Source organism: Amblyomma maculatum, chromosome 2, assembly GCF_055883805.1.
Source record: "Amblyomma maculatum isolate TAMU_Amacu chromosome 2, ASM5588380v1, whole genome shotgun sequence".
Classification (NCBI taxonomy): domain Eukaryota; kingdom Metazoa; phylum Arthropoda; class Arachnida; order Ixodida; family Ixodidae; genus Amblyomma; species Amblyomma maculatum.
This window is the reverse complement of record NC_139345.1, coordinates 160,960,677-161,104,855: the sequence shown is the minus strand read 5'-3', so window position 1 is coordinate 161,104,855 and position 144,179 is coordinate 160,960,677. Positions and strand designations below refer to the sequence as shown.

Genomic DNA, 144,179 nt, shown 5'->3' with positions numbered 1-144,179 from the left:
CCCTCCCTTTCTTTATGCTTTACATCGAGCGAGCAACTTAATTGGTACTGCAGGGCCTTAAACATGCCTGCAACTACAATACTACTTTTCTAAGAGATGTGGAACTTCAATAAAATTCATTTTATGACCGAAGTAGCAAAGATTGTATTTTATCTTGAAAGAAGCAGCAAGAAAAAACAAGGGTATGAAAGGAGACAATACGGGCACTAACTTACAACTAATATTTATTGAAGCACACATGAAATATATAAAGAAGTCGAGCAATAAGCAGAGTGCAAAACATGAATCACTAAAACTTCCGAATTACATTTGAGTAGATATAGGTAGAGGTAAACTTGGCTGTGCATTGTAAAGAATGCACTGGTTGCTTTCAGTTTCTTTCTGCTGCGCACATTCTGGCACATTTTACAACTAGATAATTAATGTGTTAGTAAGCCATCCATCGTGTTACCATGCAGTCAGTTCGGTTATCTAGATAGAGAACTGATCCTAAATTTTAGTGATTCATGTCTTTCTTTTTGCTTTTCAGTGATTGAATGGTTTGCGGTGTCGCTTGGCATTATATATTTCTTATTTGCATCAATAAACTTTAGTTGCGAGTTAGCATCTGCTTGCTTCTTTTCACGTCCTTGTTTTTTCGCGCTGCTACTTTCAAGATGACACCTTACCAACTCACCCAAATTGCCATCCTTATGATTGTATTTTATTCATTGAAATTTTACTTCATTGACACTAATCAACACACATGACCACATTTCATGAAACTTAAAGCCTAGTCAATGAGAGCCTCAACATAAAGCATGAAAGTTGGCTCAGATATGCAGCTCTCCATGCCAACACAGCCTTCACAGACATGATTTTTTGTGGTAAACAAAGCACTAGGCTGCTGCAAGGGTGGTACAGAGCAAGCAGAGGGTGCTCTTACACAGAAGAAATGTGGCATTGAATCTTGCTGTACATGGGGACAATGTTTTGGGGCTATGCAGCCTAAGTCTAGGTACGAAAGGAAAGGAGAAAAGTTTCTGTCCCCTTGCCGTGAAGAGTGGTTTGCTCACTATTTGGGCTAGGAGTGTAATGGGTTGAAGTGAAGGGAGGAAGTTGGAGAGTTGATGGAAGGTCACTAGGGCTAAAGTAACCCACTCTACATGGCAACGGGAAAGAGGTATGTTGCCTCCTCCTTCCAGCCTAACTTCAGCTGCATAGCCACAGTTATCCCCGAGTATAGTGATGTACTACCGTGATCAAGACTTGTAGAATTGAAAACTGAAAGTAAAACAGGGGTATGGCATGATTAAAATATCTATGGCATCCAGGTGAATAGCACGCTGCACTCCAGGGTTGCTGACGGCGTATTTACTTATTTTATATTAAAAAAAACAGTAGTTAGTGAACCATAAATATAATACTTCTGCTATTGTGAGGATTCTACGGCTATGAATGTAAACTGCATGAAGAAAGTGAAACTATCAATAGCTTGCACTGACAACTCACCAGGCACCCACTGGTGAAATAAAAGTGGGGCAAAATGTCTAATCTGCATTCACCACGTTCATCATGAAGGTATTGCAGACACTAAGCATAGTTCATCATCATAGCACTTCTGATGTCATATCCAAGCCACCTATAAAGCTACCTAGCTTGTCACATGGACATTTCAGCAGATGACGTTTCAATGGTCATTCGACTGACCAAATTCTCATGAAAAAAATGTTTATAACCAAATCAGCACTTTTTTCATGGTTCACTGCATGGGGGTGAGTTCGTCAACTGCTAGTGTTTCAGAAAAAGGGTTCATCAAACTGTAAGTAACCTGAGTTGAGTTACAAACAACGAAATTTTGGAGTGGTGAGGGGCAGAATTTGTGGTATTGCGAAGGTCATCTACTAACGCTAACAGTAGGCAGCCTTGATTTGATGATAGGGTTCAACATGCCAAAGAATACTTAAATAGTAAGGGTCAGCAATAGTAGGTAGCTCTGGATAATTTTGACAGTCTACACTTCTTTAATGTGCACTGACACTGTATAGCACATAGGGACTTAGTGTTTTGCTACCACCGAAATGTAACCACCCCGGCTCGGACCGAGCCCGCGTCACCCAGCTCACTAGTCAAATGCCCGAAACACTGACGCCACCACGGTAGGGTGTAGGCAGCCTTGAAGAGGGTTACATTTGCAAGCATGTTTTGTACAAGTCAAGCTTATATAAGTTGGGTATGGCCAAGATGCGGCTAATGAGTAGCACGAGGCTCTTTGCAAAGTCCAGGTGCAGGAAACGACAGCTTGGCACCTGTCCACCACTCACCATTTTCAGTATTTCTGCCTCTACAGCAAGCTTTTCTGTTCTTTCTCCTTTAAGTTCCAAACCGCCTATTGTTTAGAATTCTTTTAAACAATGAAACAATGTGCCACCCTTATGGACACACATCTAACAGAGCTGCTCACGACTGTAACCATGCTCATTCGAGAATTTCAATATGCTTGCTTTACAAATGGGGCAGTAGAGGCATATTAACAGTCGTGGCATGAGTTCTTCACTGTGACCGCCAGCTTTGTTAAATGAAAAAAAGTCATTCTTATCATTTACTTTGCTGTTTGTAAAATGTTGCCTTTTTATTCAAGAGTTCTCATTAAAGGTATGGCAGCAGTTGCTGTAGGCACATAGCTAAAGAGCTGTCTGACATATGCCCGCATTGTACGAGCTTGCTCGTACATGGAACTGAGCCTTAGCAACCTTCGCAGTGATGCAAAGAGATGTTTGCCCATGCTAACATCTCGGCATTTCAATAATGGCGCAGATCAGTGTCTTCACTCCTACTTGTGCTATGAACATTCCGGTCACTAGCACATATTGAAAGTAAAAGGGATGACAGCAGGCAATGCGACATATGCCAGCAGAGACACATTCATCTGCTTTTCCTCTGCACATACAGTGGATTACAATCCCAGAAGTGAAGTGGTCTGCCTGCTCCGCAAAAGAGCACCTGCATCCAGTACGGATTGTGTCCCGACTCTGCGTTTGGAACTCATGCCAGCGCAAGTAGGTGGTGACCATGGACTAATGAGTCAGTCTAATGAGCCGGTCTAATGAGTCATCAATGCGTGGTAGCTGATAGACGTCTTTTTAGTGACCTGATTGAGCTTACGTATAGTCCACACAGAACCCTAAACTTCCGTCTTCTTCTTAACAACGACAACAGGTGAAGCCCAGGGACTCCTCGGTGGCTGTACGACACCGTCATTTAACATCTCGTCTACCTGTTGAGCAATGACTTCGCGTTCCCGCTGTGACACTCGGTAGGGGTTCTGTCGGACTGGTCGGGTGCGGTCGTCGGTTATTTTGCGGCGCTTGGTCAGGAGCGTCTGTTTAACCGCGGAGGCAGACGAGAAGCAGTCTTGAAACTGAAAGAGTAGCCCGACGAGTCTGTCCTCTGCCGGTAATAGAGCGGGATTCACATCAAGGTGAATGTTGGGCGTTTGGCTACCAGACGTGTTGGTCTCCAGAACAAAGCAGTCGTGTGATTCTGCGACACCTTCAAAGTAGGCTACCGTGCTGCCTTTAGCGATGCGTTGGCGTTCCATCCCAAAGTTCGTAATCAGAACGTGAGCTAGACCATTAGTCAGATGAACTATACCGCGTGCAACACAGACTCCATGATGTAACAGAAGCTCTGTAGTTCGGCAACCCCGGCAGCACAGGACTGGTCATCACACCTGAGTGTGACGAGAGCAGACGAACGTGGCGGCATGAGTACATCCGTGTCACCGATGCGTAAAGATGCGTGGCGTTGTTCGGAGTCAGCGGTCATCGTTGCAGGCGTCGAAAACGTGACAGTACGGCAAGGAAAATTAATAATGGTCCCATGCTCACGTAAAAAGTCCATGCCGAGTATGAGGTCCTTGCAGCAGTGCGGCAGGATAACAAAAATGGCTACAAAGGCTGAATCGGCGGTGATTATACGTGAAGTGAACCGTCCGATCGGTGTCATAAGGTGACCGCCAGCAGTACGAATTTGCGGCCCCAGCCATTCAGTTATCACCTTGGAGAGCCGATCTGCGAAATTCTTGCTTAGTATAGAGAAGTCAGCTCCGGTGTCTAACAAAGCGGTCACTGGGCGTCCGTCGACGAGAACGGGAAGGTCGGCGCTAACAACGTTATCGGCTTGAGGTTGATTAGGAGTTTCGGATTCATGTGGCGGCAGCGGCATCGCAGTCACAGCATTGGGCTGAGTCGTCACGGGGGCTCTTCGGGATATGAATTCTGTTCGTCAGCAACCTGCCCCCTGAGGTCGCCGCCTTCAGTTTCCCCAGTACGGGCTTGGCGACCGGCGCCTCCGCGCATCAGTAAAAACACGCCGGCTGGGTGACGAGCAGCGCGCTGGAGAAGACTGTGTACGGTCCCTCGAAGAAGTTGCATGGGTTTCTAGGTATTCATCGATTTCTGGAGGGCGTTCGCCGACCCGGGGAAACGGGGAATCACGAAAAAAAAAAACCCGAAGACCGAGTTCCCGGTATGGACAACGGCGGTACAAGCGGCCAGGTTCTCCGCAGTGGTAGCAGAGGGACCGTTGGCGAGGAGTGCACCAGACGTCTGCCTTCCGAACCTGTTGCTGCGTGACGGCTCTGCTGGGATGGCGGCTGATAGGAAGGTTGGTAGAACGGTTGCTGCAGAGCGGGCGGCGGCTGTGATTCGAAAACAAGCTGTTGCGCAGGAGGCACCGCAGGCCGACGAAAAGCCGCTGCGTAGTTCATCGAAAGTGGCTCCGATAGCGACTCAGGCGGTGAAAATATTGACGGGTTTCTTCACGCACGGCTTCGGTGACGGCAGCGGCAGTCGGATTAGGCGATCCAAGATTAAACTTAAGGAGCTCCTCGCGAACTACCTCGCGGATCAGCTCGCGCAAAGAGTGATACTTAGTGGACCCATACAATGTGGCCACACTGCTGAAGGGCTGACCACAAGCAGACTCCGTGTGCCGACATCGTTGTTGCAGAGCTCGCTCAATGAGGTAGCTTCATTAATGAAATCCGCGACGGTTTGCGGTGGACTGCGAACCAGAGCAGCGAAGAGGGGTTCTTTTACGCCCTGCATCAAATGACGCAACTTCGCTGATTCCGTCAGGTCAGGATCAGCCCGCCGGCAAAGACGGGTAACGACCTGAACGAACATGGCCACGGTCTCATTAGGCAGTTCCACACGAGCTTCTAGGAGGTGGCGTGCGCGATCACGGCGGTCGTGGCTGGCAAAAGTATCCCTCAGCTGCTGGCGAAAGGAATCCCAGCTTTGAAGACTGGCCTCCCTATTCTCATACCACGTTTTAGCCCAGTCCTCAAGTGCAAAATAGACATTGCGCAGCTTCTGAGCAGGGCTCCACTGATTGAATTGCGCCACTCGCTCGAACTGGTCGATCCCATCGTCGACATCTTCCCCAGTACCGCCATGGAAAATTGGGGGCACACAAGGCTGTTGAAGCAGCAAATGATGTTGACTTGCCGGGGCCATTGCATAAATCGCGAACTGCTGGTCGGCTGGCGCTGGTTCAGGTAGAGGGGGAAACGCCGGTGCCAGACCCCGGAGGCGACGGCTGCGTCAATGAACGGGTGTAGTCACCAGCGGAAGTCGGTTGGGACTCGATGTGCAGTTACGAGAGGCCCGAGACATGGAGTTAAAGGCCTCACCTCCACCAGTGTTACGTAGCCGTTTAGGCCCGTAACCAGAAGGTTGGTTTTTAAGGGGGGTTGATCTAGCAGGCACAGGAGAGCAAGTCCAGAGTACCGAGAGACAGCAGCAAACGTTAGCCTCTTCGAATCGAACGCCACGGGGCCACTTCTTCAAGTCCGCGCACGAGACTCGCGACGAGCAGCCGCCCAGCGGCTGCTGATGCACACGCTACAATATATATATATATATATATATATATATATATATATATATATATATATATATATATATATATATATATATATATATATATAATATAGTGTCTGTGATGCGCAATGGGCAGGTTTTCCCTCTTGCTGCAATCGCAGCACATTTTTCTATTTTTCTAGTTATCTGATTCTGTTGAAATGTTGTGTGCCCAACTATTTTTTCTTAGCTTTGTATAAAGATTACAATGACTAGTTATATACTTCCCTTACATACCACCGTAACATCATCTGTTATCCTGCTTTGTTCTACCCTGATTGGCTTCCACATCCCCCCTATGTAGTGCCCTATTGGGCCTTTAGGGTATTTCAAATATGTATATATGTATATATATATATATATATCTGTTTTTGTTCTACCCTCAGTTGCTTCCCCATCCCCCTCTATGTAATGACCCCTTGGGCCTTTAGGGTATTTCAAATAAATATATATATATTGTCACGCTACTGGCGATGATGAAGGATGGTGTGGCAGAAGAGGAAGGGGAAGCGTTGGTTTCTGGGCGCTAGTAGGCTTCATCTTGTTCCGCTACATCAGCACTGTAATTAAACACCCCTTCTTATTGCATCATAACAACTTGGTGGAATGTGCTCCGTACGATCCCTTCCTACAGCGCTGCAAAAACCAACTGGAGCTTCGACGTAGTCGCCGCATCGCTGGACTGCCACCGCTCACGACCCTCATGGACCACACCGACTCAAACCGTGCAAGCTGCGACGCTGCAAGCCAGGCTGGCGGCATGCCTGTCCACTCCAGCCCTATTCCGTCCCAGCCTTACCGGGAACCACGACCTTTTGCCGTAGAAGAAGGTAAGGGCGTTGAGAAGTGGCTACTTGATTATCAATGAGTTAGTCGGTACAACCGGTGGGACCCTCTTACCATATCTAACAAACGTCGTTTTCTTTCTCACTCACACGGCTATGACCTGGTTTGAGAATAACGAGAACAACTTGGTAACTTGGAAACGGTTGACGACTCTGTTCCCAGCAAAAAGCGGGCTGAGCAGACCCTTGCTCAAAGAGCTCAATCGCCTGATGAAACTTGTACAACTTACACAGAAGAGGTCCTCAAGTTATGCAAATGTGTTAATTCCAACATGCCCGAGGAAGACAGAGTCGGTCACATTTTGAAGGGTATCGCGGCGGACGTGTACAACTTCGTAATCGCCAAAGACAACCTTGACACTGTCTCCGGTGTCATTAGACACATCCGCGCGTTTCAAGCTTTTAAACTATGTCGTATTGCGTCGAAATTTGGGCGGCTGGCCAATGTGCCTACTGTGGCCAGCCTTGATGACCATGCCCAACTAGATCTTCCGTCAGCTACCCGGCAAATCGTGCGCGAAGAACTTCTACGGATCAACACGCTTCCCCTGCATGAATCTGCTGATGTTTCTGTCCAGAGGGCCTCTATACGGCTGGCTTCACCACCACAAGCGATTCAATTGAAGCCTTTCTCCCAAGCTCCTGAAATTGCAGCTTCTATTGACGACCCGCCAATCCATTTTGCCAACCCGACTGCGCCGATGCTTGAAGCCCCAAGATATGACGTCACCTCAAGTGCATCTAGATCTTCTATTCGATCTACAAGGATTCCTGTACAGTGTGAGCATTCAGCCAGACCTACGATGCGCCCTGCTGTGCCTGGCTCGTATCCACAATAGCATTTTATACCTTTCCCACCGATATGCTACCGCTGCGGCGTCGAAGGTCACATCACCAGGTACTGCCGCAGTAGGTTCCCGCCAAACTATAACAGCCCGGTGCCTCCAGCAGTACCCAACAATTGGCAATACAGCCCCGTTTTCCAGCTATCCAATACTTCCCGTGAGTACTTCGGCAACATCCAGATCGGGAATCTCCGCGACCATTCCCCAGCATCTGAGCGAAGTGTTACTCCTCCACCCGCCTTCCGTGCGCGTCGTTCTCCATCACCGCGGCGACGCTCCATGTAGCCCCATCAGGAAAACTAACCAGAGCGACCGATGGGGGTGAGGCCGCTGGAAATGTGCTGTGTGCCACAATCCCTCCAACTGCAATGCTCAAAAACAAAATTCGTGTGTTCATTGATGGTGTTTGTACATTACCTTTAATAGATACGGGTGCGCCTGTGTCCGTGATGAGTAATCAGTTTAGGCGCTTGTTGGGACGCAAAGTGATGTTTTAATATGGCCGTGCTTCAACGTTTTGTGGGGTGGAGCGGAGAGGCGTTGCGGCCACTGGGTGTGTTTAGTGCGCAAGTGTCTGTGGGTGGTGCAATTTTTCGAGCCGAATTCGTAGTCTTACCCCACTCTACGCATGACATCATTTTAGGAATGGACTTCTTGAAGTTTTGTAGCGCAACCGTGGACTGCCGAAGTCAAGAGGTTCATTTTGATGGCTCGCATCTGCCGACTCTTTTTTAAAGTGGCCGTGATTAAGAAACATTTTTTAGTATTACCGCCATTCCACCATTGTCTGCCATGTTCATCCCCGTGTCCGTTCCACTTCTTGAGCAGGTTTCATTCCAGGCCGTGGTGCACCCAGTTCACTCAGCATGCCTGAAGAAAAATGTAATTATCCCTCACTGCATGATCTCAGTGCATCACGGTAGTGCCTCGTTATGGACAATCAATCCATCGTCCGAGCCCGCAGTTTTACCACCGCGATTGAAGCTTGCCTCCTGAGGACCCCACGTCGTTGCTTTGGTCACAAATGCTACGCTACGAGTGCCACCGTACCTCTGCCTGCTGATGCAACTTCGATCTTCCGCATGATCAGCGCCGATCTCAGCTCACCTCAACGCCGTATTCTAGTGGATATTCTACCTTTTCCCCCTATGTTTGACTTTTCTCAAACAGATGGACCAGCCCCTCGCCCTGCACATCGGACCCATCATAGCATTGACACTGGTTCGGTTCGTCCCATTTGTCAAAAGCCATATCGCGTGTCTCCATCTGAGAGCAGTCATTCATGAGCAAGTGGAGGACATGCTACGGAAGAAGGTGATACAGGAGTCATCTAGCCCCTAGGCTGCCCCTGTTATTCTTATACGCAAGAAAGAAGGGTTCGTGGCGATTCTGCGTCGATTATCAGCGTCTGAATTCTGTTACGAAAAAGGACGTCTATCCTCTTCCTCGCGTAGACGATGCCCTCGACTGACTCTGGTGCGTCCTATTTTTCTTGTCTTGATCTCAGATCTGGCTACTGACAAATTCCAATGGACCCTGCGGATAAGAAAAAAACAGCCTTCATAACGCCAGATGGCCTTTATGAGTTTAATGTTTTGCCATTCGGGCTGTGTAATGTGCCAGCCACATTTGAACGCTTTATGGACACAGTTTTGCGCGACTTAAAATGGGACATTTGTCTTTGCTATCTGGACGATGTCGTCATATTTGGGAAATCCTTCCAAGAACACAATGAGTCTTGAATTGTCTGCAAAACGCCGCCCTAATTCTGAACTCGAAAAAATGCCGCTTTGCAGAGCGCCAAGCGCTGGTGCTAGGACACCTTGTCGATGGTGATGGTGCAATGCCGGATCCCCAGAAAACCGCCGCTGTTGATTCTTAAACCCCCGCAGACAGTGAAGGAGTTGCGCAGCTTTCTAGGGTTGTGTTCGTATTTTAGACGCTTTATACATCGCTTTGCTGGCGTTGCTTACCCATTGACGTGCCTTCTCCACAAAAACTCTACTTTTGACTGGGCACCAGACTGCGACGCGTCATTCCATCAACTGAAGTTTCTTATAATATCGAAACCCATCCTACGTCACTTCGGTCCTACTGCAATGACAGAAGTGCACACGGACGCTAGTGGAATCGATCTCGGTGCAGTCCTTGTCCAACGGCATGATGAACGAGAGCATGTTATCGCGTACGCTAGTCGTACCCTGGGCAAGCCGGAGCGAAACTACACAGTCACCGAATAGTAATGCCTGGCTGTAGTTTTCGCTGTGCAGCGTTTCCGTTCATATTTGTACGGACGTTCATTTTCTATCGTAACTGACCATCATTCACTCTGTTGGCTGCGGAACCTTCGAGACCGATGTGGTCGCCTTGCACGCTGGGCCCTGTGCTTACAGGAATATGACTTTGCCGTGGTGTACAAAAGCGGGAGGCGTCATGCAGACGCAGATTATCTTTCTAGGGTGCCAATGGCCACGACTGGACCTGAAAGCGACCATTTTGACAATTATATATCGACCCTCGAGCCAGCGTTCCCCGACACGAATGTTTTCAAAACGGAACAGCAAAATGATAGCAGTCTGCAGCCTCTCTTTGCCCAAGCCAGCGTACCTACAAGCCGTTTTTGTGTGCATGATGGCCTCCTATGGAAAAAGAGTTATTCGCCTGTCGGCCAGCGATACCTACTCTTACTTCCCAAGACGTTGTGCACGGACGTGTTGCGTGTTATGCATGATGATCCAACTTCTGAGCATTTGGGATCGGTTCGAACACTCCACCGTGCTCAAGAAAGATTTTACTGGCCCAGAAGGCGCTCGACGATTGAACAATACGTTGCCAGTTGCAAGCAATGTCAACGCCACGAACGTCCAACTGCAACTCCATCTGGCTTGCTGCATTCTGTGAAGACCCCGACAGCACCGTTTGATCAAGTAGGCATTGACCTCGTAGGTCCGTTTCCGAAGTCCTTGGATGGAGATCGCTGGACTGTAATCTACGTGGACTATCTCACACGTTACTGTGAAACGGCCGCTCTGCCATCTGCTACGGCGCATCAGGTGTCGCTTTTCTTGCTGCACTCGGTCACCTTACGACATGGGCGGCCACGAATTGTCATCACTGATCGGGGCCAACAATTCACTGCTGAAGTTGTTGAAGAGCTCATGCGTTTATGCACCGTAACTTTCCGACATTTGACGTCATACCATCCCCAGACAAATGGCTTGACTGAGCGCGTCAACAGAACGCTTATCAACATGCTAGTCATGTATGTGCACGCATGGCATAGGAATTGGGACACCAAACTACCCTTCATCACGTATGCGTTTAATACCGCCGCGCATGAGACGACTGGGTACAGTCCATTTTTCCTGCTCTATGCCAGACTACCACGCCACTCCCTAGATACTATCCTGCCCTTCACAAGCTGTGAAGACCGCTGTCTGGCTGAGAACTTATGTCTCGCCGAAGAGGCTCGGAGAATCGCCCGATTACTGTCTGGCGCTTCACAACAACGTTCTAAAGGGCGATACGATGCCAGTCACCGGCGAGTCACGTACTCTGTAGGTGATTTAGTCTGGCTATGGGGTCCAATTAGGCACCGTGGTCGACATAAAAAACTCTTGGCCTACCATGACGGCCCATATATGGTGGTCAAACGCATAAGTGAATTAACTTGTGCAATAGCCCGCCTGACAGCATCGGGTCGCCGGTTTGCCAAAACCGAACTATGTCATCTTGCCCGCTTGAAGCCGCGTCAACATCGAACGACTCATGAACACGCCCAGAGGGCTTCGTCTGAGTAGGGGGAAATGTCACGCTACTGACGACGGTGAAGGATTGTGATGGTGTGGCAGACGAGGAAGAAGAAGCGTTGGTTTCTGGGCGCTAGTAGGCTTCATCTTGTTCCGCTACATCAGCACTGTAAATAAACACCCTTTCTTTTTACATCGTAACAATATATATATGCCATGGTTACTATCTCCATGCGGAGGGGCTTGCGAAACTCGATGAAGTCGTGAGCTCTGCTGTGTAGGGCCACCCAAGATAGACAGGTCACGGCAGAGAGTTCTGACAAAATGTGATTCACTGGAGAAGGTAATGGCAACCCACTCCAGTATTTCCTGCCAAGAAAACCCTATGGCCAGTCACAATATCATTAATGATATGGCGCCGGAAGATGAGCCCCCCAGGTTGGAAGGCGTCCCACATGTTACTGGGGATAAACAAAGCGCGATTCCTAGTAGCTCCAGGACGAATGAAGCGGCTGGGCTAAAGCCAAAAGGACGCTTGGTTGTGGATGTGTCGGGAAGCGACCGGAAAGTCCGATATTGCAAGGAGATGTATTACATAGCAACATGGAATGTAAGATCTATGACGCAAGGTAAGCTGGATGTCGTCAAGCGAGAAATGAACAGATTGAACATTGATATCTTGGGTATCAGCGAGCTCAAGTGGACCGGAATGGGAGAATTTAACTCCGGCGACTATTATGTCTTTTATTGTGGGCACGAATCCAAGAGAAGGAATGGGGTCGCTCTCATAGTAAACAGAAGAATGGGCAAAGCAGTGCTAGGGTACAACCCCAAAAACGACCGAATGATTTCACTTCGGATCCAAGGTCACCCTTTCAAGATAACAGTTATCCAAGTCTATGCACCGACCACTACTGCTGAAGAAGCTGACGTTGAGAGATTTTATGCGGAGCTACAATGCCTTTTAGACCGCACCCCATCATCAGACGTCGTTTTTCTCATAGGAGACTGGAATGCTAATGTAGGGAGTGAAGAAATATCCGAAATTACAGGCAAGTTCGGTCTTGGTGAGCCAAATGAAGCTGGGCAGAGGCTAGTAGAGTTTTGTCAAGAAAACAACCTGACCAGAGCGAATACTCATTTTCAACAGCACAAGAGGCGCCTGTACACATGGACTTCACCGGACGGTCTGTACAGGAATCAGATCGATTATATTATTTGCCGGCAGAGATGGAGAAGCGCTATACAAGCAGTAAAAACAAGGCCTGGGGCCGATTGTGGCACCGATCATCAGCTTCTTGTTGCCAAGATTAGGCTTCGATTGAGGAAAACGCAGAAACTAGAATGCCTTTCAGGTATAATCTGGATCAAATTTCATTAGAATATGCTGTGGAAGTGAGGAATCGATTTCAAGGATTAGATCTAGAAGACAAAGAGCCCGAAGAGATGTGGACTGATGTTCGTGATATAATACAAGAAGTTGCTACTAAGGTAGTTCCAAAGCGAAAGAAATGCAAGAAAGCAAACTGGTTATCTGAAGAGGCTTTGCAAATAGCTGAGGAAAGGAGGACGGCAAAAGTTATGGGGGAAAGAGAAAGATACAAGGTTCTCAATGCGGATTTTCAGAAAATAGCAAGGAGAGATAAGAATGCCTTCCTGAACATACAGTGCCTAGCAGTTGAGGACAACAGCCAATTAAGGAACACAAGAGCTCTGTATAACCCAATCAAAGATATCAAAGGAAGCTTCTGTGCTAAGCTGGGCGTGATAAAGGACAAACGAGGCAAGGACCTCACTGAAACCGCAGAGATAAAGAAGAGGTGGCAGGAATACACATAAGAACTGTACAAGAAGGACCCAAATGTGCAAACCCAACATATGACGGTTGTGATCACTGATCTCGAGCCGGGCATCCTGAAGAGTGAAGTTGAATGGGCCTTAGCCAGCCTTGCTAAGAACAAAGCTAGCGGAATTGATGGCATTCCAGCTGAGTTGCTTCAAAACCTCAACCATGACGCTGTTAACATTCTGCATACATTATGTCAGAAGATTTGGACAACCCTGCGGTGGCCACAGGATTGGAGAAGGTCAGTTTACATCCCCATTCCAAAGAAAGGCAGTGCCAAAGATCGTTCCAACTACCGCACGATCGCGCTTATTTCGAATGCTAGCAAGGTGATGTTGAAAATCCTCCAAGGTAGGCTGCAGCAGTATGTGGATCGGGAGCTTCCGGACGTGCAAGCTGGGTTTCGCAAGGCCAGAGGAACTAGAGACCAAGTTGCCCACCTGCGGTGGATCATGGAAAAAGCAAGAGAGTTCCAGAAACCCATGTACTTCTGCTTTATTGATTATGCGAAAGCCTTTGACTGCGTAGATCACAGGAGATTGTGGCAAGCTCTCCAAGAGATGGGAGTTCCAATTCACCTCACCTGTCTCCTCAGGAACCTGTATGAAGGGCAAGAGGCCCCAGTCAGAACTGGGCATGGTCTTACTGATTAATTTCCGATTGAGAAAGGAGTGAGGCAAGGCTGCATACTGTCGCCCTGCCTATTTAACCTATATGCAGAGTGCATCATGAGGAAGGCCGGTCTGGACGAGTCTTCAGCTGGAGTGAAGATTGCTGAAAAACGTATCAACAACCTTAGATATGCGGATGATACCACTTTAATGGCAGAAAGTGAAGCGGAACTCCAGAGACTTCTGATGCGTGTACAAGAAGAGAGTGAGAAGTTTGGGCTTAGACTGAACATTAAAAAGACAAAGATCATGGCGTCTTGCCCTATCAAGTCCTGGAGCATCAAGGGACAAGAAGTGGAAGCCGTGACAGATTTTCTCTTCTTGGGCTCTAAGATTACCTCGGAAGGAGACTGCAGCCATGAAATTAGGAGACGCCTGCTTCTGGGAAAGAGAGCTATGGTTAGCCTTGACCGCCTAGTAAAGAGCAGAGACATTAGTCTGCCAACCAAGATCCGTATAACTCGTGCTATGGTCTTTCCAGTTGTGATGTATGGATGCGGGAGTTGGACTGTGAAAAAGGCTGACCGCCGAAGAATTGACGCGTTTGAATTGTGGTGCTGGCGAAGACTCTTGAGAGTTCCTCGGACTGCCAGAAGATCAAATCAGTCAATATTGTCGACCATAAACCCTGACTGCTCATTGGAGGGTCAAATTCTAAAGTTAAAGCTCAGCTACTTTGGTCATCTGATGAGAAGTCATTGGAGAAAGATTTGATGTTGGGAAAGGTTGAGGGTCGCCGGAGAAGGGGTAGGCAGCGAACGCGATGGTTAGATGGCATCCTCGAGGCACTGCAGATGAAGTTATGTGATGTTAGGAAGATAGTGAGAGACCGGAAAGCATGGCGTGACATTGTCCATAGGGTCACGAAGAGTCGGACACGACTGAACGACTGAACTGACTGACTGATGGTTACTATGGTTGAGGGTGGCGCTGGTGAACACTGAAAGTTCGTATACAGGCAACATTAATACCCAAGAAGGTAGCAAGTGGAACAGCGGCCGATGTAGCTCAGTTGGAAGAGCACCGGACGCGATATTCAGAGGTCATGGGTTCGGTTCCCACCAACGGCACGTTGTTTTGCCTTCTACTTTGTGTTTAATAATCTTTCCCTTAAACAGATTATATTACTAATTGATGTGATTACCAACGTAAAAATTAAAAAAAAGAAAGTACAATCCCCAATGCTTTCCTTGGTCTTGTCGACTGGTGGCTTTTATTAGGTTTGAGGTCGCGAGTGCCTGGGTAGCGTACCGCTGCCACCAGTTATTACGTGCGTGGCTCGCGTGCTCAGCCCACCGCTGACGCAAGTTGGTACATGCGGAGCGCGGCCACTCGGTGGCGTTGGCCTGGCGGCTCCGTGGACGGCAGACGGCATGAATGGTCCCAGCAAAGACGAGGCGTCTTCTAACGAAGCAACAACCTTTACTACAACATCGTGAAAGAACGGGCAGAGAAGCTGACCCGGAGAGACTACAGACACGTTCACACAGCTGGTGTCTAGCGTCGTCTCCACGGCGCGTCAAAGTAGTCTCTATCTCAGCGGAGCCGGCCGCTGCTTTTTATAGGTTTTCCAGTTCACAGGGAAAGGGTAAACCCTCACAGGAAAGGGAGAGCCAAACACGTTTGTACACGATGGGATGACTCAATCGCAGGTGGTCGGACCTCATCTTCTCCACCTCCTGCAGATGGGCGAGGGCGACGCACTCTCTCAAGAGCTCCAAGCTTGGCCGGCGTTTGCACACACACCCACGCACACACATGTGGCGCGTGGCAAGATCACGCCGAGACTCGCCCGCGGGAGGAAGCGTTGCGCGGCCGATGAACGGCGCCGAAATGGCCGATCCGCTCGCGGTTCTGCCTGTTGCTATGCGGTGGCCGCGTCAGCTGTCCCACTTGTCGGTGGAGAAACGTAACAGACTGCCCCGCCGGGGAAGGGAGATCCCGAAGGGCAGGGGACTGCATCCGCTGCCCGGAGGGATCGGGATGTTGCTGCTAGCCGGGGTCGTCCGACTCAGCTTCTCTCGAGCCCAAACAGCCTGAAAAAGTCCTTGGCAAGTCCGGTTTCCAAGGAACTCTGCAACTTGTCTTCAGGAGAGTTTGCTGACAACCCACAACGTCACAACCACGCTAAAGACTTAACCGTTCAGCCAGCAAACACGGCACAAACTTCACTAAGTTTTGCCAGACTATTTACCTCTTATGCCCCCATCTATGTTAAAGGGCAGCTTAGCAGCACTTGGAAGGCGTCCATAAATTTGAAAAACTCATTTTCAAAACAGCACTTCAAACAAAAATAATACAATACAAATGTTCAAAATCCTATGTCCGGAAGAAAAACACCAAGAAGTGAAAACTGAGGCTTCTTCTCACGTCATGGGCTCCGACTTAAACCGTCGGCATTACCATTGAGATAACCTTTTTCACTGAAGCTTCAGCTGTCGGTTTCACGGAACAACCTTGCCTTCCTGTTTCTGTACAACGAATCACATGAGGATGAATCACTCACTTTTTCGGAACAACCTATCCCTCTCCTTACGGGTTGCGCACCAGTCACGCATTTTCTCGGCATGGGCGCATTTGTGCCTTTGGGATAGTCGCTTTTTTTTTTCGCGATAGCTTCCACTTGCTCCATTCCTTTTCGAGCCTACCTTTCCGCGTTTTTCTGCGGCAGCACTGGAACACAGGCTTTCTGCTTTCTTTTCGTAATCGTTTGCGTTTGCTCTCCTTACGATGGCAGCAATCTCTCTCGCGCCTGCCTTTCCGCGTTTTTGAGTGGCAGCACTTGAATACTCTAGTCCCACTTTCTTTCGGCGCGAGCTCTGGCAAGCTAGCGGTAACCGGAGCTAGTAGGACACCGGTGTCGTCACACGTGGTCAAAGTGTGGTGCCGCGTATGCATCGCAGCCAGCAGCGCAGGACTCACTTTCAGTCAATTCCGAACCACAGCAACTGCTGACGTCAGTCGCGTCCGTCCCCCTTCTAGGAATTTGCTCTGGCGGCTCGCCACTCAGTGAGTCGCCTCGCTCAGAGCTAACCGGAGCACGATCAAGCTGTTTCGACAGCTGGGGCGCTTCGGATTGCGTGAGGGTCATGTGTGCTACGTCTGCGTTCGCACTGGGGTTGCTTTAGCGAATACAACCTAGCGTGGTATCGGGCACAATTTATTCTGACTCTGCTCTGGTCGTTCGCTGTCGCCTTCGCAAGTCTCGCTCTCTACAGCGGACGCGCACTCCTCGCCGGTCTGCCCTGGCTGATCACAACTCGCGGGCTGCGCAGTTTCCCTGATCGGCACTTCATTTTTCTGCGTGCCCTGCTCTACGACACAGCTGACTTCGGAAACTGAAAGTTTCTCATTTTCTAGCTCGTTTTCATCTCCGTCGCGCTCCACACAAGCTTCTGCATTTACTTGAGAGGCGGTTCAGTTATTGCCAGTTCCCCACTCTGATTTGATGGGACTGTATCTCCTACAGCTACTCGGGTCGGCATGCAGTTCACCTCACTTAACGGCGTCACTTCGGACTTCTCGCCGATTAAGCCTGTGCTAACCGTCTCAGCTAGTGGCTCGACCAAGGTAACACAATACTCCTCTGTTCGAGGCTCGGTCGGCTCGCTACTGCGGTCACGTTGCTCGGCCGCTTCCCCAAGCTGTGTCTCGCACTCCGGTGCAAGTTCGATTTGCTCCAAAACTTCCGCACTGTCTAGCCATTCGCTTACAGCGGCTTTCAACTCATACGCCAAATCAAAGTACGACTCATCACAATGTTTCTCGCTCCCATACCTCTTCCGAAGATCATGAGGCGTTATCTGATATCGTATCAGCAATGACTCTTTTAGTTCATCGTAATTTTTCAAGCGGTCGCCAGCCAAGCGCTTGATTTCTTCCGACGCTTCAGCGGAGAGAAGAGCTACCAACTTCTGCGCCCAACTATCTCGCTCGAAGCGTTTACTTCTACAGACCCTCTCGAAGTCTGTCAAATACTCTGCCATATCCTCGGCGATGAGGAACAGTAGCGTACCGTCTCGCGGTATTGACCCGTTACACTGAAGGGCATTGAAAGCATTAAGCTTTTCCACGCTCATTCTATGTGCTGAAATCTCCAGCTGCATCAGTTTCCTTACGCTGCCGTCCTCTTTCTCGTAACGTTCCCTACGTTCACGATCCTCTTTCTCGTGACGTTCGCGTTCCTCTTTCAAGTGACGTTCTCTAGGTTCACGTTCCTCTTGACGTTCGTCAATGATCTCAAGGCATTCCAAAAGCTCGTCATCTTCAGCTTCCAATGCAAGAATCGCCTTTAACACTTCTGGTTTTCTGAGTTTGTCTGACAAATTCAGACCCAACTCCTCCGCAAGCTCCAGCAATTTCGGTTTGCGCAACGACTTCAAATCCAAACCCATGGCTGTTCCGAGTGCTGCCTTCTCTACTGCCCACTATTGCCATGCTGCACTTAACCCAGCAACAACGACAACACAATTACCAGCTCTGTTCTCTACTTAACAAAAGCCTGGCAAAACTCAATAGAAGAAAGTCCCGCACTTACCAAACCTCGCAGCCAAGAATCCAACGCAGTCGTTCCGCTGCAGGCAACCAGTCATCACACAGGGCTCGTTGCACTGCTCCCGACTTTCCGCTTAGCTGCCTGTTTCACGGGTCACGCCTGGGACATCTCCGCTCTTCCCAACAGATGGTGCACCTCGGTCAGGCTTGGCTCGTTTCACCGACCACGGTCACTGCTTGGTCGTCCTCGTCTCTCCGCTGTTCACCAGTTGTTGGACGATGGTATCGCCTCGCTCGTCCCTTCAACCACGGTTACGGCTTGCTTGGTCGGTGTCGTCCCACCGCTGCCTACCAGTTATTAGGTTTGAGGTCGCGAGTGGCTGAGTAGCGTACTGCTGCCACCAGTTATTACGTGCGTGGCTCGCGTGCTCACCCCACCGCTGACGCAAGTTGGAACATGCGGCGCGCAGCCCCTCGGTAGCGTTGGCCTGGCGACTCCGTGGATGGCGGACGGCATGAACGGTCCCAGCAAAGACGAGGCGGTTTCTAACGAAACAACAACCTTTACGGCAACATCGTGAAAGAACGAGCAGAGAAGCTGACCCGGAGAGAATAGAGACACGTTCACACAGCTGGTGTTTAGCGTCGTCTCCACGGCGCGTCAAAGTAGTCTCTATCTCAGCGGAGTCGGCCGCTGCTTTTTATAGGTTTTCCAGTTCACAGGGAAAGGGTAAACCCTCACAGGAGAGGGAGAGCCAAACACGTTTGTACACGATGGGATGACTCAATCGCAGGTGGTCGGACCTCATCTCCTCCACCTCCTGCAGACAGGAGAGGGCGACGCACTTTCCCTCAAGCTCCAGGCTTGGCCAGCTTTTGCACACACACGCACGCACACACATTTGGCGCGTGGGAGGAACACGCTGAGACTTGTCGGCGGGAGGAAGCGTTGCGCGGCCGATGAACGGCGTCGAAATGGCCGATCCGCTCGCGGTTCTGCCTGTTGCTATGCGGTGGCCGTGTCAGCTGTCCCACTTGTCGGTGGAGAAACGTAACACTTTATATACCGGGTGACCCAGCTAACTTGAACCAAGGGGTACAAAATATTATATTTGAGGTAGGTCAGTGAAGCCAATTGCATACAACTGCCAGCCTGTTTGCGCACTACAGGCAATTTTTTGTTTTGCAATGACTTAGTTAGCTAATTATGTTAATTTCTCTAATTTAATTAATATCAACTTAGACCAAAAATGTGAATTGGAAAGTTGTAGAGCACCTTCAGAAACCCCCATTCCTTAATTGCGATAAAGAAAGTCTCACGTGTATTTTTTTTTCCGGGCTCAGAAGAAAGCCCGCGAAATACAAACAATACCACGGGACTAGTGCATTTGTGCGCCGCGATTGTGGTGCTCTCAGTCGTGGTTTGAGCGAGCGAAATTAGCGGCGGCCGTGCCTCGGCCCCGTTAAAGCGGCAGGCCGATATGCCTGCAATGGCTTCTTCGCCCGCGTCAGCCGGCCCACGTGACGGTGCAAGTAGCGGCGAGAGCGGCGAGCCGACACCACCGAGATTCTAACAAGGCCTGCTTCTCTCCCATCAGCGAACGTCACGACAAACGGATGAGCGGTAAAGTATCAGCCACTGAATCTGCGCATACAGGCACGAGATGACATCATTTGACTCGACTAAAATTAGCGCTGCACCTTCATTTGCCGGTTCTTTATCGTCATCCGCCTGTCGTGATGTAAGCTGCAGCGGCGCGTAGGCCTGACCAAGATCGCGGTGGCGACGGGCGAGCTCGAGCTCGCTCCAACCATCGCCAACATTTCTGTCTGCAGCTGCAACGGGACCATCGGGTCACGGCCGCAGCTGATTTCGTTCACTTAAACCACGACTGAGAGCACCACAATCGCGGCGCACAAATGTCACGTGGTATTATTTGTATTTCGCGGGCTTTCTTCTGAGCTCGGAAAAAAAAAGATACACGTGAGACTTTCTTTATCGCAATTAATGGAATGGGGGTTCCTGAAGGTGCTCTACAACTTTCCAATTCACATTTTTGGTCTAAAGTCGATGTTCAATAAAATAGAGAAATTAGGATAATTAGCTAAGTAACTGCAGAACAAAAAATTGCCTGTAATGCGCGAACAGGCTGGCAGTTGTACGCAATTGGTTTCACTGACCTACCTCAAATATATTATTTTGTAACCCTTGGTTCAAGTTAGCTGGGACACTCGGTATATATATAGTAAGGTACAAGATGATATGCAGCCGACGCTAACGAAGATGAAGACGCCGATCAGCTTGCGCGCACACTGAGAGCTCGGACCGCCTTGATCGGACGATATTGTGCTTCGCTCTACGATCGTCTTGTGACACCGGTCGCCGTCTCCAGTCCTCCGAATAACCCCCAATAAACCCCTCTTCATTTGGTGGAACGTGCCGAGGTACGACCCTTACACGATCATCGTGGAGCTCCGCAGCCGTACGATACCTATGGCGACAAACGAGGTAGGCCAACAGCCAGTGGCTGCCCCTTCGCAGTCTATCTCATGCTCCGGTACCATTCGGCAGCGAGATCCTGCAGTTTTCTGCGGGCAGGGCGACCAGAACGTTTTTGATTGGTTGGCCTCGTACGAACGGCTGAGTCGTCATAAGAACTGGGATGACCGCATGAAGATCAGCAATGTCATCTTCTACCTGAGTGACGTTGCTAACCTTTGGTATCGAAATTATGAGGCGGACATGCCAACTTGGGCCAACTTCAAAGCAAAGTTCACGGACATTTTCGGACGACCCACAGTGCGGAACTGGGATTCCAAGAGAAGGAAAGCGTAGCAGGGGGCAGCAGAAAGTTAGGTGGGCGGATGAGGTTAAGAAGTTCGCCGGGGTCAAGTGGATGCAGCTAGCACAGAACCAGGTTAAGTGGAGAAATATGGAAGAGGCCTTCGCCTTGCAGTGGGTATAGTCATGCTGATGATATGATGATGACAGTGCGAAAACTACGCGCTGAAGAAGCCTTGCGGATACGAGTTCAGCATGAAGGGGAAACATTCACGAGCTACATTGAAGACGTCGTGGATTTGTGCAAGCGTGTCGACCCGTCTATGGATGAGGCTGCCAAGATAAGGTACATAATGAAGGGCATTGATGTCGACGCATTTCACATGCTGTGCGCAAAGAGCCCGACCACAGTGGCCTCAGTATACAACCTTTGCCAGAGTTTCGATGAAATGATTAAGCAACGCCTCTGCACTCGTCGCTCTCCCGCACCCGCTGCGTCCATCTCTGGCCTTGCTGTGAGCAGCGACCTTTTGGCTCACATCAGATTTTGTTCGAGATGAGGTCTCCCGACAGCTTTGGCTTTTGTCCGGCCCACGCCCGTCGCCTACAGCCCAGCTACTTACGCCTGCGATCCGACACACCATCCAGTTTTAGCCAGCCAGCGCCTTTCACACCTCATGTCTACCCGGTTCCACTGCAGTCCACACCTCTTGCTGCACCATTGAGTTACAACCCCCCTGTTGTCGTGCCGCATCTACCTGTACCAGTACAAATGCCCCCCACATATGCAGAAGTTACCGCCCGCCCTCCGCCGCCACAGTGTTTTGCGTACGTGCCGACTATGGCGCCACCGACTGTCGCTCTACGGTACCTATCAACGACGCCTCCCTACAATCCTTGGCGCACGAATGACAACCGGCCTATCTGCTATGCTTGCGGTATTTCAGGCCACGTCGCCCGCCTGTGCCGTCGTACTCTGCATTCTGCCCCTGCACGCACTATGGCTGACAGCAATTATCAGTACGACACCTTGCGCCCACCTTCGGGGACATCTCCAGGGCAGCCGCACAGCTCATCGGGCCGCCAGAACATTCCATTGCACCGCTCGCTGTCCCCTCGCCGTCGGTCCTTGTCGCCAATGCGGCGTCGCAGCGTGACACAAGACTCGGAAAACTAGCAGCCGCAGTTCCTGGGGCACGAACTGCGCACATTTCGCCTTCCACAAGTCCTCGTCTGTGCCCTTGCACTCGTCGATACCGGGGCCACTCTGTCAGTCATTAGCGAAAGTTTTTGCCGCTCGCTTCATAACGTCACCACTCCGCCTTCTGAACTTTCTCTTCGCACCGCCAGCGCCGATTCCGTTCGTCCGTCTGCTGCTTGCACAGCGCGTGTAGTTATCGCGGACGTTTTATACGTCGTCGAGTTTTTAGTGCTTGCGTCATGCTCGCATGACTTAATTCTTGGCTGGGATTTCCTTTCCCGCCACAATGCAGTCATTGACTGCGCCCGCGCTCACCTCGCCTTCTTTGTGCTCTGTAATGCGGTTCTTGATCATTCGCCGTCTTTTTCTTTCGCCAAACTTGTTGTCGCAGACGACACTGACATTCCGCTCAACTGTGCTGTGATTGTTCCCGTGTGTTCACCCTTTTCTTTCGATGCGACTGTTCTTTTTGCGCCTTCCCCCATGTTCGCCTCTCGCCGTCACCTCCTTCTTCCCTTTGCTAACATCGATATTAACTGCGGTGCCGCTGATGCAAATGCCTTCACCGCTGTGGTCCCCCTACTTCGTGGAGAATGCCTTGGTCATATTGAAGTTGCTGACCTCATCTCACCGTTTGAGGTTGATGGGTATCTACTACAGAGTGCCTACATAGCCTCCCTAACGCCGATTGCTGAGTCTTTCGATATAGCAAGTTGGGACCTTTTTCAATCTTCTGTGGCCACTGACCTCAACCCGGCTCACCGTGAACAACTGTTTGCTCCCCTCAACCAGTTCCGTTCTTCGTTTGACGCTCAGAGGACTTCCTTGGGCCGTGCGACCGAGGTTGTTCACCACATCGACCCCAGCAGTCATGCCCCTCTTCGCCAGCGCCCTTTCCGCGTTTGGCATACGGAGCGCCGTGTTATTGCTGACCAAGACGACAACATGTTAAAACGTGGTGTAATTCAGCCTTCATCTAGTCCGTGGTCGCCTCCCGTGGTACTTGTGAAAAAGAAGGATGGCTCCGTAAGATTTTTTTGTTGACTACCGCCGTCTTAACAAAATTACTCGTATAGACGTGTACCCACTACCCCGCATTGACGACGCCATCGATTGTATACAAGGAGCCGAGGTCTTTTTGTCCCTGGACCTGCGTTCTGGCTATTGACAAGTCCCTATGTCTCAGTCTGACCGACCCAAGACAGCCTTTGTACCCCTGATGGACTATATGAGTTCACTGTGATGCCGTTTGTTCTTTACAACGCTCCTGCTACGTTTGAGCGAATGATGAACAATATATTACGCGGCCTCAAGTCGAAAATTTGTGTTTTGAATGACATCGTCGTTTTCTCTCTCGATTTTCCGACGCACCTCGTGCGCTTGCACCAAATCCTAAGCTGTCTCACTGGCGCCGGTCTCCAACTTAACCTGAAGAAATGTCGTTTCGGCGCCCTCCAACTGACAATACCGGGTCATGTCGTGTCCAAAAATGACGTCCTGCCCGATCCGCACAAACTACGTGCGGTCACTGAATTCCCAAATGCGATGTCTGTTAAAGAGCTGTGCAGCTTCGTCGGCCTCATATTTTCGCCGTTTTGTCCGCAATTTTGCTACCATCATTGCACCGCTTACAAAATTGCTGAATGATCCCGCCGACTTGTCTACATGGACCCCACTCTGCGAGGATGCTTTCCCTACGCTCCGACGCTCCAACTTACCGCCCATTCTCCGCCATTAAGACCCATCCGCTCCTATAGAGGTGCACACTGACGCCAGCGGCATCGGCCTCGGTGTTGTCCTCGCTCAACGCAAACAAGGCTTTTCCGAATATCTGGTTGCTTACGCTAGCCGAGCGCTAACGAAAGCTGAATCTAACTACACCGTCACAGAAAAGGAGTGTCTTGCCATTGTGTGGGCCTTAACAACGTTTCACCCTTACTTATATGGCCACCGCTTCAACGTCATCACCAACCACCATGCTCTCTGCTGGTTGGCTTCCCTGAAAGACCCTTCTGGACGCCTCGGCCGCTGGGCTCTTCGCTTCCAAGACTGACTTTGACGTTATATATCGATCGGGACGCAAACATTCCGACGCTTACGCATTGTCGCGCTCGCCACTGCCTTCTCCTGCACCCTCGCACTGGATGTCCGAAACCTCTGTCACAGCCCTCACTTCCGATGACCTGCCTTTTGAACAACGCGGGGTCCCTGGATGTCTTCGCTCCTAGACGTCCTCACCGCGTCCTCAACGTCTTCGTTCCCGCGAGCTCTTCGTCGCCAAGCTTCCCATTTTATGATCTGGGGTCGTCTGCTGTATCGCAAACGCTATCGCCCGGATGGTCGCAAATGGCCTTTGGTCATTCCTCGCCATCTTCGCACAGAAATGTTTGCCCATCACCATGCCGACCCGCAAAGCGCGCATGCTGCCCTGTTGAAGACATACGAGCGTCTTCGCCAGCGGTACTACTGGCGGGGGATGTACAACTTTGTCCGCCGCTATATTCGCTCCTGTACTGATTGTCAGCAGCGGAGGTCGTCTCCCCGCCCCTCCGCCGGCCCATTACAGCCATTGTCTTGTCCAGCGCGACCCTTTGAGCGTGTTGGCATCGACCTCTATGGCCCCCTTCCATCTTCGACATTCGGCAACGGCTGGATAATAGTCGCCATGGATCACCTCACTCGCTACGCGGCGACTGCAGCCCTGCCTACGTCTAGTGCTCGTGAGATCGCCTCCTTCATCCTGCGTTACTTCGTTCTTCGCCACGATGCTCCTCGTGAACTTCTCAGCGGCCGTGGCTGCGTCCTCCTATCTCAAGTGGTTAACGAGCTGTTGGAAGCGTGTCAAACAATACATCAAACCACCACAGCTTACCATCCTCAAACCAACGGCCTCACAGAAAGGTTTAACCGAACTCTTCGTGACAAGCTCGCGCTGTACGTTTCTTCTGACGCGTCTTATTTGGATCAGGTGCTTCCGTACATCACCTATGCCTATAACACAGCGTTTCAGGCAACGATTGGATTTTCCCCATTCTTTCTCCTATACGGCCGTGAGCCTTCCTGTCTACTGGACACCATACTTCCTTACCCCCCGACAGTTCAGAGTATACTTCTCTTTCTGCTGTTGCCCGTAATGCTGAGCAGTGCCGTCAGCTGGCTCGCTCATTCACGTCGGACATTCAAGATCTTCGCCGACATGAGAGCGATCACGGAAAGCCCGCTGCTGACTTTCCTACCAACACACTCGTTTGGCTCTGTGTTCCGGCTGATTCCAAATTATCTGCAAAGTATAATGGCCCTTATCGTGTATTAGAGCATACATCACCAGTTAGCTACGTCATGGAGCCGGCAATGCCTTCTTCAGACCACCGTCGCCGCGGGCGAGAAGTTGTTCACGTCAGTCGACTTAAGCCATAATACGATCCCTTGTGATACCCTCGCCCTAAGTCGCCAGGATGCCTCCCTCTATCCGCCGGGGCAATTGTAAGGAAGAAGATGATACAGCGCCGACGCTAACGACGATGAAGAAGCCGATCAGCTGGCGCGCGCACTGAGAGCTCGGACCGCCTTGTTCGGACGATATTGTGCTTCGCTCTACGATCGTCATGTGCCACCGGTCGCCGTCTCCAGTCCTCCGAATAACGCCCAATAAACCCCTCTTCAATATATATATATATATATATATATATATATATATATATATATATATATATATATATATATATATATATATATATATATATATATTCATGCATATTTTCCTCAAGCATGCCTTCTGTCCAAACCTGGTCCACATTATATCAATTAGCTGTGAGGTTTCTGAAACCCCTACCTGGTTGTTACACTCAAGGCAGCCGGTAGCGCGTCGTTTTGTATTAAAATTACCTGGTTAGTACGTGGCCATCTGTTGTACTCTGGGTGTCCGAGTTAGACGTAGGCGACTTCAAAGCCCCTAACCCAAGGCCGGATTATCAGTTATGAGGGCCCGGCTCAAAAAAATAAATGGGGCCCCTATAACCCCTCCCCCACAACGCTGCCTCGCGCTGGCTCTGTTGTCATGTTTCAGACTTCACGCGCTTTAGAATTTCCTGCAGACAACAAACAGCATAACTTACTCGAGGAATCTGCGGACTATTTATGAACAGCACCTGGGCATATCCTTTCCTGCAGAGCACACGGGCATCTAGAGTTAGCTATTTTAGAAATTGATAGGACACACATCTTGCTCCCTTTATTATTAGAATGCGCACTCACGAAAAATATTTTTTTTTGCTAGTGCTTATTTTAAAACTCATTCGATAGGGCAGGATGATTAGCTGCGAGTGTGCGCAGGCGAATGCACAGAAGGCCATAAGGTGTTTGCACATTCCCGCAAGATGTGCTGCCGATCATATAATAAATGTCTGAATTTATGCAGCAAGACGAATAGAAGCTCGCCGATAAGGCAGTGTTTCTACAGAATCTTCGACATTGTTACGTGGTGACATGACAAGCGATGGAACACAGCGGCACAACAGAAACAGAACGACGTGATGACATGACGATGAAGTATGCTTTAATGGCCAGCGGGCCTGGCGCGAGCGCTCCGCCCCGCTCCACTGCCCGCTTCGTCATCTTCGTAGCATTACCGCGGGCCACCGAGCGATCGTCCCGATCGATTGCTAGTAATCCAGTGCATGACGTAGCGATGAACACAGACACAGGATTGGGACATGAAACGCTGAACACCACAATTAATGCAAAGATGAGAAGAATGCTTCCACCGAAGCATCAAGTCCAATCTTCACCGTTTGCCGAAGGCCAAGGCTCATGGGCACGCCGAACGGCTTGGGCGGGGGTGCTGTCTTTGCTCGAGTGGTCGTGAGGTCGCTTCGTCGTGGGGTCGGTAGGGTCGGCTTTGGGCTCTTCCTGGTCGTCGTGTGTTGTGGTCAGGGCTGGGGACGAGGCTGGGGACAGCGGCTGGTCGGGTCTGACTAAAAATGGCTGTGGCAGAGCTGGGCGGCGATCTCCACGGGCTTAAGGTAGATGGACCCGGCGTACAGTTGGCTTCGACGGTGCTAGGCGAGGATGGGGATGAGCCGCACCTCCAACCAAATGCTACGTGGTGGCATGACAAGCGATGGAACACGGCGACACAACAGAAATGGAACGACATGACGACATTGTTGTATATTTGGTTTCGGTTCGAGTTTGTGATCTCCGGCCGCCAGAGGCACCAGTGTCGCTCTGTGTATATAAGTGACTGCATGTTGAAATAAAGGGGATTTTCTTGGTTGCTTGGCAGTCCGTGTACATCTGCGGCACACGCCGCTACAACACACATGACGATGAAATATGTTAGCGATGGAACACGGCGATACAACAGAAACAGAACGACGTGATGACATGACTATGGATGATGCTTTAATGGCCAGCGGGCGTGGTCCGAGCGCTCCGCCCCGCGCCACTGCCCGATTCGTCATCTTAGTAGCAATATGTTCTCTATGGTGACGTACAGCACACAAAATAATGTTTATTACTCCAAGCGCTGCCATAATGCTGAGAGATATACCTTTTCGAAATTGTGGCACCTGTAGAAAATGAGATTACTACTTAAGTGGAAACAAAAATAAAGTTTTAGCACACTCTTAAATTCCATAATATATCTATAAATTTATGCAGATCGTCCCCATTTGCAGAGCCAGCATATTTATATTTTGCACTTAACTTTCACTTTCAAAATGGAAGGAAGTAATTTTGTATGTACCGCGCACATTTCTGATTTCAATTTACAGAAAAAGTGTACATTTTACGAAATAGCATAACAACTCACTCCACCTAGAAACTACCACCACTGTAGACGGCGGTCGGAATAGGGTGGGCGCTGAAAATAGGGAGCTTCTCCTTTAAGTGTATTAATATAGGAGAGCGTTTATGGCACCTCTTTGCATCCTCCCAATGCCGATTAACGTTCGCGTACATGCACTGTCCTTGTTTGCCCTTTCCTATTTTTTAGAAATATATATTTACACAATGGGAAAATAAAAGTTTAAACGTTTCACAAGAGTTCTGCTTTTTAGTAGGGCGGGTAATCACATAGCATGTCTAATTTTTTCATTCAATGGAAAGCTATTTACAAGAATATTAAAACGCCGACTGGTTATTGTATCCCATCAATCCTGTCTGCAACGCAAACACTTTAAAACTAGCTTCATTTGCACGGAACATATATGAGTGATCAGAAGTGATGCTCCCCCTCTCCCCCCTTTTTCGTATCAGCCCACGCCGGCGCGCAAGAAAAATAAACAAAAACTAGTAGCGACCTCACCCCACCACGCTAAAGTGAACTAGTAGTGAACTTTAACAGCGTCTGATCCCGCTCACTCACAATGGGAGAGTTCAATGAGCGGGTGCGCCCAACAACCTAACTGAAATCAATGGGAGGGGGTCTTCCGCGAGGCGATGTGTGGCCCAAATCGGCCACGAGCGATAGCCAGGACCACTTTTGAAAACTGTTTGTAAATTATCGGCTCCACGTAAAATTTTCAAATCTAGCTCAGACCTCTGTGAATTACCTGCGTTATAATTTCACCCCAAGTAGCACTTCTGGGGCAAGTCAAGCAACTTTTCAATCAGTGTTTTTGAGATTTTCCAGAAAGAGTTCTTGATGAGATCTTCAACTCTCAGCCACCTGAGAATCTGGCTTCTCTGCACACAGCAGCTACAAATTACTGTAGCCGCTGTTACCTATGGCCAGTCATAATCTCTAACTAATAATTTATTGGTTTCGTCGAAGCTTTGGCTGATTGCGCTGAGATTATTCAAACGCAAAGCTGACCTCAAAAGCAGTAATGACAGAGGTCAGTTGATTTATGAGGTGGTATGAGCGGCTAGCTGACACCCAACAGAAAGCCAGCTAAAACCTATTAATACCACTTTAACCCCAAGTCGGAATGGCTGATTTCCAGCTGGTAGGCACTTGATACTAGCTGATATCATTGAGTACCAGCCAGCACCAGCTGAAACCAACTGAGAGCAGTTAGAACTACCCAAGACTGTTTTGTTTTCTTTTTTTTTTTCATTCATTTGGACGAATACAAAGTTTTGTATTTTCACATTTTCGCTGGCGAAATACGGGGCTGGCTTTGGGATTAAGCACACAATAAGACGAGCCGTTTTAGAGCAATCTACATTGCAATACCTAAGCCCTAAGTTTAAGCATGGGAAATCAGGAAGATGATGATTTAACTATTTATTTTTGAAACAAGCCTCCAAGCCCGCCATTTTTTACAGCTCTCAGGGGGTTCTTGGGAACGGTGGACCCGGTTCATTTGAACCCTTTGAACCTTGGATAATTCGTCTTGCCCTAACCCTGGTTGGGGATATCCCGATTCGAGCCCTCGTAGTAGGCATGAGCTGGGCACCATCAAGGATGCCGTGTTTGTTTTGCTCAACCGTTGTGGGCGAGCAATGCGTCCTATGCTCCACGCGCCCAGTGCTACCTTGTCACAAACCTTCTCTTTTCCTGTGGACACAGACGCGGTATTTCCTTCACGACTATCCGCCGTCCCTCTAAATGAGGTTTCCAGACACAGTTAAAATCTAGGCCGGTCAAGCCGTGAAGCACCTGTGTCTGTGCATAAGTAATGAATACGTTCACAACCGCCTCTTTTGTCGAAAACCTGTGTGTATCTGTATGAGGGAGTTATTGCACTATAGTATACACACAACAGTAAAAACTGCCACGACAAGTTCATTATAAGAGATAATAAAGTAAATTACTCCAGAGAATTCCGTCAAAAAATTACAGTGACTAAGAAGGCTGTAAAATAAAGTGTCACGTGGTGGTGACCAGGGTCGATGACGCAAATGAAGACACAGGCTTGATGGTACGGAAATTAACTCTTTATTGGGCTGACTTGCGCCCGCAAAAGAACTAAGCAACTCGGCGGCGGCGATACCAGCAAACGTGTTGGTCGATCGTCGAACAAAGAATGCCCGTCACAATCGTCAACGCTCAATTTAAAGGCTGCACAGAACAATCTAGATAACGTCGCAAACAGCTACCAGCACGGGCTGGAACATTGTGGAAAGACAGTCGAGTGGCCGGAATCTGCCGAGATAGATCTCGGTGCATCTTGCGCTACAATGAAACTGATAAAGGTGTGACTGGCGACATCGATCATTAACCAACAAAGATCACGGAACTGATACGCGATCAAGAATCAGAGTGATAAGCCTGTATGCCGGCGGCAGTTGAAAAACAACAAATACAGTTTTGAGGGTTTCGCCGCAATATTAAAACATGTATTCAAATTAAAATAACGGTAGCAAAGAGTTACATGGATTTTACAGGTACAATGAATAACATAGTAAATAGAATGAATGCTTAAACAGTGGTGACAGCATTCCTGATTTATCAGCCATTCTGTGGCGAAAACTTTCACAATTTTGCAGTTCCGAAAATGCTCCTTAGTCGGACACTCTTTCGATAGTAACGGTGTACGAAGAGACGAGAAGTCTTCATCGCGGTCTCAAAAAGCCTTACTTTACCAGAGTAAGTTGCCTCGAGAGTGACAACCGAGAGAATGAATCTCCCCAGAATACACTTGCACTCGGTATGATGCGCCGCAAGCTTAATGATGATTGCGCGGCTAGCTCGGCATTTCCCCGGAGAATCATGTCAGAGAATGATCACAGGAACGGGGGGATGCCTTATCTTCTGCGTTATAACTGGCAGCTTGTGACATATCTAGGCTCCAGACTTGACATGTGGTCGAGTCCAGATTCTCTGTCATTGTACATGGAGGCAGAGCGCTGGGAGCGTGATCATCACTCTATCGCACCGTTCTCCATCCATCGCGTCTCCACCCCTAACGGCGAAAATGTTCTGTAATCATCTCGGACAGTCTTCACTTGTTTCTGGACTGTCTCCTTCAGATTAGTCAAGACTCGTTGTTGGGCGCTTAACAATACTACGACAGCCATCTGGTTGTTGTTGGTCAGCCGGCAAAAGATCTCGGTCTGCTAAAATTGCAGGCTTATTGCCGCCAAGGTAAGATGGCCACTACGCGAGACCCTACTTCGGCAAAGGCATGTGCACGGCTGAATTATCTTTTTGCTGAGTGTAATGAACAGACGCCGAGTCGAGCTGCACGGAATCAACAAGCGTTTATTGGATAAATGCCGCTGCTTATGGTTGTATGGATGGAATATAGGAGCGTCCCATTTGAAATGGGGTGGTGGCTGTTGCTATCATGCTCATTTCCCCCCCCCCCCTATATCTTAATTATTATTTTAGATTGGTTCACTATACCATCATTCAATTTATGGAACTTTCATTTCGAAATTACTAACATTATGTCACCTTTCTGCTTTTAAGCCACCAATCTTCCAGTCGTTTCTTCCTAGCTTCCACCGCCGGTTTATTCAACCGGCCACTGGTATCTCTAAACCCCAAAGCTCCAGGAAGAGTCACTGCGTCTGCATCGACTTCCGGATGGATACCATTACATTCGAGTATAATATGGTCAATTGTTTCGGTGGACTTACCACATACTGCAGATGCGTCATCTTCATTGTTAAATTTCTTCTTGTAGCTGCGTGTTCTAAGGCACACTGATCTAGCTTCAAAAAGTAGGGCACTGCCTCCTGAGTTTTCAAAGAAATCCTTCCTGATCTGCCTTTTCCACTTTCGGTATAGTTCCATACTCTTTTTCATTTTCATTAAATTTTATCTAATGTTTACCTTCTGTGTTTTTCAGCTGTTGCTCAACGCTCTTTATTTCTTCGTCCTTGTGGCCAGCATACTTACTGGTTAGTTTCCTGCTTCTTTTCCTCCTTTGTGAGTCAACGCTTTTTAGGTATAGCTATTTAAATACTTTAGCTGCCCATCAATTGCTGTCCAATTTCCTCAGGCGTTCACCACATATCTTACTCTGAGCTTCCCTTTCCTCGAAAGATATCTAGCCCATATCTGCCAGTATCGCCTCATTTGTGGTTTTGCCATGGACACCCAGTGCTAATCGTCCGAAGGCTCTCGGACAGAGCAGCAGCTCGGACAGCGCTCGAGCTGTTGCTCGCGCTGTCCAGCGCACAGAGCAGCGCTCAAACAGAGCAGCAGCGTCCGAGCGCTGCTGCCCTCCAAAGGGGTGGTTCTTAGCGGTCCCAAGAAAGCGTCGTCGTCGTCTTCCTTCGGAGGCGCGTCAACGGGGGCCCATGAAAAGCAGTCTGCGTCAGAATGCTTTCGACCAAACTCGTACACCACAGTGATGTCGAATTCTTGTAGGCGTAAGCTCCGTCGTGCAAGGCGGCCGGAAGGGTCTTTCAAACTGGGGAGCCAGCAGAGCGCATGGTGATAGATTACTGTATTGAGTGGTCGACCATATAGGCACGGATGGCACTTCGACGTGTCCCAGATGATTACGAGGAATTCCTTCTTCGTCATCGAATAATTGGTTTCGGCTTTTTAAAGGAATCTGCTAGCGTAAGCGATAATGTTTTCTACCCCGGCTTTCCTCTGGACGAGGACGGCGCCTATACCCACGCTGCTGGCATCGGTATGAATTTGTCTCAGCGTTTTCATCACAATGACTAAAAACAGGTGGGGACTGTAAGCGGCGCTTGAGTTCCTCGAAGGCTTCTGCTTGCGGTGCTTTCCACTCACTGGAACTTCTGCCTTTGTAAGCAGCGTCAAAGATTCGGCGACGTGTGAAAAGTTATTGATGAATCATCGGTAATGCGCGCATAGCCCGTCAAATTGATCCACAACTTTCTTGTGCCCGGGCTGCGGAAACTGCGCGATCGCTGCTGTTTTGTTTGCGTCTGGACGAGCACCGTGCTCGATATAGCCCAGGAACAACAGCTGCTGGTAAGCAAAGTGGCACTTTTCTGCTTTGAACGTTAGCCCTGGCGACTCGATTGCGTCGAGGTCTTCAAAGGTTGAAGTTAAAAGAACAATGTCGTCTAAGCACCCCAAACAAATATGCCCCTTCAAGCCAGCCAGTACGTTATCGATTGAACAAAAAAACAGCACAACAATGGAGACAAGCTGGTAGAAAGAAGACGCGACCAGCACTGACTAGCAACGGATGCTTTTATTGAAAAGAACACAATTATATGCTCCATCCACAACCAAGAGCACGTATGAGCAGAACTAACAGCACTTATACCGGATAACTTGAAACTAAACAATTAAGATACCGCAGTTCACAGTAATGAATGAAAACAGAAGGGGTGCTAAAGCATGTGTTGCGGTTTTTGTGAATGTGAAACGCCTCGCTGATTTCCCTGGTTAATTTATCACGGTGCTTTTACAGAATCCTGAACTGCGGTATTTTGATCGTTAAGTTTCAAGTTATCAGGTATCAGTGCTGTTCTGCTCATGCGTGCTCTTGGTTGTGAATAGAGTACATACTTATGTTCTTTTGAATAAAATCTTTAGATGCTAGTCAGCGCTAGTCCCGTCTTCTTTCTACCATCTTGTCTCCGTTGTGGCGCTGTTTTTTGCTTAGTTATCTACCAAATCGCTTATCTTGGAGTTTTACAGAACATTATCGATTACTCGCTGACATTACCTTGGCATCACACTCGAAGAGGCCGTCTGGTGTGATGAATGCGGTCTTCACGCAATCTCTTTGATCCCCTTCTATTTGAAAGTACCCGCTCTTTATGTCCATCGATGAGAAGCAGCTTGCATTACAAAGCCGGTCTAATGTGTTGTCGATGAGCGGGAGAGGGTACACGTCCTTCCTCGTTGTACCGTTTAGACGGCGGTAATTGTGAACTTCTGATCTGTTTGCAAATTGCTGCTTAATACCCCCGGACCCTGACCTGACGCTCCGGCATTCACCAGGCCAACCATGGCCTGAAGCAGCATTGCTTTGCCGCCTGTGGGTTGGTGTAGCTTTCAGCAAATATTAATCAGTTGTGATAGGTATGGCTAGTAGCCCCGAAAGTGCCACTGCGACTGCGATGAGACTATAGCCCATATTCCATGTCAGTGCCCCACCTGCAGTGCCGAACGACTATCTCTCTGGAGTGCGTTGGAGCGTCTAGATGGACGCCAGCTGACCGAAAATAACATTGTGTCTCTGGCCGCGGCGATTGTTGACAGTGATGGACTCCCAGGCACTGCTCCGCTTGAAAATCACTTGCCTGCATGGCAGGCTGTGATTTTGCCGCACGCTATACGGACTTCATATTCCTGTAACTCCCTTTTAACCTACTTTTTTATCCATTCATCTTCTTTCCCTAGTGTAAACTAGCAAACCGGTTTCTTCTTCCGGTTAACTTGCCTGCCTTTCCTCCTCCTACTCCTCCTCCTCCTGTTCAGGGAGTCTAATATGCAAACGCGGAGACATTGAAGACCGGCATTCAACACTTTTTTTCTTAGACTGCCCAGCACTGTAACCGACCAGAATCCGGCACCTGATGGTAGCGGATCTTTCACTGAGAAATAATTTCTGATGTACTTCCTCGCAGAGGGAAACACGCCAACGCTAACTCCTGGACTTCATAAAATCAGCAAATATTTCCAACTAATTTATTATCTTTCATCATTCCTTGCATACCCCGCTGATGCTCTGAGATAATATATATCGTTCAACAACATGTAGAAAATATTCTTATGCAGAATAAGTGCACTATATACTAAGTAAAATGAACAACACAGACGTTTTTCGGGGTATAATTAGTGCGTGCTATCTGCCAGAAAGTTTGCATTAAGTTGGAATTTTGGAATTATTCAGTTGTGAAATTTAAGCATGAAAATTCACATTTTACAAAAGAGATAAGCTTTATTGGTGCATAAGCAGTAAAAGGTACTTTCGCTCCATGGCTAATACCATATACGAGTATACAACTGATCAAAAATACACACTGGCTTAGTGCGTTTGACTACGACCATACTTCAAAAATTTGTTTACTGCTTCATCTCACTATACTTTCTCACTCCTTCCCTCATGCAACTCCGTAGTCTCAAATTCAAGCTGCTATAAACTTTTCGAAAACTTCATTCTTCTTCAGACAGTTTTTCTGAATTGCGCATCAAAGGTCACCATCCTTGAACTCCTTGAAATAGTGTTGCTTTCAAAATACTTAACATGGCCTTTGCTACGCAAAATAGTTCCCTCAAAGCTTACATTTACTAAAACTTTCACCTAATTTCTTATTTATTACCTCACTGAAGCAACCTCTTTTGCCGCAACATCCTCCTTCCTGATAGAATACAACTTGTACCCGAGTCTTTTCAGCACGTCACCACACACTTGTTCTATCTTGGTTATTGTCCTCCTACGCAGTTTCTTCATCCATTGGTTGGCTACATCGGCAGTGTTGCGTCTCGTCGAATGAAAGTGCTTGAGGTCCTCTTTGGTAGCCGTTGTGTGATTCAAGAGGTACTGGGACACGGAGAGCGTGTAGTCCAAACCAAGCTTGGCGTAGAGACGCACCGTCTCGTTCGCAGCGTCCGCAGCAAGGTCCTCGAAGCGGATGCGGTGCGTCCTGTCTGGCGCCATTTGTCCGAGCATCTGATCGAAGGCGTCGAGGTCGGCACGCATCTGGGCACACAGCTCGCCGGCGTCGCCGCATGTCTTATCCTCCTTGCACCAATCAAGTTTCTGACGTGAGACGTACATAGCACGTGGGTCCCGCACCAAGTGAAGAACACGAACCGAGGGTGCGATATCTGGGTTTCTTTTGAGCCAGGCGGCCACCTGCGCAATGAGCAATAGGACACGTGCAAGCAAACTGTTTTTTTTTTTGTCTACAATCTCAGTCTATTTTAAACATTATCTCCTCTCTCAAAAAGCATCTTAAAAGCTCTCTGTGAGTGGTCGAGGTCTTTGGTGGTTTGTAATGACGTATGCAATTAGAGTGCCTCAAGAGTTATATTCTTCTTTGTGCAATGCTAACATGCGCTAAGTACCAGAATTCAGCCATCGGACTTTGATATACATTCTACTCTGCCAACCTCCAGAATTACTTTTCATGAACACACCCTTCATAGCGGCTTGAAATCAACCAAGCATTTCACGCTGCACCAATGTGATGAAAATACTGTGAGTACCTCCAACTCCTAATTTGAAGTTTCGTTTATTGTACGTAAAAGGTCAACAAAACACGAATACAGAAGGAGGTCCCGAAGTCAAGGACTGTGGACGGGACCTCCTATAATAATTATTGTGAACATATATTGAGCAGTTGCAAATTTTACACTATATTTCACATAAATGGGTTTGGGTGAACGAAACGTGAATTTATTAAAGGCACTATTGTTGTAATTAAAACGGTTACAGACCTAATCACATAATGAAAACATAAGAAACAATTCATAAAAAGATATAAAGGATAGCACTGGAATAGTTTACCTTGAAAAATACGATTAGTGTGATAACAAAAGCTGACGAAGAGCGGATTTAAAGGCATAAATAGGTAAAGGGGGATATTTCCTGGCAATCGTAGTATCTCTTCTTATCCCAGATACATCGGCATGCGTGTTATAGCATTGAATCTCCAGCCATTTTGGTCAGACAAAAAACGAGTAGGCTTAATGAAATACCAGGAGCAGCGAGAACACATATACGCCTCTGCGACACTGTTGCAAGACGCAGAGCATCTTGCAGCATCAATTCTGCATCTCATGGTAAGGCATGTGCTCATGCTTGAAGGCTACATCATTTAATGTCATTTATTTCGCGTACCTTTACTGAATCTGTTAACTTAGTGCAGGGTAGGCGACAATGTGGAATGGTGTGAAATAGATGAGGTATTTTTTAATTAGAACCGACACAAGCGAAGACGGCCCACAAAGGACACTCATTCGCAATACGCTGCCTACAAAAGAAGTTAATTAAAGCTATGGACTGGTTCGCTGCTATCTCAATCTGTATCTGCCCTAATAAAACAAGTGTAGCATGATTCCAACCCAATGAAAAAAAAAAAACATTTCCACGATGTAATTATCGTTTTTTTTTCAAACATCAACCTGAGATACATGGACGTTCCATCTCATTAAATACGCATCAGTAAACTACCTGGGATTGGTTTCTAGGAGATCTTCTTTGGAACTCGCATTCCTCTCACTATATCAAAAGATGTGCTAGTTTTTTATGTGTATTGTACAGAATGCGATATCTCATGCCAATCTCCGTGCGAAAATAATTTGTTCATGGTTTCGCTTACAGTGCGCTGGCCTTTTTGTGGACTGTTTACGGCTATTGTACTTTTATATAGACTTCTAGAATTATTCTAGTTTGAGTTTCTGATTTTCAACAATGACATATGGCTTGTTTCTTAATAAAGATACTGACGTCTTTAAGCTGATGAATTAAACAAACTTAACCTCTCTGATTGTCTAAACTAATGCAATCAAGCACTTGTGAATGACCCAGTGAGCCATATATGATCCTTATAACTGCTGCCGAATACGGAAGAAGATCACGTCAATATTTTGTTCCAGCCATATTTAATAAACTACCGGTGTTCGTCTTGGGTGTGAGATTAAGCAAGCAATCAGAGCTTCAAGAGATTAAAATGTTTATTTAGCTTTCTCCGTTAACATTTTTGCACCGTTTTCAGTAACCAGACTGCCATGCGCTGTCAGTTAAATCCTCTGAGGTTTTGGCAGGCAGCTATTTATTTTGTATTCTTTATTGCACAATAGACATTTTATTGTATATATTTCTGTTGCGAAACAAATAAATTATTTTTACTTTTTCTGTGTTTGTCTTGTTGCTTATCTTGAGTGATCGGTATGCGCATGTGTACTTCATGATAGGTGTCATTTTGTATGTTTTTTTCACGCAGTGCTGATATGAATCTATTGTCCCTAGTAAGTAAATGCATTACTGCATCCCTTTTTCTTGCTCTTCCTTCGTTCATGTCTCAGTGCATTCTTTCACAACAAACCACATGTAAGGCTTAACACGGGAATTCTTCTGATAAGTGCGAAGAATGGTGTTTTGACATTCTCCGCTGTCGCTCAGCCGCTTCATGTTATTTAGCGCGCAGAAAAGAAATGTGTGCTAGAAATCACTGTCACCGTCGACGACCACAACGAACTTCTAAGTGACAAAGAGGCCAAGCTTTAGTTCCATGTCTCGCGGGAAAAGGAGTACGGCTGCACTGATGTTGCTGTTGGAATGAATAGCGAGGAGTATCTATGACATGACGTGCCTGCTTTTTCTTCAAATGTGGAGGAGAAACAAGAGACTATGTTTTTATAGAGTCTATAATCTGATCATTATTGTTAACGATATTTATTGCCTAAGGGCATCAGTGGGCTATGAGATGAAGAATGCCCTATTGCAAAAACCAGCGTCTCCAGTGCGAAACCAGTAAGATTTTCGCACTGGTTTTGCACTGGATCTGCTGGGCACGCTGGAGGTCTGCGATATTCACTGGAGCAGTAACGGCAAGACACTGGCTGCACTGGTGCGATGGGAGAAAAACGCTTTGGTTAGACTTTTGACGCTGGGTGTGTCGCTGCCATCCGCGATGCACTGGAAGAAGCGCTGTATGTGCGCTGGGCCGCACTGGTCCCAGTGCCCCAGTATAGCCGGTGCGGCCTGCGGCGTCAGCCGGAGTAGCATCCCTCAGGGGCCAACAGGGCAACAGCGTATTTCCAATCGACCATCGGGGGGCATATGAAAAATATGGTTCAAGCAAGCGCTTTTTGCTGCGAAGTCGTTGCGCATTTGTAAGAAAACAAAGGCAGTATCTTTTTTCTAGAGTTTCCATGTTTCGATAGGTCGTTTCGAGCGTTTCGAGAGAGACAACGACCGCCGCGCCTCGATCTCATGACAGACTGACGATTAACGCACTACTAAAGCTGGAATTGAATAATGTGGGCTACCATGCATAACCAACTTCACAGCTGATCTTAAGGGCACTCTAACACAATGATTACTGTCAAAATGTTCAATGCGGGCTCAATCGCAGGCGAGCGTAGCCTGCACCACGGCCCAGTATAAACAGCAGAAAGAAAAACTAAAACGGGGAAGAGAGTAGTTTACCGAGCGATGGATCCATGAGAGAAAAAGCAACAACATACAGCGCTTGTAATACATATTTGGCGTGTTTCTCAAGCTTTTGCGCTCCTTCTTACTCTGCGTGTCAAGCAGCCGAGCCCTCGGTCATCGCAACGCTTCCCGCAATGTTTACATACAAATAAGGTTTAGTTACACGCAATTAGGGTCATCGCTGCGGCGCTTGCCGGTATTGAAGCTTGGTCGCACGTTTTTCCTTGAAGGCTTCTACTAAAGCTCCGTGTTCAGCGAAAATTACGCCCACGGTAGCAGAGCACCACCCAAGAGCCGGCGTTGGTATATTTGCCAGCGATGTCAAACTCCACATGTTAAAATGATTCCAGTGCACAAAATAGCGCGCATAGGCACCCAGAACATTAGTTGCAAGTCGTGAGAGCAGACAGCAAACTGAAATGATCAAGAAGTTGCAATTGTTAGAGCGGTAGCAATGGCCTGTAGACTGCGAAACATGAAGTCCCAACCTTATAAATGCGGGTCATGACATAAAATGCAGAAATGTTCAAAGAAAATCCAGTTCTCGGCGTGGCCGAGTGGTTAGCGTGCTGAGCTAGTGATTGGTATGTACCTAGGGACTTAATTCGAGGCACGCTTGGTGCACTATTTTTTGTTTTACTTTTTTTAGGTTTTTTTATATAGCTAACTTGTTTCGTTACTTTTTAGTTTTTAATTTTTATCCTACGTCTTTTTTTTTCGGGCGAACAGTGCCACCAGCGCGGAGCGTCCCAGTGCGCCCAGTGTCCAGCGTCATACTGGGACCATAATCAGGTATGGCGCTGGGGCGCTGCCACCCAGCGGCACTGGTTTTTGCAATAGGGTGAGCTAATGAATAAATGAATGGAAAAAGGTTGGCTGATTATATGAAGTCCAAGAGTGAGCGATGATGTTGTCCCTGCGTCCAAGCGAGATACGAGGCAGGATTGCTTTCTAAAAGGCCAGTTATTGTCAAGTGCCGGGTTTGTGTTGGTTTCAGAGCTGGGCAGACCCACAGAAAATGGTGAATGTCGGTTCAACATTTTCGTCTTTACGTATTGGACACCCTAGGCGGGGATTTAAGTAACTGAAGAGAGACCACGTGCGAGTGACAGCGAATGTGAGGGCAACCCCGACCCGGATCCTCCTAAATGGAACCTCCTCTGCACGGGTGAGACCACTGGGGAGGGATACCGCACACGGAGAAATAAGAGCGCGTGTGCGGCGCCGGAGGTGTTCCTTTCTTGATAAAAGGAAGGTAGCATCCTCCACAACAAAGAGCCGTGATAATGATGAGTCTTGGGTCACGAGGTGCGTCGCTAAATCTGCTTGACTTTGGGAAGGCAGAAGGTCCAATACGTACTCACGGCGAGATGCGCGCCGTAAGCTAGGTAATGTCTTGACATGTTTTCGGACAACGGCTGACACCTCTGAGCAAACGTACTGCTTGAAGTGCGTCAGTGCGGATCACAGATTGGGCCCTAGGGAGCATATTAATGGGGCCTCGGAGCAGAGCGCCTACTGAACTGCCACGAGCTCAGCGCAGAAAGATGTAGGTTGTTCCGAACGTTTACATGTAGAGGTCTGATTCAGGCTAGGTCTCCACGCCCAGTAGATTGCTGTTTTTGTTTCACAGCCTTCTATGCTTGCATCCACGTATACTACAATAGATTCTTGAGGCAGGTGAGCATCTTACTCTTCAAATCTCTGGTGAAGGGACGATGCCGAGCTGCTAGATATTGATCTGGGGTTATCAGCTGGCTTGTTGTCGCCTAAATGTACAAACTTTCAGGGAGGGATAACTGGCGCAGGGGACTGAAGAATATTATGTGAATTTGAATACGCCCTCAGTGCCCGCATGGAATATGATAAGAAGGCTTTAAGTAGGCGCGCAAAACGACGCTGCTGCACCAGCTTATCGATGGTGTTGAGCTGCGATTTCTCCTATAATGCTATGACCGGAGTGAATCGTGGAAGGCATGTAATGGTTCTCATAGCTTCTAGGTTCACGGCTTCAAGGCGACCCAGTTGTACTTTTGAAGGATGTTAGAACTGAGCTTTATAAACAATACGTGGTTGCTGCACCGCCCTCACCAACTGGTGTGCAACAGACGAGCCAGTGTCATACGTTTTAGGAGCAATTCTTCTAATTAAATCCATAGACTGAATAGCTTGTTTGTTTGTTTTTTTTGCCTGAGAAAGCCAAGCGGTCCCTGGTCCTGATTGGTGAATCGTTAAGCCCAGAATTTTTACGCTCGGACTTTCCTGTAGTAGGGTGCCTGATAGACAAAGACGAATTAGATTTGCAGTAAGGTTACGGCGTCCCCAGCGGTTAGCGGCACACGTGTATGTAGTTTTACACACGGAAAGCTGGAGGCCAATGGAAGAAGTGTAATCAGAGGTAATGTCTAAAGTTCATTGAAGGGCAGCCTCCTGAGTGAGCTGATCTTGGCGAGTGCTCCATACCGTGATGTCATCAGCTTAGTGCAAAAACTTGATTTCAGGGATGTCATGTAAACGCCATGCCAGTGGGATGAAAGCAATATTAAACAATGTCGGTGGCAATACTGATCCCTGGCGCACGCTACGTAGTGAAACGAATGAACCAACTGCGTCACCACTGAGGCGTATTGCAAATGTTCTTCCGTCCAAAAATGATGCGACAAAATTGCGTACTCTCGGAGGGAGGTGGAGCATGTCAATGGCGTTCAGGATTGCAGCATGACTGATGTTGTCGCATGCTTTTTCAACGTCCATTGCCAATATGGTACGCACATTGCAGCTGCGGGCAGATGACAAAACTGCTGATGCCATTACCGCCAATCTGTTCTCTGTATCTATGTATGGACGAAAACCAATTTCAGCGGGGTGATAAAAACCGTGCTCCTCCAGCCACCAAGAATATCGTGTAGCCAGCGTTTTCCCTGCTAGCTGAATCTGATAATTATCCACAGAAGTAATGCTTTCTAATATTAGGTTCACACTGAAGCCGAAACAACCACAGCGGAGGTATCGATCACCGCACTTACTTGACCTGTGTTTAAATTTCCAGGCGTTGTCTATTTGTAGGTGTATTTGGCCTATCACGCGGGACGCCACGCGAGAGACTGTGTGTCACACTGGGCGGGCCGCACCGGCTGCCCTTTTCCCCTTTGGCACAGTGTTTAAAATGCGGCACCAAGGGTGAATTTTCATCCTAGAAAATACACGTGTCAGTCACTGAGACTGCTTTTAAAGTACAATTTGTGCCCTTACACAGTGATCTAAGCTCTTTGCCCGTAGACTCTCGATGAATAACACAAACTTGGCACCACGTTTATGTAGCAATACGGCACCCACCACACGATAGACCCAATCTTGCGAGAAATGTGAGCTTTCCTTCTATTTAAAGTAGTATAATATTTTGCCACGATGCTCAGGTAAAAAATAAAAACTCTCTTTGCGAATAGAGCCCTTGGCTAGCGTTTCTAAGCTACTGACATGACATTTACCTGAAAGAATGTCAACAGAGGGAAAGCTTCCCTGAGAAGATGAATATAAAGAAACGTCTCAGAAAAAGGCGAAATATTATTTTGGAGTTATGATTTTAAAGAAGAATGGCAATGAAAAATGTGATCAAGGCAAACCATACAGCGATTTATAGTAACACTAGTCGACATAGCTGGTACATTCTGGCGCCAATATTAAACCGCGTGCAGCAGGCCACGTATGAAGGAACTAACGGCATGCAACTGCGCGTTTCCCGGTTCCTGAGCAGGTACAACCGCATCGTTTCTTTTTTCGCGCCTTTCGTGCTTATTGCGGTCGCCGAGAGGTGGAGCCACAAATTTAGGTTCTTCGGCATTCTAACGTCACTGCAACTAGACAAGTACTGCATTTGCTTTCCTCTTCCTCCCTGCTCTTTCGAGTCCCTCCACGTGATCACGTGGCTTTCTAGCGGATTTCCAGGCGCTGGCGACACAGGTAGATAGATGGCTTGGGCCACACAGCTTTCCGAAAAACCACAAGGAGCTGAAAATCGAGAACTATTCCCAGTTGCTACGCCTTCGAATGTGGCATCCATCCAGCGAAGCCCTTTTTATGACTTTCGAGGCACTAGCTCTGAAATCAAGCGATGAGCTACTGAGTTCCCTGCCTACAAAAACTGTGGAAGCGTCTCCAAAATGCGACAGGACCTCTTCTATAGTTTTCTTGTAATGTCGGATTTTTCCACTTGTGTATGATTTATTTACTTTTGTATATTTCTGCAGCCTAATTCTGCAGCTTTGTTTTCTCTTTTCTGCTGCAACTACACACATTCTGATGTCAGTGCACATATTTCTGTTCACACAAGATGGTTACGGTCATAAACCGCACAGAATTTATGTTATGGCAACATAATGTTTTGTGTAGCTACGCTTTTTGTATGGGACGCATAAGATAAAGCAGGACAATGTTTTATCCGCACGCAACACAAAACGCCACGAAGTGCTCAACAAAATCTTGTGCTACCTTGCACTCTGTAGGTTAGAAAATATAATGTCATATAGACGAGGTCACAGACATTGCACCGCGTGTTAATGTGTGCCTCGAAAAAAACACGCCAGAAGTTATGCGTCTCAAAGAAAATCGGTAAATAACGACGGGTACGCCGGTAAAATACTTATATACGGACAACCGACGTTTCTGAATCTACGTTGTTACTTCCACGTGTTTTTGCGGCATTGTAGATTTAAGCATACATGATGGAAATGTACAGCGAAACGAAAGACAAGGATAAGATGAGGGCACATGGGACACACGAGCGCTCACTTGCAAAAGTTCATTTCGGGCCTTGGAGCTGTATTTATAGCTGAAAAGAAAAAAGCAAACATGACACATGCGCAGCAGGCGACACCTTCATATCTTGACGTACGTATACCAGCTCCTTACGAGTAAGAGCAATAGAAGGCTTGGCCTCGCAGGACCCAAACAACCGATCTATAATCTCGGCTTCTATTCTCTCGAGTCAGCTGACAGCGGTGTTTTGCGACAACAGCATTCTTGGTACGCAGGCTGGCACACGGACATTTTCTCTAATCGTTTTGGTTCCCATTCTACTGCTTTTTTTACATTTCCTGCAGTGTTCATCCTAAACGTTTTCCCCTGTTCCGACACATTGTTGCAATTTTTTCGGGGATGATCGTTCAAGCAACTACCGCTTTGCCCTACATAGCTTTTCTCATATTTCAAAGAGATGCTGTAAACCACTGAATGCGTACACTCTACAAACTTTTTTCGGAGTTTCAATTAGAATTTACCGAACCATCGGACCTTGTCAGCCTTCACAATTTCCGCAGCTTATCGGGAGCAGAAAAAAAAAAGAACTTTCACGTTCCCCCTTCACTGCTCTTTTCAGGCGATGAGACAGGCCAGGAATATACGGGATCACAACAGTCCGCTTTTCTGTAGGCGGCAGTGATCTGCTAGTTTCCTTTGAGCACAATCGCCTAACAAGGGTTTCGGCGTCAATGATAATGACGTGTGGTCGAAGACTTAGATCAGTTCATTGAAGCTGGCAGCCATAAGTTCAGGTAAATATTTACAAAAAGAGTTTCGTAAGCACGGCCCCGTAATACCCCTCTTTACAAGTTTAGAGGGAGAAGACCCAAAAGGGAGCACTGGCTTATAAATGCGTGGTTAGTACTTCCAGTGCATCTTTGCGTCATGGAATAAAATCGTGATATCAAAAAATCTAATGAGACCGTTGGAAAGCATCTCGTGTATTAATTCTAGAGGCGTAGAGCCTTCGCGTAAGAAGGTTAGTGTATTAGCGGCTAGTTCTTCAGATGAGTGCGAACTGCAGTCAAAGAAAATGAAAAAATAGTCAACATGCCTAAAAATCTTGGTTACGTTAAAATTTGGTAGACGGCTACAAAGAGCTCTTTGAAGATTGGCTAAAAAAATTAATTTTTAAGAACTTGGGGCTATACAAAGAACAATGCAAATTCCTTCCTTCCCCACCCATTGGATGAAAGTTGACCGGAGACAGAAACTAAGAAGTTCCAAGAAGCCACTGCTAGACATCTAAGTCTCATTCTTAAAAGCCACATCTTTAAATGTATCGATACAATCCTGGACAAAAAAGAGTAAACTTGACTGAAGCAACGAATAGAACAGATCCTCAATGTCTACTGAGAGCGCTCTGATATTTTTATGCAGTAAACACTGAAGGTAATTCAGAACAGCGTCAAAATTCTTAAGTAGGAAAAGATCTTCAGTGCTAAAAAAGTTCAGGTTTTTCTGAAGAAAAGGGGCAATGTAGACAATTGTACTGAAGGGGGGTGTCAACCCTATGCGTTTTGAAAATTGTCCCGGAAAATGGCACATGGCTAATGTCCAATGCCCTTTTTCCCAAAAAAAAGCTCAACCCTTTATTAAGCCCCGGCTCCTTGTAAATAAAAAAAATCAAGTATCGGCAGTTGAGTCACAACGAAATGCGCTTGAAACTCTGTTCAGTACTATCAGATTTGACTTGCGTCATGCTGGGTCTAAGGATGCATGAGTAACTAAGGCTATCATGCGCCGCTCCCAAGGTTAACAATTCGTTTCCGTTTTTTTATTGCAATGCTTTTGCTCTGCATTTTGCTTAAGACATTCTTTTGAAGAGTCTAAAAACAACGTAATTTCACAAGTGCATGTTCACCTAAGAGCAATCGCTACGAGTAGGCTCGACGAGGATATGTAAATATACTTCTTTTGATCTTTTAATTTGTTAGTTTCTCCACAGATATACACACCGCGAACGTTCAGCAGTATAGACATTGATAGCAAGTGGTGTCCCCGTACTACTCTTTGCCATTTTTGTTGTATGAAAGCGCTCCCAACATTAGTTGTTTTGAGCCCTCAGTGTAAAACTCTGCATCTCTTGAATATATTTCCTTCGCTGCTAGGTATCCTTGCATTATGTATTCATGCCGTGTTAGCGAGATGCCAAAGTATGTTACTGTGAGGTCAGAGACAGCAAAACAGCTGTACCGTGGTTGCAGAGGGCTGTGTCTTGGAACAACATGAAGTAGGACATCTAATACTCCTAGCATCTCTACATATATTTTCAAAACGAAGGAACAAAGGCGTCAATGACGGGTTTATTGTCGAGATAGGGTAACGGGGGGGTTTCGGGAGGGGCTATTAGTTTCAGTACGTTTCCATGTTTGTGGGTATTGTTCTCTTTTGTGCAAGAGACATTCCCTCTGTTTCTTCGTAAAGGCTATTCAGTGATATTCTGGAGGCACTTTTGGGAGTCGTAAACACAAGTTTTGCATTGGATCCAGATGTTTAGTGTATGATTGCCTCGCTGACCATACACTGTACTTCCATAACTTAAGGTTCAGTGCATTACTGAGCGATAACTATGTAAAAGAGTGTTCTGTCGGACTCTCGGTGTTTTATTTGCTTGAGCCGCCATTTTAAAGGGGAAATTAGTTCGATGGGCTATTCAAATACTTATAATGCCTCACATTTTTCAACCCAGTGAAAGTGGTTCGCAAGAAATAAAAGATTGTGTTAAGCTTGTGAACTTTTTGTCTTCAAGGTAAAGTGGTTTATCGTGTATTGTCATCCACGGCGGCTAAATGGGAGAAAGGTGGGAAAAGCTTCTTCAAATTCACTTTCATTGTGTTTTTGGACGTAATTGCTTCATAGCCTTGCTTCTGTTTATCATATGTCTGGCAGATAATTGTTTGTAAAGGAACAGTATACGAAAAAAGAAAACGTGTCATACCAGGCTTGCCTAGCGCGTAAAATAAAACAAAGCACAGAGTGATTGCATAGATGAGAACTAGACGTAACGCATCAGATTAGAATGTTTAAGGTATGTCTAACCTGCGTAATGGAAAGCCTTGTGAACTTGAACACTTGCGATGTCGCCCGGGCGCAGAGAGCCGACATATGAAGCGGCGACGAGCAAGACTCTCCACCTCCGCACAAGTCGGCCAGGAAGCGATTGTACTTGACGTAAACGTTGTTCTCAAACCACACCGTGTACAGTGGCACGTTTTGCATCCGGCACCTGATGAGTTCATCCAGGAGCTCAAATGCGTGGCGTTCCCTGCCCTTACGAAGGCGGCCGGCTACGGTGAACATTATCAGCGGTTCGAAGTGGAAAAACGTCCGAGGCCCTGACGACAACAGCTCGCCCAAGAATGACGAGCCTGCCCTGTAGTAAGTCACCAGTAGCACTACTTTAACGTCCCTCGGCTGCACAACAGAGTAGTTTTTAAGGGCAGCTTGGAATGCGGTTGGCAAGGTACCATCAATTGTAGAGTCGTAGTAGTCGGTCAAATGGAAGAGGTCGTCCTCTTTAGCCACGACCTTATTCATGGAGGCAGGACCGGCAACATCCACGCCCAAGGGTACTGTGGTCCTGCCTGCCTCACATGCGCATCGAAAATCTGTCAAAGGAAAAACCATTCCGTTAATTACTTTCCCTGCACAGTGTAACAGGTCAGCTGATTTGAAACGGTGGTCAAAGACTCTGCATTGTCCATTAATAAATTGTTCATTTTCTCAAACAAGAGGACAAAACCCAGAAAGCGGCAATCATTGGTGTATTGTGTCCACAAACCGCTCATTCGCACCTCCCCTCACCACAGCAAAAATGCTTTTTCTTAGGACGACGAATTTGACTCCGTCAACCAATAATGCTTGCGCAGTGCCGAAAACACTGCACCTTGCCGGCATTTACTAGCATAGTGCTTTATCAAAACAGTTGACAGGAATGAGCCGTGCGCCGTGAAAGAGGGCAGAAGAAAATGGACGACGAGACACACGGGAGTTGAATTACAGCAAAATATTTGGAACTTCGAACCGGCATATAAAGGTCAAACATGGCCAACATCACGCAAGCGTTTACACAGATATATTGTTGTAAGTCAGCGCTCGTGTGTCTCATCGTTTCTTTTCTTGTGCCCTAATTCGTTTCGCTCTGTTCAATCCTCTCCTGCTATACGAATAATCACAAACCACAAAGTTAATGAGCAATGTAATCTGATTAGGAGGGGCTCGAAATTCGGTATTTTTGTTGATTTGTAGCTTTCGTTAAACCCGAAATTACAATATTACAAAGGCGCTATCATTAGAGACAAAGGCCTTAATTATGCATTTATATGCTCGCACGGACTGAAACACCTGTAATTGCAAATACGAAAGAAGCCAACAGTCACTGATACTAAGGACCGTATAGGGAACTCCAAAAAGAAAATAATGTAGTCATTAATGCATTACTTTAGATAGTAGAACAACAAACTGGCACGTCCGAACGACCGCATAGATGATCCAAAACCACAACCTCAGAATTTCCTGCCCTTTGGTCTGCCAGGGAGGCTACGGCAATGGTTGCTCAATCTTCAGCTTTCCTTGGTTTCTGTGTTGCGCTTAACGTATCCTACAGAGTTTAACGTCTCTCTCTACCATAGCGGCGGCCTTCGAACGTCCGGTGCTGCCTCGAGTGTCACGTGGAACATTGACGAGGAAGGCGGGAGCTGTGCGATAACCCCTTACGCCACCATCACAATAACGCTGTCAGTTTAGAAGCCCTCGTTAGGCTAATCAGCAAATTAAAATAGATGTCAGTGGCTCGTACGTTGTTGGCTCGCTTCCTGCGCATTTCACAATGATCCCCTCATTTTCCGTAAATTTGTTTGCTTATACTCTAACTGCAAAGCGAGTTGTGCTCTGTTCATAATCAAATAAAACAGCCCAGACTTGTACGGTCTACTTGGCTATGCTTCTGTTGGTACACGCAAAAGAGAAAAATGAAGAAATCGAGCCCTCATAAACAGTGATCATATCTTACCGATCAAGACACTTACCAGAATTTGACAGGTAGAACAGTGACCAAACATAGGTCACGTATAGCACCAGTACGCACAGTCCGAGCACCAAGCAAAGCAGAACTCTCTCCGTCAACATTGCACGCCTGAAACAAAAAGCATATTTGGAACATCAATAATTACGTACTAATAAGTTTGATGCCACAATACAGCACAGAAATATTTTTTTTATTTTCTGTTATTCTATTTTTTTAAATGTTGCAGACGATGTATGGCCCTATCAAGAGGGGCACAATCAAGCTTTATTTAAGCCATGAACAATATGAAAGTATATTGACATTTGCAATTCCCATGAAACAAGCATCGCAAAATAGATCGGCACCAGGAAGTTCAGCGACAACAGAGATTGCATGTATGCTGAAGATTCCTGCCTAGAATTAAAAAGGCCTTGTTGCCGTACTCGTCGGCTCACTTAAAAGTTGTCAAGAGAGGCATAGCTATGAATTGTTTTCGGGATGCACTGCAAAAGAGTTGCTCCCACAGCATAAAGTCAAGTTTTGATGATCAGTTTGAACGCTTAGTGGGTGCCGGCTATCCAAAACCGCTTTTCTACGCGGTGGAAGAAACGTTGCTGCAAAATATTAAGAAACCAGACGATAAAAAGAATGATACCTTGGCAACTGAAAAGAAAAAGTTTGGAGTAATGCCTTATGGGCATACGGTATCGCACAACATAAAAAACGTTGCTGTGAGGCAGGGCGTCAATGTCGTCATTTAAGCCTTTGCTCGCGTGTTGCGCGTGGCAGAACTTGTCCTGTTTGTACGACGAAGCATGAAAACTGCTACGTCACATGTGCCACCCGTGTGGTTTACAAGATTGCGCTGACCTGTGAAAAAGTCTACACCGGCCAAACAGGCCAGTGTATCAATGAAAGGCTGCGCGAGCACCACAACTCTCTGAACCCCACTGACGGAACAAACCTGCATAACCATTGCCGGGAATGTGGCTGCTACCCGCTGTTTTTCAATGTTAGTATAGTTGGTAGAGGCAAGGGAAAGGAGTAGTGCGAAATTCTTGAAGAGTATCTCATCATTATGCAAGCTGATAACTGTATCAGTACAGCTTCCATCTCCTTGATGCAGAAGGAACTTTGCTTCCTTTAGCTGCGGCAGTCGATTACTGGCTTATCTCCAGAACTTGGGTGTGTTTGCATTTGAGGATGAGCGGCGCATGCCCTGTTACCTTTCCTGGGAGACTGATCTGTTTTAAATAAACCACAGTTGTTAGTCCAGTCGATGTGTGTGCCTCGTCTTCCTCTTTGTCCTTCGTACTTTGACTGGTTTCTTTCAAGAACATGTACATACCAACTGACCCAAGTTTCAACTCTCTAACAGAGATTATTTTCAGAATCGTCTGCGTTACTCCTTACTTTAGTTCAACCAATATGCTCCTGAATAAGGAGAGTCACTTTAAGCAGAAAATTTCTACGAAAGCTGCGGTCGTTCTTCGCTATTCGCTGCGGTGTAATTTTGCGGTGTAACTTAACCCAGAAATTCGTTTTTCCGCAAATCTGCACTACATTACATGTTTAATGCCAAGTTTCGCCAGATGAGGAGTAAAAAGAAGCAAAAGTCTGTACCTGACAATTCCTTCAATAATTATGAATTTCAAGGGCTCAGATTTAAGATATGTAACAAACATTCATATTTCTATTCCCCCCCCCCCCCCCCCATGCGGGCAGGCCCTCCCTCAAATATTTCTTAGGATTTTGTTTTTGTCGCAGTCTTGCCCATGCAATAATTAGGCTTTATTTATAGGAGTTCGGGGGCCCACCACTTGGCTAACCGTAGAAAAGAGTACTGCAGCTAGAAACGATGTCGTGTTTTCCTAGTGTCATCTAAGCTGAGCCGCCAGTCGTCTACATTCTCACTCGAGGCTTCCATTTCCACCTGGTAAAAACCTCAGGCATACTATGAGCCCCTGTAGATCGCAACATTCCCTACTTGGGCACCTCAATTCATTCAATACCATAAGGATTGTCCCGATAGTCCACCCACAGTACAAATGTTGTCTTAAATGTTCTATTGCACAATTGAGCCTCGCTTATTTGCCTCTCGTAGCAACATCGTTTGAGCTGTATTTTCTTTTGTTTATGGGAAGTGTAAACGGATTACCATGTACAAAGAAGAAATTTTTGGTGCTTTTAAAGCTTCCAATATGAAAACAGATCATATATTAGTAAGGTTGAAAGTTGGGCGAGTTGAATCTGGTTCATTTTGAAGGTAGCGCGAAAAACGAGGACCAAGAGTAGAAGGACACAATACTGTCCTTGTGTCCTTCTACTCTTGGTCCTCGTTTTTCGCGCTACCTTCAAAATGAAGATCATATATGTTTTGTGGACAGTTTCATGGTCTTGACTATGATTATGGACTGTTGCTTACAATATACAAGAACATGTTACTGCACAAACCTCGAGTATTAAGCTCTAGAATGACCTAGGCTCTGCTATTTTAATCTTGTTTGTATGCAAAGCGCCCCTAAATGTTTGCTGGCCTTGCCGTTGAAGATTGTGCTCACCACTTTGGTCTCTTTGGTCTGTTTTTTTTTTATGATTATAAATATTATCAATCACTTTACGAACGCAAATGTGAGCATCAATTTCAAACCAATTTACGTACAAATATAAAGTGCCAGGAACAAGTTATTTACGCGTGTTTTTTTCTCGCAGCAACTGAGCCATTAGGTCTCATTTAATTCGTAAACAATGAAAGGAAGGTATTAAATAAAGGTAAACCCTGAATGTAATATGTTGACATCAAGATATTGTCATAATCAGCAGCCTCCTAGCGGCTGCTGTTGCACAAGCTACAATATAGTGGTCGCTGTCTAAAATAACGCACCCGTAACAATTCGCGTATGCCAGACTAAAGTACGTTAATACCGTGGCAGTATAAAAAAGCGACCAGTCCTGAAATAAGGCCATGTGTTAATAAAACGGGCTTCGCCTTTACGCAGTCTTTTTTCCAGTCCATACAATGCCGATTTTCAAATTAGGCATTTATCCGGGAAGAACTGTGTGGTCATAGTACGGCAGCATGCAATATGTCTTTACGCGACAGCGTATAGAGATCATACGGTCGAGAAGGCGTCACCGATTCCAACAAATGTGAGAAAACATGTGCCACAAAAATTGGTGCTGGCATGTGGCCTCCATCGGAACTAGTCCAGAACGTCGTTGTCAAGGCAGGTGGCACATCAGCGTTAGACGTTTGAAAGTGGCTTTCTCAGTGCAAACGACACGTCTAAGTAGGGTTCTCGGCGAGAAAGCCCCCATGAGGTCCATAGTCCACCAGCGCCATGCCCTTAAGCTGGAGCTTAAGTGTCCCCCTCATTGTTTGATGTACTAAATGTTTTTAGTCCCTATTCTCCGACGACCTGCATAAATCTCGCTCAAAGACACCTCCCCCCCCCCCCAAACATTAAGCTAGACATGAACCGAAACTGAGGTTGAATTTGCTTCCGGAAATAATTAGAACCTGTCTTCGTTTCCCGATGCGTAACAAAGGCGCTATTGCCGCCGGCTCCCGTACTGCGTATTCCACTTCGTAGCATTTAGTATGTGCTTAAAACTGTTGCATTGGTCACTGTTCTCCCCACAGTACTGCGTTTTCAAATGCAGAGCGCCAGCATAGCATAACTACTGCCATACACGTACGGTCGTGACGGATGATTCGGTACAGCAATGCTCGCGTATGTCGCCTAGAAAGCACTGTAATATTAAGATCTGGTCTCTGTGTAAACAGTTAGCGTGTAATTATCTAGGGTCAAAAATTACGAGAGGAGAACCAAAGCTCAAGAAGCGATAAATAACGCCGAAAAAAATTGGTTCTGAGGAATTAATAGACGCCACAGCAGTCTCTTAGCATTACCTAAGGCAGAAACAAGTGTCATACTTTAGGGCCCCGCATAGACCCCGAGTGCACTGTCTAGCTGACATACAAGGAGCCATGAGGGGTGCTCCTCGAGTTGCGAAGGCAGGCTTGGAAGCCGTGCGCCCTGCCCATGTAGTAGAATAGGAAAGGACGAAGGCGGCAGCACGTCCGAAAGCCAAAGGATCTGGTGGATGCCTGAGTCAAGCCGCTACAATCTATCAGCCGGCCTAGAATAGAATATGTTTCTCCTGAGCTCTATTTCCTGTCGACCCCAATTCTATTTCAATAGAATAAGACTATCATTTTTTCCAGAGGTGCCGTCGCCGATCATAGCAGAGTATACTGATAGGCGCCATGTTAGTACGCAATAGTTGGTTTTATCTCTCAGATATCATCATCCAGACAGAGCAATTCAAATTGCATCCAAGACTTCGCATTAATTGTATGTAAAAAGACATTAGATATCGAGCAGTCAAAGTGCACGCGAGTGCATAAAAAAACTTCGTCGACTCAATGAACCATTCAGGCGTTGAGCCTGTGAAAGAGCTAGGGATCACGTGAAGTCTGCTTTTATGATGCCCCTCAAGCTTCAATCAAAAAAGATGCTATCAATCGGTCGCACTTCACGCACAGCCCGTACCGTAACTATACGGAGCAAGCCTCGCAGGTAAAAGGTTTTTGCACGCGATACCAAAAACATTATTAGGAAATATACACACGTTCTTCGTGCATACCACTCGTGCGCTCTCGTATGAATTCAATTGACCACCATATCTTTTGCAAGGGACATGTGAGAATATTTCAATCCCCAGAAGAGTACTCAGTAATATTGTGGCCGTACCGTACGTGCAGAAGCAAGGGATGAACGTTTTGAGTTAACGTGACTGCACACTAGCTTTTCTTGTATGTCGAGAATGTTTCCATACGGCTTTAGTACTATGCATGCTATACCACTTACAGCTTGTCGAACAACACTGCGAAAAGCGAGGACGGCACTCCCTGTGAAGCCACTGAGGAACCCCATGATTAGACGGCAATTATTTTTCGAAACATGTAGCCTAGGTGATGAAAATTTGTGACATGCCGCTGTGAATCAATGAATGCCCAGCGAGCAATCATTTATTGAGTGCAAACTTCCTGGTCTCAACATTCTCTGCGTCACTCAAAAGAAGCAGGCTTCTCTCAGGCACTAACAGCATTTCTATTGAGTTGCTGTAAAAGTAAGTAACAAACGATGCATTTCTCGGGGGCCAGATCCTACACTGACTACAGTTTGAGGCGCCGATTTTGTGAAAGTCATGAATAGAATGCACCACTCTACAAACATTAAATTCTAGTATCAGTCCATTGACTGCCAAACGTTCTCAGACAAGCTCATTCTCATTTTCCAGACAATGAGCTGAAGCATAGTGCTAGTCTTTTTTACTATAAATGTCTTGTTGTTGACTCCTACACATGCAAAAACAATGTTTTCACTTTTTATCTAACACTCTATCTGTAGACAATAACGCGGTACTTACGCACATGTAAGACAAAATGTCTTCAGGAGCTCCACATTAGTTACGAGCGTTGAAGCCACGGGCGGTTACCAGATTACTCGTCTCGGCATTTCCCGCTATATCGTGTGGCCTGGCAAAGAAGAGCACACACTGGCCCGACTAGACTGCCATTTCATTCCTGGAATGTATTCATAGCAAAGGCGCTGTCGTGTATTAATAGATTGTCTTCTTGACATTTAGTGCAGCCTGTCAAAGTTTGCAAATGCTGAAGCCAGAAAGCTTGAGCATTCTTTTTTTCAACTGTTACCAGGCGAATCGAAAAGCCGCCGATAATTGTGTTCATCTCTTAATCACATATGCAGTTCCGTAATTTCTTGAGTGTTGAAAGCCTCCAGCTCCACAATTGCCTGACCAATAATATTGTCGTCATTATGTCAGCCATTAAGTAATATAAAGCGGGGCTACGGTGGAGCTGCCCTAATCTCAGCAGTTACCATAAAAAATAAACGGACAGATTTTCTGCTAAGAATAGAAAAAAATGTCGATTAGAAATAAGGCTGTTTAGGAGACACCTGTGGCAACTGGTTCATTTTGTACACTGCAGGCAGCCAACACGTGATCAAAGTTGCGGGACTGGTTTCAAGGCGTTTGTTTTCGTAACATCAATGAATGGCGAAGAGTAACAACACGAACAGGAACGGCAGATTTTTTTAACGCGTTTGCTGTTTTGTTACCTGTTTAGAAAATTGAATTGATAGTAATTTACTTCTTTACAATGAGTTAAAGATATTTGGTATGCTGACGTAGGCATACCTGCCAAGGCAGGGGTGGATTAACAGATATGGAGGCACGGTTCAAAAAAGTTCACGGGGCCACATAAACCCCCACGAAAGTTACTAAAGCATTCAGTAGTTCTACTTGTTCCTAGTTTGTCATGTTTGAGACTGGACGTGTTTTAGAATTTCGTACAAGCACAAGCCAACTTGCTCAAAGCTTTTGCGGACTGTTTATATACGAACATCGCCGAACTGGCATCTAGACTGAGCTATTCAAGGAAATGACAGGAAACAACTTCTTCACTCAGAAAGTCAGAGCCCGCATTCGAGACTGATAAATTTCTCGAGTGGTTATTTTTTTGGCAGATTCTAATAGCACATTGCGTGTGAGAACAGAGAAAGTATATATGGACTCGTTCACAAGCTGTTCGCACTTTTTACCTTAAGCATGCTACAAATCATTTAATATCTTTAAGAATTCGTGCAGCAAGACCAATCGAAGCTCACCTAAGGCTGTGGTTCTAAAGAAGCTGCGATATTATGTTCTATATGGTGACAAAGTGCGGCAAATAATGTTTATTACTCTGAGCTCTTAATGCAGGGAACTAAATCTTTTCGAAGTGATGGCGCTTGTAGAAAATGGCATCGCTTCCTAAATATCACAAAATTAAAATTTAAACACGTTTAATAATAACTAATATATATATTGGAATTTACACAGATTGTCCACATTTACAAAGACAGTATTCTAAGGGTCGCTGTTGTATACGCGAAAAAGCGGTAGGCATAGTCGAGCGTCAGCGTTCCTTTTGTGCTCAAAGGACTAAGGTGCTGGTCGACAGCGAGGTATTCGCGCAGTGCAAGGTCGACCGCATCTACGGAGGCTAATGGAATGACAGGCGAACAGTGTCTAACTACTGTTGAATCAACGTTGCAACATCAACGGTCCCGTATGGCAAAAGGGAAATGCGCCTGCTTGGATGGTGTCGTTTCAGCAACAAAAGCAAGGGTGAAGGCCTCTGACCGTCACTTGTGAACGCGAAACGACAGTGCCACACTTGTATCGTCCACCGTGACATTGGGGTGACTAGGTGCACATTGGCAACACGTAAGCGGCACGGGGTTACGAAGGGAAGCGTTAAAAGGGTCGGGTATTTGGTTGTTTGCTCCCTCTCTCTGTAAGAGAGGGGTCAGCGTACAAATTAAATTTGTGGGGCTGAGTCCTCGATCCGGCAGGCTAATGTGGTTGCTGGGGTCACTGCCATTTGTGTGCTTTGGCTTTTGTTGCTCTTTGCTTGAACCTGTATCCCGGGAAAGAGCGTAAGCAGCAAGCAACGAAACGGGGGTGATGTTGCTGAAATTGGCTATTATCCAAATGTGAGCTGGACCTCGAGGCATTAAAACGAAGCCCCAGGGTCCAGCCGAAGGTTCAGGGCTAGGGCTTAACTCGTCATCTTTGTCTATTCTGAGCTAGCCAGATCCATGTGTAACCCAACCTTGCTGTATATATTGTAAAGTTTTTTTTGCATAAACTTCAATCATCTCTTAGTTTACTTCATCAAGCGCCATCTGCCATTATCATCGGCATCATCGTCTTGGACAAGACCTGAAATTTACTAGTATATTTGCATTTTACGCATGATTTCAACTTCTAAAACATGACGCTTTTTTGTGTGCATCACACACCTTTCCTGCTTTCACTGTACCAAATACATTTACATTTTGAAAAGTAACATGTGCAGCTCATTCCAGCGATACGCCGCCGAAGCCGTAGACGGCAGTGTACACAAGCTCAGTACGTACGTTATGGGAAAGCGTTTATAGCTCCTGTTTGTCAGCATCCCCGTGGATCCTCGTTGGCATTTGTGCACAATCCATCCAAATAAGGTGAACACTTAGGCTGTGCAATTGCGTCTAGTACAAGGCCAAGCTTAAGCGTCCTCTTAATTTTTCACAGAATCAATAAATGTTTACACAATGGAAAATATGTTTATATATTCCACAGGAATTCAACTTTTGAACGGGGCGTGTATTCGTATAAGATGACTGTTTTCTTTTCTTCACTGCACTTTCATACTAGTCATTTAAGGCATTTACTTTGTGTAAGCTTTTTCAAGCCTTTAGCTGGGAGGATTTCTTGAGATCAACGTTGACAAGTTTCAGAACCTCGCGCCTCCACATCTGGCAGCGACAAATTACTGTGGCGGCTGTCGGCTATGAACAGTCAATCTAACTAATAATTTATAGCTTTCGTCACAGCTTTCACTGCTTACGCTTAAAGTAATAAAACACAAGACTGACCTCAACAGCAGTGACGACCAAGTTCAGTTGGTTTAGCAGCTGGTATGAGCTGACTCCCAACTGAAATCCAACTAGAGCCCGTTGATTCCTCTTGATCACCCACTAGGACCCGCTGACGTTTAACTGGTAGGCTTCTGAAGCGAGTTAATGAAAGTTCAGTCCCATATAGGACCAGGTGAAAGGAACTGAAACCAGTTAGAACCAGCTAAAACCATTTTGGATTTTATTTTTGTCATTTTGGGCGAGTACAAAGTTTAGTATTTTGACTGGTCAAATGAGAATAACTTCCGGAATCAGATTACGAACCGACGAGCAGTTTTTGAAGCATTTGGCAATACAATACACAAGCTTTAAAGCAAAATAAGGGAGAAAATATTTTGACTATTTTCCGGACTGTTGTGTACGGTAACTGACGCACAGCCACACCGCCTTCTAGTAAACGGACGCCCGGCCGCTACAGTTGCAATGCCTCCTTGCACGCGCGAGCCAACCGCTTCAGAGAGGCCAGCAGGGGTCCCCCCCCCTGCCCGCGACGACGACGATGTGCAGGCCAACGAAATCCGAGCCGTACCTTCCTTGAAACTCAACCGTCCTCGGACCATGTGCGCGACCAAGGCACGTGAAGCTCACGTTTCTTTCTTTCCTTCTCTTCTCCTCTCTCCAAAATGACAATAAATACAGTCTCTATTCAGTAGCCGAATCGAGAGGTTCCTCGCTCACGGGCTCCCACGCTGCGAACATAACACGCAGCAAACGCAGAAATCCACCATTTTTTCTCGCCTCTCGAGGTGCCCCTGAAAACGTTGGGCCCGGTTCATTTGAACCCTGGATAATCCGGCTCTGTGCCGACAGGTGCAGGAGCGCGTCACCGCTATTGTACAAAATGATGAAGCTTGTGATGCACTAGACATTAGCAGAAAAAAAAGGCGCAAAAGCAGGAAAAGGAGCAAGTGACGAGAGTCATAAAAGGTTAAAAAATGGCCTAGGAAACTGACTACGTTGCAATCGCAGAATGTTCTGACATGTTGCTGATAAACTTTCACATTCGGATTTCGGAGCAAAGAAAGCGCCATCAAATCCTGAGCACGGCGAAGGCGAGAAGCAACAACACAAGAGCGATGTGCAACGACAGTGCAAGTTGACGAGCACTAAGGACACGAATTGTTCCTAAACTAACAACAACGGCGTCTCTAATAATAGTTATACTTACCAGGTTACTGTAGGAATTTTTCAAAATATTCACTGCTATGTACACGCCTGGTGTTTCATGGAACATTTTCAATACTTTCCTTAAGGTAGCGGGTTCAAATAAAAAAAATATTTGCAGGAACAAACCTCTATGCCACCGTGGTTGTAATATATGGCAAAACTCCTCTGATATTCCATCCGATTAACTAAACACCACGAACTAACTTTTAATTTCGACATTAGGGCGTTAGTCCTAATAGGGAGTTTGAAGCCGTCTATATGACGATGCGATATCAGCTTTTGAAACGAAAAATCAAATTTATTTTCTAAAGCCCTGCAGCCCAAGTAAATCAGACACTATTTTCCGCATGACACCGAAATAAAAGGAAGAGATACGCGAAAAGCAGGACTCACAAGCCACGTCCTGTGATGACGTGTGCAATGGCAAAGGCGCCACATTCCAAATGCCTGCTTTACTGTGACGTGCCACGCTCTTATTTAGCTCCCGCGATCTAAAACGTAACGACCGCGCAGTTGGCAATCACCGACACTTCACATGAACCAAAATCCTAGGCAAAAGAATGTACAGCCAGAAGCAATATGAGAAAAACCACGGGAGCGCCTGACCTCATTTCGCAAAGCGCTGCTACCAATGAAGAGAATGGGTGGCACGAGGGGGCGTGCCCGTGAATAGCAGCAGACAAAGCTTACTTTGCGTGCGCGGACACTTATCACATGTCGATGGCGCGTGTTGCCATTCCCTGAAAACTGCTGCAACAGAAGTGCCAGGTGGCGTCACTAAAAAATAAAGCACAACAAAAAGGAAAGTCAGTAAAGCTATATATTTTTTTTTAGTATACATTGAAGTGTATAGACTAAAATGCATACGTAATAAAATAGTTCGCTGGAATAAAATTTCTTGCAGTAATCCTCTGATCATGCCAGTTGCGTCCGTCTTGCCACCTTCAGCACGTTGAATCAAAACGAATAAGAGCGCATTTAAAGACCGCACTACGTGTCGCTTCTGTGGCGCAAGTTGTTGATACTCTCAAAGAAATACTCACCGCCATCTGTAATACCCAAAGTGAGAAACCTGAATGGATGCCAGTTTTGAGTGAACTGGCCAACCTAAAGCGTTTTTGAAACTTTGTGAACCCTTACTTTTGCTAGAGCGCTTTGTGGCATTATACTTTGACTTTGCCCCACTGTAAATACCATTGTTAACAGGAAATAAAGAAAGAAAAAGCTTTTATAGTGCAATGGATTCGCACCACGTACCTGATTGTAAGACAAGTGTTCGATTCCTGTAGGTGCAATTTTTTTTAGTTTTAAATTCACAACATTCAAATAAATTACGACCATATTTCCTGAGGTATGTCCCCTTTAGGTTGCATAATACCATGTTTTCTTGTTCTTAACAGCGGCAAAACCAGCCGCGAACGCAGCCCGGCTGGGACTGTATGACAACGGTTACACTATACCATTGCCTTCACCGTAATCACTTCCCATCTTCAGTGAGTATGTTGCCTTTAGGTTGCGTTCAGAGACAGCTCTTAGCAACAATCGCCTTTTAACATGCTTTAAACTCTTTTTAACGGATGTGCGCCGCGGTGATTTTTCAAGTTGACTTATTCAATGACGCAAATATGGCGCAACGGATGCCACCGATGTATTACGCTTTTTACGATAAGTAATTTTCATCCATAAAACTATTTTATTAATATTTCATTTTAGTTTCCGTACTGCGCTGCACGCTCGAGCAAACCGTAAGGTTGTGGCTTATTTTTGAGGGACGCACCCAGCACTTCGGTTGCTGCAGTTTTCGAGGAACGGCAATACGCGTCGGTGGCAGCGCTTTGCATAGCGGAGAGGCCACAGGCTCGCGTGTTTCCTCTCATATAGCTTTAGGCTGTGCGTACATTACGTGACGTGTCACAATGTTTGCAATGTCGCTTGCAGTTTGAGCTTAGTGGCGTAGCCACTGCTCGCGTCATCACCCGACGTCGTTTCTGTACCCAGCTTCCACCGCTTTCTTGCGCTTAGGTTTGAATCCGTACCGAAAAAAGATATCCCCGCGCTGCAAGGCATTAGCATATAGGTCTTTCTTCCTTTCAAAAACTGAAATCGCATCTAGCTCATGCCTTCGAACGCCCCATTATACTAACCGCACAACTGCCATAATTCAAAAACTTGTTAGTAGATTTGAGTGTATAACTCAACAATTAGAGGTCTCTTACAGCAACATGCGTCCGTACTGTTGTTTACTGCTGAAAATATTTTCTTTTTCACCCACTACTTTCGTGTACTCAGAATGTAAAAAGAAAAAAATATATGGAGCATTTCACATAGATTGAACCATGGACTTAAAAAAAGCGGTACAGTGAAGCCTTGGGAAACCAATGGCACAACATTTTTTGTCGTACGGTGCTCGGATTATTTTTATATATAGCTGAAATACTTTACCAAGATGAATTTCGCAAAATCTTTATTATTCAGTTTGGTGTCAAGAGGCTTTCCACAAATTTCATCACGAAATAAAACATTTCAGGTCAGCAGCAATATCAGCAGCGGCAGGCATCTTAGGCAATTGTATATTTAATTATTTCCATCAATTCCATGAAATAATATTCGGTATCTTAAGACACTAAATTAGTTTGCAAAGTTGGAGGGCATCTTCAGAAATCACATTTCATTAGATGCGATAAAGAAAGGCCGGACGTATTTTCTTTCGAGCTCCAAACACGCGAATGAATATAAAAAGATTCACGTGACTAACGCATTCGCGCGCCGCGATTCTAGATCCCCAAACATGGTTAGAGCGACCGAAATCAACTACGGCTCCGTTGCAGCGGCAGGATGACTTGCAGCGACGTGTTTCACCTACCAGACAGGACACAGATGACAGCAACGTCATTGACATTTCTAAAGCATTATGCGAAAGTGAAAAACAGATTCTAAGACGAGGCCTAACCTTCTGCCCAACGAGCAATAGCTTTAATGAATACGAACATCCGTGATCGCGATATAAGTGAATTCGCTCGGAGAATAAGTATTAAGGAATTCATCGCCGAAAACTCACATAATGTAACGGAAGCATATTGTTGTAGTACATTTCGCCTGTAAACATGTCAAAAAACACGGCACAAATGAGTACACCTGTGAATTTCACACCGCACATTAACCAAACCTTGGTATCGCTGATGTGTCTACAAATCAAAGTGAGGTTTTTTGTCACTTGAAAAGTAAGCATTCTGCACGTTCGCGTGGGCATTACGTGAGAAGGCAGCTTCATCGCTCCACAGTATGTACTTGACAAAACCTGGCTCCTCTATCGTCTTGACTTTTATAATCCAGTTGGCAAAGTCCATCCCACGTTACAAACAGCTGGGCTCCATTTTCTTTTGCAGCTTCACGTGGTAAGGCTGAAGTTGCCTCTCCTTAAGTCTCCTCAATACAAACGATTTTATGTGGATCTGAAGGAAAATTTGACAGAATATCTGTCCCCAAGTCCTCGCCAAGGATTGAATATTTATTTCGTTTATTCTTAAAAGTTCCAATCTATCTCAACGTGCCGTATGCACGAGCAATCGTCATTGAGCTTGGATGCCTGCCTGGATTCCAGCGTTTAAATAGCTGAGCTGACTTGACGCGCCGAAAACCAAAGTCATATACACGATACCATTTCCTCATGGGAGAAAGGCATGTCGGCTGATCAACGTTGCACGCGGCTAAGCAGCGCTCCTGTGGAGAGCACGGAGTCAAACGGGCGCCTGAGGAGCTCTGAATATATTGTACTTCTCTTGTATTGGTAAAGAGGCGGTACAGTCGTCCAAACGCTTAACTAGCATGCGTGGAGGTCAAATTTTCTGTGATTCTGAGAGCAATGGGGGAGCTAACCTGCGAAATGTCTGAGTATAAGCAAGAGCTTACTGAGCCCTTTGCCCAATCTTGACCTTTCGACAAGTTTTATTTGCTTTAAGGCGCAAAAGCACAAAAAATGCAGTCATCGCGCACGCCAGTTAAAGGTTTGGGCGACTGCATATAAGGTATGACCTATATCCGTTACCTGCAACAGCCTATGGGCGCAATATTCTGGGAACAGACGCGCCAGTATCAGTGCACAAGTTTGAAGCTAGATGTGACGAAGCGATGCGCACATGCGGGGTCAAAATGAAGGCTGCCAAATGTGTGAAGGAGATCAGACGGGGTCCATGCGAAACGAGTCATCTGCAGAACGTATGCTTGATCTTGCTTGAATATACTCAATGTATGCTTATATATATTGTAGTGAAGAAGTTGCGCAGTGGGGGGCCTTATACAGAGAAAGACGAAGTGCTTTGCGGACCAGCAGACTACAAGCTAGCCCACCACCCACCACTCCGGTCCTGACAGCTGCCAGTGGCTGACCTCCCGGCTAACAATACATAGATTAAAAGAATTCTGAAAGAATAAAACTAGTGAGCTAAAATATGAAATTCACTCAAGTTCAATATGCATGTTGTTCCTAAAAATGTCGATGATCTATTTCCTTGCATGCTTCTGCTAGTTTATGCAAAGGACATTTCTGAGGCTCGTATAGGCATTCTGCTGGCTCTCCTTGCCTACCGCTGACAAGGTAGTCAGACGGGAATCATATTAATCTGAATATCTACGCGAATACCATACGAGTGTTTATATCCACTGTGATCATGATTGGATTGGATTGAAAAACATTTATTCACCGGCAGAAAGTGGTTCAAGGTGAGTTCTTGGTCGAGCTAGATGGCCGTCAGCCGGTGGCTAACCGCGACCTCGTTGGCCCGCTCCACTGCCCGGAGTTGAATCTCCGGGTCAGAGCTGAGCAGCACGGCCTCCCACTCCTCGGAAGTTAGGAAAGCTGAATAGGAGCTGGAAATTAGCTAAGCTATCGCCAAATGCTTTTGCAGGAAGTGAACTTTATGAGAGCAATTTTCTATTATAGAATAGTCGTAGTGTTTAATGTGATGAGCATTTCATTGTATTGTCTCGTAGCGATACAAAATTTTCAAGAATGACCGGGCAGGAACGGTCATTGGGTGGGGTATCAACGCTATGGAACTGCGACATTTTCGGGTACTTAATCCAGAACTTACGGGAAACAATATTACTAACATCTGTAAATAAAGCCGCGCCACCATCATAAGGTTCTTCCGACAGTCATGCACGATGATGCTATTTCGCTGACATCGACTTATGCGATTAATCTTCTTTCCCGTTAGCTGTGCTAGGCAATAATTTAAAGAATCACTGAATGTTGCTCGTAAGGGCTCGGGCGTTATCGCACAAAGTTCAGGACGTTCGAAAAATCCATCAACAAATTTTTTAAATGCCTTTGTTTGCAACGTCGCTGCGCTAGCAATGTGAGCCTTTCTGGTAGCTCGGAGACTATTTTGCAGTTCTATCGTTGTACGAAATATCAGCTTCAAGCGCGCCTGTCTGCGAGCACATGTCGATAGGCAACCCGGTCTCCATTGAGTTTTGAACTATTGTGTATGCGGAGAATCTATATATCGTTGTTGCACTAGCGAAGATTTCAACATCACCGCTAAGAAAAGGCCGACTAAAGCAATGCGCCCGCTGTGGGCAATAAAACTAACTGCTAGCTCTTGTTACGCTTTATTCCTTCTACGTTTTCTCTCGCCTTTCGCATTTGGACTGTGCCACAGCTGCTGTTGGTTACGAGGGCGGGGAAAATGCCACAGATAAGCAGTTTTACTGGCTTTTGACATACAATTCATGTGGGGTGATGGCGACGATAAAGCGAAGCAAATGTTTCAGTCCTGCTGAATAACGCGCAGAAATTGTCAAAAGCTGTAAGCGCGCTCTTGCTTCCCTTCTGTTATTGCCTCATACCGACAGTAATGTTTATAATCCCGGCAACCTCTATTATACGACGAATCATACCAGGATTATGGTAACCTGACCCGCGGAAGGAGGGTTACCCATCAATAGCAACTTCGGCCACAGATTCCTCGTTCAGGGCCGCGTTAAAGAAAGAAACACCGCGGTAACTGTGGGTAAACAGCAAGGCGTAGAAGCTGGCGGCAGCCGAATGCTTTCGCATGCTTGCATTGCAGATAATTGGGCTTCTAGTTTTCTTATATGACGCAGGTTATATGGAAATAATTCTCTTGAAAGTCTATTTCGTGATTACTCCAAGCACGTAATACCAACGCTAGAAGAAGCCACTGAAGAAGCGGCTGTGACGATATCTATAGCCCTCAAGGCGCATCGCCAATCGATTATTTCCGCTATGTTGACAAAGATTCATATGTATACGGGTGTGTGCAGATATGAAAAACAATCGAAGTTCCATTACCGTTTCCTTTGTGTTGAATTAAATTTTTATAACTGCGAAAAACAACGGCGACCCACAAGAAACAATATTTTCAACAGATGCTGAAGATTTCCTCGAAGGAAATTTTCTGTCATGTCAGATGGAAAACGTCGCGTTTGCGATTTCTTAGAATATCAAATTAACAAATTGCCAGTAGGAACAATAAATTTCGCTGAGCCTGAAACCATTCGTAAAAACAATTACGTGCACCTTTAACATTTGAAAGAAAGCATATTTCAAACAGATGCTGCAGAATTCCTCGAATGAAATTGTTTATCATATAGTTGGAAAACATTGATTTTGCGATTTCGTAAAATATCAAGGTAGCAAATTGGCAGTAGGGACAATAAAATTTGCTGAACCTTAAGTGTTTTGAAAAAAAAAATACAATTAAGTGCAACTTCACCTTTGAAAAAGCAACATAACCAAAATCTACTTTGTCGAATTTCGCTGCAGAAAATGCAAATGTTTTTCGAGAAGCCGCTATCTAGAGCAATAAAAAAACAAATACGATTAAGTGCCCGAGGCTGTAATACTTTGTAAGAACTATGTTGGCATTGAAATCCGCCAAAATTCACACAATGACTAACTTTGAACAGTATCTAATACAAAACGTCATTAGCGATTGCAAGTTCTAACTGCTGTTTTTATATCAGTGGTGGCCAGGTAGGCGTCTGGAACAGCCATAAGCTTAATCTTTTTAGTCAAGAGTTGCAGTAAAAAGGAAATTGACAAAGGTTTTAGACAAAACAGAGAGCGACAATGATGCAGCGATGGCTCACTGTGTTTCTGCATTGTGCTGCCCAAACCATTAATCAGGCATCTTAAAATTCGATCTAAATAAGAGGGTTGAAGCCTAGGGAAGTTTAATGAATTATGAAAGGAAGGCGATGGAGGTGACAGGAATCTCCAGTGTTGAGCTGCACTTGGACCCGAAGAGAGCTGCATGCGGTTCCTTGTCGGTCCAGGTACAGCTCCCGAATTTGACTCCGCATTTGGCTCGGGAACCGCAGTTCGGTGACCCTTTTTTCGTATCAATAAATTGCTACACTTCATTGTTTGGAAAAATCGTATTAAATGCCTAATGCAGGCCACAAATCTCGTTCAGTTACCATTGCCGAATATTATTTTGATATGTGGCCGTCAGTTCAGTTCAGTCGTTCAGTCATGTCTGACTCTTCGTGACCCTATGAACCATGTCACGCCACGCTTTCCGGTCTCTCACTATCTTCCTAACATCACATAACTTCATCTGCAGCGCCTCGAGAATGCCATCTAACCATCGCGTTCGCTGCCTACCCCTTCTTCGGCGACCCTCAACCTTTCCCAACATCAAATCTTTCCCCAGTGACTCCTCTCTCCTCATCAGATGACCAAACTAGCTGAGCTTTAACTTTAGAATTTGACCCTTCAATGAGCAGTTAGGGTTTATGGTCGACAATATCGACTGATTTGATCTTCTGGCAGTCCAATGAATTCTCAAGAGTCTCCGCCGGCACCACAATTCAAACGCGTCAATTCCTCGGCGGTCAGCCTTTTTCACAGTCAAACACTCGCATCCATACATCACAACTGGAAAGACCATACCACGAGTTATACGGATCGTGGTTGGCACACTAATGTCTCTACTCTTTACTAGGCGCTCAAGGTTAAGCATAGCTCTCTTTCCCAGAAGCATGCGTTTGCTAATTTCATGGCTGCAGTCTCCTTCCGGGATAATCTTGGAGCCCAGGAAGAGAAAATCTGTCACAGCTTCCACTTCTTGTCCCTTGATGCTTCAGGACTTGATAGGCCGTAGTTTAGCTCAAAAATTACCCGCAGCATTTGAGCGCATTCACCATCTTATATGGCGCATCTGTGAATATTCCATTGTGTTGTACGGCCTAATCAGAAGGGAGAGCGCACCTCTCAAGGAAACGACGGAAGTGTTGCTTCTTGAGTTACGCTCTCCCCCGCCGCTAAGGGCGCGATAACCCCACCGCTCGCATCAACATTGCTCCTGGTTTCGCGCTTTCGTCTGCTGGCTTCCTGGAGTGTAGCAGCGCAATAATAGAAAGCAGTATGCGATTACTTTAGCGGCATGTCGCCAGCGTAGCTTACAGTGAACAAAATTCTTATAAAATAATTTAGCCGTTAGAGCCATGAAATGAACGAATCAGTGCCATTCGTGAAAATTATGTCACGGATGTTGCAAATATTTAGGGTCTAAACACGGATGGTGGCGTATTGATTCCTTTCACCTCTCTCTTGGATGAGGGCAGCAGAGCAGGGAATGTGTGACCAACTAGCTCAACGTTCAACTCTATTATGATTACCTTTCAGTTACCTCGTAGTCACTGCCGGAGAGAGTAGTCCTAGAAGTGGGCTTGATTACAGCAAGGTTGGAATGTTTGGCTGGTTTATAGATTTTAAGATCTAAAAAATGACTCAGGCTACGAGGGACGCAGTACGGAGTCCTCCTGTAATTACGGCAACCTGGTGTTGTTTAGCGCACATTGACCGCACATTGTACACGAGCGTCTTGCTCTTTTCTGCGTCTAAACCAACCCTCAGCGGCCTGATGAGAACCTGGAGTAAGTGAGAACCGATGCGCCTCATGTTCGCGGTCCTAGATATCACACCGTAAAAACATCTCGGATGTTTGATGCGACATTTTTTCGTTTTCATATCAAGAAGGGAGAAGATAACCAATTTTGTAATCTATAATGAGCGCGCTGGCGGTAGCTTTTAAAATTAGCAGAATAGTAATGGGCAACAAATTTTCACGATGCTTTTTGCAATTTACGCCGTTCACGCGAGAATTATATCTTGCAAAACTTATAGGGTGAACAACAGATGATTTAAAATTTAGCGAACAAAGTCATGTCAGTGTAGATAGATGTTTAACAATTGGAAAAAGCGGGCGGGAAAGTTGAACATTTTGCCTGACACTCCGTCCTGATACTGATGGCCTGATAATTCCATTTCCAGTCGTATACCCTAATATGGGCACGTTATTCGTATTTACGACTAGACGTTAAAAATCGGGCTGGCTCTAATATGGAGCGCTTATTTCGTCAGATGTTTTGTTTTCTTTAAATCTGTGGTGTGATCATTTGGACACTTTTTTTTTTATTTACGCAAGCGTGCCTAAGGCATATTATGGAAACTGATGTAAATTATTTTCCGTAAGGAACCGGAGTAGGCTCCCCCTCTTATCGTTGTCGGTTAGCCATTTAGAGAAGTCATATTCCCTTGTTTGGAGACGCTGTAGCACTTTCCAAGTTCTCCAGAGCGGTCGTATGCTACGCTCCAAGATTTTTGATTGAGATAAGCTGGCTTAAACACGGGACTTAACTAATGGAACTTACTGCGTTCATCCCAGCATGCCGGCTCTTCCCCCCCCCCCCCCCAACACACACACACTCTCCTGCCGCAGGGCATACTGATATCTAAAAAGTGCTTGTAGTTTTGAAAGCATGATGAGTCTTAAGCGAAAACATCGCCACGCCGAATAGTTCGAGCCGTCGGGTGTACATGCATTTCACCTTGATCGAGACTTATGCCCTTATTTACAAACGCGCCTCGACTCGACACTCCACCTCATGATCGCCCCTCCATTCATGAACGCTCCTCGGCGTTTCCTCCGACAAGGTACCCTTAAGAATACCTCCTCCGCTCGATGCAGCGAAAATGGCGTATGGGAGCGAGATTAAGGCGAACTTTAGGTCCGAAGACTGCGTGCTGAAGTGGGCAACACACTCAGGTTTTCACGTCAAATCTTCGAACAACTTTCGCAAGCAATCTCGACGTTAACAGCACAATGGAACTTGGCTTGTGGGCTGAATGGAAAAGTCGCTGTAAAAAACGGCCAAAAATGCTTTTGCATTCGGCAACTGTCGCTTCTGGTGACGCAGTTTACGCAGAAGTACGCTTCGAGAATTGATGTGATACCTCGGTTTAGTTTTTTGGCGTGAGATCTGTACTCTCGCCCCTTGCCGCTTCACCCTTCTTTATCGCCAGGCTTTGAGAGAGATCAAATACATTGCAGGGAAAAAAAAGAACAGCCGCCAACTCCCACGAGCACGGCTCTGGTCTGAAGACCAGAATCATTCTCTCCGTCTTCGTTTTCCAAACTAGTTGGGAGCCCTAATTGAAGAAGTGCTTGAAAAGACAGCCCCTTCGTCGACCACTTATATCCCTCCGTAGGTGCGAGCCTACCAAAAGCGCTCCCTCGATAGCGCCGCGCGTCCGAAGACGTATTACGTATCCTCGGGCGACGGGGAGCCATCGATGCGCAAGGGGCAGCACAGATGTCCGCATAGTCCTAGCGCGCCTCCGGTGGCCCCGAGCTTACTGCATGCAACACCCTTTTCCCCGACAACTTCGCCGCCGTCTGCGGAAGCCACTGCGCAGGGCGAGCCGTAGGAGTGCGCCGCCGCCGCTCGAGTCCTGCCGCGGGCAAGTTCACCATTAACGGGGAAATCTCGCCACAATTTTTCCCTCGATAGGCTGCGAAAAGTTAACTTATCCGGTGACGATTTGAAATGTGCCCATGCCACAGAACCGTTATGCGATGATCAACTAGAGCACTGGTGTCGTCGGCTGGTCACGGTTATCCATGCTCAGTGTGAGCGGAAGGGACGGAAGGAAGGTAGCCACGGCCACATTCTTAAAACGATAACGTGCCACAAGTCGCGAGTCGCGGTCACTGTCAGTCGATGCTTTCGTAAAAAAAATTCCGTGCATCCTATTCGTGTGCAGTTTCGCAATAAACAAACACCTCATTAACACAATGAAAGAGCTCTTGGCTTTAAATGAATACTGCAAAAACAGGATTCTTCACATATGGTTCTTAAGCAATGCCTTACTTTGGGTGTGTTGTATTACAAGAGAAATGGACGAATATATTACTGTTGCCCGAGTGCTTCTGATTTCCACAATGAATGTCATGAAATTTCCATGGCGGTAAAACAAATATTATAAAAGCGTATTGAAAACAAATCACGTATACCCATCTCTTGGTGTGATCTAAACACTACATGGGCTAAAATTACATGTCTGCCACTGTAGCGTCGAAGGCAGCACCATTTTTCCACATTTACTCAGCAAATCTTGGCGTCTTGCCCTATCAAGTCCTGGAGCATCAATGGACAAGGAGTGGAAGCTGTGACAGATTTTCTCTTCTTGGGCTCCAAGATTAGCCCGGAAGGAGACTGCAGCCATGAAATTAGGAGACGTCTGCTTCTGAGAAAGAGAGCCATGGATAGCCTTGATCGCCTAGTAAAGGGCAGAGACATTAGTCTGCCAAACAAAATCCGTATAACTCGTGCTATGGTGTTTCCAGTTGCGATGTATGGATGCGAGAGTTGGACTGTGAAGAAGGCTGACCGCCGAAGAATTGACGCGTTTGAATTGTGGGGCTGGCTGAGACTCCTGAAAGTTCCTTGGACTGCCATGCGATGAAATCAGTTGATATTGTCGACCATAAACCCTGACGGCTCATTGGAAGGTCGAATTCTAAAGTTAAAGCTCAGCTACTTTGGTCATCTGATGAGAAGAGAGGAGGCGTTGGAGAAAGATTTGATGTTGGGAAAAGTTGAGGGTCACCGGAGAAGGGGTAGGCAGCGAACGCGATGGTTAGATGGTATCCTCGAGGTTATGTTAGAAAGACAGTAAGAGACGGGAAAACGTAGCGTGACATGGTCCTTAGGGTCACGAAGAGTCGGACACGACTGAACGACTGAACTGAACTGAACTGAACTGATTAAAATTTTGATATGCTACAGTTTTGATGATTTTAATTCAAAGCGAAACGCTTTATTTGAATAGTTGATTTGCAAACCCGTTTAGGAAATTTGAAGGAGACTTGAGTGTCCTGAGAGTTTTGCGATGGCACTGCGTGCCTTTTTGGTGACTAAAAAAATCAAGGTGATAATCAACATCCACAATTGTACTGCTATTTAGCAGTACTGAGTTGAATTGCTATGGAGCGTATCTAAGTGGCAGCGCTGCTTTAGACAGCTGCTTAGAAAGGCTAATTAGTTATACTAATGGGCGGCTACTCTTTGCTGTGTAGGGTGGTCACCCGGGGCCTCTAAACTATCACTCTGTACTAACGACCTTCTTATCAAAACAACCGTCTGGGATGCACTGTCGGGAATTTAGTATTTTATTTGAAGCAGCGTGAATAGAGCGCGAGAAAAAGAGTGCATTTAGTGGAGGTGATTAGAGTTGAACTAACAGCAAGTGGAAACTCTGTTTGGAATTCAGTATTTTATTGGATGCAGCGTCGACAGAGTGCGATAAAAGAGTGCATTTCGGGGAGGTGATTAGAGTTTAATTTAAAGCAAGTAGAAACACTACCGGGAATTTAGTATTTTATCTGAAGCAGCGTGGATAGAGTGCGAGAAAAGAGTGTATTTTGTGGAGGTGATTAGAGTTGAAGTAACCGCAAGTGGAAACACTGTCCGCAATTTAGTATTACCTTTCATGCAGTGTGGATAGAGTGCGAGAAGTGAGTGCATTTTGTGGAGGTGTTTAGAGTTGAACTAACAGCAAGTAGAAATACTGTCGGGAATTTAGTATTTTATTTGAAGCAGTGTGAATACAGTGCGAGAAAAGAGCGCATTTCGTGGAGGTGACTTGAGTCTAACGTGACAAGTGGAAACCAACACAAAAGCTGTCCAGGTCTACTCAAGGCTTACGCTGTAGTATCGGGTGCCCAAAGAACCCGAAATATATTTTCAGGTATCAGCCAAAGAAGTAAGGATATTTCTTGCCTTGTATGTTATGACCTGCTGGTCAAGCTTGGCAAGCAAGATATGTGGCCCTTTGTGGATCCGTGGCGTCACTTCCTGTTTTGTGTTTGCGCAGAAATGCTATTTCCTACTTGATGCGGTTCTTCGCATAAACAAAACGTGCGGAAATGTTTATAATTCTGAAGCTATAGGCTGCCACATATCCCCTGAAAAGGAAATGAAAAATGAAAAAACTGCTAAAAGTTGAAAGGCTATCTTGAGCTTGTCGCACCAGATGACACATGAGGCATCAAAAGTAAGCAGGTGCAAACCGGCTGTTAGAAATTCTTTCTGCACGTGGCATCGATCTGTAGCTTATTTCTGCATGGACACGTTAATAATCTTAGCATCTTGTCTAAGGACCAAAGCCCAGCTTTGCTGATTATTCTAAAGAGGACTCCCCAATATTTGAATTAACTTTATTGTCAAGGGAAGCTTATCAAATGCCAGATTATCTGAGCCACTGCTTTAGGTACATTGTAAGTTTGCATTACTTTGATGATGAACGCAATGAGGAACGCTGAGGAGAAATTGCGGTTAGCGTGTAGAGATTAATTACTACACTTTAAATAAAAATAGTGTACTTGTGTTTAAATGGGAACTTTACTTAAAGACGAAATCACATTTTGGTTACTTTATCGCTCGTTGCAGTTTACAGGCGTGTTTAAGAGACAGGTGTGACAAGCAGAAACGCGACTAAAATGGAGCATTTGTGCGGCGCGTTTTGAATGTTACTTAGACGTGCTTGTACCTGGGTGATAATAACAGGTATGCTCGCGAAGAAAAAAGGAATGAGCGTGTAGGTGTTGCTCTCCTCGAAATTTATTTTTATCGGGATAGTACTAGTGGCAAGGGTGGAGCCTCTCGTCTTGGCGCAGAGTGAATTATAACTGCCGCCAATTTATATCTGCCAAATGATAAAATGCTTTTCTCACGCGTTTTGAAAAAGAAAAGGCTGAGACCAAATTACCGGCACTGAACGTTACCTCTTACTTTTAAATGCGTGCGAAAGGTGGTGTTGTTGGTGATGGTTGATGTTTAAGACATTTCAGGCTTACTTTCACTAACGTGCTCTCGCGAAAGCAAACCGTTCGCTAAATGAACGTGGTGTTTTGTTCCCGATTACTTCAAGTGGGTCCTATGGCTTTTTGAATTGAAGAACAAAGAGGTAAAAATTGTCTTCTGGTGATGTTTTGAAAATGAAATAAGAATGGTTTACAAATGAGGTAGCTTTCCGGAGAGGTCTCTGTATATTGCCGCGAAACCTTCAAAACTGTATTTGTTGTTTTTCAACAGCCGCCGGCATACAGGCTTATCACTCTGATTCTGGACCGCGTATCAGTTCCGTAATCGTTGTTTGTTAATGCTCGATGTCGCGAGCCACACCTTTATCAGTTTCGTTGTAGCGCAAGATGCAAAGAGATCTATCTCGAAGATTCCGGCCACTCGTGTGTCTTTCCACAATGTTCCAGCCGGTGCTTTTAGCTGTTTGCGACGTTATCTAGATTGTTCTGTGCAGCCTTTAAATTGAGCGTGGACAAGTGTGACGAGCATTCTTTGTCTCGACAATCGACCAACACGTTTGCTGCTATCGCCGCCACCGAGTTGCTAGTTCTTTTGCGGGCACAAGTCAGCCCAATAAAGAGTTAATTTCCGTACCATCAAGCCCGTGTCTTCATTTCTGTCATCGACCCTGGTCACCACCACGTGACAATATAACATCTCTGCTCTTGTTCACTGCATCGTGCTTCTATGGAAAAGATTGCCCTTTTCCTCAATAGCGAAAATACACGATTTTGCACAAGAAGTCCATTTATCCAAACCACGGAGAATGAAAAATACACGAACAAAGAATGATACCACTGCGTTATACGCTCGAGTTCACAAATAATTGTATTGTTACAAAGGAGCAAATAAATGTGATTTAAAAACCTAGTACCTGGAGAGTTCCTTTGCTGGAGGTTTACATCTCAGTACACTAGTTTTCTATATTCGAGCGCACACCTAAAGCGACAGCAGAACACTAGAAAACCGGAGCTACGCAGTGTAAACCGCGGCGGCATTGCATGTGGGCGGGGCGGTCTCCAAGGGCCGCTCGCACTATCGGAAGCAGCATTTTCGTCGGTGCCGAAGTCACGTCTTCATGGCGGAGGCTCATTATGCTAGCATTCAGTATAGCGGAGGGCGGCGTTGACAGCAACAACTCTTTCTTGCCAGAACATAAATCTCCGCCAGCTGTGTGTCACCAAGCGCTTTCCGCAGAAAAGATTCCGGATGAGATTGTTCGTGCCCTGCATGCGTCTTCGAACATGACTCCGAGAGAAGCAGAGAGCATTGAAAAATGTCGCAAAGAAGTAACTAATGTGTCTACGGCTATACACATGCGTCAGCATTCAGGAACCCAGGAGCATGAAATATTTTTCTTTCTCATTACCGCTGACGTTGAAGATATCAAATAGAGGACGCGGAGAGCGCTAGCGAACAGATGTGACTGGCTTTTTTGTGATGGATTTGTATAGGCGCAGTGCCTCGTAAGACAATAAGAGAAGCGTTTCAGTGAGACACATAATCAAGTGTCCGCGCTGCATGCTTTTGACTCAGTCAACCAGCTATTATGCCGGGTGTTTATTTAGAGTCCAAAATATTTGCTGAAAGGGCGTACATCTCAACTTTTTTTTATCCTGGGGCTCCGTTAGATGCTACCACGGCCACCATGTAACAGAATTATTGTGTTGCATAATTTTTAACTATTTACCGAAATGTGTAAATTGCATTTGTAACTTTTCATTGAGCAGTATGTATGTTGTATTTGCAGAATTGGAGCTCCTTCTCCACATAACAAGCTGAGACATTTTTAAGAGAAAAATTGGCAGTGCGTGTTACCAAAAGCACGATTGTCAGCTCGATAGCCCGCTTTGCAATATAACAAAGTGGCAGTAAGTGCGTTTGACGTACATTACTCCACGCCGCTCTGTCCGTACCGCGCGCTGCACTATTTTTCCTGACATACATTTTTCGCTTACTGCGTTTATGCAAATACATGACTCATAAAGCAAAATTATCATTATCATCATCATCAGCCTGACTATACCCACTGTAGGGCGAAGACCTCTCCCATGTTTCTCCAATAAACCCGGTTCTGTATTAACTGCATCCACTTGACCCCTGCGAACTTCTCAACCTCATCCGCCCACCTACCTTTCTGCCGCCCCCTGTTACGCTTTCCTCTCCCTTGGAATCCAGTTTGTTACCCTAAGCGACCATCGGGTATCCTCTCTTCGCACTACATGTCCTGCCCATGCCCATTTCTTCTTAACTTCCACTAGAATGTCGGTATCTTGAGTTATTTCTCTGACCCACTCTGCACGCTTCCTATCTCTTAATGTTAACCCTACCATTTTTCGTTCCATAGATCTCTGGGTTGTCCTCAACTTAAGTAGAACTCTCTTGGTTAACCTGCATGTTTCAGCACCATAAGTGAGTACAGGTAGGATGCAACTGTTATATACTTTCCTCTTTAGCGATACCGGTAAGCTGCTAGACATAATCTGCGAGTGCTTGCCAAATGCGCTCCATCCCAATCTTACTCTTCTTGTTATTTCCTTTTCATGGTCCGGATCTGCGGTTACTACCTGTCCAAAGTAGACATTCGCCTACTACTTCCAGTACTTCGCTACCTAATGTAAACTGCTGTTCCTTCCCGGGGCTGTTGATAACAATATGAGAACGTAATTCACGCATTTCGTATGTATCGATATAACTATACCATTCTGCCTCTCATTCCAGCCTCAGTGTTGAGCTAACTCTGAAGCGAGTTCCTGTGATACAGTTTTTGGATCCTCCAAAAGTCACTCGATAAACTGATGATACACAGGGACAATCGTGCTGTCTGAGAACAAATGGTGGCCCAAGCTTAGAGGTCTTTGGCAGTCGTGGCCGAGTTGTTTGGGCGCCCGTCTCGGCTGCGAGAGGTGGTCAGTTCGAAACCCGCCGCCGGTCACCCACCGGTAAAATTGGGTACAACGTTCCGTGGCCCGGCGCCCGGCTCTTTCAGGGGTGTGCGTTTGGAAGATGATCTGCTAACCCTGCTGTGCTCCTTCGGGGGCTTAAAGTTTCGAACAGCTAATGGCCTGCAAAGGCCATTACGTTAGCGTGATTTTTCAGTCGAATCCACTACATCAAGCTGGTAAGAAAAAATACTGAACAAAGGTTGTTGTTGCGCCAATTGCCTGCTCTCGAAGCACTACACCAAATGACACACGATTGACGCGTCACACCAGCGACGCGTCAATCTTTAAGCAGACCAAACGTTCTGCACACGAAGGGCTAAACTGCATCGCCCCCTGGAGTCTACGATGGCTAGCATGCCGACTTACGTCCGCGTTGCGATATCCACGCCGCTGAGCTGAGGTGATGTTCACCAGCGCCTGTGCACGAGCTTATGGAAACTGGTGCATACTTTCCTTTAAAGGTATAGGACGACCATATTTCTTAGATAAATGTGCGCATGTTCATCGCTCAACGAACGTTGGCGCATTAGCTGTTCATGTGATCTTTTAGCCCCCACTGCAGTTTTCTTATATTTAAATTGTGGTGCCAAAGAATAGTGTCGGTCCCCACGTCAGTGTGATCTCCCGTTTCTCGCCCTCTTGCTTGACTCCATCCCTTCTTCAAGGTTACCAATAATAGGTGAGGAGCTGAAGAAATGGCTACGAATATTAGGAATCCTTCATCGCCAGCACTGTAGCCTATAGCACACCTGAGCTACTAAACGCATAACCGGATACCAGACACATTGCCGTAGGTTGAGTTCATTTGTGGAAATGCTTCAGTCTCTTCTTCGGATCATCTACAGGTATGCGTTCTGCCTTTGAAATGCGCTGTTGTCACAAAACTTTTGTGCAACCTCTGCGAACACATACCTCTAAGGTGGGTGAAGTATGCAGTTTAAATAGATGGGCTAAGATGGTACCCGCAGAATGTTTTCCACGCAATCATTCACTCACAAAATCATTCTTGTGTTTCGTTCAAATATAAGAGGACGAGAATTGATATCAAAGGTACCTGTTTATCATACTATAGTATTGTAGCGTTTTATTTGATGGTTTTAGATTTATGGCGTTTTTGACCTCCTGAAGTGACTCAGATTACGAGAGACGCCGTAGTGGAGGACTCCGTAAATTTCGACCACTTGGGGTTTTCCTTAGTGTGCACTGACATCGCACAGTACACGGAATCCTTGCTCTTCGCTTTCATCCAAAAGTAGCCGCCGTGGTCGGGATTTTATTCCGCATCTTTGGGTACAGTAGTCAAGCGCTCTAGCCACTGCACCACCGCGGCGGGGCAATCTATTTTAACCCATTCGGATTCGCACATTTGTTACATATGCAGTGGAGGTTAGAAAAGCGGGCAACTCTCAATGTTCTCCGTTTAAATTTCTGAAGAAAGAAAACTGAGGCAACTTTCACGAACAGTTGTTTTCATCGGTCTCGGTGTTACTCAATGCATGCACCCTTGTTCTGTGGAAACAGGATTCGAAAATTGGTACATCAATTATGCCCTTACTGCTGCGTAGCTACACGCTAGGCACGTTTTTGCTGCTAATTAAGATTTTATTCCTGGTACCTAATTGCCGCTTACCTTAAGCAAATAAAAAGTTAAAGCCAAGCAAAAGAAGTACTCTGTTAACAAAGCCAGCCCTACGCAGCATGTAAGAAATGCCTTCTTCGTAACATTCATTTGTCTCTAAGATGCTACGAGGGCCCAAGAGGTGAACCGTAAGCGTGGCGTTCGCTGCAGAGCAAGTATCGCTCACACAAGAGGACAGTCACAAACTGGATCCGTATTACGGGTTTGGTTCGTTTTCAGAAGAGTCGCTATCTCTTCGACCTTGACAAATCTGATTAGTGGAAACCCCGGAAATGGTAGTTGTAGTGGCACCGGTTCGGGCACTTCCAGCAATCAGATGGCTAGAAGTCAGACAGATAGATATTTCTGAAAACGATGGAAGCACAGAATACGGACCCTGAACTCTAAAGCACTGATGATGCTGACTGACAAGACATGGGGTGACTGAGATTTTCGATTACAGCTGCAATTAAAGCAGGGGATGAGGGTGTCCACTGAGCAATTATATTATGGCAAGAAACGAAAGCAAGTGGAAAGGCAACCGAACAAGTTCCACTTATCTTACAATGAGGACAGCAGCAAGCAGCATACTAGATCAGATACCGTCACAAAAAAAAATCAGTTATGTAGTGAAACTCTTGAAATAGCAGAACATCATACAACACAGATGCATGCAGCAATACAGGAAGTATTCACCGTGCACGGCGCAAATCCGTCTTGTCCAGAGGACGTGAGAGAGGTGCTGTCGCAGACCAGCAACCTTACAAAGGATAGTGCACTTAGCGTTGCCTTGATGCGCCGAGAAGCAGCTGTGTTGACTTGGAAGTCATGCGACGGTGATTCGTCCTCGATTTCGGCGGAGCCGAATGCCGTCTGTCGTTTTGTGCTGATCACGCAACTGGAGGCGCCGAAGCAGCTGCTGCAGAAGTTAAGCCGGTGGTTCCCCGGGGCGAAGCACGTTCGAAGACGCATGCAGGGTACGAACAATCTCATTCGGAATCTTTTCTGCAGAAAGCTCTTGGTGACACACAGCTGGCGGAGATTTATGTTCTGGCAAGAAAGAGTTGTTGCTGTCAACGCCGCCCTCCGCTATGCTGAATGCTAGCATAATGAGCCTCCGCCATGAAGACGCGACTCCAGCACCGACGAAAATGCAGCTTCCGACAGTGCGAGCGGCCCTTAGAGACCGCCTCGCCCACTGGCAATGCCTCCGCGGTTTACACTGCGTAGCTCCGGTTTATAGTGTTCTGTTGTCGCTATAGGTGCGCGCTCGAATAAAGAAAACTAGTGTACTGAGATGTAAATCTCCCGCAAAGGAACTCTCCAGGTATTAGGTTTTTAAATAATATTTATTTGCTCCTTTGCAACCATGCAATTATTTGTGAACTCGAGCGTATAACGCAGGGGTATCATTCTTTGTTCGTATATTTTCCCTCCTCCATGGTTTGGATAAATGGACTTCTGTAAAATTATGTATTTTCGCTATTGAGGAAAAGGACAATCTTTTCCATAGAAGCACGATGCAGTGAACAAGAGCAGAGATGTTGTATATAGAGACCTCTCCGGAAAGTTGCCTCATTTGTTAACAATTCTTATGTCATTTTCAAAACATCACCAGAAGACAATTTTTATTTCTTTGTTCTTCAATTCAAAAAGCCATAGGACCCACTTGAAGTAATCGGGAACATAACACTACGTTCATTTAGCGAACGGTTTGCTTTCGCGAGAGCACGTTAGTGAAAGTAAGCCTGACATGTCTTAAACATCAACCATCAGCAACAACACCACATTTCGCACGCATTTAAAAGTAAGAGGTAACGTTCAGTGCCAGTAATTTGGTCTCAGCCTTTTCTTTTTCAAAACGCGTGAGAAAAGCATTTTATCATTTGGCAGATATAAATTGGCGGCAGTTATGATTCACTCTGCGCCAAGACGAGAGGCTCCACCCTCGCCACTAGTACTATCACGATAAAAATAAATTTCGAGGAGAGCCACGCCTACATGCTCATTCCTTTTTGCTTCGCGAGCATACCTGTTATTATCGTCCAGGTAGAAGCACGTCTAAGTAACATTCAAAACGCGCCGCACAAAAGCTCCATTTTAGTCGCGTTTCTGCTTGTCACCCCTGTCGCCTAAACACGCCTGTAAACGTCTTCGAGTGATAAAGTAACCAAAATGTGATTTCGTCTTTAAGTAAAGTTCCCATTTAACCACAAGTACACCATCTTTATTTAAAGAGTAGTAATTAATCTCTACAGACTAATCGCAATTTCTCCTCAGCGTTCCTTTACCTATCACCAAAGTAATGCAAAGATACAATGTACCTAAACCAGAGGTTCAGATAAGCTGGCATTTGATAAGCTTCCCTCGACAATAAAGTTAATTCAAATTTTGAGGAGTCTTCTTTAGAATAATCAGCAAAGCTAGGTTTTGGTCGGAGCTAAGATTATTAACGTGTCCATGCAAAGATGAGCTACAGATCTATGCCACGTGCAAAAAGCATTTCTGACAGCCGGTTTGCAGCTGCGTACTTCTGTGTCATCATGTGTCATCTGGTGCGACAAGCTCAAGATAGCCTTTCAACTTTTAGCAGTTTTCGCATTTTTCATTTCCTTTTCAGGGGAGATGTGGCAGCCTATAACTTCAGAATTATAAACATTTCGCACGTTTTGTTTATGCGAAGAACCGCATCAAGTAGGAAATGGCATTTCTGCGCAAACACAAAACCGGAAGTGACGCCACGGATCCATTAAGGGCCACATATCTTGCTTGCCAAGCTTGACCAAGGGGTCATAACATACAAGGCAGGAGATATTCTTACTTCTTTGGCTGATACCTGAAAATATATTTCGGGTTCTGTGGGCACCCGATACTGTAGCGTAAGCCTTGAGTAGACCTGGACAGCTTTTGTGTTGGTTTCCACTTGTTTTGTTAGACTCAAGTCACCTCCACGAAATGCGCTCTTTTCTCGCACTGTATCCACGCTGCTTCAAATAAAATACTAAATTCCCGACAGTATTTCCACTTGCTGTTAGTTCAACTCTAATCATCTCGACAAAATGCACTCACTTCTCGCACTCTATCCACACTGCACGAAATAAAATACTAAATTACGGACAGTGTTTCCACTTGCGGTTAGTTCAACTCTAATCACCTCCAGGAAGTGCACTCTCTTCTCGCACTCTATCCACGCTTCATCAAATAAAATACTAAATTCCCGACAGTGCTTCCACTGGCTGTTAGTTCAACTCTAATTACCTCCACGAAATGCACCCTTTTTATTGCACTCTATCGAAGCTGCATCCAATAAAATACCAAATTCCAAACAAAGTTTCCACTTGCTGTTAGTTCAAGTCTAATCACCTCCACGAAATGCACTCTTTTTCTCGCGCTCTATTCACGCTACTTCAAATAAAATACTAAATTCCCGACAGTGCGTCCCAGACGGTTTTTGATAAGAATTTCGTTCGTTCAGTGCGATAGTTTAGAGGCCTCGTGTGACCACCCTACACAGCAGATAGTAGCCGCCCATTAGTATCACTAATTAGCCTTTCTAAGCAGCTTTCTAAAGCACCACTTCTACTTAGATACGCTCCATAGTAATTCAACTCAGTACTGCTAAATAGCAGTACAAATTTGGATGTGGATTATCACCTCGATTGCTTTAGTCACCAAAAAGGCACGCAATGCCATCGCATAACTCTCAATACACTCAAGTATTCTTCAGATTTTCTAAACGGGTTTGCAAATCAGCTATTCAAATAAAGCGTTTCGCTTTGAATTAAAATCGCCAAACTGTAGCCTATCATCAAAATTTCAATATTGCTGAGTAAACCTGAAAAAGTGGTGCTGCCTTCGACGCTACAGTGGCAGACATGTACTTTTAGCACATGTAGTGTTTAGATTACACCAAGAGATGGGTATGCGTGATGTTTTTTTGTTTCAATACGCTTTTATAATATTTGTTCTACTGCCATAGAAAGGTCATGACATGCATTATGGAAATGATGAGCACTCGGGCAACCGTAATATTTTCGTCCATTTTGCTTGTAATACAACACATCCAAAGTAAAGCGTTGCATTAGAACCATCTGTGAAAAATCCTGTTTTCGCAGTATTCATTTAGAGCCAAGAGCTCTTTCATTGTGTTAAAGAGATGTCTGTTATTGCGAAACTGTATTGATGTAAAGTGTAACAGAAAGCGGAAATGATCCCAGAGTGCAAGTGAGTCTGCTCTTTGCGGAATATTTGGAAGGGAATCAAGTATGGTCATTCCTGCCATGTCTGTTCAAAATAGAGGATGATTAATCTAATTGCTTGGCGTTTGCTTTCAAAGCGTGTTTCAGGTGCGCATTTGTGACTATAATGTAGCAACGGCGTTTCGGCAGGGACCTCATTTTCAGTACATATGCGAATTTACTCCTTTCTGCAAGGGGTGGTTCATTTCTTTACTGGATTTGTTGTAAGCGCGCCAGTTTAGAGACGTAAACCAATGTTGTGTAGTGGATCCAGGAGTTTCAGATATGACCCATAAACTACGCAGACCCATACATGACCTATACGTAGTGTATTGGCTTTACTGACCCGTAAACTACGGCTCCGCAATGTAATCTAGAGCGTATAACAAATCGGCACGTATTTAAAAGTCATGTCCTGTCAGACACTCAGTATTTTCGTGTAAGTCCTCTTAGCATGTCTAATAACTGAGGTGCTATCTTTATGTGGGCGTTTTTGGACCTTAGGAGCTTGTGTTCGTTTTTGGCTTTTAGTAAGCTTTCGTTTAGCTGGGATCGGTTTGGTTTGGTTTGTAGGGTTTAACGTCCCAAAGCGACTTAGGCTATGAGAGACGCCGTAGTGGAGGACTCCGGAAATTTTGACCACCTGGGGTTCTTTAACGTGCACTGACATCGCACAGCACACGGGCGCCTTGCTTTTCGCCTCCATCGAAAAGCTGCCGCCGAGGCCGGGATTCGATCCCGCGTCCTTTAGCTGGGATCGGTATGCAAACCTCGTTGAAGGAAGAACTGAGCTGCCTTTCATTTCTGTGGAGACAATTCAACCCATTTTTGTCTGCACAGGTGCTTACTTTCATCATCATCATCATTATCAGCCTGACTATACACACTGCAGGGCGAAGGCCTCTCCCATATTTCTCTACTTAACCCGGTTCTGTGCTAGCTGCATCCACTTGACCCCTTCCTTGACTTGACTTGACTTCCCTTGGAATCCAGTTTATTACCCTAAGCGACCATCGGTTATCCTCTCTTTGCACTACATGTCCTGCCCATGTCCATTTCTTCTTCCTAATTTCTACTAGAATGTCGAAAACTTGAGTTATTTTTCTGACCCACTCTGCACGTTTCCTCTCTCTTAATGTTACCCCGACCATTTTTCGTTCCATAGCCCTCTGGATTGTTCTCAACTTAAGTAGAACTCTCTTGGTCAGCCTCCACGTTTCAGCGCCATAGGTGAGCACAGGTAATATGCAACTGTTATATACTTTCCTCTTTAGCGATACCGGTAGGCTGCTAGTCAAAATCTGCAAGTGCTTGCCAAATTCGATCCATCCCAATCTTATTCTTCTTGTTATTTCTTTTTCATGGTCCGGATCTGCGATTACTACCTGTCCTAAGTAGACATATTCTCCTACTACTTCCAGTACTTCGCTACCTAATGTAAACTGCTGTTCCTTCCCGAGGCTGTTGAACATTACCTTAGTTTTCTGCATATTGATTTTCAAGCCTACCTTTCTACTTTTCCTGTCTAGGTCATCAATCATTATTTGCAGTTCATCCCCCGAGTTGCTTAGCAAGGCAATGCAATCATCAAATCGCAGATTACTGAGGTATTCTCCATCTACCCTTATCCCTAACTGCTCCCATTCCAAGTCTCTGAATACTTCCTCTAAGCAAGCTGTGAATAGTACTGGGGAGATTGTGTCTCCTTGCCTAACACCTTTCTTTATGGGAATTTTGTTACTTTCTTTATGCAGAACTATGGTTGCTGTGCAGCCACTATATATATATCTTCTAGCACATTCACGTACGGCTCGTCTACCCCCTGATTTTGCAATGCCTGCATGACCGCCGAGGTTTCAACTGAGTCAAATGATTTTTCGTAATCAATGAATGCTATGTTTAAGGGCTGGTTATATTCCGAGCATTTTTCTATCACCTGATTGATGGCATGGATATGATCGATAGTAGAGTACCGTTTCCGAAACCCTGCTTGATTCTTTGCTTGATTGAAGTCTAAGGTTGTCCTGATTCTATTAGCGATTACCTTAGTAAATACCTTATACGTAACAGACAGTAAGCTGATTGGTCTGTAATTTTTAAGGTCCTTAGCGTCCCCTTTCTTATGAATGAGGATAATGTTTGCATTCTTCCATGGTTCCGGTACCGTCGATGATACCAGGCACTGCGTATACAGGGTGGCCAGTTTTTCTAGCCCGATATCCCGCCCCCGTCCTTCAACAAATCTGTAGTTATCTGATCTTCTCCAGCTGATTTCACCCTTTTCATAGCTTTTAATGCTTTCCTGATCCCGTCCTTCGTTACTGGTGGAACGTCTGACTGTTTTTCCCTACCGTCCATCTCATTACGGTCCTGACTACTCTAGCTATTGTAGAGATCTGTATAGAACGCCTCGGCTACTTTGACTATCTTATCCATATTCGTGATGACGCTGCCCGCCTTGTTCCTTATCGCATACATCTGGTTTTTGCCTATGCCCAATTTTTTCTTTACCGCTTTAAGGCTTCCCCCGTTCTTTAAAGCATGCTCAACTTTCTCCATGTTATACTTCCTTATATCGGCCACCTTGCGCTTATTGATTAGCTTTGATATCTCGGCCAATTTCATCCTGTCTGTTGGATTGGAAGCTTTCATACTCTAGCGTTTTTTAATCAAATCATTCGTCTCCTTATGTATGGTTAATTCTATCTGTCGTTCGCACGTCAATATGTAGGAGGATGTGCATGCAATCTTCAAATAATTAGCGACTACTGAATACATAATGGATTGAAGGAATATTATACACTATTCAGGAACTTATCTCTGAAATAAATCTTAAGGAAAAGTTGAGACCAAGCTTCTACTTTCAATGAATAGAAAGTAATTCAGGCAGTTTAACATCCTCCCACGGATCCATACATGTGCTAGATCGCGCAGAATCTCAACCCTCCAAGTTGTCATACGTCTTCTAAGACGTCAAGAATATAAATGTACGAATGCGTATGTAGTAATGCGTCTCGGACAGTATTTTCAAGCCTAACAAGATTCTCTGTTGTTCAGCATGCATTTTTAAATTCGCATTGTTGAATGTCGAGTTTACGTGATTCTAGACTGCAGGTTAACCTAATGTTCAGAGCACTTTCACAAGATTTGGTCTGGATGTTCGTAAAGACGTTGGGCCTATATCAACTCGAAGAAGTTTTCAACTTTTCGGGTTTAAGGAATGGATATATAGCAGCTCTTTTCCATTACTCGGCTATCTGTCCTAGCATGCATATTTTGTTAGTTTAAAAAAAGCTCTACAGCGAAATCGGGATGAATGACAAACATTTCTCAGTGTATTCTGTGAGACGATAGAGCAGTTTGGCTGCCAGCAGACGGCACCTCCATTGATTTCTTGCAAATTTGTTTTGGCTGTTCTAGGATTTGTTTCGGCCGCTAATTTTTGGAGGTTAAGTGTTTCGGCGAATTTTGTGTATATCAAAAATGATAGCGTGTAGTCGGAATAACTAGAGACTAGCAAAATGCTTCTCCTAATATGTTTCCCTGTTCAAATAGAGTTTTTTGAAAGCAGGCGCCCTTAAAAGACGAACTGTGCACGGTGACAAGCTATCATTTATTTTGCGCACATGCTACCACATATTATCAGGTGGTTTTTAAACATTACAGTTTTTCTATGTGTTATTCTCGGGGCGGAACAGCGGCACTGAAGATGATGTATGGTTCTCCACATATTCAGAGCATGAGAAGAAGCAATTATTGAAGGTTGAAAGTGCAGCTGAGTGCATTCTTCTCTTCAGCTTATGATTTCTCGGCTGAAAGACTGCACATTTATGCGGTCTCACCAGTGGCACAAATGTGTATTATATACATAATGTACAGTAAATGCATGCAGTCTCAGTTTGCAATATAAAAAAGTATAACCGTTTGGCCATAGGAACGAGTTCAAGCACTAAAAAAGTCAACTGGTGGTTTAAGTTTGGTTAAACCTGCAGGGAAACGAAAGGTTCAGGTACATGGCTGCGCTCATTGCCAAGCTCAAATTATACAAATTGTGCGTTTCTCCAAACGTAAAGATAATCTTCATCAGTCTCTACGGCACGCCGCCTTTTTAGAACCTCATTCTGAAGTGCCTTCTTCGCATTCCGACAAGCAACTGCAGCAGTGTTTTCGTCCTCATCCATCTAGTGCAATGTTGTAACCCAGGCAGCAACCCAGGGGCTCCTATTTATAGAGGGATCGCACCTCCAGTGCCCTATACTTCTTTGTCACACTGACGTCACCTCACGTGACCTTGACCTCGAAAGTTGTCACGGGCCAATTGATGGCCAACGTGATTATGCCCCAAAGTCACATGGCGACCACTATCACATGACCTTGACAGTTGTCACAGGCTGTCTGGCTGCATACGTGACAATCCCCCAAAGTCACATGGCGACCATCAGGCTAAACACAGAAGTTTGATCTATAAACCGCCGTATTTAAAACAGGCCTTCATTCGAACTTCTACTCCAAGCGGCCCTCGAGGCTCGTTTTTCGTTTCAGAAAGAACCTCCGTTTCAATCGCTCCTCCAGCGGCGGAGCAAAGTTGAGTTTTCTCGAGAATCTCGAACGACGCTACCTTGGCCGCTCCTCGACCGCCACTCCACTTGTAAACATGGCGGATGTCGCATCGCTGGCTCGCTGTGTGGACTCGTTCTACCGGTATACCAAACTTTTCACGAACGTGGCCACGACTAGGATGCACCGAATCTTTCTCGAAAGCATCGACTGACAGTGACCGCGACTCGCGCCTTGTGGCACGTTATCGTTTTAAGGATGTGGCCGGGGCTAGCTTCCTTCCGTCCCTTCCGCTCACACTGAGCATGGATAACCGTGACCAGCCGACGACAGCAGTGCTCTAGTTGATCATCGCATTACAGTTCTGTGGCATGGGCACATTTCAAATCGTCAAAGGATAAGTTAACTTTTCGCAGCCTATCGAGGGCTAAATTGTGGCGAGATATCCCCGTTATTGGTGGTGAACTTGCTCGCGGCCGGACTCGAGCGGCGGCGGCGCACTCCTCCTGCGGCTCGCCCTTCGCAGTGGCTTCAGCAGATGGCGGCGAAGTTGTCGGGGAAAAGGGTGTTGCATGCAGTAACCTGGGGGCCACCGGAGGCGTGCTAGGACTATGCGGACATCTGTGCTGCACCTTGCGCATCGATGGCTCCCCGTCGCCTGAGGGTACGTAATACGTCTTCGGACGCGCGGCGCTGTCGAGGGGGCGCTTTTGGTAAGCTCGCACCTACGGAGGGATATTCGGTGTCGACGAAGGGCATGTCTTTTCAGGCACTTTTTCAATTAGGGCTCCCATTTGGAAAAAGAAGACGGAGAGAATGATTCTGGTCTTCAGACCAGAGCCATGCTCGTGGGAGTTGGCGGCTGTTCTTTTTTTTCCCCTGCAATGTATTTGATCTCTCTCAAAGCCTGGCGATAAAGACGTGTGAAGCGGCAAAGGGCGAGCGTACAGACCTCACATCAAAAAACTAAACCGAGGTATCACATCATTTCTCGAAGCATACCTCTGCGTAAACTGCGTCACCAGAAGCGACAGTTGCCGAATGCAAAAGCATTTTTGGCCATTTTTTACAGCGACCTTTTCATTCAGCCCACAAGCCAAGTTCCATTGTGCTGTTAACGTCGAGATTGCTTGCGAAAGTTTTTCGAAGATTCGACGTGAAAACCTGAGCGTGTTGGACACTTCAGCACGCAGTTTTCGGCCCTAAAGTTTGCCTTAATCTCGCTCCCATATGCCATTTTCGCTGCATCGAGCGGAGGAGGTATTCTTAGGAGACCTTGTCGCAGGAAACGCCGAGGAGCGTTCATGAATGGAGGGGCGTTCATGAGGTGGAGTGTCGAGTCGAGGCGCGTTTGTGAATACGGGCGTAAGTCTCGATCAAGGTGAAATGCACACTGTAAAAACAAAAACACCTTTTTGGGCATTTGTCTGATTCAAAACACCCTTACACCCTGAGTCTAGGGTGTTCGTGCCATTGGAAATCACCTCTTGCATACCAAAGGGGTGCTTTGGTTGGAGAATATGCCTTAGGGTGTTACGGGCAAGCAATATCACCTAACATGCTGGGGTATATGGTGCGTAAGTTCGTAGCTTTTTATACACAAGCGGGGCTGCTAATATAACCCAACACCTAAATAAAGCACCAAAAGTAACGCTAAAATTAAAATTACACACGAGTGCTTTCTAAAAATGAATCAGAAACTGAAACAAAATTTCACCGCCAGGAGGCCGCCGGTAGCTACAACGCTCTTTTCAAATTTCTTAATATGGCCGTTAGCATTGTGGGGTGCGTTTCGACCACGTTTCGGCGAATGCTGAATGTGATTCTTCAATTGTTTACCCTCGTGAAATGTGTTGCATTTCACATGCATATGTGTTACAGAAGTGTGTACGCTTGTGAAGTGCCTTCTACATGTGGTGTATAACGCAAACGGGCATTTATCGTGTCGGCAAGTGTCCGGGCTTCTTTTTGCTTTGCTCAGGTGGAACGACGGCTGCACCGTGTTATGTTTGAAATGTTCGAAAGAAGAAGGCATGGACGATTTTTTCTTCTGCCTGACTAAGAGGTATATGCGCCACATTGCACTCGTGCTGAAATCGCACTGGTTGGTTCGGTGCCGGTGATACGAAGGCGGACAGCGTACTGCGCGGCTGACGCAATCGCCTGTAAAGGTGAGCATATTCTCACGCATATTGCGCTTTGTGGGAACAGTGCCCTACCGGTTTGCTGCATTCTGTGTCTTTTTGTGCCGGAACGCTCCAGAATGAGCTGAAATGAAAACGTGAGACACGCGCTTGTTTTCACCTGGCTGCCAAAATGACATCGCACATGTGCTAGATGTCGCGGCGAGTTACGCAGATTTCGCGCAAGAACGTCAGTCTCAACTTTCTTGAACAGAAATAATGTATGTGCTACGTTTCCTTGCATTTTGTGCGCTCAGGAGGTTCACGACACGATTTTAGTTTCTTGAGAGTTTGATACTTGCGCTCAGTTCGCAACGACTCTGTTTTGTTCTACCGTTTCCGTTCGTGCGGCAAGGTAATGTTGGCGAACTACCTTAATTCTCCTAGCACTCTCGACTCCCCCTCCTCCCTTATCTCTTACACTTCGCGCTTGCTCACCTGAGACCTCCTTCATGCTTCGTCATCTTTCACTCAGAGCGCTGCGACCCCCCCCCCCTTTTTTTTTCTCTTTACACGGAGCATAGGCGCGCGCCGTCCTTCTGCTCGGGGAGCGTCCTCCCGCAGCCCTTCTGTTTACACTTTTTGTTCGAGGAGGCTATGTTCGTTCTCGGCGGCCGTTCAGCGCGGCACGACACTGCGCTCGTGCTCTCGGCATCGAAGTGCGCCGGTCGGCCGGCCTGGTTGCATAATAGTTTATTCCAAACTGCGTAAACTATATGCCGCTATCATCAGCCTATGCTACCTTCCCCGCGCCTGGATTTGCCTTTTGTGAACACAATGGGAGCATTTTTCATTTTACGGGGACCATATTTTGCGGTTGCATGGAGTGTGAAGGTGCATTTTTATTATGCTGCTTTTGTTATGGCGTTTACTTTCGCTCTCGAAGAATCATTCAGCTACGTATTTTATTTTCAGAAAGTCTTCAATTAAGGCACTTGTACACTTGCTAAGTCAGCTGATGTGGTTCAAACCATCCAGTTTTCATTATTTTTGTGGTCACATTTCAACATAACTGTTTGACCGCATTACTTGATTTTTGTAGAGTCTTTAGACTAGAATAAATGGATATTTGATACTGATGCTTCAGCATTCAAGTAGAAGTCGACAGCTTGAATTCTGTGGCCAGAAATTGTACCGGATGTTGCTATTACAGAGTTTGATTCTGACCAGATGTTTACTTTTTTTTTTTGCTTAAATGTACATATGAAGCGGTTATCATAGCCTTAGTCGCATATGTTTACCTGCTTTGCTCATCACAGTGCGCATATTGCAGGCAAATTTGTGACTTATTAAAAAAATTGTAATGTATGTGTTGAAATCAGTTTAGTGATTTAAAGGGCCCAGAAAACAATTTGACTTTCATATGCTAACGATGCATGTCTGTAGATTGTCTCTAAGAATTGAAGCCTACTTTTTAAAGCTGAGTGTGGACCCTTAGTTTAGAGATATATTACATAATTTATTGCCATTCAGCCGTGTGCCAAGTTGAGGGGAGGAGGATCATATTTTTTGCTTTGTTATATTTTTATATTAGACTTTCCTTAATATTGCTTGCAGTCTGGTGATGAGTGGCAAAATACTGAGGGTTTTTGCAGTTTTCGAACCTTAGTAAATATTTGTATTTGCTGTTTGCTAATGCCAGTTTTTTTTTTTCTGATATGTACAAAGGCATCAGTTGCCTTAGCTTTTGTACAATGATTTTTAATATTCAGTTACTTAAAACATTCAGTAAAATGAATTCTTTATGGCTACCATTCACACAAACTTGCAGTTCTTACATGACTTCAACATGCTGATCAAGAAGGACGGCAAAAAGGCAGTTAAAATTGGCCTTAACAAGACACTTGTCTTGGTTTTGAAGGACACCATTCGTGCAAGAAAAAAGGGCATTGACCGGGTGCTCGAAGTATGTCCTGAGGGAATACGTGAAAGGACGAAGAAGCGTAGGTATTAAGCTGTTTCCTTCTGCTTGCTGCATGTGCTATCTAGTTGACAGTTTTTCGCTAAATGCTTACATTTTGCCACTTTGCATTGCCTTATAGATATACTAAAAACATGGCTAAGCATCAGAAAGAATAATAAAACCATAACTAGCCTGTGCATTTCTTCATATGTAACAATTTTCGCATTAGCTAAATTTAAATTACCTATTGTTCTTCTCCATTGTAATGGTGCAGCCTTTTCGAATCTGTTCAACTAGTAGGAGAGAATTAGGTGATACCTAATTCAAATCTGCACAAGCTTTGCTAATTTTTACTGCAAGATGTTTGGCTTTCAGTTTGTGTGCCTCTACATGTTTCCAATTTTGTTTATTTGCTTTCCTAAATTAGACAATAAATTATCGCCTCAAAACTCGGCTGTCTCTTTTTACCTGCAAGGAGGTACACCATTGTTGTGTTGCTTATTTCTATTGTAGATGTACAGACAGTATACATTCTGCAACTCTTGGCAAACATTAGGAACCAGCCGGGAGCTCTGGATGTGATGTTTGTATCATTTGTAAGTTTTCTCTTTGTCATTTGAATATTCAGGAAGCCTACTTGAAACCGACATTATTAGCGAATTTTATTTGTTTCTAAAATGGCTTACAGTCTTACTTGCAATATGTATTAGTGATTCATAATTCAAATAGAAATACTGCACAGGTTTTCATCACAACTGTGAATTCTTTCCTGTGAAAGGATTATTTGCACTGTAAGTACAATCAAAAGCACTTGTAAGAGACCCCTGCCATCACATGCTTACCACGTCGTATTGCATACAAGAGTCACCTGATGAAGCACTGGTAATGTCAAGATTGGTGCAGTGTGCCATTTGACTAAGCACTCTGCTGCAGTGAACCAGCAGTGCTTTATAAGATGGCTCTTGCAGGCAGCTTGGTGGGGTTTAGCATTTGCTGGCAAGGGGTCTCTCAACCTGCTCGTGCATGCTAGTACCTAACATGTTCTTAATGTCTGGAATATATAAATCTGAGACTGCTTCGAAAGAAAAATTTGCCACATTGTCTTATCCTACAGGCTTCTGAAGGTGGGTAATGCAGTTTAATAGTGGTTATAAAAAAATGCTGCAATTTGCTAGCCAAGTTTGAAATGATGTAATAATTTTAGTGCTTCTGAGATTAGGTTTACCACATTGGTTAGGAGAAAATACTGCTATGCTTTAAGGGTCATGCTGTATAAATGTAATGCCTTCAACTACAGATGGTAACATTTCATGCATTAACCATGTTGCACTGTCATAGACATTCTCATTTATAGTAAACATTCTCAATAAATCCAAATTGTTATTTTTGCATTTCAAGTTAGTCAACATATTTTTAGTATTCGAACCTTTAGTATTTCAAAGTGCTCAGACTGCCTGCCGCTATAACGATTACAACTTCTTGAACAATTGAGCTTTCTGCCGCCTCTTGAGGCTCACCACTGATGTTCTGGATGTCTATGCATACGATCTGCTATGCGTGGAAAATGTTTTAACATGCCATGCTTCAGTGTTGACATTTTTGGAGTTTCTGCTGTTTAGCTGTTTGGTAATGCTCTGCTGTTGCACATGTAATTGTCACTCAACTCAAAGCTCCAGTGTACAGTTTCAATGAATAATGTGTGATGAAGTTTCAGAACTACCACCTAGAGCAGTGAGAACACTTTTTCCTTGTTACTAAACCTTAAATGTAAACACTTCAGGAAGCATTGCGATAACCTAGGGCTTGGCTGGTTCATACTTAGCAAGGAAGAAGTGCAAAAGTTCAGAAATTTATTATGTGTTATGTATTACATGCACTTTGTTTGTTTGTTTTTTTTGTAGTGCCCCATCACTAAGTATGCTCTTTCCACGTTTTTTGTTTGGTTCTGCAGTATCTACTCGGCCAGTGCAGGGTATGGTGTAGGCCTTGTGTGAAGCCTTCAATTGAGCCAGCTGTTAATATTTTAGTAGTAAACACCGTGTTCTAGTGCTGTCAACAAATCATTACAAATTTTGAAGGTAGCCTATAAGTAATTAATTTTCAGTTGCAGGATATTCAGCAGTGGGTAAAGTGAGGACCAGAACTGCACCAATCATGCTTGCTTAAGAAAGATGCACTCCCATTAATGCTAGAAAAAGGAAACTGCCTTAATTTTATATTTCAGTGCATATTGAGTTCCAAGAAAACAGTGCTTACTGGGGCACTGTTATTCAATTGCCCCATTTCTCTGCCTATTTCGAAAATGATACTGGGACCAGTGCAGCCCCAGCATCCATTCAGCACTTGTTTCATTGCATTGTGGGATAGCAGCAATGGCCCTGCATGGTTGTAAAGTAAATGTCAGTATTTTCTCCCATCATACAAGTGCAACCAGTGTCTTCGCGTCACAGCTTCGCTGAATCTCGCAGACCACCAGCGTACCCAACAGAAATGTGTGAAAAAGAATTGGTTTCGCACTGGAAGGTGGTGGTTTCAGTAATAGGGTAGTTCAATTTACAAATGCTGTTAAACCATTATGTAAAATACAAGGCAGTATTTTTGGATTTTGGCCTGCATTACCAGTTTTTTTTAATTTGTTACTATTTTTGAAACAATTTTTTCCGGTTGAAATCATTCGAATGCTGTTAGGAGTGATAGAAATCCAGCTCGTATTTTTTCCTTCTGCATACTTTAACAAGCTATTGGTTATTTACATTTTAACTATCACATTAAACATTCCAGTTCATGTGAAATGAAAAGTCTGTGGGGCAGCATGGAAGTTCTCTAACCCAGGTGCTTTTGATTAGTGTAGCCATTTTTATTCAACAAAATAGCTTGCATAATCTGAAAATACCATGCAACAGTATGCTGCATGAATAAAAATGGGTTGACCTTACGTGCTCTCATTTATGACTTGATCAAACACTTCCAGCTTTGTGCCTCCTGAATCAACCATAACAGTATACTCTGCATTGTTAATTGTGAGATAACCACCAGTGGTTTCCGATGCGACAATTTTCCCATCGGAAACCAGCACACTGCTGTACACTAAAGCACACTGCTGTACACTCCTGTGCACTAAAGGGGCGTTGGTGTATTCTAAATATAGAGTAGAAAATATTTTGAATTTTGTCAGGCGCAATGCACATTTATACAGCTGCTCTCTTATGCACTTCTTTCACATTTTTATCAAGGAACAGGAAGAAAAGCCCGCCACGCCGTGCGTCGGATATACTGGGAGCAGCATCAAAGAAGCTGAAGAGCATTTCTTCATTGAGCAGCGGAAGCCACTTCGAGTCATCGACTCTACGTAGGGTATTGTTCCAAAAATGGCTCGATTTTGGCTGCTCAATCTGTGACATGACAAGGCGTCCGATAATTCGTGCTGCTTTATAGAGCACCTTTTTTTGGGCGTATGTGTGTCGAAGTCAAGATGCACTGCACGACGCTTTATTTCATCGCACAAGGCCGAATTTTATGCAAGTGCACGCGTTGACACTGACAAAGTGTAGGATTATTATTGTGTACTCCGATTATTGTTGCATACGACTAAAATTTTTGTTCTCGTTTTTTAAGAAATGTCACCATGCTGTTGTGTGCATTGTTCGGATATGTTTTGCAAAAACATTTTATGCTTTGTTGTCTGCATTTGTTGGAACTGTTTTGCTTCTTTCATTTTTTTAGGTATTTACGTACATAACATGTATGTTTTTGCCCGTCTGCTAGGCTCTCGGTTGAGAGCGGCCGTATTGTTAAATAAATGAGGTTCCATAGCGCGCATCAATGAAGGAACAGAACACAAGTACCCCCCCCCCCATGACCCCCTCCCCCCACTAGCACCCGAGTACCAACTAGTCCGAACCCTGACCCTTCTATGCGGAATAAAATACTTCCAGTTTCCTTCTGTGTTTGAAGCTGTGACATTTTTTCGTAGCATGCTCTGTGAATTTGAGAAAACAATCATACTGGCATGGACCATTCGAGATGTCAAAATAATGGCATGCAGCATCTCTTTACATGCTCGTTTGGCATTACAGGTGGTTACCAGATATACCATTAAGCTTGATTGCAAATGTGCACATAGGAAAAGCATTAAATAACGTGTAGTGGCAAAGGTAATTCCTAATTAGGGAATGCAATATATACAGGTTATCCGCACTGATTTTTTTCAAGGGGTGTAAGGGTGCAATGCCACTGTTCCCACCCTGCAATAGGGTGTAAAGGTGCTGAAAACACCCCAGTGCATTGGCCCCATAGAAGGGTGTTATGACCAACCAAATCACATTCTTTGAGGGTGTACTGGCACACTGAAGCCACTTTTTTTCAAGGGTGCATGGGTGTTAGTTATTGACATGCGAAAACACCTAAAGAGGTGTTTTTGTTTTTACAGTGCATGTACACCCGACGACTCGAACTGCATGGCGTAGTGATGTTGTCGCTTCGAAACTCATCATGCTTTCAAAACTACAAGCACTTTTTACATATCAGTATGCCCTGCGGCAGGAGAGGTCCTCGATGGGAGTGTGTGTGTGTGAGGGGGGGGGGGGGGGGGGGGATCCGGCATGCTGCCATAAACGCAGAAAAAGTCATTAGTTACATCCCGTGTTTAAGCCAGCTTATCTCAATCAAGAATCTTTGAGCGTAGCATACGACCGCTCGGGAGAACTTGGAAAGTGCTATAGCGTCTCCAAACAAGGGAAGAGGACTTCTCTAAATGGCTAACCGACAACGATAAGAGGGGAAGCCTACTCCGGTTCCTTACGGAAAATAATTAACATGAGTTTCTATAATATGCCTTATGGCACGCTTGCGTAAATAAAAAAAAAGTCTCCAAATGATCACAGCACAGATTTAGAGAAAACAAAACATCTGACGAAATAAGCGTCCCATATTAGAGCCAGCCCGATTTTTAACGTCTAGTCGTAAATACGAATAACATGCCCATATTAGGGTATACGACTGGAAATGGAATTATCAGGCCATCAGTATCAGGACGGAGTATCAGGCCAAATGTTAAACTTTCCCGCCCGCTTTTTCCAATTATTAAACATCTATCAACACCGACATGACTTTGTTCGCTAAATTTTAAATCATCTGTTGTTCACCCTATACGTTTTGCAAGATATAATTCTCGCGTGAACGGCGTAAATTGCAAAAAGCATCGTGAAAATGTGTTGCCCATTACTATTCTGCTAATTTTAAAAACTACCGCCAGCATGCTGATTATAGATTACAAAATTGGTTATCTTCTCCCTTCTTGTTATGAAAACGAAAAAATGTAGCAACCAACATCCGAGATGTTTTTACGGTGTGACATCCAGGACCGCGAACATGAGGCGCATCGGTTCTCACTTCCTCCACGTTCTCATCAGGCCGCTGAGGGTTGGTTTAGACGCAGGAAAAAGAGCAAGACACCAGTGTACAGTGAGTGTGCTGTCAATGTGCGGTAAACAACACCAGGTGGCCGTAATTACAAGAGGACTCCGTAGCGTCCTTCGTAGCCTGAGTCATTTTTTAGATCCTAAAACCTATAAACCAGCCAAACATTCCAACCTTGCTGTAATCAAGCTTACTTCTAGGACTACTCTGTCCGGAAGTGACTACGAGGTAACTGAAAGGTGATCATAATAGAGTTGAACGTTGAGCTAGTTGGTCACACATTCCCTGCTCTGCTGCCTTCTTCCAAGAGAGAGGTGAAAGGAATCCATACGCCACCATCCGTGTTTAGACCTTAGATATTTGCCACATCCGCGACATAATTTTCACGAATGGCACTGATTCGTTCATTTCATGGCTCTAACGGCTAAATTGTTTTATAAGAATTTTGTTCACTGTAAGCTACGCTGGCGACATGCCGCTAAAATAATCGCATTCTGCTTTCTATTATTGCGCTGCTGCACTCCAGGAAGCCAGCTGACGAAAGCGCGAAACCAGGAGCAATGTTGATGCGAGCGGCGGGGTTATCGCGCCCTTAGCGGCGGGGGAGAGCGTAACTCAAGAAGCAACACTTCCGTCGTTTCCTTGCGATTGTGAAGGCCATAATAAGAGGTGCGCTCTCCCTTCTGAATAGGCCATACAACACAATGGAATATTCGCAGATGCGCCATATAAGATGGTGAATGCGCTCAAATGCTGCGGCTAATTTTTGAGCTAAACTACGGCCTATAAAGTCCTGGAGCATCAACGGACAAGAAGTGGAAGCTGTGACAGATTTTGTCTTCTAGGGCTCCAAGGTTATCCCGGAAGGAGACTGCAGCCATGAAATTAGCAGACGCCTGCTTCTGGGAAAGAGACCTATGCTTAGCCTTGAGCGCCTAGTAAAGAGACATTAGACTGCCAACTAAGATCCGTATAACTCGTGCTATGGTCTTTCCAGTTGTGATGTATGGATGCGAGAGTTGGACTGTGAAGAAGGCTGATCGCTAAAGAATTGACGCGTTTGAATTGTGGAGCTGGCGGAGACTCTTGAGAGTTCCCTGGACTGCCAGAAGATCAAATCAGTCAATATTGTCGACCATAAACCCTGACTGCTCATTGAAGGGTCAAATTCTAAAGTTAAAGCTCAGCTACTTTGGTCATCTGATGAGAAGAGAGGAGTCGCTGGAGAAAGATTTGATGTTGGGAAAGGTTGAGGGTCGCCGACGAAGGGGTAGGCAGCGAACGCGATGGTTAGATGGCATTCTCGAGGCGCTGCAGATGAAGTTATGTGATGTTAGGAAGATAGTGGCAGACCGGAAAGCGTGACGTGACATGGTCCATAGCGTTACGAAGAGTCAGACACAACTGAATGACTGAACTGAACTGACTTCCACATATCCAGATAATATTCGGCAATGGTAACTGAACGAGATTTGTGGCCTGCATTAGGCATTTAATACGATTTTTCCAACAATGAAGTGTAGCAATTTATTGATGATACGAATAAAGGGTCACCGAACTGCCGTTCCCAAGCCAAATGCGGAGTCAAATTCGGGAGCTGTACCTGGACCGTCAAGGAACCGCATGCAGCTCTCTTCGAGGCCAAGTGCAGCTCGACACTGGAGATTCTTGTCACCTCCATCGCCTTCCTTTCATAATTCATTAAACTTCCCCAGGCTTCAACCCTCTTATTTAGGCCGAATTTTAAGTTGCCTGAATAATGGTTTGGGCAGCACAATGCAGAAACACAGTGCGCCATCGTTGCATCATTGTAGCTCTCTGTTTTGTCTAAAACCTTTGTCAAGTCCCTTTTTACTGCAGCTCTTGACTAAAAAGATTACAGCTTATGGCTGTTCCAGACGCCTACCTGGCCACCACTGATATAAAAATAGCAGTTAGAACGGGCAATCGCTAATGACGTTTTGTATTAGATACTGTTCAAAGTTAGTCATTGTTTGAATTTTAGCGGATTTCAATGCCTCCAACATAGTTCTCAGAGATTATTACAGCCTCGGGTACCTAATCGTATTTGTTATTTATTTCTCTAGATAGCGGCTTTCTCGAAAAACATTTGCATTTTCTGCGGCGAAATTCGACAAAGTAGATTTTGGTTATGTTGCTTTTTCAAAGGTGAAGTTGCACTTATTTGTATTTTTTTTTTCAGAACACTTAAGGTTCAGCGAGATTTATTGTCCCTACTGCCAATTTGCTACCTTGATATTTTACGAAATCGCAAAATCAATGTTTTCCACCTTATATGATAAACAATTTCATTCGAGGAATTCTGCAGCATCTGTTTGAAATATGCTTTTTTTCAAATGTTAAAGGTGCACGTAATTGTTTTTACGAATGGTTTCGGGTTCAGCGAAATTTATTGTTCCTACTGCCATTTTGTAATTTGATATTCTAAGAAATCGGAAACGCGACGTTTTCCATCTGACATGACAGAAAATTTCCTTCGAGGAAATCTTCAGCATCTGTTGAAAATATTGTTTTTGTGGGTCACCGTTGTTTTTCGCGTATATAAAATTTGAATTCAACACAAAGGAAACGGTAATGGAACTTCGATTGTTTTTCATATCTGCACACACCCGTATACATATGAATCTTTGTCAACATAGCGGAAATAATCGATTGGCGATGCGCCTTGAGGGCTATAGATATGGTCACAGCCGCTTCTTCAGTGGCTTCTTCTAGCGTTGGTTTTACGTGCTTAAAGTAATCACGAAATAGACTTTCAAGAGAATTATTTCCATATAACCTGCGTCATCTAAGAAAACTAGAAGCCCAATTATCTGCAATGCAAGCATGCGAAAGCATTCGGCTGCCGCCAGCTTGTACGCCTTGCTGTTTACCCACAGTTACCGCGGTGTTTCTTTCTTTAACGCGGCCCTGAACGAGGAATCTGTGGCGCAAGTTGCTATTGATGGGTAACCCTCCTTCCGCGGGTCAGGTTACCATAATCCTGGTATGATTCGTCGTATAATAGAGGTTGCCGGGATCATAAACATTACCATCGGTATGAGGCAATAGCAGAAGGGAAGCAGGAACGCGCTTACAGCTTTTGACAATTTCTGCGCGTTATTCAGCAGGACGGAAACATTTGCTTCGTTTTATCATCTCCATCACCCCACATGAATTGTATGGCAAAAGCCAGTAAAACTGCTTATCTGTGGCATTTTCCCCACCCTCGTAACCAACAGCAGCTGTGGCACAGTCCAAATGCGAAAGGCAACAGAAAACGTAGAAGGAATAAAGCGTAACAAGAGCTAGCAGTTAATTTTATTGCCCACAGCGGGCGCATTGCTTTAGTTGGCCTTTCCTTAGCGGTGATGTTGAAATCTTCGCTAGTGCAGGAACGATAGGATCTCCGCACGCACAATAGTTCAAAACTCAACGGAGACCGGGTTGCCTATCGACATGCGTTCAGACAGGCGCGCTTGCAGCTGATATTTCATACAACGACAGAACTGAAAAATAGTCTCCGAGCTACCAGAAAGGCTCACACTGCTAGCGCACGACGTTGCAAACAAAGGCATTTTAAAAATCTGTTGATGGATTCTTCGAATGCCCTGAACTTTGTGCGATAACGCCCGAGTCCTTACGAGCAACGTTCAGAGATTTATCCTTTAAATTATTGCTTAGCACAGCTAACTGGAAAGAAGATTAATCGCATAAGTCGATGTCAGCGAAATAGCATCATCGTGCATGACTGCCTGAAGAACCATATGACGGTGGCGCGGGTTTATTTACAGATGTTGTAATATTATTTCGCTGAAGTTCAGGATTAAGTGCCCGAAAATGTCGCACTTCGATAGCACTGATACTCCACTCAATGACCGTTCTTGCCCTGTCATTCTTTAAAATTTTTGTATCGCTACGAGACAATACAACGAAATTCTCATCACATTAAGCACTACGACTATTATGTAATAGAAAATTGCTCTCGTAAAGTTCACTTCCTGCAAAAGCATTTGGCGATGGCTTAGCTTAGCCAAGCCAGGATATACGTAGCGAGATCTACCGTTCGGCGACATCGTTGAGCACTGGTGAACCGGGCGGCATCGGTGACAAAAGCATCACCGGAATAATTGTTCCCCGGTGCGAACATTCCCCCAAAAAATGGCCCAGGAAAACAGATCCAAGGAAAAAAAGTCCCCATTTTAGAAGCCGGAAAAAAAAATCGCCAAACGGTTGCAAACATTCCTAACGTTAAGCAAATGTCTCGCCTGGTGCCCGACGTATCAGGGGTGAATCATTTTCTGCTCAACCGGCTTTACGAATTTCACCTTACAGTTTTATAGCTTTAACGAGAACGTTATTTGTATTTCTGTCTCCTGCCATTTTTTTCACGTGCTGTAGTTTTTTTCCCTATAAGGCGCAGACTGCGGCTCCCCGCGGCGAGCTGCTATATATTGTATGGTAGCGCCTGTCGACTTGGAAGTAGCCAAACATCGAATTGATGCTAGACGTTCGTAAAAAGAAAAAAAAAAATAATGGCAGTGGAGACAGTGACTGCGCCTCGTTTCCGCTTCTTTTTTTTTTTGCGGGAAGAAAGAAGCGCACCAGCTCGGTAGGCCTGCTTGACGCTTGGGACGGTGCTTCAGCATGCCCCATGGAAAGTTAGGTGGGCGGATGAGGTTAAGAAGTTCGCAGGGGTCAAGTGGATGCAGCTAGCACAGAACCGGGTTAAGTGGAGAAATATGGGAGAGGCCTTCGCCCTACAGTGGGTATAGTCAGGCCGATGATGATGATGATAATCTATAACCACCAGAGTACAGCAACAATCCTGCAGCACCATCAGAGAAATCGACCTTTGTCACCGTAAGACCTTCGAGGGCGTTCCTGTGAAGCCTTCGGTTGAAGGCGGTTCCCGAAGTATACCAGGCGCTGAGTCGGGATACCTTTGTCAGTTAGTAATATGAACCAGCCGATTAGACCTACATTAATAAGTACTTAATGAGCTGCGAAGTTCAGGACTACACGCTGTATAAAATTAACCATATGGCATGCTGACACGGCTTTCTCGCTATGCTATTTCACAATGCCTTCTGCATTTCTTGTAAGCATGTCGGACGCCTAGAGCACCTAGAAGACCCAGTTCTCAGATAATCGCTATATTTATTCTCAAAGTAAAGAAAATGGCACTAAATGTTGCAATATTTTGCAGACATTAGTTCTGCGAGAATGCATTCTTAGGTCCCATTTTCGGCTTGGGACGTTTATTCCTATTCCGGCTTCCTCAGAAGCCTTTTCTTTCGGGACGTCTTTTCCTGTATAGAATCTGCCAGGGACGTTTACTCTGGGATCATTTTCTTCAGGGTCTTTTCCTCCGGGGTCGTTTTTACTTGCACCCGGTACCTATTCCCGTGGCTAACGCTGTAAATGGGAATCCGTTGTTTAGCAAGAGAAGTCTTATTCGTAGCGCAACACAAGCTGCTTGGAGCGTTTTGGCAGACCATTCGGGGAAAGCTATCTCCAAAGACCGCGCATGCAACACGTAGAGTCAAACTCGTTATTTACAAAGTCAGATTCAAACTTTCTCGTTGTTAATGCGCTTTCCGCCAGCCGAGTGGTGTTTTCTGTCATCCAGCGTGTCTTCGTGGCTCGTGATTCTTCTTGATGTTCCATGCCACCGCAGGGGTTCGGCATCGGCTCGACGTATATCTGTCTCGGCGCCTTGTCGTTGCGGCTTAGCGAAACATTCTCCCCGCCCTTCAGGCGTTTACGACGCAAGTTTAGCTCATCGAGCTTCATTCTATCGCTGACTTCATTCGAAGCAGCGGTTTAGGGGTCGTCTGAACCTGCGGGTCGACGCAACTGGTTGTCATGGTAACGGCGCATGCGCAGTTGTGGTTCGGCTGGTCAGCGCGAAATCCGCTTCTGCTAGTCTAGTGCAGCTTTCGCTACAATATTTGAGAGGCGTCAAAGCCACTTCAAGTCGATGGTTTTGTGGTGAGCGTGAGCATCAATCACGACTACATTGGCAAAATATATTACCATTGGAATACTTTCACCATACCTTTCGAGAGGAGCGTAGCCACACTTTCAGGCCCACTCGCTCCCCGCTTGCCACCTCATCGCCCTCTTAATTGCTCAGACGGGTACATGAAAAAATCTATTTTGAACATTAGCGGTAGAGGTATAACGTTCTGATCTCTTGCCTCCTACCTTTCGTATTTCCTTGTTTATTCTTTGCGTTTTAGCCATTCTAAAGCTCAATAAATCGCTTTAACTCCAGATTTCACGCTGTTTCAAGGAATTGGGCATGAACCCGCAGTTATAACATACCAGATTTAGCTCTAGGCAGGGGTCCCGAACCCACTGGGCCGTAGAAGTTCTGCTAATCGGGCTAGTTGGTGTTGCTTCATAACGTTGCTTTAAGTTCGTTCGTGTGCCTCGTTTCTTTCTTCGTCTGTTTTGCACTGGTAAACCACCGTTATGAACCATTGGGCCAGCTATGTACACTGAGACATTTAGCAATCTCAAGATGTTAGTTTGATATTACAGTTTCTAGAATGCTTGCTAGTAATAGAACAAAGAAAATAAGAGCTTATATTAATGTATAATGTAATGGAATTAACGTGGAACTTTCCACCTTTTTCACTGAAGCATTTTCCCACTTACAAACAACAGTTCCACCCAAAGGTAATTGGTTATTCTTCGAGCCCAAATTGTCCGTGCTGATAGATAAGTATATTCCTCTCATTATAGTAACTATGTCCAAACTTAACTCACGGCAGCACATGGCCATCCTTCGTTTACAAAATAAAATGAAGCGCCTATACAGAAAACATTACATATATGCGCTCTCTCTCCACCCTCACTGGATATTTATATAGAGTGCCTGAAACATGCTGTTGCGCTATCACCGCTGCCAAAAACAAATACTTTACTCGCGGTCACCCACTATAGCAAAGTATTCTTGAGATGTTTAGGTAAAATGTATATCCCGCAAGTAAACATGACATCATAAAACCTCGCAATGTTGATGTCCCACTAGCTGATAATGAATGTTCACCCATATCTAATAGATTTTTGCACCAGTGTTTGCAAAGAGAGACCGTTCCTCTATGCCAGTTGTTCCCGATATGGCCATTCGTGGAGCCCATCAGCCTTAGGGGTGGAGGTATTATATTCCTCAATTAAATGTTCAGTTATACTCATCTGCCGGAGTGGACAACATAAAAACGAAGATCCCTAAAAACACCACTTCAACTTCCGGCTAGATTTTGTGCCATATATTTACACTTATTATCATCTGAAGAACTGCCTATCGACGAGAAGAAAGCCAAGACCATCCCTGTCCACAAAGCGGAAACGAAAGCTCGCCTTCCAACTATGGACCTACTTCATTAACATATTCATGCTTCAAATTACTTGAACATACATCATCGCTTCTCACATTCGTGATCAATTCGAACATAACTTTTTTCTTTTCAATTGAGCGTGGTTTTAGGGGAAGCTACTTGTGTGACACCCAGTTTGATTTTATCATTGTCTTTCATTTCAACATGCATGATAAACAGCAAACAGATTGGATTGTTTAGATTCTGTAAAGCATTCGAAGGAGTTGAATATAGCCTGCCGATTATCTACCGTTCGCCTTGATTCTCTCACATTATCTTGACTGCGCGTATTTCTCTCATTACATCAACAATTCACGGTTGTCAACAGCTCCGTCTCACCACTGTGTGACTTAACCTCCAGCGCACCACTTGGAAGCGTACTTACCTTTTCTAATTTATATTAAGTACCTTTTGAGCAGCATTTCATCTAGCTTAAGTGCTTTCGCGGATAACTGTGCTGCTCACCGTAAGTTCCCTTCAGAGATCGAGCACCTGACCCTTCAAAATTATCTTCATAATATATTGATTGGTGTAAAACGTGGAACATGATTCTAATCACTACTAAATGTAAATCTATGATCTTTAGTCGCAAGCATGTCATTTGGCACTTCAACTGCTCTAACTCTTTCATATTATAGGTCATCTCGGGTAAACATCTCGGTATTTAGTTCACACGTAATCTTTCATGGACTTGTCATATGATAGCCCTCAACAGCAAAGCATCAAGAGCATCTGGTTTAATCCGCCGCAACTTTCGAAACTCTCCTAGCTCCATTCGCAGACTCACATGTCTACCGTATGTTCGCTCGTTGTTGGAAATGTTCTCCATCTACATGATCTCCCCATCAAACAAGCCTCATGAAATTGCTTAAATCAATTTAAAGCAAAATTGTCCAGCACATATTTAGCGTTTAAAGTCCCTTGGCTAGAATCTTCCATCTTAAATCCGTTATGAGAATATACAGGTACTTGAAACTCATCACTTGATTTCTTTTCTGTGTTGTTTCATAAATGTGTCTAAACTCGCCCTTCGCTCCTGGAATTACCTCCCCGCTCTTCAATGTACTTATGTAATTGGCTTCAATCGCATAGGTGGCAAAACTAAGTCATGTGATTCATATGCTTCCCCTATAACAATTAGGCTCTGGAACGACCTTTCTGAAAAATTAGCTTCTATATCTAGAGAGTTTAAAAGCACCTGTGTATGCATTAGTCACCTTAGTATTGTTCGAAATGTTTCACGGGTTTTAATTGCTCGCAGTTTCGGTTTCTGGTGTTCAGATATTTAAGTTACATCTTTTACCTCATTTTTGCACACTCGCAATTCGTTCTTAGTTTACATTTTCTGCTTTTGTGTTCTGTTTCATTCTTGCCCTGTTTTTATCAACTTTGTGTTCATTTCGTGTATTTCCTGAGCCGCGCGTACGTTTAATCGTTATAGTGGTGTGCTATGTTTGTGTATTCAATTTTTTTTCATGCCCCTTTCACCCAGTGGTCTTCGTAGCCTCTGAGGCACAAATAGGAAAGCAACTGAATTCAATGCATAGTTTAAATGACGCCGACGAAGTACCAATCTTTGATGTCCTTGATGACCACTCCCATTAGTGGTATCGCTATTAATGATAAGGTTGGGCTTAGCCTAACAAAGTTTGACAGAGGAACTGTTGACAATCAACTACCCCTGAACAAAGTGAAGTGCGTTATACCCATCGGACAGTGACGACTTCACTGCAGCCGCTTTGATATTGGCTCGATTCCGCGCTTGGTAAGCTTTTTAGAAACTGGTTAGTCTAGCTTCTGATTGTTCGGTGTCTCGGCACCCTGTCTGGCACGGCTGAGGTCTCTGTGTCTTTAACGAGAATAGCTTCCTCTACGCCACGCCACCTCTTTATCACGCTGCCTGGAGGATTACCCCGACACTACGCTCGCGATCTCGGCCGCATTCGCCCAACTTGTGTAATGACTGCATATTTATTAGATTAAATGAAGGAGTGGTGCTATTGAAACTTAATGGAGACGACTATGTTTGCTGCAAAGCGCGAGAGTGGGTTGAAGTTTAATACAAGGCGTGACAGGCTGTTGTGATAGCACAGTGCCAGAAGAAAACTGCGTCCCACGAAAATCTTGGCCTTCTAGGATGCGGTTTCCTACTGAGACATCCTCAACAGTACACTGAAGAAAGATTTTTCGCTTAACCCTCAAGGTATCAGGTACCACCCGATTTAAAATGAGGACGATATTCTTTATCTTGTAACGGCGTTGGACCTGCATAGTATATGAAGATGCAGGACGGCGGGGCGTCCGCAGATATTGGCGCATGGCCATTGAGAGAATACTTTAAAGAAGCCATTGTAAGGTATTGTAAAGTTATCAGACTTCTGAATCAAGTGCTGACTGACTAGCGCACATTGAAAAATTAGTCACTAAACGAAGTTAGCCATGTTACCTCATTCAAGTACGGCTGAAGGTTCTTATGTAAATATTGAAAGAAGGCCAGGTCAAGACGCTAAAATGGTGACGGCAAGGCAAGGTACGCCGAGTCAGTGTTTTAATCAGATGGTGAACCCAGGCGCGTGCTGGAGCTGGCGCCGCGGGACGATGACGATGGTATGCACAAAAGAAAGAAGATTTTGGTATGCACAAATGAAAGAAGATCCGTGGAAGGCTCACACAATCTTCCCGGGTGGTTGGAAGTGGTCAGCTTGGCCGCTCCTAACCAACTGATGCACCGCGGCGCACAAACGGCTTCAAGCGAGAGACATGAACAATTTCAGTTCCACGGTGGCGTCGATCGGCTGGGTGATCAACAGGTGTGACTTGGTAGTTCACAGGGGAAGTTTGGTTGATGACCTTGTACGGACCAAGATAGCGGCGCTGAAATTTATCACTAAGGCCAAGGGCGCGCAGGGGTGTTTAAAGCAGGACTTCATCACCAGGACGAAAAGAGACCGCACGATTCGTAGAATCGTAGCGACTTTTGCGGTCTTCCTGGCACGCTTCTGTGTTGAGGCGGGCAAGATGACGGCATCTGGCCACACGGAATAAGAACTGGGCTGGCACTGATGAGGAGCAGCCGGGCGTAGAGAAGAAGGAAGTGTCGAGCATTGTAGTGGGAGGACGGCCAAAAACGAGGAAAAATGGAGAGTAACCGGTAGTCCGCTGTACTGCTGTATTATAGGCGAATGTGATGAATGGTAGAATAGTGTCCCAATTTCGGTGATCCGGTGTGGTGTATATGGATATTATATCGGATAGAGTGCGACGAAATCGCTCAGTCAGACCGTTAGTCTGGGGATGGTAGCTTGAGGTTGTCCCGCGGTCACTTAGAAGCACCCGAGGAGTGCCATGACGCAGGACAATTGATTGCAAAAATAAATTAGCTACCTCTTCGGCGGAACCAGTCGGCGCAGGGGCTGTCTCAGCGTAGCGTGTAAGGTCGTCGACAGCTGTTATAATCCAATGGTTACCCCCATCGGAGAGCGATAGGGGACCATAAAAGTCGATGCCGACTACGTCGAATGGCGTGGCGGGATATGAAAGGGGCTATAGGAGGCCAGCGGGCGAAGAAGTCGGCTGCTTGCGACGTTGGCACAGATGGCAGGAAGCGACGTATTTAGCTACGGTAGAAGATAGGCGAGGCCAAAGAATCGTCTTTTCACGCGGTCATATGTTTTGTCAAATCCAAGGTGACCTGCAGTAGTGTAATCGTGAAAAGCCGCCAGTATACGTGGGCGAAGCGCACGCGGCACGACTGGGAGCCAACGAGTTCCGTCAGGGCAATACACGTAGCGGCGTAGTATGCCATCTTCGAGCTTTAAATTGTGCAGCTGTCGGCAAAGCCTAGCATTGGGTGGGTTCGAAGCGCCGATAAGGCTGTCGATGATGGGCCGGCAGTAGGCTACAGCTAATTGCTGCGAGCGGAGTGCGTGTTTGGGCTCAGAATCGTCAAAAGAAACTGTTGTACTATGCGTCGGGGGAAGAGATGGTCGCCTGTGGTCAGAGGTGGAAATGCGTTGCGAAGAAAAACAGAAGGTTATTCCGTAAGTGGACAGTGAGAAAGAGCGTCGGCGTCTTGGTGTTGGCGACCCGATTTATAAACGACGTCAAAATTGTATTCTTGTAGGCGTAGAATCCAGCGGCCAAGTCGGCCTGTCAAATTTTTCAGTGAAGACAACCAGCAAAGAGCATGGTGATCGTTCACAACTGTGAAGTGCCGACCATAGAGGTAAGGGCGAAACTTTTGAACAGCCCAGACGACGGCAAGGCATTCCTGCTCGGTAATGATGTAGTTTTTCTCAGCTGGAGTCAAGGTCCGACTGGCGAAGGCAATGACTTTCTCACGCGAAGTTGCATCGCGCTGCATAAGGACAGCGCCAAGACCGTGACCACTGGCATCAGTGTGCAGGATGGTAGGAGCGCTGTCGCTGAAGTGGTTAAGAACGGGATCTGATGTGAGGGCGTGCTTTAGGTCGGTAAAAGCAGTGTTGCACTGTTCAGTCTACACGGAAGAGCTGCGCACTTTAAGTAGTTCATGAAGTGGCGCAGCAATAGTTGCAGAATGCCTTATGAAACGCCGGAAATATGACGCCAGGCCGAGGAAACTACGCAAATCTGCAGTCCGTTGCGGTCGAGGAATGTTCAAGACCGCAATGATTTTATCAAGGTCTGGACGAAGGCCGTCATGGCTATCCAGATGTCCCAATATTTTAATTTCTTTCTGTGCAAAATGGCACTTCTTGGTGTTGAGCTGAAGGCCCGCTGAAGAAAGACACGCCAGGACTTCATTCAGGCGCGTGAGAGGGTCGTTAAAAGTTGCCGAAAAGATAACAATGTCGTCCAAGTAACATAAACAGGTTTTCTATTTATTTTAGGCCACGAAATATCGTATCAACCATTCTTTCAAATGTGGCTGGTGCGTTACACAGGCCGAAGGGCATAACATTAAACTCGTAAAGTTTATCGAGAGTAGCGAAAGCGGTTTTTTCTTTGTCGCCCTTGTGCATTGGTATTTGCCAGTAATCTGAGCGGAGGTCCAAGGTCGAGAAATATTCGGCGCCTTGGAGAGAGTCCAGGGCGTCATCTATTCGCGGCATCGGGTAGACATCTTTACGGGTAATTTTGTTGAGTGCGCGATAATCAACACAAAATTGTACCAATCCGTCTTTTTTTTTAACTAATACAACTGGGGAGTACCATGGGCTTGTTGATGGATGAATAATATCGCGACGGATCATGTCATTCACATTTTCTTCGATTACTTTTCGTTCCGAGAGAGACGCCCGATAAGGTCGTCAGCGTATCATCGAGTTACCTTCAGTAATGATGCGGCGGTGTGCAACACTAGTCCTTCCCAGTGGTGGGGAAGTTGCATCAAAAATGGCTTGATGGGCTTGAAGCAATTCAAGCAATTATTTGCATTGGTGTGGCATGAGGTCCGGACTGACTGTCTTCGATAGCATGGGAAGAGAGACGTGCGACGAATCATGTTGCTGAGGTAGTGGGGCGCTGAGCGCCATCATGGACATAGGGTGAGCATCCACTATGCATGGCAGGAAAGTTCCTTTAGTCAGCGCGAGGGATTCACGGGATGTGTTCGTGGCAGCTACTATCGCTGAGCCGCTGCGGAATCGTACAAGACTTGATGGGAAGGCGATTCCACGTGCAAGATGACGATGAGATGGTGCGATGAGCACATCACCATCAGTGATGTGTTTAGAACAACGGTAGCAGGTTTTTCGCACTGTGGAGGCAATACAGTATCAACTGCGGCAATGCGGGAATGACGTCCGTTAGAAATGTCAGATGAAAGATCACTGTGTCATATGAATGACACGGTCGCCACAAAAAATTAACGCTGAAGCGGTCGACAAAAATTACCATCCAAAAATCATCTGTTGCGCACACGGTGAAAGCACAGCAAACTGCACATGGTGGTGGACGCCGTCTGTAACAATTCGAACTGTACACTTTGCTGAAGGATGTAGAGGGACGTCATTTGCTCCATGAAGTTCAGGTCCATTATATGGTGTCGTTACTTTCCGCAAACGGTGGCACAAATCAGCGCGAATAACACAAATTGCAGCCCCTGTGTCAATCAAAGCTTCGACCGGTAATCCTTCAGCTAAAACGGAAATCATTTTGTACAGATGAGGAGGAGGACATTTGGTAAGTTCGCAAAGGGCAGTTTTACCTCCGGAAACTCCATCGCTTAGTTTTCCGAATGACGGATAGGAACAGTTACTGCTGGTCGAAGTGGAGAAACAGAGCGGCGGTATGGGGAAAGAGACCGACGTCGGCATACATGGGCGCCACTTAGTTCAGACGAGGATATATCGGCGGTGAAGAGGATCCACGAAGGGGGCTGGGAATAGGTCGTCGCTGATAATATGAGGGTACGCCACTTTCGAAGGTGTCGTAACCACGCCGCTCGTTCTGAATGCGTCGACGACAGCAGCGGGATATATGTCCACGGATTCCACAATAGTAGCATACTGGGCGAGAGGGGCGCCCAATTGCGTAATAGGGTGGCGTAGGATGAGCCATCGTCACGGCGTTGATGTGGTTATAGGGCGGAGCTTGTCGTGGGGGGGGGGGGGGGAATAAAACAAGGAAGGGATATAGCAACGTGAGCATAAGTCGGTGCTGGGCGAGGTGCAGGAGGGTCAGGTTCGACAGGGTGGGTGATAGTTGCCAACTCTTCTTTAATGATGGTGCGGAGGCTGGCGTCATTAGAAGAAGAAGAGTGATCACACCCATGTCGGTAGAAAGGGCAGAGGGCTTGGAGCTTCTCGCGGATTATCGCTCGAATCAGGGCTCGTAGATCGAGGTCAGTAGAAGGTGGCCTAGTAGAGAAGCCGGGCTGCAATCGGGAGGACTGCAGCTGTTCGAGGCGTTGACAGGTCGTAATAATGGAATCAACACTTGATGGATTCTTTGCAAGTAGGATGTTATAAGCCACAGAATTGATTCCTTTCATGACATTGTGCACGCGTTCAGGTTCCGGCATGGTGGGACTAATACGCCGACAAAGTGAAAGTATGGCCTCTATGCAAGACGCATACGACTCATCGGGACCTTGAAGCGGGAAGCGAGCTTGTTCTTCGCGATCTTAGTCCGAACTGCCGGCTCGGCGTAGTATTGGCGGAACTGCTGTTTGAAGGTGGGTCAGTTAGTGGTGTGGGGCTCGCGGTTGATAAACCAATTCCTGGCGACCTCAATAAGGTAGAAGGAAGCGTTGAGGAATTTTAAAGCATCATCCCACCGGTTGTAGGCACTGCAGCGTTCATAAGTGTCAAGCCAGTCACCCACGTCTTCGTCGCGACGACCGGCGAACAGCGCCGGGTCGCGTTGTCGTGTGGGCACAGTGGGCCCTGTGGGAAGCGGCGGTGTAGCCGAGGTAGAGGGTCCGGCTGGGTCGGGACTGCTCTCGGTTAACATAAGGATGGTGACTGTTGCAAAACGGCGACAGGAACGTAGCTCCAGTGAGAGGCAAGGCACAAGGCAGCAAGGGGATCAAATTTCACCTCCACCACTTGTGAAAGAAAGCTAGGTCGAGACGCCATAGTCGTAACGGCAAGGCAAGGTACGCCGAGTCAGCGTTTTAATCAGATGGTGAACCCAGGCACGTGCTGGAGCCGGCGCCGCGGGACGATGACGATGGTATGTACGAAAGAAAGAAGAAGATTATGGTATGTACAAATGAAAGAAGATCCGTGGGAGGCTCACAATATTTTAAATTTTGAGTTCAATGAGCTTTGATAAAATAGTTAGCATAGTGCTGTGTCTGCACCACGGAAGCTGATCTATTCGTTCTCGCGCGCGGTCTAAACCCAGCTGAGGCATTTTTACATAAATATTTTCGTTTTCTTACAATTTCGTTACAACAGAATTCACGCGGTATGCGCTGTAGCTATGCGATGATGTATTCGCGCCGTTGCCATGGTGACCATTTATGTTTATACTGTGCGTCTCCTACGCCACTCCTAGCCTTTCAAACTGCGCGTTTTTGTCTTGCCGTATAAAAGTACTGACCCGCTACTTTTCTAAGAAAAGCATTGCCATGTTGCGAGCCTCGACCGCATGCTGTCCATTACAGCAGCGTCCAATGTATCGTTCACATTTTTATTTCACATTTTATTTTTATTTTTTGTTATTTTTTAATGTTAGATACATGTATACATGGTTATCAGTATTACAGAAGGAGGTCCCGAAGTAAAAACTGTCCGGGGGACCTCCTATGACAAAATGAATAAAATTCGCGGGTAACATACTAGGCAGTTATAAGAAAAGAGTATACAGGCATGCAGAGAACAGATTATAATACTAACAAAAATAAATAATACAATGCAAACTACAAACAGTATAGAAAATTCTAAATAATCATAACAGGAAACAAAAGTGGACTAATTGCTGAAATCTGAGAATGCAATTTGCTCAAAAAATAATGAAATAATGTGAACACAGAAACCATTTCCCAGCGCTTTTCTGTTGACAAGTAATAAACACGTGCACGAACTGTGAATTCTTTACCGGTTGGCAGAGACCCTTTGCTCGTGGACCCATTCTCTAGAAGGCATTGCGGAATAACGCTTTTGTGACGAATTTGAGCTACCGCTCTAAAAATGGACTGTGGCCCGATGGAATGCCCAACCCTCTTCTCGCTCGCTTTTTATTACAGATGCCACACACCTAAACATGTCAACTTTAGAGAGTCGCTAGACTCTGTCGCTGAGCGGCTTCCTGGAAACTAAGATGCTTTCATTGTTGAAATCTGTAGTAACAAGCAGATTGTATGTAACTACACACTCTTAAAAAAAGGTTGGAGAATTCACTAAGTAACTACTAACCATTTTCTTGTCATCATCTTAGTAACTCGAGGTAGTAAAAATGCAGCTAGTGAAATCTTAGTAGTAGGTCAGTGAACACCTACTACTAAGGTGCATTATAATTTGCCATTGAAAGGTAGTATATTATGCTACCGTCTAGGTAGTACACAATTCCACCTCACCTAGAGATTCGTACTACGTAGGTCATAGTGCTTATTACAACATGTACCTAGTACTTACTATAGGTTGCCATTGAAAAGGTAGTATCATGTGCAACCTTTTCTTTTAGTGTAAAATACTACATGGCTTAGAGGTTCTCACTACATAGGTCCTAGTGCTTACTGCAGCAGAAACCTAGTATCCCTTGCTACCTGTATGAGACTAGTATATGCGTTGATAGCTAAATTATTTGTGAAATATTAGATATTATGATGATGTTTTGGTAATTTGAATTAATCGTATTATTTGCAATTTGTGGTCAACTGTCATCGGCTTCAAGTTCGATGCAAGTGTGAGCTGATGTGCAAACAAGATGGAAACTAATTTTACCTTCTTCGCACAAGTCTTCAAGCAATGATGACGTCAAAATTTCCGGGCAGCACATACTTACTTTATTTGTAATTCAAGCCAATGTGGCTATGCCCTTTTCAATAGCAGAAATCACCCTGAGAGCTAATGAGCATAGTGGCGATGAGCTTCTTAGCCTGCAGAAAGGCTCTAGCACTGCGAAAACATTTTCTTTGCCCGGTGAATACTTGATATTAAATATCCAGTAGAGCTCAATGACATGCGTGAGTCCCATGATGACATCCAAGCATTTGGCCTTGATATCTTCAAACCCAGCATATATTGCGTCGGCGTCGTCAAGGCTCATTCGAACGCGCTCCAATGTTGGGTAGATAGCCTAGACTGCAACATTCAAATTAATGAAATTAGAAAGCATAAATAATTTATAGCAATAATTAAACATACTGCCCTTCTCAGGAAATGTGGCTCTTAATTCTTTCACAACCAGCGGCAAACGTTCCACCCTTCAGTAGCAAAGTGATCTGCAAGTATTTCATAATTGAATATTTTAAAATCACTTCTTCAATGACAATAAAAGAGAGCAAGAAAGACTTAGAACTCATAAAACTCATATATAAAAGTATTTTTTTTTTTATCAAAGTGGCATTGAACACGCCTAAATTCTACAGAAGAGTTATTGCCTTTAATTCATATATGCAGGTACTTTCAGAGTATCAGACTGTACTGTTTTTACTAAACACAAAGCCGTATTCATAGAAATATAATACCACACATACAGATATAAATGTTCGGATGGATCCTTTATACAATAATTTCTTTTCGAAACGCAGCAAAATGAAACTTCTTCAAAAAAAAAAAAAAGATGTGCATGTAACTCCAGAAATTTCTACAGCTTTGTCGCAAACTGCAAATGATTTAGTCGAGTAAAACTATTTGTTAGGCTTGTCGGTGCCTTTCACCAAAACGAAGCTTCTTCCAAAAAAATAAATGTAAAGCCCATAGGTATAAATTTTGGGATGAATATTTTATACAGTCATTTCCAGCAAATGAAGGATTCGCACCGCTAACAAATACACACTTAGAAATAGACACACACAAGACAGGACTTCTTTTGTTGTCGTTTCGAAGAAAAAAACATTGGAGTCAGCGCCTGTCCTGTGTGTCTATTTATGAGTGTGTATTTGTTAGCGCTGTGAATCTTTCCTTTTCTGTGAAATGCTCCACCTAGCCCAGCCCAGAAATTGCTTTCAGTTGACAATCATTTCCAGTTTGCGACAAGGCTGTAGGAATTTTTCAAATTGCATGCAGGTTACAGAAACATATTTATAAAGACGCGCATTGCTCGAGCAGATGCACTAGGATCCAATAATTGTATGCGAAACGAAGCACAAAAACTCAGCTCATATGTTCTTGGAGTAAGATCGTGACCAAGTTGCATGTTATCGACAAATAGCAAAAATGTCAGCAAAGATTTGAATTTACTACAAACCTAGAGCTGTCTACAAAATATTCTAGGACTGCGGGTGCCGAAATATAACAAAAATGTTCACAAGGTTTGCGTTTACTACAAACCTACAAATTACTGCCAAAACACGATAGAACTGCAATGCAATTACGTGCGAAAAAACATGCTTTAGTTAGACTTGTTCAAACTTTATTTCAAAACAAATATATTACACATTGCTTTCTTCGCACGAAGCATAATTTATAGGCTGTATATCTCTGTCTCACGAACATTTTCGATCCTCATTCTTCTTGAAAACCTCAGTGCAGATAGAGTTCAGTGATGACCGAAAGTGCTCGTGTGACAGAGGTATTAGGTTTGTTTTCCTTTCGATCCTCATTCTTCTTGAAAACCTCAGTGCAGATAGAGTTCAGTGATGACCGAAAGTGCTCGTGTGACAGAGGTATTAGGTTCGTGTTACGTTCGGCGGCATTTATGCTCAGTAAAACTAGAGCATTTTCACAGGACAAAGAAAGGCGACAACAGGACATGTGCTACTGTCCTCTCAGAACTTGCCGTTCTCGTTGAGCATAATGTCTGTAGCAAATGGCTCTACAGCTTAGTATGTTCAATTTCACTTAAAAAGAGTTGAAATTTCTACGGCGTTTACTTTTTGTCGTGATCAGGAAGCACGCGGCAACAATTTACCAACAATGGCGATAAATAATTACTTTTGCAATGCACGAGTATTTGCATTCAAAGCAATGAAGATGAAAACGGGGCAACTTACCTCGATGCGCACGTTTTCTACACCATCCCTAAAATTGGCATTCAGCAAAGTATTTTTCTTCTGGCCGATGCTGCCCACCGACTTGAATAACTCTCTTCCGATCTTTCCAAATAAGTAGACACGGGCGCCGAACACAGCGTCTGCCTTTCCTCCGATATTGTTCGGCGTCACTTTTGCCGCCAAAATCAGTATCTGTGGCAGACGGTGAACACCTCGAAGCAGAACGAGTGAAAATAAGCCAGACTGTTGGTGCTGGCCCCAGTATGCGCAGCAAACGAGCGGCGGCGCTGCTGTAAGAAACTATGAGATCGTGGAGTCGATGTCTGCTCACTGGTGCAAGAGCAACGTTCAGGTGGTGCTTGATGTGGGGACTTTCTGACGGCACTCATTAACGTAAAAGGGGGGCAAGAACACGCAGACATGTACAACATATGAGACTCGACTACCACCATTCGACCAGACATGTACGAAAATATGAGACTACCACCATTCCACCAGCACAGCGACGGTGCTCCCGTCCACAGCGCACGGTTTCGCACAGGGGAAAGCATGCGTAAAGTGAAGGCAGAGGATGCCCGAGTATTAGCCATCGCCATGGTCATCGCCCCATTGTTCTCTTTATGCCCGCGCGTGCAACCGTTTCATATTTCGGCATTCGCCATACCTCGACCACCAGTACCGGCGTGTTTAGATGCCAGGATCAAATTTCGACGCTACAGCCTCTGCCAGCCGTCGAGCCACAGCGCATTCCTCCCGGCGCAATTTTATGTTTTTCTTGCATACAAGGTGTTGATGCTTGAACCATATGTAAAGAAAATGAAATAAAAATTGAATGCAGGCACTGGGCATGCGAGGTGGAAAAGTATTGACTTCGTGTCGTTGTGCATTTCTGTTGCACTGGTGGAAAGCACAATGTTAAGATGAAATCAATAGCAGTGGATGCAAAAACCTTGTAGTATGCAAGGAAGACGAATAACTTTATTTCATGTCCGGCAGGGTTTAGCGCGACCGGGCCTAGGACTCCCACGTGGGAACGTCGAGATCGTGTCTCTTCGTCGCCATGAGGGCCTGCTGGACGGCCCAGAGTTCAACGTGAATACAAATTATTTTCAATTTTCTTCAAGCATGTCTTGCTTCTAAAGTGACGCCATCCGCACTTGAATGTTTGTCCGAAACTGACTGCAGGTCGTTGTCACAAAGCGTCACAGTTCACTATTGCAGGCTTTTCCTGGAAGATTTCTTAACTGTTGCTCTGACTTTTCCTCACCACATTACGCTGTCAGGAGCTCTCATGGGGCACACAAACTCACATTTTGTAATGTTTTCTTTTTCTAGCTTCAACTGTGCACAAAAACAGACTAACGCCATCATATAATCGAAAATAAGGCATCTCGTTAATTCCGGAATAACCTTTAATGTATGACTGGCATGTCAACTTTCAAGAACAGCCAAAGCATGTATTTCTGAAAATATTGGTACAGTTAAGCTAGCAAGATACTATGGTAAAGTTGCCCAGGGATTGTAGCATTTAACTTGTTTAAACTACTAGCAGAAGCTGACTGGTTAGTAATGGGAGCCGTTACTACCTGAGAAAGTTGCGAGTTAGTTCAAGGGTAGTAAAAAGGTAATAAAACCTACTCGCAGTTAGTAACTGCTGCAATAACTAACTTCTTAGTAACCTTTTTCTAAGATTGTAGGCCCATCTTGTTAACATTGTATTCGTGTAAAATGTTGAAATACATGATTATTCAACGCTTATTAACATTTCCGCATTCTAAAAAGATATATTCTAATTTCCAGCACTCATTTAGACAAAGTTTTAGCAACGTAGCACAATTAATCGAATTTCCTCATGATCTTCTCTGCATCCGTTATTTAGGATCCCAGGAGTAAGCATTAAAAATTTTAAGGCTTTTGACACTAATGTCTTATATGCTAATCTCTTATGCAAACTTTAGGCCATTTTAAACACTTCGCACTCGTTTGGTCGGATTGTTGCTGTTTTTGTTTTTCAACAGGTCATTGTTTCCTACCTATAATTCAACCAACTCTTATCTTGTCTCTGTATCATCGGGCTTGTCAAAGTTATATAGGCGCTTCAGGTTACGGGCGCATATATACACGCGAGTAAGAACACGAGAAAAATGCAAAACAGCAAACCGTCAAATAAGGGGGGGGAAAAAGAAATTAATTGTGCAGGCGTAAAGGCCACAAATCCTAAGCCGAGCAGAAGTGGAAACCGATGCTCTCTATCAAATACCATACAAAGTTGGGGGCACTCCATTCGAAGGTTCCTTATAACCAGCCGTTGGTGCGATCTGTTATCAATCTACAAATAGTTCATTCTTTTATTTACAATATTAAAAAATAGTACTACGGCAGAACTGCGCGTAAAAAAAAACTTCTTTACTTACGCCCGCGTAACTTCCACTGCCCATCTGAACTGATCTCAGCATAAATAATTAGCGAGTATTTCGCTAGTAGCGCATTCCGCGAGTGACAGTAAACTGTTTCTTCGTTGGGGGGACTTCCTAAATAGTTAGCATAACTCACTTTACTGCTGTAGAGCTGCACTCAGAGTAGAGCTTCTGTCAGCACACTCCAGCGATGCACACTATAGACTGACTCCTCTTAGTATACAAATACTCTTTGCGCTGTGCCAGAAGTTGCTGGAACGCCGCCTTCAGATTGACTCATGAGGCTGCCAGTGAGACCTATTGTTAAAGAAGTGTTGTGTACCCACGTACAATGCGCTGTGGGTTTGTTCATTTGTTTTTGAATTGCTATCATAAGGCGCACGGGTACGGCTGAGGTTTGAGCCCATCGCTCTTAAGTGTGACGCACCGTCGTACGTGTGACAATATATGTGTATCTGACTTGCACATTGCTTAAATTTAGTATGATAATTGTGCAAACGTTATTTCGGGACACTTGCTAGAGGAAATATTCGCGTGTAGCAAACGGAGGCGTAAATGTGGCGTTATTTTGAAAACTAAAACACCTGCCATGTCCACGTGCGCCAAAGAAAGTATGTTTAGAAGTTCGCAAGATGTGCAACTTCTAGTGCAGCCGCTTAACGTTTTCTGTGGCACCTTTGAATAAATTTACAAATTGCAATTGCACAAGTAGCAAGCATTTAAGAGGAATAAATTTTTCTTATTGAAGAAATTTTGCATATAAATATGATATATATTTTAGAACACCAATATCTCAACCAAGCACATTTCTACACGCCCGCTTGTACATACAGCAGAATATGCCACAAACACTTTTCCATGCAGCCTATTCAGATAATAAAAGCTTTCACACCCAAACATAGTTTTACGGAATTTCGATGTCAAAGCTTCAAACTAACCGATGTAGTCCCTAAATCAAGGCTTTTTTCACGCCGAATGCAGAACGTCAGCCTTAAAACTCTGGTCCATTCCCCTCAAAACATAAATGCCCAAACCCATGGCATAACCAGTGTAGGGTAGAAATTATCCTCATAGTGGTAGGATTCTTTATTACTTCGCATTGCGGCATGCAGGCCTCTTTTCCGCTATAAAGGAATCCTTGGCGCTTCCAGAAAAGCAGTGTCCTAATATTAGAAGCTTCGGGGTGCAACCAAGCCACCGCAAAAAAAGCAGTCATTCTGGCTGGCACTACACACTCGGTTGCCTTGCCAAACACGAAATATTTTTCTTTAGCCGCGATGAAAAAAAGCTTGCCGTCAGCATGGATAACGTGGCAAGCGGTTGTTATTTACTCTGCTGAATTTAAGGTGACAGCGCTGAAAGGTCAAGTTCGGTTCGAAGGAAATGAATGGGTAAAAAAGAAATTTCGTAACTGTCCCCACAGTAATGACGTCACAGGTCCATACGTCATTCGACCAGCATCGCAAAGTTCCTGCTAAGAAATACACCCCTGCGTAAGAAACAAATAATAAAAAAGGGGAGGGGGAGACAGCACGATTGTTAGAAACGGAAGCGAAGCGCCGTAAGTTTGTGGAGGAAGCCGAGCTTGAACGTCGATAGGCTGCGAGAAACTAAACGGCACTTGAAGCCACAGATGCCGAACTGAAATGTCAATGTCGCTTAGTAACAGGCAAAGAAGAGGGTGTTATCAAAGTAGCATTGTTGTAGCAACAAAATGAGGCAAGGAGTGTGCACAGCGAAGCTCGAACGTCCTCTTAATTTTTTTTATTAGTGCACAATAAACTAAAAGAAACAACAAATTTCTAATGCGATTTCATGGCTTTACGACTGCTTGCTTTCATCTAGGTTTTGCGTTTTTTTTTTACTTTAAGGCAACTACAGTGTGCCTTGCCTTGAAAGAGTAATCGACATCACCTGTTTTTAGGTTTTCATGGAAATTAACTGTTTAAAGCGGCTTCGGCTATCAGACATTCACGAAGTGAGGAAGTGGGCTGAAGGCAGGTTACACGTACTCGCCAGGATGACCATAAGTCAGGTGTAAGTCACGGCCCAAGTCATAACATATGGCGGAATGTGCTGCCGAGCAATGCACACGGCCCAAATTATGTCCAAGTAAGCTGCTTTATCCGATAAGAAGTCTTCCTGAGGGCACCACTGGTTGTTGTTGAGGTCCTTTTCTGGAAGTCTGGGCAATACGTCTGCGAGATGTATTCGCCTGGCCATGTGATCAAATTTATGGGACAAGCTTCAACTTATACGTCTGTGCATTATTGCCATGTGCACCGTCAAAGAGCAAAGAAAAGCAAGAGCACTTATAATACATGAGAGTGATTAGCATAGTATATGGTTGCACATGAGGAAAGTGAGCATGCTGTAAAGAATGGGGGAAGCCTTAAAGCGGTAAAGAAGAAATTTGGCATAGGCAAAAACGAGATGTATGCGATAAGGGACAAGACGGGCAACGTCATCACGAATATGGACAAGACAGTCAAAGTAGCCGAGGAGTTCGATACAGATCTCTACAGTAGCCAAAGTAGTCAGGACAGTATTGAGAATGGCGGTAGGGAAAAACAGACGTTCCACCGGTGACGAAGGACGAGGTCAAGAAAGCATTAGAAACTAAGAAAAGGAGGAAATCAGCTGGAAAGGATCAGATAACTACAGATTTGTTGAAGAACGTGAGGGATATCGTGCAAGAAAAACTGACCACCTTGGATACGCAGTGCCTGGTGTCATCGACGGTACCGGAACCACGAAAGAATGCAAACATTATCCTGATTCATAAGAAAGGGGACTCTAAGGATCTTAAAAATTACAGACCAATCAGCTTACTGTCTGTTACGTATAAGATAATTACTAAGGTAATCGCTAATAGAATCAGGACAGCCTTACAGTGCAATCAAGCAAAGGATCAAGCAGGTTTTCGGAAATGGTACTCTAACATCGATCACCATCAATCAGATGATAGAAAAATGCTCGGAATATAACCAGCCCTTAAACATAGCATTCATTGATTACGAAAAAGCATTTGACTCAGTTGAAACCTCGGCGGTAATGCAGGCATTGCGAAATCAGGGGGTAGACGAGCGGTACGTGAAAGTGCTGGAAGATACATATAGTGGCTGCACAGCAACCATAGTTCTGCATAAAGAACGTAACAAAATTCCCGTAAAGAAAAGTGTTAGGCAAGGAGACGCAATCTCCCCAGTACTATGCACAGCTTGCTTAGAGGAAGTATTCAGAGACTTTGAATGGGAGCAGTTAGGGATAAGGGTAGATGGAGAATACCTCTGAAATCTGCGATTTGCTGATGACATTGCCTTGCTAAGCAACTCGGGGGATGAACTGCAAATAATGATTGATGACCTAGACAGAAAAAGTAGAAAGGTAGGCTTGAAAATCAATACGCAGAAGACTAATTTAATGTTCAACAGCCTCGGGAAGAAACAGCAGTTTACATTAGGTAGCGAAGTACTGGAAGTAGTAGGCGAATATGTCTACTTAGGACAGGTAGTAATCGCAGATCCGGACCATGAACAGGAAATAACAAGAAGAATAAGATTGGGATGGAGCGCATTTGGCAAGCACTCGCAGATTATGACTAGGAGCATACCGGTATCGCTCAAGAGGAAAGTATACAACAGTTGCGTCTTACCTGTACACACCTACGGGGCTGAAACGTGGAGGCTAACCAAGAGAGTTCTACTTAAGTTGAGGACAACCCAGAGGGCTATGGAACGAAAAGTGGTAGGGGTCAAGAGAGTTGTACTTAAGTTGAGGACAACCCAGAGGGCTATGGAACGAAAAGTGGTAGGGGTAACATTAAGAGATAGGAAGCGTGCAGAGTGGGTCAGAGAAATAACTAAAGTTACTGATTTAAGAAGAAGAAATGGACATGGGCAGGACATGTAGTGCGAAGAGAGGATAACCGGTGGTCGCTTAATGTAACAAACTGGATTCCAAGGGAAGGAAGGCGCAGCAGGGGGCGGCAGAAGGTTAGGCGAGCGGATGAGATTAAGAAGTTCGCAGGACTGAAGTGGATGCAGCTAGCACAGAACCGGGTTAAGTGAAGAAATATGTTAGAGGCCTTCGCCCGGCAGTGGGTATAGTCAGGCTGATGATGATGATGAGGAGGAGGAGGAGGAAATTTTGCCCGTTGTTTAAAGTCTGGAAGTGGAACGGCCACTGAAACGAAAGAGCGAACGGTTGCAAGCATTGAAACGTTGGTTATTTGTTTGTTTGTTTTGTGGGGTTTAACGTCCCAAAGCGACTCAGTCTATAAGAGACGCCGTAGGGGAGGACTCCAGAAATTTCGACCACCTGAGGTTCTTTAACGTGCACTGGCATCGCAGAGCACACGGGCGCCTTACTTTTCGCCTGCACCGAAAAGCGGCCACAGAGGCCGGGATTCGACCCCGCATCCTTGGAAATAGTAGTAGAGCGCCGTAACTACTGCGCCACCCCGGCGGGGTGAGACGTTGGTTACGAATTTCTGAAATCGACGCATTTGACAATGCGTGTGATCGCGTGTGAAAAGTTGCAGCTGAACTTAAAACATTTGTTCAATGAAACAAGCGCCTGTGCCCAGAAGTGTTTGCAAGAGCAGTTGTCGAGTCTACTAAGCCGCTGCTTCAAAAAGGCGAAGAGCCCACTCATACTGGCGAACGTAGCAATAAAGGCGAGACAAGAACACAACAAGCGCTATCAACTGGGTTTATTGAAGGACGGCAAGGGAAATATATACAGAAAAACAAAGCCATGAAGCGTGTTGTGTTGTGTTGGTTTTTATGGAGCATGAGAAACTAAGGCAATCATGCGCCGAGAGCAAGGTTAATATATGTTTTGGTTGCGAAAGAGGAAATGGATATGTTAAATATCTGTAGTTTGTTTAAAATGCTTCCTTCTTGCAGGAAACTAAAAGCAAATACTAGGTGAACATGTGATCTTTCCCCGAAAAGTAAGGTGGAATAGAACGGGATAATATGATTGTAAAATATAGTAAAATGTTTTCTCCGTGCTGCCTCAAGTATTGAGCATGTCCTTAGAATGTGGTTTACAGTGAGAATCTCACCGCATTTGTCACAGGTCGGTTTGTTACGATTCCTCAGTAGAAACTTAAGTGTAATATCCGTATGTTCATTACAAACACGACGTACTATCACTTCCATGAAACGTTTGTTGATGCGTGTTCGATTTACATTCTCCTAGTGCGGGTTTTAAGAGGCTCAACTTTTTTTTTCTTGGTTGTCCCATATAAACTGCCATTTATCTTTCTGTTAGTGTTTTATTTGATTGCCAATCTTCACTGGATGATGAAGAAGGTCTGGACGAGTCTTCAGCTGGAGTGAAGATTGCTGGAAAACGTATCAACAACCTTAGATATGCGAATGATACCACTTTAATGGCAGAAAGTGAAATGGAACTCAAGAGACTTCAGAGAGCGAGAAGTTTGGGCTTAAACTGAACATTAAAAAGACAAAGATGATGGCGTCTTGCCCTATCAAGTCCTGCAGCATCAAGGGACAAGAAGTGGAAGCTGTGACAGATTTTCTCTTCTGCGGTTGGCCGGGTCTGGATAGGAAGGGCTGGGGCGAAGCTGCGCGGCGATATCCCAGGGCTCTCGGTCAATGCTCCTGGAATACCGTTGGCGTCGGTGCTCCGAGGCGAGAATGAGGATGACGTACCCAGCACCTCCAACCAAATGTGATGCGGCGACAAGCAAGGAGACGGCGCAGTATGGTGACAGGGTGAAGGATGATTTAAAACCTGGCCTAGCGCAAGGACTCCTCTCGCACCATCTTCTTCGTAACAATGTATGCTATTTCCTTGTCGTTTAGTGTCCCGGAAGGATTGCTGATGCATTGGTCATCCTTGCCTGTAGATGTAATGCAATTCCATTATTTCGCGTGTCCACCTCGCGTGTTCAAAAAGTGAACATCGATCGCGTGACGGCCTCGTAGAATATGTGAGCGTCATTTTGTAGTCAGTTTGTAACGAAAGCATTATTCGTGCAACTCTCACGGTGGTGTCCTACCACTTGACTTCCCATTCAGCATGTATCTACTGCTCCATTTCAAGGATAGTTAGCGATAAAAAATAAAGGCAATGACAAGTGTACCTCAATTTGTATTCCGTTAAAGGCTAGTGCAAGTTTCCAATAAAACTAGGTGTGTGTGTGTGTGGGGGGGGGGGGCAATTAAAAAAAAACAAGAAAAGTAGCGCTGCCCAGCCCGCACCACCAAAAGCACAACGGACTTAAACAATTCTAAAATAAAAGAAGGGCAAAATGAAAATTTTGATTGCAGAAAAGAAAAGGGGGAGGGATAGTGTACTTCATATCCATGGAAGTGTGAAGACAGCAATAAAGTTTGTTTTCATTTTCCTTGTACCCCCCTCCCCATCCCCCATCTTTATCCTCTCTCTCTTTTTTTTAATATTTAGGTTGCCTTCCCACTTGTTCATCTTACTATTCCTTGATAATATGCCCTTTGTGTGTTCTGGAAATGTGGACTGTGACAAATTCAGTAAAACTACAGTATTTGCATCAAATTGACTATTACTGAACGGAAGGAGAGGCGATGGTTCAGTTATACACTCAGCGTTTAATCTTTTTCCTATGGTGTCTTGTTTCCTTCTAATTGTATTGCGAGCATTTCTGAATCGTTAGTCACCACTCAGCGCTATTTTGGACAGTGTAACCACAATTTCATAAAGATGATGAAACGAGCTTTTTTTTTTCAACTTTTATGACTTAGACATTACTACTTTAAGGACCAAAAAACGAGCCTCCCTTAGGGCTTACAACACATCCGCCTTGTTGGTCCAGGGGTTGTATGGGAACAGTGGCCAGAAACGAGGTTGCTAGACCCGAGGAAAGCGAGATGATACTGACCAGGGCTTTGATGGCACTTAAAACGGCAGAACACAGGAATTTAGGTCTCGATTTTTTTTCGCCGCAGTGGAAAGATTGATCTCTAACATGTTCGGTTCCATAACGGTTTTGTTAGAAACGGTGTAGAAAATTTTTACCAAGAATTTTTCGATCAATGCATGCGCCCGTTTTTATGCAGTCCGATACCGGAAACCGTGAGCAGCGACCGCAATGACGATTTGTGGTCGACAAAAAAGACGTACCGAAAACAAATATGCCTTTCACTCGCCAGACAGTAATTATACATTTTCTGCGTAGTGTAACGTCCTTTTCAGTTTCACACTCAATGCTGTTACGACACAATAACGCACGCCATCGTCGACGAACGTTTTAGTGGGCACTGTCATTGCTTCAGTCACGAAATCGCAAACACTGTGGCGCTATCTAGTGGCAAAACCTGAAAGCATACCTCTCACGGTGCACGCAGGGATGGTTTTTATTTAAGGACGCACTGGGAGAGAGCGCAAAATATAAATTTTGGCAAGCGCTCCTAGAGAAAAAAAAGAACAATGTGCAGCTACGAAAATCAGCGATATTTTGCTGACATGCAGTCACATGGAGGGCTACACTGAAAGTACTAGGGTTTTTCCGCTAGATAGCGCCTCGGTTGTTTTTATGAGATTTTCAATTGCAAATTAAAATTGTAAAGCCTCTTTTCATTGATATTGTAGTGCTCGATCTGTACTATAGGAGGCATGATCTTTTCATCTTCACCATAATCTCATGACATATTTTGGCCAGTGTTCTGTCCCTTTAAGGAAGCAGAAAAATTCGTTGATTCGCTCTAAGGAGAAAATATTTAGCGCTCAAACTTAAGGAGCAAATGATGTACGTAAACTGACTTTGCTATTTGCATCTTTTTTTTTTTCAAGCTCAACTCATTTGGAGCGTTATGAAAGGAACTTGCACAGCAAAATACTGCATAGGTTCAACCAAATCGGAGCAGATGAATAAAAACACTCAACCCGTAGTGAGTGTTGAGCCACATTTCTCATAGGAATAAAACTCACTGTAGCCCTGTAGCCCACTTAGTGGGCTTGCGTGTGCGGTGGTGGCAGCCTGCCTGCGGCTGATGTTCCCAATTCTCTCGTGAGCCTCCTTCGGTCCGGGGACGGAATTCAAGCTTAGCAAGTTATTTATCAGAAGCTATTTTTTATTTTATGGTCGGAATAATTTGTTCAAGACGTTTATACCATTTACGATATTTAACCAATTCGAGCTTATGTCTCTTCACACCTCCTTGTGTTAGATTTTGAATTACGAGAATTTGTTCTTTAACACTGGGAAATCCTTTTAGGTAATGATCAAATATTGATGGTTTCCAACAAATGCATTCTTCGCTTTCTTGCACGCCAAATTTTTTAGATAAAAAGGAAACCGTCCATGGTCACTTCTAGCTTGTGAAGAGAGATAATTTGCTGGGAATAATTTAGGTATGTTCGAAATATTTGGAATCCACAGATAACCATATGACTGTGATGTCTGTTGTTGACTGATTATATCGCACTTCTTGATTGATTCTTTACAGAACTCAGAAAAATTAGACAGTTTTGTTAAGTTGATGACATTGCCACGTTTGTCGATAACTACAAATGCTGCTGCCACTTCTGTGCTTCCAGATTCTTATCCGTCTGTATACATTTGGAAGTCAGAGTGAACAACCTTATTAACCCTGCTGGGGTGGCGCAGTGGTTACGGCGCTCGACTACTGTTCCCAGGACGCGGGATCGAATCCCGACCTTGGCGGCCGCTTTTCGATGGAGGCGAAAAGCAAGGCGCCCGTGTGCTGTGTGATCTCAGTGCACGTTAAAGAGCCCCAGGTGGTCAAAATATCCGGAAACCTCCACTACGGCGTCTCTCATAGCCTGAGTCGCTTTGGGACGTTAAACCCTATAAACCAATCCAACCAACCAACAACCTTATTATTATATACTATTTTGTTTTTCAACTGAATGCACAGTCGATCTGTCCACATCACTAACAATTTCGTTTACAAATATGTCTTTTCCTTCCCATTTTAAGACGCTGTCAAGTAAAATTTGTCATTGCTTAGATAGAGAGGCGGAATATTGAACACGACATTAAAAGTTAAATTAGACATTGTTCTAAATGCTTTACATATTTTCGAAATAGGAATGCATTGAAGAAATTATTTTCTTAATATGAGAACGTGATCAGTTTCAAATGAAGGAACTATATATAATTAATCTATACAAGACTAAAATATAGTAGTCGTAAGTGTGCAAGTGTCATGCCCCTGATTGTTACTAGTAAATTTTTATTACTATAAGTTTATATTTGCACTTTTTTCTTGAAAATATTTCAAGTGAGGGATGAAAGATAACTGTTCATCAAAACAACAGCTACGTTTTCAGTTCATTACATCGTTTAAGGTTTTTCCCTTTTATTATTTACCTAGCGGGGATCTTTTTTGTTTTGTAGGCGTTTCCAAGAAGTAAAAATTGACATTGGTTAGAATTGAAAATTCTCGTTCATCTGCTCACTGTGAGACAAAATATAATATTAGTTAGCCACTTTGTTCTAACTCCCTTCTAGAGTTACCGTTGACAAAGCTGATGATATCATAATGATATCATAATGATATCATACGCAAATGCTTTATATCAAATTGTGTTGGTGTACACCCTTTTTCATAGTTAACAAATCATTATATTCTAGAGAACGCGCTCCGCAATGACTGCTGTGGTTATCCTTTTTTGAGTTAATATTGTCAAAAGCAGATTCCCCAAACACCAAAGCAGGTAAAGACGTTAACAATGTACCAAGCTCTGTGCCAACGTCTAAATGCAAAACCGCCGAACCAAACCATGCCAAAGAGTTGGTGTTTTCGCGCGGTTTATTCGGCTTAATCGGAATTAAACACCTGCCAGTGTTACTCCATAGCGTAAAGATCTTGTTCCGCAGAAAGAGAGCCATTGTGACCTGGCGCCGCGCCAACAGTGCACGCACGCAAAAGTGAAACCGCAACGGCAGCCCGCCAAGAGGGCTAATCAACGCTGTCTCATCATAAGCTTAGGTGTGCGCCCTATTTTGGGTCACTGTTTTTCAATACCGATGTGGCAGTGGCGGCAGCTTTTTGGTGGAAAGAGATGTATGCGCTATGGTGTAAAAACCAAAATAATTCCAAAAACACGTTATGAAGCCATTTTGTGGGATTCCAGCCGCGTTTTCATTGAAAGCCGGAACACTCTGCAGCCAGAGCTTTTTATCAAAGCCACTGCGATGCCTGGTGCAACAAATTGTTGAAGGGAACTTGCGCAAAAGCCGTTTCGCACTCGTCTTGACGTACACAGCTTCATCTGTCAGTGCCGGTGGCTTCGCATTCTGTGTGTGATGACCGGATATTTCATACTCACTGGACCATAGTGAGTTCGAGAATAGCATTACACCATACGAATATGTGGTCGTTTTTTTTTTTTTTTTTCAACTTTCTCTTAGCAAGCGGTGGAGGAAATTAGGGGGCCAAAGAGAAATTCCTGGAAATACCACTTGGGCATGGCTATAGATATGTTGCCTCTGCCCATATCATCAACTATCAATTCCGGCGACCCAGTGCTGCGCTCATCGTCGCTTTTGGAATACGTCTATGGCTGTGCTGAGCGTGTGACTGGCAGCCGCTCGAGGGCACTAAAATATAAGCCACGTGGTTTACTTGTCGATAGCAACCATTAATTACACCAACATGAAAGCAGCCGTAGATACTTCTGTAAGCGCCGTGAAAAATTCAGTCTCCTTAATACGAAACCACGTGATCACAAGACGATCAAGCGAAATTGAACTGGCGATTGCCAAGAAGGAAGAAATAGTCCCCAAACAAAATGGTCCGAACAAACGACCGTGGGGCACGGTTGCTTTTATGGCAATGCTATTTTGCAGCATAGGCTATAGCATTTAGAGTTGAAGGCGGCTCTCGTGTGGAACACCTAGACAGGAATGGAGGCAGTGCAGCCTTCATAAAATTTGCAGGCTCGCGATCTTCTGTTCTGAGCATGCGCGAATGTAAAAGTGCGCCGACTTCCGATTATGGCCTCCATGATAGTCAGAAGCTTTACATGTATTCAAGCAATCATTGGGCAAGTTCAATTTCCAAGCCTCACTCGACCCGCACATTCGATTTCTCGGGAAGCCGACACTCTGCGCACATCAGCACAGCTGCAGGGAAGGGAGCGCTGTTCTGGGGAGATGTTGCGTTATACTCCATGCACATTCTGGTTATCTTCCTTAAGGCGACATCGGGATTTAAACATTTAGACACACGCCCCACAGTTGGTATCTAATCGACTGCAAGACTTTCGCATTCTCTTTTTCAAGCTCACTACATACGAATGCGTCCACAGCCGCAAGCGCTGATTATTTGTTCGCTCTGTTCTTACGTGCTTAAGGAGTATCGTGATTTTTTTCTACGCGCAGAGCTGAAAGCCTAACAAGCGAACCACTCTGTGGTGGAGCAGCTAACGCATATTGTAAGTGCTTGTGTCTGTACGTCTCGCCTTTCTTCTCTTTGTCTTTGCGCTAAAAAACTGCTACATCAAGATGAACTATAAACTCGCCCAGCAAGCAGTTTTGATATTGTAAGTTGTTTTGCAAAAGCTTCATCTGCTTTTCTATATGTGCTGGTGCAGTGACAATACGTTAACCTTTGACAAACCACATGAGCTGCAACAGCAAACAGACTTCACCAAGTTGTTTTGTCGAACGCTTGGCATTCAGACATATCGTTTTTCGATTGCGGAAATAACCGATTGATTGGTGCCTCTGTTAACTATCCTTAGCCTTACGCACCTTAGTCAGGCGGTAAAAGTTTACGCAGCGTCACTGCGAAAGGACTGCGTAGTGGTGTCAGATGGTTCTGATGGCTTGTTATTGCAGAATAAGGTGGACAGGTACTATAACAGGAGAGTAGCCCGACGCTGCCCCTGATAATCTGGTCATGTGACTATGACTCTGCTTGCAGCCAGAGCGTACAGCCGGAACCTGTCAGCAAGTAGTCAGTGAATGGAAGATCGAATATGGCGTCTGAATGAAACGCAACGCTGACAAGGGAAACGGTAGTTCCGTTGCGCTATCCGTTCGCACAAAGGTTGTCGTATTATCGCTCATGCGCAGAACAAAAGCTACATCACGGAGAGGCTAATGTCTGTTGTGAGTTTCCTGACGCATTGAAGCCGCTCTGCCCTGGTCACAGTGTGACGTCATGCAACAGGTTATGGGCGCATAAAACGTAAAACACGAAAAAATAGCGTACGGGCACGAACAAGATTCGAGCTCACGGCAAAACTCAAAATCATCTTTCCTGTACACTACGTCAGACAAATAAGCCACCACCGCTGTCTTATCTTGCACGTGTTAACACAGCCACTATATCGTGCTGTGCGTCCCCGTCTTCAAATTCCACAAGTGCTTACTCAGTCGCAAAACAAAACTGCGCAGCACTTGCATCGGCAAGTAAAATTTTGAATGCGCATGGCCGCATCCTTTTGGGCAGCCTTATCGCCCCGCAGGGCGCCAGCAACTTCAGAGACTTATTTACACGTCGCTGTTGAACACAGAACGGAGACTACCACCTCCGCTCATTGTTTATATCCGCAGTCTTCTACCACTCCACGAATTTCGGCGGCAAATGCCAAATAACTCATGCTGGTTGATGCCTTAAGCCTATAAGCATAGCTCTACAAATTTGTTATTTTTATCCATAATATACTCTAGGGCACGGGAAACGATAAAAATTATCGGTGACAGTTAAGCTCCGCCTGTAAGGGTATGATGTGATAGCGTAGTCTGCCATCCCGGTTATAAAGTCCCGCTTCAAACAAGTGGTATGAATGTGCCTGCGTGGCGAAAGGGTAACGGGAATTCAGGGATCCCAGCAGGCTGATTTTGATGTCACTCTCGTATATGAAACAGAGGCCCGAGTTGGTAACTTCTGCCAAACGGAACGTCAGGCAACTACTCGTATGTCGAGTCTGTGCACAGCAATATCAGCTTTGTTTTTTTTTTTTTTTTCAATTTTCCACGCGGCACTTTGGCATTACGACTAGACTGTAACAGAGATGCCGTTTTATAGTGCACATGCAAAGGAAAACTAAAGCTTGATACTATGTAAGACCTTAATTGGCAGTTTATGACGCTGACCAATAGATGACGAGCAATGATCACGTGTGACACCTGTTGCAGGCCACGAGTTGCGAACGTGCTGTCGGCGGGGTTAGGAAAAGCAAAGTACACAATAATCCTCGAAACACTGACAAGGCCTAATTCACTCAACAAATACATAATTCGAGCTATAAATGGAGGCTATTTGGTTCCAACGACAAAAATGACTCAAGAGGGGTGGTCGCACTCGGGCAAACCCGCTGGCTTCAATTAATTGTATTGCTATCGACCGCGCATTTTCTCAGCTAACTCAGAGAACGATCCCGCTGAAGAATCAGCACGGTAAATCGACGACAGAGCTATATAGGCCGCATTTAGTAAACATGCTCACCGTGGAAGCAATACTGATACAGAGTTTCGCTCGTTCGATGTTTGGTTCAAAAAATGCTTCGATCATGTCCGCTTGTTTCATAACAGGCACGGTCCCTGAATGATAAACGCTGCGATTACCACGCTGTTAGGCCGACCGCTTCAAGCACTTCACTTCTTAAAAATGTTTTATATGCACCTCGGAAACACAGTTATCACACAAGTCGTATTTGTGCATATCTAATGGAAACCGATGAAGAGTTAACACTGCATGATATCATACCTCTCGACAGACGAGCACAGAGTTGTAAATCAAGCCACATCTTTTGCTCTGGTTGCTACTGCATGACTTCTTACAGATGACTTTTTGTGCTTGGAAGATCGCGACACGAACCTGCTATAGACCGTTTTACCGAGAGCAACCAGGAGAGGAGGAAAATACTCTCTGATCAGATTGATAGCGCCGGCTCATGGTTGCCAATACCGAGTAGGCTGTGCATTCGTACGCTTCATGCATAGCACAGCGCCTTTGCACCTCGGTTTATTGTCGTTTGAGAGCCTTAAATACCTTTATTAGCTCCTCTTTTAGTGCTAATGTTATCGGGACAGCAGTGCGTATTCGTGGACTGCACAACAAAATACAGAGAAATTGCAAGATGATTGCAGAGAGCGTGTGCGGGAAGCATGCAACGACAGTCCGAGGGCTGCTGTGATATGTTTCTGCTTCATCGCTTTCCAGTCTATCCTGATTTAATTCGCCAATGAACGTTTTGTGTAAGCCAGACAGACTTAGTACCAATGACGGGCTCACGAATGTGGTGCCCAGTTTACTTACCCCGCTGTAGTAAACACGCACGCCGGGCAGGCCGTGACTCCCGCAAGCCCTCCGCGCCAACGATACGGTAAATCATTCGCCAGCGCCAGAAAAGCGTGCTAAAATCTGTTCTTCACTTAAATAATAAGCCGATAGAAAAAAAAAGCTCTTTTTTGCAGATCTCTGCCCATAGCGTGTTGTTGGAAATGGATATTGCAATACAAACAAGTTTCTCAACACAGCCAACTGCCGCTGGTGCGGCGCGCCCCTCTGCACGCTGGCTCCGCTGCTAAAACGTCATCGAAATTTACAACTTCCTTTTACTGATACAATAGGATCGGCAGTAAGGCAGTTCCACGAGAGACCATTTACTCTAGTGCTGAGCAATTACAAAGCGCCGTTGGATATGTCTTCGATGCGAAACAAAGCGCTCGGCGAGAGCGCCGTCGTCCGCCGCGCCAGCGTGCTACGCCGCTTTCGTAAGCGCTGGTGTATGTGCTGCAAATTTGTCGTCTTCGTTCATGGTGCGGCTGAGAGCGCACGTTTTTCTGTTTTGCTCAACAATACGTCGTGCAAGCGATGCTGCTACGATGGGAGGGAGATAGGATGTTGCTGAGCCGCCGGACGTACACCAAAGGCGGCATAAAACCGTCGAACGGATGGTACTTTAGACCCTACTTTTTTTATGTGCTGTTTTTTATCCGTGATTTAACTTGAAAGAACACATTGTTCAAGCAGGAAAGCTCGATCGTATGCTTTTCGCACTCGGTCGCCGGCGCACAACAGAAACGCGTGCATTTCACAAGCTCGGCACGCGATAGCAGCGGTTAGCGGCGTAACCGCGGTGAACGCTGCGCTTGCCTTTAATGTGAAATGAAAGCAGCGCAACATCGAGTATAAATGTACACTGTCGAGAGGAAATATACGGCATGACATGGGTCGCACTTCACGTTAAATCAATGCGGCGATGACTGGCAAGCTTCTTTCGTAGGGTTATGTATTCCGCGCTAGGTAGCTGCCCATACGGCTCATTCATTGTGTGTTTGTGTGTGCAGTTACCATTGCGATTATAAAATATAATTGAAAATACATGTATCGTGAAAGATACAACAGATACATCCTCACAGGTAACCGTGACGAGTTCAGCCTGCGGAAGCGGAGCGAAGTCGTTCGCAGCCGCCCCGGCTGCTGCTGCTGTTTCCAACAGCTGCCGCCGTACCAAGCGGATGATATACTGTTTGTTGGCGCGCTCAAAAAAAAAAAACAGCACCAAGGTGTCGGATAGCTTTCACGAGCACCAGGAACCAGCACTTTTATTCTGCCGCGTGGCAGCATCAACACGCATAGCACAGCCCAAGATGGCATCAACAGAAGCCGGAGCGGACTTTCCCAGTTTGGCTCATACGGGGCGCCACAATCAAACATGGCTTCGCCCAGGCATCTAAACTAAAATCGTCTATAAAGCGCTTAGAAGTTACAACAGCCAATTCTCGTCCTTGGCGCAACGACAATTCATGGCAGTTCAGCAGTGCAGAGAGAGATGGCGGCTGCTGCCTGAGCTTGAGAGTATGCGCGAAAAGGTATAGAGTCGAGAGTACCATATTATGATCTGTAGCGTGCTATTTAGTCTAGTTCACTGTAGCTCATACTAGTACGCAGCCTTGCGTCCGGAGCTACTAGGAAATGCGGTCACCTTGTTTTCTTAGTCCATTTAGCCGGAGGATATTCAGTTAAAAACTTTAACAGGACACCTGAATATTCAAAGAAACAGAATAACGGCCTGGGGGGCGAGTTGCTGCATGGTGGAATTGAACGGCGGCGCAACACGGAAACGGACACAGAGTGGTGTCCCCTTCTTGTCTGTGTCCGTTTCCGTGTTGCGCCGCCGTTCAATTCCATCAAAGAAACATAGAGGCTCGATGAGGCATGGCCTCGCGTTTCGCCTGAATCGATTTCCGCTAGTGGGACGCAAACCATGTTCTCGGGCTGACCAGTTGAGTACCCTACAACCTGAGCACGGTGGATACATACGAGCTAGCATGAGTACCGATGAATGCGAATAAAACCCATGCAAAGCAAAAGAGCAAAGTATTCTGAAGAGATGCTGCTAATTGCCACACAAGAAGAGATAGGAAAGACCAAGTAGCCTTGTGGCAGCACAAGATACGTTATTACGGCTCAGTCACTTTGCCTACTAACTGCCACGCAACAGGTTGCCAAATCTGACCGGGTGGCGGCCGTACCATTTTCAAGCGATCATGCCATAACAACTGGGCATTCAATTTTTGGCGATGTAAAACGGCCAAACGGCCGATATTGTTTCCTGAGCTCACGCTGCAACATGGCTTTAAGTATGTTTTTTTTTTTTTTTTTTCACACAAAGCGTCAACATCGTTAGTGATAATATTTAAATATTTGGCGGAATAGACCAATGAATTTTTTTTTTCTGTTTCCTTTTGACAGTGATGACTCTGCTAGTGTCTCCTGTTCAAACTTCTAACGATTCTAAATAAGAAATCTAAACAATCGGTGCCTGTTTTATGCTTCGAGAAAAACATTTTTGGGCGAGCTTGTTTCGACCTTCCTCTATTGCGCAATAGTCCTGGACATCGCCCATCCAAAACATCCTATTGCAACTATACCGCGACGGCTAAAGATATATAGCACAAGAATTGTCTGTACTTGCATTTGTCGAAGATTTCCCTTCACACTTTCGAGCGGTTTCAGCTTGGCCATGTTTCCTAGCCCTGGAAGCCTGAAGCCGAAAGCGGTGTGGTGTCGAAACTGCAGTTCAACCACTGAAAAGACAGAAAGCAATATGAAGACAGGAAACATAACGGACAATACAAAAACCGGCATGACAGTCGAAATTACCAGTTTCCTCTATTATCGCAACAGCCTTTTAAACTCTAGTACTCGCGCCTACTGGAGTTTCAGCGCAACAGCTTGTGCAGCCCGCGTGTTTTGCGGGATCATCCTTTTCGTCGACCGCGTGTAAACGTGTGGAAGCGAATGCACTCAACTAGGGCACAACGTCGCATCCTTGTCAGCCCGTGCTATCACGTTCGTATATCAGAGGCGACTCTTGATAGGAAACACAGCAAGTAGCCACCGGGGAAGATATATGCGTCAGCCTCTTCAACGGCTCTTTCCACCCCTCCGCCGCCACCTAGACATTCCCGGTTTACGTTTGGACGAGTGGCAACTTACCTGGTACTAACGCGAAAGTTAACCGTCAGCCACCATCGAGACGGAACTTATTCGCTATCCGGCGTAAAAGGCTGCTCTTACAGAAACTGTGCATTGATATCCGGCTGATGCTTTGGCATGCCATGAAAACTGTTACGCATTTGGAAAGCATCCTCAGAAAATCTGTGAGGTTAGTATTTAACTCTTATAACTGACTTCTTATAAATAATGCGAACCTAGGGACAATGGAATTAAGACGTTACAAGGACTGTCTGCAATTGATGCCTTTATCATGTTATGCTGGTTATAGACAAGAATACGTTCATGTAAACCCCCCTCCCCCCCCCCCCCACATTTTTTTTTTTTACGTGAACGCGCGGGAAACGACTGCAGAGTCGATAAGCGCCGTATAACGGAGCACAGCGGCGAACTACGAGCAGCCCGGTACAGCTGTCTTCTGTTCCGGGAACCGAACCTACCTCGTCTTTTCAGTACCTTTATCGTCTTCACTATTTCATATTTTTCGAACATTTTCAAGTTATAAATAAAAAGAGATGTGGTAGCACTTCAGCACAATGGAATGCGATATACCCCTCCCCCCCCCCCCCCCCTCCGCTAATGCCATACACACCCACTACGTGCGCATCAAAATTTTTTACTTACGTTTTTCGTATGGTTCATGCAGTACTTTCCTCCCCCAAAAAAATATCCGTCTCTGCAAACCCTGCTTTTTATAAACTTCCTTACGAAAAACAGCGCCGACGCGACGCCTTGCCAAGCTCTTGCCAGAAATAAGTGTGGTATTTTTATGGGCAGCAAAGACAAAAAAAAAAAAGCCTCGAAAGGGATTTCTTTGCTCGTACTGATAAGAAAGCAGCTAAAAGACTGCACAAAGTGAAGAAGTTTCACCGCGACCTTTGATAGGATTATTTTCCTTGTCGATTAGCGTCTTGTTCTCTTTCCTCTATCAGCACAGTCGGAATCTGCCATATGGGGATTCCGGTTACGGCGCACCAGCGTCACTTTCGTACTCTGCTGCCGCTAGGGTGTAAGAACGGCTTTCAAACCTACGCTGAAATCTTCAGCGTTGAAACCTTGGCGCACACGACGTCGACGATACAGACTGCAGCACATACCGTCTTCTGGTATGAAGGTGAAAAAGCTTCGAGCAATGAGCACGCTCTCCGTCGGACATAATACAACACTGCGAAAATAGAAGTTGCAGCGAAAATGCGGATAAATAGTTACTCAGAGGCTAAGATGCGGCGTCAAAAAGTGTGATCAGTACACGGCCACGTTATGTGGTTAAGTGCGACAATCATGGTATATATGCCCTAGTGGCGAAGGCTTCACGGTGGCTCACTGGCACAAAAGAACCCGCTGAAAACTAAAAGGAAGCGGGGAGGAGGGGAGTTTATTCTTTATCCAGAGATTAGCCCGCAGTGCCCAAAGTCGTTGCAGCAAGGCGGTTTACAGCATAGAAAAAAAGACATCTTCATCCACACAGCACACTTGCATTTCAGTTAAACAATTCCACTTTCTAATAGATGTAACAAAAAAGGAATTTATGTAAGCAGCTGTCCGGGCATGATATCGCCGCCAAACCTACAAAACTCTATTTGTTGTTTTTGATGTGTTTGTTTGTCACCACCCCGGGACAATATTCACGAATTTTCAAAATGTGGGCCATGCGCCTAGAGACATAGGTGGCTCTTTAAAATAGCCGTCATTGTTCATACCGGTTTATTGTGGTAAATCGTAAACAGTTTAAGCCTTAATTTTCTTCGGCGGGAGGCAAACAGTTCCCAGTTCAGTTCATCCTTAATGGCACTTACACTGTGCTTTCTTCCAAAATGTCCCAAGAAGAATCTGGCTGCACGATTTTGAATTTTTTCAATGTGCCCAATGAGCGTCTTGTTCGAAGATTCCAAACCGCCCACCCATGATATTCTAAAATAGGTCTCACGCTACTCATACAGACCGTATTTGTTAGAATAGTATGAAGACCTCTCAAATTTCTTCGAATAAAAATTAATGCCCTACTAACCCTAAGTACCAAGTCCTCAACATGCGCATTCTATGAACAATCAGATGAGAGCGTTACTCCTATATGCTTATATACAGCTTCCTTACGTATTAAATTGTTATTAATCATATACCGGGAATCAATAGCATTTTTGTTTTTAGTAAAACAGGCATGAAGACATTTTTTTACAATTAAATTCATCTTCCAAAGGAACCCAAAGACTGAATTCGTGATAAATCTGTTTGCAAACATGAAACATCATGATCAGTGAGAATTGTTCGATATACAGCACAGTCGTCGGCAAATAACCGCACATAGAATGCAATGCCTTCACAGATATTGTTTATATTAACCAAGAACAAGAGTGGGGGGGGGGGGGGGGGGGGGGGGCACGAAACGGAGCCTCGCGGAACGGCTGACGTAACATTGGCGTATTCTGAGCTTTTCACATTTAATACAACACACTGTCGCCGCTGGGACAAGTAAATTTCTATCCATTTTAGTACAGATTAGTGAATGCTAATTACTCGGAGCTTTTTACCAAGGAGTGAGTGCGAAACTGTATCAAAGGCTTTTTGAAAATAAAAAATGCAGTCAATTTGTCCTCCTCCGTCAATACCTGATGCCAAGTTGTGATAAAATTCGACCTATTTTGTGGTGCAAGAAAGTCCCTAGCGGAATGCGTGCTGTTGCCTAATTAACAATTTGTTCTCAGTTATGTGCCTCATTATCGCTGTGTACAAAATATTTTCAAATAATTTACGTGCTATTAATGTTAATGATGTGGGTCTGTAATTGCTGGCATTTTTTTGGGACCACTCTTGAGAACACGAACGACATCTGCAATTTTCCAGTCACCCGGTAAGTATGATCAGCCACCCTGCTTCCGCTGACACAAATATATCACGCGCTTCTCTACTCACCACTTACACGGACATACTCCAGCACTACCGACTCCAAAGGTGCATATATCCTCCCGCACACCGCGATCGTTCTAACAAGACGCGAGGCCGTCCAATGGCGCAAATTACAAACTGGCAGCTTTCCACACCCCCTCTTATACAGCAGGATCTTGCCGGATCAGATAGCCCCCATGTGTAAACACTGCTCAACTCCGGCCACACTCATACATATGGTGTGGACTTGTACACATTACAACACAGACAACACAAACACCCCAGAGACGTGGGAGTCTCTCCTGTATACTTCCGAGCCAGCAGACCAACGCTGGCTTATCCAACGCGCGGTGGAGGCCGCGGCATCCCAAAGGATCCCCGCCGACCTCCTCTAAGTCAGCGCAACCGGCCCTTCGACTGGTCCCCTGTTTTTGGGCGCAATAAAAGAGTTCACCACCACCACCTAAAGATTCGCTATAAATTAAGTACACATAACGAGTAATTGGTACCAAGCATATTTTAAAGATACCTGGTGAAATACCGTCGGAACACATCCATGAAATTCATGGATGTGTTCCAGCAGTCGCTGAATACTGTCTTAAGGTGATAGCATTTATTGGTTCATGCTCGCGGCCACGATCGTGTTCGTCCGTCCGTCCGCCCGTAACGCTTCTTCACGGGGGGAGGGGGGGGGGGGAGGTAGCTGGCAGCTGACATGGCCGAGCACTAACTGGACGTAGGGCTTCCTGACATTACATTTGGTAGGAGCTGTCAACTCGGGCCTCTCCTTTCACATGGGAGGGTGTTATGTGAGTCAGCCTGCCAAGACCCATGTATTCACGTTATCCCTGGGCCACACAGGCATGTTCATGCGGCTCGGTTAAAGCGGGGCTTTATATGCTGGCTGGTAGAGCTATCGCGTCATACCGATCCAGGAGTCTGTGCGGCGCCTTTCATTTCACACTTCCTCGAACGCCGCGTCACACAACATACTGAAACAGGCGCAGTACAGCAGGCATCAGCGGAGTTTCAAATTGGTTTATTGAAAAGAAAAAGCGCAGTATCGGTCACAGTACCCCGTAGACACTTTAACCGTGCCGTAAGAAAAAGGAGGTGCCGTAGTGGGTGGCTTCGGGCCACCGCACGATAGAGACTTTCGACTCATTTCAATTATAGTGGTGCAAAGGAACGTTGGTCCAAAGTGCCCCCTAGAATATTTTGCCATTGGGATGTGTTATTAGGTAGCCTTTTTTCTGGGTTCAGGTTATCGCATTTAAGAGATCGTCCATTTGCAGGGGGCCTTTTAGCGCTTGTAAACCTTTGTCATTCAATTCTGCTCGAATCCTTCTGTTTTAACGGAGTTGAAAATTAAAACTAGCACGGAAGACGGCAAGGAAGGGAACAAAGCGGCACCACTTACAGAGGGATAGGCTGGGCATATTTATTAAAAATTTTGCGCAAATACCTTGTCATAGTATACAGCAACGTATGACGTAAAACGCTGACATAACCGCAAACATTTCCCATTGTATTGTCGAACAAATATGGCTCCTATATAATAGTGCTTTATTAACCGCACAAATACAATAATAAGGCACACCAACAAAATGTAAAACAAAGCTATAGCACCGACCAACATATATACGTGGGCAGTGCACACACATAAAGCGCGCTACACATGCAGATAAGCAATCGCGTCTGAACGTCGCGTGGGAAACAATGTAGTGTGACAGCGACGCTAGAGTCCTCGCTCATGCACAGTGTATCACTCCTTCGCATGCGGTGAACTCAGTTTTACAAGCCAAACGGCCTTGAAGGAAACAAAAAGCGTGCCACAACGTTGCAACAATACTAAACGCTGGCTGCGCGTAGAACGTGAATACGACGGAGTTGCAAAACTAGCAAGCATCATTTACTGAATGAAAATCACTAAGAAGCAACTTTTTTTGCAAGACGAGAACTTTGTGATCGGTACATTTTGGGATAAGCGAGCTAGTTTTGAACAATTACCAGGAGCATCAGCGCAGACAAGGAGACGGCGTCGAAAGAAACTCCTTCGTTACCTGCTTTGCAAGCGCCGGTGAGAGGCCTGGAAAGTGTCACCAAGGCAGACGCAAACCACAGCCATTAAGAGTCGGCGCAACAATACAATAAAAAAAAAACTTTATTTAATAAAATATTCCCCTTTTTCATAATACAAGTTATCAAAGTATTTATTTTTCATCAGTTGGGGACAAAGCTTTTTAACTGGTAGTTGCGTAATTTCTTTATTTGAGTGGTTCCCTCCAGTTCTTGGTTATACTGTAGTTAGTCTCAACCGCGTTTTGGCCCAACCTTCGCCACCTGTGCAGTCCCGCCACGCAACCACTACCAGGGGCCCTATTCTGGACACGCATGGCCGTTGTTCGGCGTTATAGAGCCACCCCTTCAATCAAATAAAGGCTTTATTCATTCATTTATTTATTCATTTCTCTTAATGGTTCTCATAACATCACGTGTTTCAAATTTGTAGCGCGAAATTGTGAGCTGTGGAATGGCTTTTTTGCGCGAACTTAAATATGACGTGACCTTGAAAGTAGATTTTTATCAGAGCCATTCAGGATGACTGGATGATAAACATCCATTGATGATATCGGATCGTTGCAGATCCGATAGCGCGTGGGTCCTCTTCTTCTTTCAAAATATCCTCGTCCTCGGGGGCCAACCAATGACGCCTGGTGGGAATAAAAGTAATTGTGGAGGGTAAACGAAGGTAAAGATGGCATAAAGGAAAATACTTTTGCTTGTTTTGCGGGTTAGGTGAAATCAACTGTCTACTTGCAAAGGCTGCTTCCTGAAATCTGGTTGACTGACGTTGTGCAGTGGGAAATACGTCACGCACAAACATTGTACGATGATGTCAAAATGGCTTTTCATCACTTAAAGGATATGCCGCCATTGCTTTGAAATGCAAAAGCTGGGCGCTTCGTTTGCGACCCATTGAGGTGACCGCATAAAGAAAACGGCGAATTTGACGTGGATTATAGACGGCTGTCACCTCACCGCAGTTTGGTAGTCACTGACTCTGGGTTGTAAAGTAAGCTAAGACACATTGTGTTAATTGCAGAGGGCACTGGAATGACGTCAAAAGGCTACGTTTCAGCTGCACAACCTTTTCGAGGATTCATAATGAAGGCGCGAATTTACAGTTCAGTTCAGTTCAGTCGTTCAGTCGTGTCCGACTCTTCGTGACCCTATTGACCATGTCACGCCACGCTTTCCGGTCTCTCACTATCTTCCTAACATCACATAACTTCATCTGCAGTGCCTCGAGGATGCCATCTAACCATCGCGTTCGCTGCCTACCCCTTCTCCGGCAACCCTCAACCTTTCCCAACATCAAATCTTTCTCCAGCGACTCCTCTCTTCTCATCAGATGACCAAAGTAGCTGAGCTTTAACTTTAGAATTTGACCCTCCAATGAGCAGTCAGGGTTTATGGTCGACAATATTGACTGATTTGATCTTCTGGCAGTCCAAGGAACTCTCAAGAGTCTTCGCCAGCACCACAATTCAAACGCGTCAATTCTTCGGCGGTCAGCCTTTTTCACAGTCCAACTCTCGCATCCATACATCACAACTGGAAAGACCATAGCACGAGTTATACGGATCTTGGTTGGCAGACTAATGTCTCTGCTCTTTACTAGGCGGTCAAGGCTAACCATTGCTCTCTTTCCCAGAAGCAGGCGTCTCCTAATTTCATGGCTGCAGTCTCCTTCCGAGGTAATCTTGGAGCCCAAGAAGAGAAAATCTGTCACTGCTTCCACTTCTTGTCCCTTGATGCTCCAGGACTTGATAGGGCAAGACGCCATGATCTTTGTCTTTTTAATGTTCAGTTTAAGCCCAAACTTCTCACTCTCTTCTTGTACGCGCATCAGAAGTCTCTTGAGTTCCGCTTCACTTTCTGCAATTAAAGTGATATCATCCGCATATCTAAGGTTGTTGATACGTTTTCCAGCAATCTTCACTCCAGCTGAAGACTCGTCCAGACCGGCCTTCCTCATGATGCACTCTGCATATAGGTTAAATAGGCAGGGCGACAGTATGCAGCCTTGCCTCACTCCTTTCACAATCGGAAACCAATCAGTAAGACCATGCCCAGTTCTGACTGTGGCCTCTTGCCCTTCATACAGGTTCCTGAGGAGACAGATGAGGTGAATTGGAACTCCCATCTCTTGGAGAGCTTGCCACAATCTGCTGTGATCTACGCAGTCAAACGCTTTCGCATAATCAATAAAGCAGAAGTAGATGGGTTTCTGGAACTCTCTTGCTTTTTCCATGATCCAGCGAAGGTTGGCAACTTGGTCTCTAGTTCCTCTGCCCTTGCGAAACCCAGCTTGCACGTCCGGAAGCTCCCGATCCACATACTGCTGCAGCCTACCTTGGAGGATTTTCAACATCACCTTGCTAGCATGCGAAATAAGCGCGATCGTGCGGTAGTTGGAACAATCCTTGGCACTGCCTTTCTTTGGAATGGGGATGTAAACTGACCTCCTCCAATCCTGTGGCCACTGCAGGGTTGTCCAAATCTTCTGACATAATGTATGCAGAATGTTAACAGCGTCATGGTTGAGGTTTTGAAGCAACTCAGCTGGAATGCTATCAATTCCGCTAGCTTTGTTCTTAGCAAGGCTGGCTAAGGCCCATTCAACTTCACTCTTCAGGATGCCCGGCTCAAGATCAGTTATCACAACCGTCTTATGTTGGGTTTGCACATTCGAGTCCTTCTTGTACAGTTCTTCTGTGTATTCCTGCCACCTCTTCTTTATCTCTGCGGCTTCAGTGAGGTCCTTGCCTCGTTTGTCCTTTATCACGCCCATCTTAGCACAGAAGTTTCCTTTGATATCTTTGATTGTCTTATACAGAGCTCTTGTGTTCCTTAATTGGCTGTTGTCCTCAACTGCTTGGCACTGTACGTTCAAGAAGGCATTCTTATCTCTCCTTGCTATTTTCTGAAAATCCGCATTGAGAACCTTGTATCTTTCTTTTTCCCCCATAACTTTTGCCATCCTCCTTTCCTCAGCTATTTGCAAAGCCTCTTCAGATAACCAGTTTGCTTTCTTGCATTTCTTTTGCTTTGGAACTACCTTAGTAGCAACTTCTTGTATTATATCACGAACATCAGACCACATCTCTTCGGGCTCTTTGTCTTCTAGATCTAATTCTTGAAATCGATTCCTCACTTCCACAGCATATTCTAATGGAACTTGATCCAGATTATACCTGAAAGGCCTTCTAGTTTCCTGCGTTTTCCTCAATCGAAGCTTAATCTTGGCAATATCCTCCCATTGAGTACGCTTTGCTCTCATAGAGAAACCACTGATAGACGCGGTTGTTGGCTAACACAGCAGTGGTAGTCAGTTAACTCAAGTGGTTCTCTGCTCGATATGACGCCCTTCAGAGAGCACCGCGGTGCATTCGAATTATCTGTCTCGACGGCTCGTGAGTGCGACACCTTGGGGAGACATATGGTGTGGTGGCTGTGCAAGAAATTTGCGGTGACAGGCAGGGAGGGATAAGCAAGGACTGCCTTAAACTTCGGCCAAAAACCAAGCAGTGTAGCTGCCTTGTTTTACATAGCACTATGCATTTTTCAATGCTAAAGAAATTAGGATCTTTACCATGTTGGAAATGCAAAGAACATTATAGCTTCTTTTTTATTAAAGTAATGTATGTGACATGTACATGACATGTTTTCTTGCCACATATAATGTTTCATGTAAAGTTTCGCTCATGCATGATGGTTCACCATTTACTTATTTTGTTTTTCAGAAAACAAAAATAAGCACTCCAGAGCACGTTTTGACAATACCCTCTAGTCAAATAACGTTGTTAATTGACTTTTGCGTTGGTTGCTCTTGGTTATTACAGCCAGAAAATAATCCCATTATAGCTTTGTATTCTACCACTTTGACAGTAAGGAATACGCGCAGGCGGCGCCGCCCTAGAGCTTCGTGCCGCAATTTCCCCAGACATCTTTCGCTCTTGCTTTCCTTATTCTCAGTTTTGTCCCCCTCTGCAAGTGTACGAAAGCCCACTGGGTATCGCCTACTTAACCACCCTGGTTTTCTATTCCTCTCTCTCAGACATCTTTCGCGTTTCGCCGGAGCTTTTCGCACCAGAGCCTGAAATTTTTACCGGTTAAGTCTAAAGCCCAACGTGCGCTTCCACAGACACACTATCACACATACATACATAAACACAATCTTTCTCTTTCTTTTTTCTCTCTCTCCTGCTATCTGCTGCTTTTCGTGCTCTAACAAACTGATGCTGACACAAGATGTTAGTAACTTAGGCACATTTTCTTACCTCGCGGTAGTAAGTCATATTCGCCTGTTCGAAAAGCTGGGCAGCGCAGCCAGTAGCCTACGCTAATTGATAATTTGAGACTGTAAGAGTTCTCCTCCGACAACGACCATGCCGGCTGCGTGAGTGCCTCTTCGCCAGGGCTGCAACTACTTCGCAGATCTGTTGAATCCGTCTGTTTACGACATGTTCGTTAACAAGTGAATGAGAGAGGTCATC

General features: G+C 45.3%; 1 protein-coding gene across 9 annotated transcripts; it reads right to left on the bottom strand.

Annotated features, from left to right (window-relative positions):
- Window positions 1-35,095: 35,095 nt before the first annotated feature.
- Window positions 35,096-134,501, bottom strand: LOC146200310 (carbohydrate sulfotransferase 4-like). Of its 9 annotated transcripts, none has more exons than XM_084595484.1 (5): window positions 134,380-134,501; window positions 134,192-134,303; window positions 49,167-49,273; window positions 47,179-47,747; window positions 35,096-36,033 (listed from the first exon to the last, which is right to left on the bottom strand). In XM_084595484.1, the coding sequence occupies exons 2-5, from the start codon at window positions 134,239-134,241 to the stop codon at window positions 35,494-35,496; spliced, it is 1,266 nt and encodes a 421-aa protein (XP_084451610.1). In that variant the 5' UTR covers window positions 134,242-134,303; window positions 134,380-134,501; the 3' UTR covers window positions 35,096-35,493. The 9 variants fall into 9 exon arrangements, with proteins under 9 accessions (XP_084451610.1, XP_084451616.1, XP_084451617.1 ...); XM_084595490.1 differs by lacking the exons at window positions 134,192-134,303; window positions 134,380-134,501 and adding exons at window positions 59,536-59,622; window positions 117,414-117,542; XM_084595491.1 differs by lacking the exons at window positions 134,192-134,303; window positions 134,380-134,501 and adding exons at window positions 71,941-72,125; window positions 78,283-78,569.
- Between the last annotated feature and the right edge of the window lie 9,678 nt (window positions 134,502-144,179).

Excerpts from the sequence above, each read along its gene's own strand:
- LOC146200310 (XM_084595484.1), bottom strand. The coding sequence starts at position 134,241 with ATGGCCAAGCTGAAACCGCTCGAAAGTGTGAAGGGAAATCTTCGACAA. Across the intron at positions 49,274-134,191 it reads AAGGGAAATCTTCGACAAAT|GCGTGCAATGTTGACGGAGA; the intron begins GCAAGTACAGAC and ends TTTTTGTTTCAG. Across the intron at positions 47,748-49,166 it reads GTTCTACCTGTCAAATTCTG|ATTTTCGATGCGCATGTGAG; the intron begins GTAAGTGTCTTG and ends TTCCTTTGACAG.